The following is a 121,896-nucleotide window of genomic DNA, read 5'->3' as shown; positions in this document are numbered from 1 at the left end:
TCTCCCCCAGTTCCCTCCAGCTCCGCGGGGGGTTCCCCTGGGCGGGGCGTGGCGAGTTCTGGCTGCAGTCTGCCTGGCATCTCTCATCGCCGTGGCCCGGCCTAACGTGCTCGGCACACGGTCGACACGGCTGACGAGGCAGAGCGGCACCTCTCAGTCCGTTCAGACCGGTCTGACAATCTCGCACCTTCCTGTTAAGGCATTGTATTGGCAATGAAAGCTTTTGATTTGTAATGATTAATTTGTCGCGTTTATCCAACGTGACTAGCAATGAGTCTTTACAATTGTCTTTATTTTTTCGTCCCTCTGGGTTTTCTGGAGCAACTTCGGTAAAGTATCTTTTGGGGGTGCAGAGCAGCAGCAGCGTCATTAACCAAGGATAGGGTGTCCTTGATTCTCTGATCCCAACTCCACGCTGCACTATTTAAAACCGTCTTCTCTTCCACATCAACGCTGCCTTTAAAACCACTTTAACAGCTGCTTGTGGCACGCCTATAAGGGATCCGTACAAAAAAAAAATAAAAACAGCTCATCATTTAACTGACGCCGGGGGAAAAAAAAGAAGATGAAAATGAAATCCGGTAGGGAAACGGAAAGATGAATAAACCTCTGGGTGAACAATTCCTGCTTCATGCATTGATGCAGGGGTGGGCCAAGCAGCCTTCTGCTCGTTTATTTGTGAAGCGGCCTCCTGTCGAAGTCAATACCTCACCTGGCACAAACCGCGGCTGCTCTCCTGTCCACGCATGGGCGCAGACGCGTCAGGTGCAAGCGGACAGCTCTCCCTGTCCTGGGCGTGTCCAGGAGAACTCCCGCCCCCCCCGGTCGCTCCGCGTCCTCCCACGTGGGGAGAGGGGAGGCCGGCCGGCCAATGGGGGCGCCGCGCATTGAGCGGGGGGCCAATCGCCGCCCGGAACGTGCCTGGCTCCCCGGGACCCAGTGGCAGGGCGCGATTGGTGGAGCCCCGACCCTGAAAGGCCAATGGGAGCGCGGCACCTCAGTGGATTCCAGGTCCGACGCCCTCAAGTCAAACACTGGGGCTGAGTGCGCGTCTCTCTTATTGCGGGAGGCTGGGGACAGACCCGGGCAGAGTCTGCAAGCGAGAGAGAGACAGGCGGAGGTGGCAGCAGCGTCCAGTGCACTGCGCATTGAATACTGTGCGTTGTGCACTCACTGCAGGTACCAGGCCGGCCGACTGGGCACCCCACTAGTGCTAGCGCGGCTGTGCATCACCCTCCCCAGACAGTGCGGGTCGGAAGAAGGGGACCTCCATTCGAGACGCTGTAAATCACACACTCGCAAAATAAATAAAAAAAACAAAACCTGCCATGAAGGTAAAGAAGGCGTTTTTGCTTCTGGCGTTGCTGGGCTTGGCCCATCTCGCCCTGCTGGCCAGCTGCGAGGAAAGCGGTAAGTTGTACTCGTCTGCCTTTTTATTCCACTCGTTAAACGTGCATTGAATTTCAGATTTCATTTAGTTTTTCCCCCCACCGTTGTTCGTTGCTGTCGTTAGACCCGTCCCGGAATGCCAGTGGATGATTGCGCGCAGGGAATTTTCTCTTGTGACGCCTGAGTCGATTAGAAGCGAAATGACCCAGCGAGCGGTCTCCCATCGGTTATATTTTTCGTCCACAACGCGTGATTTTCTTTGGGTGAGAAAGACCGGGCTTGGTAACAATTCAGTGTGGATGAAAAGGCATGCAGTTCCTACAGGATTTAGAAGTGACGAACCACGTTTGTTTGTTTGTTTGTTTTTTAGTTTAATGTTTACACGACGCGTATCTTTGAAACCCTGTTTTCTATCTTCCGGACCATTAATGATTGGTTATCAATTAAAACGTGAGCTGGCCGGCGGTGCTCACGTCTAGCCCTACCTGCAGTACCGTAGTGGCGAGGAGAGGACCGCATAAAAATACGACACCGGGGCTTCTGGTGCCGAGGGCTGTGTTGAACTTGGGTTTTAATGACTTCTGTACAGTTAGTTACAGCAGCAACGATGTCGATGATGATATTGTTTCTTGAGTGTTTGTATTTCCGGCAGCTGGTATACAGTCGGTACGCCGTGTTGATTCTGTTTGTCTTGAGAGCTGTTGTCCCCTGGATGAAACAGTCTTCAGGTCCTGTGTGAGAAGGATACGCGACCTTTTTCTTAACAGTGGTTTGTAGCAGACCGTCGAGAAGATAAGACTTGGCTACAGGTGTCGCTTAGTGGTACCGCCCCCCCCCCAGCAAGGTCTCTCTGTCCTCGGCTCTCTGTTGACTTTTGATCTTGCAGGTAAACGCGGAAAAGGAAAACGTGTGTTGCCCTCGTCGGCGTTAGAATTGATTACGCGTTCTTTAAATATTCCGCCTATAGAAATTAAAAATGTTTTGTTGGTGTTTTTTCCGTTGGTGTGTGTAATGTCACACAAATGGGGATGCGATTTGTAAAAAAATAAACGCAAGATAGCGGTACCCGTGCGATGCAAAACGCGGGGTTAAATAGCTTCCCTGTGTGGACTGTGGGTCTAGAGTCTGCTTGTCCTGTGAACGGATGGAAGATATTTTTCGGTACTCTTGCTTTTTGCCACTTAAGTCATACAGCACTGTTTCACAGATGATGCTGGAGACGTGAGTGAGGATGATGGCGAGGATGATGATGATGACGACGACGACGATGATGATGATGGCACCGAGGTCAAAGAAGAAAACGGCGTACTGATTCTGAAAGACTCCAATTTCGACTCCTTTATCGCGGACAAGGACACGGTGCTGGTGGAGTTCTATGCTCCCTGGTGAGTTCCCAGCTCCCTGTTATCCGTGGGCAGAGCTCGGTCGGGAAAGGGCGTCTGAAGTCCAGTCCCGGGAAAGACCACCGGAGGGTGGTCCGAGTGGCCACTTGAGTGAATTGATTGAACCAACTTCGTAAGAGACATGAAACCTGGAAGCGGATGGGGCTTGGCTTTGAGCACCCCTGATGTTGACGGCCTCCGCGCTAGAACATTATTTTGTACTTTCAGATTGAAGGAAGCTGTGACTTGTTTTTCTCCTTCCTACTTTTCCCTTCCCGGATACTGCCGGCTTGTCCCTCTAATCTTTGCGTGCCGGTCGTTTTTCCCGTGACGCGCCTGCGTTGCCCAGCCTGTTCGGGAGTGTCCCGGTCAGCTCCTGGCCCCGGCCTGCCCAGACGCGCCGCTGCAGGCGGGTGTCGAACGCTGAAACCGGCCGGTCGCGGGTCTCGTTTCTGTGTCGTGGCTGAAAGCGGAAGTAGATCAGCTGCGCTCCTCGGGTTTCCTGTAGCACCCAGAGGTTGACTCTCCTGTGACTCCACCTCGCCGCTCTCCAGGTGCGGGCACTGCAAGCAGTTCGCTCCCGAGTACGAGAAGATCGCGGAGACTCTGAAGGAGCACGACCCCCCGATCCCAGTGGCCAAGGTGGACGCTACGGCCGAGAGTGGCCTGGGCTCCAGGTTCGAGGTCAGTGGATACCCCACCATCAAAATCCTGAAGAGGGGCCAGCCGGTGGACTATGACGGGGAGCGAACGGAGCAAGGTTAGTGCCCGAGGGAGGTGTGCTGTCTCTGCCCTGAGCTTTGGATGGGTTAGTGGGGGTGCTTTCAGACGGTGAGGTTGTAATTGGGCGTTCCACTGCTAGGAAAGCGCACGAGGCGAGTTCGAGTTCACGGGGCCATGCTGCGCATCTTTAAATCCCAGAAGTGGTTTTGCAGTCCGTTGTCCAGATTTGCTTCTGGACAGCGAGTTGCCTTTGATTGGCGGTCTTCCCCAAGTGCGGTGACGATCCCCGCCTCTTCCGCGCAGCTATCGTATCCCGAGTGAAGGAAGTGGCCCGGCCGGACTGGACCCCGCCCCCAGAAGCCACGCTAGTCCTGACGAAGGACAACTTTGACAACGTGGTTAACGAAGCCGACATCATTCTGGTGGAGTTCTACGCGCCCTGGTGAGTGCCCTTTATCGCCTGGTGAGGCGGTTGTGACGCCCCAAGTATTGTGCGCGGTGCCGAGAGATTCTCTCGTTATTTCCTTCATCTTAATTCTGTAAACTCATATTTTTTTTTGAAACTCGGCCTCCGGCACTGCCTGTACGCTCACTAACCCCGATTAGAAATCTGCAGGGGGCAGTGGGGGGGGTGGCCTGCGTGCTGGGCTTTGTTTCCTGCCTTCACGGGCGAAGTTGGCGGCGCGCCTCTGTCCGCTTGTCTGTTCCGCTGCGCCGTCGTCCGGCCTCGCTCTCGCCTCGCGGTGAATCGCCCGGCTGCTCTCCCCCTCGCCCAGGTGCGGCCACTGCAAGCGCCTCGCGCCGGAGTACGAGAAGGCGGCCAAGGAGCTGAGCGCGCGGACCCCGCCCGTCCCGCTGGCCAAGGTGGACGCCACGGCGGAGGCCGAGCTGGCGACGAGGTTCGACGTCTCCGGCTACCCGACGCTCAAGATCTTCCGGAAGGGCAAGGCCTTCGAGTACAATGGGCCGCGGGAGAAGTACGGTGAGTCTGGAGCGCTCCTCTCCCGCCGGGATCGAGTACGTCTGGACGCGGCTCTGGTCTCGGGAGTATCTTCTTCAACGCTTCATCTTGAATGAATGGGATTGGCCTCTTTTTATATATATATTTTGTACAGCACTGCCTCCAAATTGCTCGCTGGGCTTTGTCCCGCAACAGGCCATCAGTGAGAGTCTGGGCTTCAACGTGACGCGGACGCGATTCGGAAAGCCTGCGCAGCGGTCTCCGGGCAGCCGGTGGATAATTCCAGCGCGTGTCGTCTGCTCTCTACCCAGGCATCGTCGATTATATGATCGAGCAGGCGGGGCCTCCCTCAAAGCAGGTCCAGGCGCTCAAGCAGGTCCAGGAATCCGTCAAAGACGGAGACGACGTCTTCATCATCGGAGTCTTCGCTAGCGATGAGGATGCTGCGTACGAGATTTATCAAGAAGCATGTAAGTGTAGCACTTAGACCGATGTGTAGTGTCCTCCAGTAAATCCTGTCCATCTTTTATATATGGAACAATCCTGTTGCATTTTATAAGTCGATTTAGCCTTAAGTGGTGGTGGTGGGGTCTACAAGTTTCAACATACGGCTGCTGATAGTGGAGTAACTTCAGCTTTTGAGCTGTTTTGAGGGGTGTATTTCAGTGTTGCACTGTTTAAAAGAGGTTTTATGCTCCCAGACCTGATCGCATCTTGCAGACCATCGGTGGCGCTGGATAAAGCTCTCCTGGCATGGCTATGCTCCACAAGGGCAATTATTCACACAGGCTAATGCTCCTCATGCATTGTGCATAAAGAAGAAAGGAAAAACATTCAGCCCATTTTGGCTCAGTAGCTAACTGATCCTGGGATCCCCTCAAGCCATTTCGTGAAGGCAGTTGAGGTCCTGGCTTTGAGAAGTCTGGGTAGTTTGTTTTCCCACAAACCTCTTTATTTTTCCTGTTTTTTTCATGCTTGTCATTGGGGATCTAAGCTCTCTTGTATCAGTACCTTAATCTCTAGCAGCAGTTTTTTTTTCTACTGCCGAGCAGAATTGAATGGTTTTGTTGATGAGGATTTACTCTGTTCTTGCAAGTTGAACTCGAATGAAGGTTGAAACTTCCAAGATGACTCGGGGGAATTAAGAGTTCTTGCGATCCGCACAGCAGCATGTGCAACAGCTGTTTCTCCTTGTGCCCTGTAGGCAACAACTTGAGAGACGACTACAAATTCCACCACACGTTCAGCGATGAAATCGCCAAGTTTCTCAAAGCTTCTCCTGGACAAGTGATCATGATGCAACCCGAAAAGTTCCAGTCTAAATATGAACCAAAATCCAGTACATTCCAAATCAAAGTAAGTGGCAACGTTTGACCAAGACCTGGTCATGCTTAAACTCCTGGTAATATCGCCTCCTCTTTGCGTGCTTTCTCCCCCAGCTCAGGCTTTGGTTCGAGGTCTGAAGTCTTTGTTCCCTGTGCTCTAGGATTCTACTACAGCCTCCGAGGTGAAGGACTTCTTTACCCAGCATGCCCTTCCGTTGGTTGGCCACCGGAAACAAAGCAACGACGCAAAGCGCTATACGAAACGGCCCCTGGTTGTGGTCTACTACGGCGTTGACTTCAGCTTCGACTACAGAGTCGGTGGGTTTGGTTTTCTTTAATGGGTCACGCCGGAGTGTCGGTGTGATGAGCTCACGCACGGCGGGTGTTGTTAGTTTTCCGGATTGGGCATTCGGACTTCTTCTTCTTTTTACCCATCTCCGCCTCCCGCTCGCGGTCTGGGATATGAACCCTTCCTTCCTTCCTTCCAGCCACCCAGTTCTGGAGGAGCAAGGTGCTGGAGGTGGCGCAGGACTTCCCCGAGTACACGTTCGCCATCGCCGACGAGGAGGACTACGCCGAGGAGCTGAAGGCGCTGGGCCTGGCCGAGAGCGGCGAGGAGGTGAACGCCGGGATCCTGGGGGAGGGAGGCAAGAAGTACGCCATGGAGCCCGAGGAGTTCGACTCGGACGCACTGAGGGAGTTCGTCACGGCCTTCAAGAAAGGTGAGGCCTTCAGCCTCGTGCCTGTAGGCATGTGGCGGCCTAGGGGTTGTCGAAATGCACTGGGCTCGGTCCGGCCGCCAGCTCGGGCGGCGGTTCTGTGGTCGTGTGTTCGTGTCCCGCTCTCCGGCTCGGAGCTGGGGCAGGCTGAGACTCTGCACCCCGTGGTGTGTGTGTGTGGGGGGGTTAAGTACTAGACGCTGGTGCCGGCGCAGTATTTTTTGAGGCATGGACTCGGTTTCTGTGTGATGTAATGGCACAGAGCTGTAGCGTCTAGAACTTGTTTTCTGAGGCGAGTTAGGTGGCCTTTCCTGTCAGTGGGATACACGCTGCTGGAGAGCAGGAACATTTACGTAGAGCTCTAACGTACCGAACTGAGGGAGCGCGAGTTGTTTCAGGGCGTACGTTGGGCACATGTAAGCCCGGCGTCTGGCATACCGCAGGAAGCAAATGCACAAACCCTGCTTGCAGCTGTTCCTTTCGGAGGCGTGGTGCTGCCACAGCAGGTCTGAGCCACCTGGACACAGACGGTGCACGTGGCACTTCGGGTCTCGGAGACTCTAGTCAAACAATGTGCAGAGAGGCTGGTTTTCCTGTCAACGGCACTGCAGCTGTGCAGGGGTTTCATTAGAGGTCTTGGTTTCCTGCAGTCCTGGTCTCCTTTGATGACAGGCATCCGACCGTAAGGAATCGGTCAGTGTGCTTAGTGTTGAAAAATGTTTTAAATGACTGAACATCCAACGTTCTTTGCAAACAAGACGCCTATTAGATTTTTTCTGTTCAGTAAAGGATTTGCATTGATTATCTGTATAAATCCGCTGTGAAGACTGGGGATACAAATGCGTATGTAACTTTCATGCGCAGATGAAGTAAAAGCTGATCATATCGGTTCCACCTGGAGTAACTATACAAGTTATTGCCGTTGAACAAATCGGAAGGAACCTCTGTGCCTAAAAAGGTTAAATTGATTGCAAAGGCATTTAAATAGTTTTTTTTTGAGAACCAAGAGATGGAGGTGTTTCCAGTGTTAGTGGGCAGTCGATGATAATACAGAATTGTTTAGTTTTCCTCCCTCCTGCTCTCAAACAATAAAGCTCAGGTTACCCTTGTCTGGAGCTCCAGATGTTGGTACTGGGTCCATGTTGTTGGCCTTCCCGAATCCCGGTCCTGAAGTGACCGGCGTGTCCGCTGACCTCATTCCAGCTGTGCTCTCGGGTACTTCGCCGGTCGGCCGCCTGTTCTAGAGCAGGAGCTGCACGGCGCGGAAGGGAAGAGTGGCTCCGTTTTGCTCTCTGGTGTTTGTGACCTCTTGACCCCTAAGGTAGCTTCGGTAAAAGACCGGGCATAAACGGTGTCTCGGGCCGTTTCTTTCGGGGACAAGCTTTTGGAGGAAGACCGAGACCTGAACGTTTTTCCCCTTCTCCCGCAGGCAAACTGAAGCCGATCATCAAGTCCCAGCCCGTGCCGAAGAACAACAAGGGGCCGGTGAAGACGGTGGTCGGCAAGACCTTCGAGGAGATCGTCCTGGACCCCAAGAAGGACGTCCTCATCGAGTTCTACGCCCCCTGGTGCGGCCACTGCAAGAAGCTGGAGCCCGAGTACCTGGAGCTGGGCAAGAAGTACAAGAACGAGAAGGGCCTGGTCATCGCCAAGATGGACGCCACGGCCAACGACGTGCTGCACGAGAGCTACAAAGCCGAGGGGTTCCCCACGATCTATTTCGCTCCCAGCGGCGACAAGCAGCACCCCATAAAGTTTGAGGACGGAAAGAGAGACTTGGAAGGCCTCAGCAAGTTCCTGGAGCAGCATGCCACGAAATTATCACAGAAGAGGGATGAGCTTTAATGCCTTTGAAAGCCACGGGACTTGCGAGGAGATCCAAGTATTAATGCAGTAGAAGGAGCAGCTTGGTGGGTTGAAGACTGTAAACTCTTTCCAGTGCGTGTTCATGTTTAAGAGCCGGATGTCTGTAACGGCGGTAATTAGTGTCTTCGTCAAGAGATTTCACTTTTCCAAAGTTTGCACTGTTTACCAGCTGAGTTTATTTTGTTACAAAAATCTTTTTAAATAAAAGATTGTAAAAACTGAGTTTTTTTTTTGGGGGGTTTGGCCTGGGGTGGGAGTGGTGTAGATCTCCAGAAAGGAAACTGATGCTTTTGACAGGTGGAGGAGAAAGTGGAGTTTCTGGATCCAGCATTGCTTTGAATAAAACTTCAGCTTGCCAGAAGAAATCCAGCTGCATCTTGTTGACCAACAAGGTGTTTATTACTTCTTGGAGGGTGCACAAAAGCTAAATTTTATTAGGATTGACAATAAGTGAATATATTGCCATATATAGTACTCATAATGTCAAACTTCCAAATGCAGTAGCAGATCCTTAATGAAATGGAAGGTAGTTGCTCACTAAGGAGATGCAGGGATTTTTCCTTAGTGTATCTGGAATGGGCTTAAAGCCACATTTGTAAACCTGCGTTAGCAATAAATGATCTGTGCTTCTTAAAACGCAGGGTAATCTCATTCAAATACTTGTGTAAAAGGTCTGAATGACATATGGGGAAAAAGTTACTGTACATTGTATTTCTCTTAAACTACATCTGCTAGATGTAGTTCAGGTGGGTAGCTGCGTCAGCATGCGTAGGCTGCAAAGGAACAAGTAATAGGTTTATTCCATGCTGAAAAAAAACAAGAAAGAGAACACAACGTTTCGGCCGTGGAGCCTTCTTCAGGTTGACACACCTGACACACCTGAAGAAGGCTCCACGGCCGAAACGTTGTGTTCTCTTTCTTGTTTTTTTTCAGCATGGAATAAACCTGTTACTTGTTCATCTGCTAGATGTTATCAGCTAATTACAGATGGTGTGGGTATCAAACTTTTTTAGATGTCATTAACGTATGGATCCATAAATTAGTGTGCAGTAGGGAGTCAGGCATTAACCTGACTGTGGGCATTAAAGATCCCAGGGCATGTTTAAAAGAAAAAAAAGTCCTGGCTGAATTCCACGGTGGGCAGACAGCATCTCCTGCAATTCACTCTGAATTCAAATGGTGACGTTTCTCGTTTCTTCACCATTTCACTGCTGGAGCGGGAAAGGCTTTCGTGTTCCGCCTTGACGCCGAACAACTCGCACATCGGAGCATGTGGAGGTACGGAACGGCAACGGTTAAAAAAAAAAAACTGATACGGAGTTCAAAAGGCCAGTCGAGAGCAGCAGTGGGAGTTGGAGGGAGAAAGAGCAGGGATTTCTGTAACTGACTGAAACAATCAATTGTGAATTCCCTCTGCCTTCGGACCGACCGTGGGTTAACTGGGGCACCCTTTAATATATACCTCTTATATGTAAAGCTCTCCAGGGATATGGGAGGGAAAAAAAAGCAAGTCTAAAAACACAAAATCACAAAACATAAAACTGCTTACATTATTGACTTGTATAGCTGAGCTGCTAAACTCTCAAAGTCTAAGATCGTGAAAGCTGTGAGCCGAGCTCTTTCACTTTGCTCATGCCGGGAAGTGCACGCCGGGAACGGGGTATATTAACAAGCCGGAAATGAGGTGTCCAGCCGGGGCTGAGTTTTAGGAGTGCGGTGAGGACCATGTGTCCGTTTTTAGTTTTCTTTAAAAAAAAAAGTGGTCAAAACCGACTCCGATGTAGCCGGAGAGATACGTGTAGCTGATTGTAAATGCCTCTAAGAGTAAACTTTTTTCCCCTTTACCATGACTAATGTTTGTATAGCTTTGTTGCAGCAAAGTAGGTCGACTGAGAACCCCTTTTGTTTTTTTTTAAATAAGTTTTTATTTAAACACCAGAAACACAAAAAAAGGAGACAGGAAATAGACACTTCACAGCCAGAGGATTTCACAGTTGTAAAACCCAAAAATTATTCAATTTCCATTGTATGTCTTGCCTTTTGATTCTTTAAATTTCTAAAGGAATTCAACTCTAACAGCATGGATAGAGGGAGCAGTATTAGACCATTTACATTTATGGATAAAATATTTAGCCAAAATAATTAACAGATTAACAATAAACACATTCTTTATCCAAATCAGATCCAACAAAATATTAAATAATATCAAAATCTTTCAATTTAACATTTACCTTAAAATCTTGAACAATAACATTTTGCAGATCTACCCAAAACAGTTCTGTTTATATGCAGTAAACAAATGTAGTAACAAAGAATCCGTCTCATTACTACAAAGTACACATAAGTCATCTTGTTCATGTTTAATTCTAGGAAGTACAACTTTTGTTTGGCGTTTACTGGGACCGTACTTGTGAAGGATATCACGGTACCATCCTCAGAGAGACTGGATCGAGAAATGCAGTTTAAAACGAACGGGTGCGATTGTGAAATGACACGGGGGATTCTACTTTAAAACGACTGCCCAGAAAAGCATGGTATTGTCATTTGTTGACAGGAGGAGGCGGGTGGGGAAGCACTTTTTTTTTACAAAAAATTAGCAAAAGACCAGTCAAATTGCGTAGTGGGCGGGAAAGGGAAACAAACGAGGAGTTAAGTTAACTGACTGTGAGAAATATCAATTGCGATAACCCACTACAATCGGACCAGTCAACTACACCATCCGCTTGTATTCCTAAATAAACCCCAAATGCTAAGTATTCGTTCGATCTAGGGCTATACTTCAGACTGTATTAAAAACATCATGGCACTAAGAATCACTTAATTTATCCTACAGATAGATGTAGTGCTCAGTGCAAGCGAAGATAAAAATGATAGCGCTACACACCGAAGACAAAGCTCGTTTTTGTCCCCCCATCCGTAAGCCTCGTACTGAAGCATCACGGGATATGCAAATCGTACGCAACTGTATTACAGGCACACGCGGCCGCGCAACTAGACAACTCGAGACCAGCAGAAGAGAAGACGGACGATTATTGGGGGGAAGTCAATGACAAATTAGCCCGTCCAAATCGCATTGTGCACAGATGACCTCCCTCCTCCAGCATTTGTGCATAAAACCATTGCACTCGATAATGAACCAATCCATCAACCGGCTGCATTTTTCCAAAATGAGACAATTTATTGTGAAAATAAAAAGTAACAAATCATAATAAATAATGAAGATGTTATTAACGTTATTACTTTTGCTTTGATCTCCACACCTTTCAGTCCTACTTTTTCTGTACATATAATCGCAAAGCGAGCTGCCAGTTTTACAGCTGCAATACCGAGACCTGACCGCTGGGGGGAGAGAACGGTTTGAAAAAAAATAATTTCAGCGCCGATGAGGACAAAATACTGTTAAAAATGAAATTAGTTTATTTTTTTCCGTGCTACTGCGTGATTTACCCCGCAACTGAAAAATCCATGCAAAACAAGGAAATACTTTTCATACTCGTTCCAGCATTTTTTTTTATATTACGCTCAATGCACACGTGTTAGCCATTCAGAAATGAATGCAATATTATACAGAAAGTCACGCTTTAAACGATAGCAACATGTGCTGTAAATAACGGATCACGCCAATTACATTTCTGAACATTCCTTGAAAATGGAAGACATTTTAATGAAAAGTTAAATTCGGTACCCAAAGTGAGAGAGTATGTGAACGTACCATCTTTTTATTTTGTGAACGCAATCGTTTCAGCACAGCATTGCAGCCCGAGCTGCCTTTGATCAAGTAAGTGCAAGACACCAATTAGCTTAAAAGCACGTGTTCTGCACAGACCTTTGCAATCGACGTAACAATTGTAATTTTTTTTCCATGTATAAAGAATTTACAAATACAAGTACAACTCAAGGAGCAATTGTAATTGACCAATCAGGAGCGCGGAGAGTGACCAAGGGCAGCAGCAGGTACCTGAACTGTCGTGATCACGGTATCGTTATCCTGTAACACATCTCAGGCAATTAATCGTCTTTACTGGGAGGTTATCTGTTCTGCATTAAACAAAAAAAAAACACGATTAAACGCAACACGAGCTAAGACATCTCCACGACCGCCGCCTTCCACGCGGAGAGACTTCAAAGCGGCTCGGCGGGCGGCCCACGCGTGGCGTGGCGTGGAAAAAATTCACATGTGACGCACTGCGAGGCGTTCCGGGTTCTAGCAGCGGTGAAACACGAGGAGAGAGCAGGACGCGCACACCCCGTCAATGAGGAATGAAATGCTAAGGGTCATTAATAACCCTTTTCCCTCCCTCTCCTGTACTCCCTAGGCGGTGCTCCGCAGCGTGGGTGTCTTACGACACGTAAGAGACAGAATATCAAAATAGATACAGCAAATAGGCACTTCACAGCAAGAGGAATTCACGACGCTAAGGGCTGAAGCAGTTGCAAAGTCTGGGAGCAGGTCCTGAAGATGATGAGGAAGACTACAGCTCGTCCGTCTGGGAGAAGAGGCCCGTGCGGGAGAGCTTCGTGAAGTGGGAAAGCTGTCGCGCCGGGACAGTCCCACTCCCTCGCCCTGTGGCGGTACGAGTAGTCGGTGGCGGTGGATGGCCACGACGCCTCTCTGTGCCTTGTCTTGCCCTTCGCTGTCCACAGAGCATTGCAGCAGTATAGTGTCCCATCACACTGTACTGGGGCATCAGGACCCACGCAAACCGCAGGGTGAGAGCGCCCCCCGCTGGCCCCACTCACACCTCTTCCAGCAGCAGCTGGGGGTCTCCCGTCCGGGTACCGGCCAGGCTCACACCTGCTGGGCTCCAGGGGCCTGCCAGCAGGGAGCTGTAGTAAGATAGCAGCAGAAAATTAGCGATTTCATTGTGGATGATAATTAGACTTTACTCGGTATTTGTTCCGGTGGCATATTTCAAATAGATTCAAATCTAAAAATATCTTTGCACAGTTTTGATCACGGGTAGATATTTATTTCGACTCTAGAGTAGTTTTGGGAGGGTGGGGGGGATCTATCAGCTGTTCATTTCCATTAAATTTGAAGATTTTCTCTGGTTTCGAGAGGAAACCCAGTCCACCCCGAAGGGAGTTAGCGAGCTGTTCCCTCGTGCTTTTTTTTTTTTTTCCTCCGTGGGTCTCCATGGGCAGACATTCCCTCTGCTGTCTCCTTCCTTGTATCTCATACGCGCACGGCTCCGCCGACCCGGCAAGTCCGGTCTGGCCGGTGTCCCCCGTCCGGCCCGCCAAGCCCCATTCAAAGGAGAAGGCGGGGGAGGGCCGACCGCCAGCCGGCCAATCACGGCGCGAGTGGCCCGCGGCCGGAGACCAATGCCAGGAGAGGGAGGGATCCGGTGAGACCCTGTCAGCCAATCGGAGAGCAGCTGAGCTCGATTTCAGGCAGGCGTGGGAGAGGGCGACTTTGTAGCGTGTTGTCAGACAGCTCCGGCAAATCACAGGGCGCGGAGTCTTGGCGAGACTGTAGAAACAACTACCCCTTTCTCACATAGAGTAATATAACCCCTACCCTTCAATATGGCAAAAGATAATAACTGTTGTGAGCCCGGACTTGCCTTGAGAGGCACTCCATCCAAACATCGACACTTGTCGTTTTCCGATGGCATGACAATGACATGTTTGAACCTACCATCTCTCTGTGCGCCGGTATGGATCTTAAAGTACCCTAAAATTAACTCATTAAATTAAATTAATTTAAAAAATGAAAGAAGAACACGCGATTCACAGAACGTCTCTGCCCCTGCTCTGTAAAGTCACTCAGGCGGGGCTTGAAGTCTCGTACTTGTTCAGTCGAAATACCTCAGGTCCCTCGGCGATGAAGAGCTCTTTCTGCACATGGCGGTGTCTAACGATGGTTAAAGAACGTGACTTCGAGGAGTTCAAATCTGAAATCCGGGAATGGGAGTCAAAAATGATGAAAACAGACCTCGGTAACGTCGTGACGTAGCGAGGCAGCCTGTCGGCACAGGACAAAAAGAAGAAAATATTTGCTTTGTTTTCACTTTTAAAAAAAAGTCAAATTTAGAGGTCAAGAGCTCAGTATTGGTAGGAAAGTGGTAATTTGTTCGGATACAAACGCCTCCCACTAAGGTAGAAAAATGATTATGTGAGAACAAACCTTTAGACCACTCCAATTGAGACAGTTGCAGGACATCCACCGCTATGTGTATTTGTGCAAGCTGACTGAATATTTATTTCCAAACTTATGTCGTATATCTACTTCATTTAATGTATTTTTGAGATAGAGTAGTGTTGATGACAACTGAGCTGTTTGATCTACTATTTCAAATCGTCTCTAATTCACGGGTAAAAGTCCAGAAGAGGTGTGAGTTGTCTCTACATGCTGTGTACAGGAAGGGCAGAAAGCAGTTTCTCATAATTATTGAGCCCGATCAGTTTGGATATTTAAATTATATTTAGGCTAATATTCATTAGAGCCTACTGGATGGGGTGATCCTCAGACCGTGAAAAGTGCGTTCAACTGTTTTTCACGAGTTTCCTTTGATTAAACTAGTGTCTTCAAGAGGGATTTTACAGCAGGTAAGATACTAATTAAAGCGAGAAAATAATGCGCCGGGGACAGAATATAAACAAAGACCTTTCATTTTGTGAAGTATAATTCCATTCTTTTTTCCCCTCAACCTGCTTTAAAGTAGTCCTTTGGATATTGATTCCAGTGACAAAGGTTAATGCACAACAATCATTAGAAAACGACTATCTTCTGTCAAAACACTCTACTATTCCGGTACTATAACTGAAGGACATTTAAAAAAAAAAAAGGTCCGTGCTTTCCAGTGAATAAAATAAAGCGACACGTATCTATGTAAGTGACATTATAAGTTATTTCGTCAACAGGCGTCAGCTCTGCATAACTACAGGGCTGAGGCGGATATAGTTATAGCTCCACATCTCAAGAGGTGTAGTCACACAACTTTTTATTAGGAACAAGTAATAGGTTTATTCCATGCTGAAAAAAAGAAGAAAGAGAACACAACGTTTCGGCCGTGGAGCTTTCTTCAGGTTTTTTTTTTTTTTAGTGGTTGGGGTGAAATGAGCTGTACATGAGGTAGCTGTGTGAATCCGTGGGTTTGTATTAAACTGAAGTGGACAGTCGGGGATAGTCGATGGAGAAGTTGATGTCTAGAAACGGAAGAGCAGTGGAAGATATGTTAACCGTATATTTGAGGGACGGGTGGAAGTTGGTGAAACTTTTTATTAGCTGTGAAAGTGACTGAACTAGGAAAGAGCGAAAGAGACAAAAGCGTTTTTATATCCACCCCCATTCCTTGACACGGCTCTTCCACATCCTGGGAGACGTATATAATACGCTTAGACGTTTCCGATTTAATAGTAAAAAATATTTTAATCTGCTCAGAGCAGAACAGCCCCCCCCAATTGGCCATTTCTCTGCAATCCAAAGATGCACCACAAATAAACCAGCTGGAACGCGTCGCTTTGCGTATGCCACGGCGTAGAACACGAAGAGGCTGTCGATTACATTAGCATGACTGTTCGTTTTTGTTTTTTGAGTGAAAACAAAAAATTAAGCATCGCAACCGCCGACCTCAACAGCACTCCACCGAACAAGCCCAGGAACAAAGGCAACTTCTCCACATGTCCCCGCAGGCGGGGCCCCCTGCCGCACAGCCGCCGCTGATTGGCCAGCTCCCCGGCGGCAGCGGGCCATTCGGATGCCCCGATACTGGGGGGGCTGAGTGTCCTCCTCGCTGATTGGCGGCCGCGTTTGGCGCTCGCCGAGGCCCCGGTCTGGCGGAGCGAGGGGCGGACAGCGAGCGAGCAGAGGCGACGGGCGGTGAGCGGAGAGCTGCCGGAGCGGAAATCGCCGTGCGACGAGGGGACTCCGTGCCGAGGCGAAGGCGACCGAGTGCCGGCCGCAGCGGAGCGGCCCTGCCGAGCCAGGGAGGGGGGGGGCGCCCAGCGAGCGGGAAAGGAGGAAGGAGCCGCCGGGCCCCGGCAGCGCCTCTTTGTGTGAGCCGTTTACCCGGCGCCCCTCGGTCGGTCCCGGAGCCACGGGAGGGTCGTCGCCTCGGTACCCCGGTGGCTGTGGACCAGGAGTCGAGTCGGCTCTTCGACAGGTGAGAGGGGTTTTTTTATGTGTGTGTGTGGGGGGGGGGTTTGTTTCCATTTTGTCGTTTTTCCATTCACACGACTAACCCCCCCGCTCTCTCTCTCTCTCTCCCCCCTCCTCCTCCTCCTCCTCCTCTCTCTCTCTTTCTCCCGGCTCGGCTGGCTGGCGGAAAAGGGAGAAGAAGAAACGGCTTTCTTTTTGTTTCGGGCGGGCTGGAGTGCAGACCTGTGTGTGTGGGGGGGTCGGAGCGGTGAAGACTTTTTTGTTGTTGTTTTGTTGTTGTCGTCGAGAGAGTCCGCACGGCCGCTGTCCGGGTGAGCTTGAGCCGGCGGTACCGGGGCGGAAGTTTTGCGCCGTGCGGTTCCCTCCACCGCGCAGTGTGGGATCCGGGTGGGAGAGTCGTGCGTGGCTCCTTCGCCCGGTGTTGTCTCCCACGGGGTGTGTGTGTGTGTCTGCCCCCTCTCCGGCGCCGGCGGTGTCGCCTCGGGTCCTCTCTGAGCGCCGTGCCGTGTCGGTGAAGTCCGCTGTCCCGGTATTGACCTCGGCGAGGCGGCGCGTCGTGAGAGCCCGTTGTCTCTACCTGTGTGTGGTGTCCCGGGCTGGCGAGGGCTCCGCGACAGCACGTCAGTGCACACGGGTTTTTTTTATTATTATTATTTTAATCTGATCCCCTGCTTTGTGTTGCTGTTAGATTTTGTTTTGTTTTCTTTTTTAAAGAATTGGTCCGCCGGGGGTTTTAGGAATAGGTGAGTGGAGGTAGGGTTTGCACTGGACCACTTTTGCTTTGCTTTTCGATGTCCTGGGGGGCGCTGAGCGTCCCGGCGAGTTGGTTTTCGATGGCTGGCAGCGAGCAGCCCCATGTGTGCGGAGCAGCCCCATGTGGGGAAGCGTGCGGAGCTGTTCCCATGTTCCTCCATCAGAAGGAACTGGTCGTGACCTCGGGTCATCGGGGCGAATGTGGAAGGCTTGGCTTGAGACTACCAGGTGCTCTTTTTTTCACTCTTTCATCCTCTTCAGTTTTTTTTTTAAGGAGAATGGTCGTCTGATAGTCTGCCTGCAGTGTAAATCTGATGTGGTGTCATTTAGGTTGTGGTGGCCTGGGTTTAAGTGTAAAAAAAAATGTGAACTGTTTTTTTAAGTTGTGAATAGATATGTTTTTAAGAATGTATCTGTGAATTCATAAACGTACCTCAGTTCAGAAATTATTCGAAGGTAAGGTACTGTCTCATTGTTTCCACACGCCAGCAGTACTGGATGAATTTGTACACAGAAGGTGAGCACTACGAGTGAGCGGCCAGCGTGGCTGTCTTGGTGTCAGGGGTGTCCTGGTCCTGGAGGCGTGTGCTGTCATTCAGACCTCAATTACCACCTGATTGGCCCAACATCCCCGCCACTCCCAGCTCTGCAGAGACCTGGAGAGTGAGACAGCGGCCCTGCCGGACCAGGAACTCATGCTCTTGTCGCCTCAGGAGGGCGAGGGGTCGCGCGGTTCAGAGCTCTGAGGCTCTGCGCGGCGCTGAAGACTGACACCTCCTTACGTGTCTTTCTTGAGCCCCGAATGGTTACCATTTGATGGGTCCCTGACTGAAATCGGCCGCACAGCCGTGCGGGACGGTCCTGGCTGTTCCCCTGGGCTTGACGGGCTCCGGGACCGCGCTGCCCGCCTCTCTGAAGGGTTCTGGTCCTGGTTCTGGTCCCGCAGCGGTGATGTGGTGCGCAGGCCTGCTGTCCCGGCTGCTTGTTGTAGGTGGGTGGGGAGGAGTCGGGGCTGGCGGGGCCTTTCTTGTTTTCTGGTCAGGTTCCAGCCAGCCACCCGTCGGGCTTGCAGCAGCGTCCCCCCTGGGGACAGGGGTCTCCCCTCCCTCTTTCTGAGAAGGAAGCGGTGCAGCCGGAGTGAGCCGAGAAGGGGAATTATGTTTGTGATCAGTCGCACCCCAGCTGTGTTCTCGGGTATGGCTCATGTTTAATGTGAAAGTGCGGTGCCTTAGAAGCCGACGATAAGGACATGTAGAAGAAATGGGGGTCGATGGAAATTGCTCGTCTTTGCACCGCATGTAGTAATTGAAATGCTTTGTCCTTAAGAATGTAAGGAGGTAATAGTACATACAGGCTGTAGCAGCAAGCAAGGTAGCTTTTTACTTGATCAGTATGACCCTGGAAAGGCACAGACTGTTCAGTTACCTGAGGCAGTAAAAGCCTGAAATGAATTTTGACAGTAAGCAGTCTTTTTTTCCCCAGCATAACAGAACATTTAGTCTCAGTGAAACGAGGTAAAAATGTGATGACTAATACCCAATGTTCCAAGAAATAGTAATTGTTTACTTTGAATTTGATTTTGTTTAAAAAAAGTTCAGTTTTTCCCCATGAGACGTTCTAATGGATTTGTGAATGCCACATTCTGTTTCCTTGGATCGCGTGTAAGGTAATGGGGTTTTCATATAAACTAGCTGAAAGTGGATGCTAGTGTGGTTTCCTTCAGAAATTTGTGCCTTACTTGAATGTCAAGATGTGCGTTTTAAAAGTCCCAGTTGCTAGTTTGATTAGCCTCAAATATTTGGAGTGATTTATTTTCAAAGCGAATGAAGTCCCCACTGTTTCTCATAAGCTGCCTTGTATGTTTAATTGGGGTTGTGACTCAAACCATCTTAAATATTGTATAATTTGAGTTTCTCGGATAGGATAAATTGCCCTCGATTATTGCTGCCATTGTGTTATTTCTCCTGTGGAGGTCTGTAAAAAAGGATCAGGTCCTTCAATGGCATGCGAAGTCTGCATTTTCATAGGAAAATTTAACTTTCATTCAATGGAATGGCGTTTCATGTACCTTCCTAAATTGATTGGTTTAAAGTTATAGTCTGGTGTCAATATGCATAAATGATCAAGATCTCGTAGTATAGCTGTAGTATAGCTGTTTTTATGATCATGCCTTAAAAATATTAATACTGTAACACTGAACTTGGCACAATACGATGACTTTGGAAATCAAACTGAAAATAAGTTAAAATAGCTGAATGCCAAAAATTCATAAATGTAAATGACGTAAATGTTATTGCCAGAAATATGCATTGAAACAATTTTAAATGTTAGATTGTTTTAAATGGTAGATCGAGAAGATTCTTATTTGTAAAGGACTTTGAATGGCACTGTGATGTTCTGTACCTTCTGTGAACTGCAGAAACTGGTCATTACATGATTTGGTCGTGCGTTTCTAGTTGAATCAAATCCTTTAACTTGAAGTATCTTGTCTTTTGTTGGGTGAGAATTTGTTTTCCCACTTTTTGGAAGAACAACATTTGTTTCACTCTTAAGTGAGGTCTTGATTTTTAGTATGCAGAGAATGGCACTTCTAGTTTTGAGGGCTGTATGGCCTGGTGTCGGCAGTTCTGCCTTTTGAAAACGTTTTTATTGAACGTTTTTGCCAGCAGATGTTTAATTGTGGGCCGTGGGGAGTCCAGCTGAGCAGAGACGCCCGGTTGTTGTAAAGCACCACGTGCTCAGTGTGACACGTGAGGGAACAGAAACTCAGCTGGTCTGCAGTGAAAGCAGCGATTTATCTGCTTCAACGCTTTTATGTGGGTGGGGGTCAGAACTCGCGGGGTCTTCGCCAGCCTGATCGCGGACTGGGCCGAACCCGAGCTGGGTCAGCTGGAGCAGTGTGGCCGGGCCCTGGGCTTCACCCCTCTCCTCGTGGCCTCCGGGAGCTCCCCTGGGTTCTCAGACTCCTGCGCCTCATCTGTCGGTGTGAGCGCGGGTGCTTCACCCTGCACGGCAACGAACCTGACGGGTGTGGGTGGCAGGCGAACGCGCGAGACTTGCTGTGGGCGCTGTGAATGTGCCAGAAGAACAGCTCCGAGGCTCAGCACGCACCTCGGCTGTAAACCGCCAGTGTTTTATAAGGCAGAAGGACCCTGTTGGAAGTTCCCAGGACTTTCTGATTTCTCGTTCTGGTTGTCCAAATACATTTAAGGATGGTTTTTTCTTTATGTGGTTCTGTTACCACTTCAAACGCACAAGGCCAAGGCTGTCTGAATGATAGCAGACCTCTCAGACAGCAGTCTTATCTCCTCCAAGCCAGCGGTGGAGGTTTTTGTTACTGCTCCCGGTGTCTGCAGTAGCGTTTTCCCAGACTCCCGGTATCCCGATGAGCAGGGCCACTGCTCTGGTGGTCTCGCAGACACGGGGGTGAGGAGGACCGCAGGACAGCGGGGCTCCTGCAGGCTGAGTGACCTGGGCACCAGTGCCTGTCCTCTCTGCAATAGACATGGTCCTGTTTCAGAAGATATTAGCAGGGCATCTCCGTTTTTGCTGTGAGCAGCTGCTGTTGTGCTTCTCAGCAGATCAAAGAAACTTTGTTGTTCTGCGCCTTCCTCGCGCCTCTGTGCCTGTGCTCTGGGTACAAAGCAAATCGCTTAGATTGTGTGCCGTTTGTACTCTTCCATCATCCTGTGAGCGAGTAAAGAACCTTCAGTCACCTCTGTGTTAGAGCAGCCCCCTCAAACAGACTGTCCTTTTCCTCCCACGCCTTTTTCGTAAGGCGGGCTGATTGGAGGTTAGGTATAAAGGTGTTTGGAGTCATCGGACTTGGAACTGGTCACGTGGAATACAAGGAGAGATGCTGTGAGGTAAGGGGAGTTCTTGGAGCAGGGCGGGCGCGTGCAGCCTGGGAAGGGATCGCTGGCAGCTGGTGTCGTTATTTCTTCCAGGATGGCTGTGCAGCTAGGGAGGGGGTGTGTTCCAGACGGGCGTGCTGGCAAGCTCTTGTAGCTGTGACATGACTGTTCTGTTGGGTTCCTTAGCATGTGTACCAAGCAGATAAGTCTTTTCAGGAATGCCGTATATAAGCAAACCAGTGCAGAGTGCAGCAGAGGAAGAGGGGTCAGTACCCTTTTCTCTCCCAGCCTTCAGAAACTTCATCTCAAAACACTTGACTTTCATCACCTGCAATAGTTGCATTCAGTTAAATTTCGGGCGAGTGGGTGACAAAGGATTGAATTGAATTGACGCCAACGGTTCCAGAATTAACTTTCGACTTAAAAGGTGAAGTCTACATTGTTCTGTGTAACCATAGTCATACTATCATGATAGAAGCAAGACCGCAATCTTCAGCTCTGTGTAAGGCAGAAGATGACGAAGCTGACAGCGGATTTGATCAGTTCTTTTTTGAAGTTTTAGTTTCTAGGATTTTACTTTCTGATTTATATGTGCGATCTTTGGGCCAAGTATAGTGCTTGAAGCTTTTAATAAACTAGATAAAGCAGTCACACACCTGTGTAAACCTCAGGGGGTGTTTGGGAAATTGCTGATCACTTCAGGCTTGGGGTGGCAGGTCCTCTGTAACTATTCGCGTTACTGAAATGTCAGTATCATTACTTTCAGCACTATTGTGAGGAAATGCCTGAACTGTCAGTTGAAATGGGAAGAAAATGAATATTCATCCTTCCTGTTAAACAATCCATACATTTTTGATAAGCTTTGGGAACTTGTTGTTTTTGGCGTCCCGTTATTTCCCCACATGTTGTTTGACTGCTTTTTTCCACCCCAAGTTGTTGGTTGGTTTGTTTCATGAGACCTTCCCTGGAACAGCCATCTTAAAACACAAAAGATCTGCCTTGGTGTAGTGACAGGATTCTGATTTTCTTGTTTTACTTCATTTAGTATTTAGCTCTACTGACACTCTTCTCCAGGGTGACTTACATCTGCATCCATTCCTACAGCTGAGCATTGCACAGGAGACGTCCGAGGACAGGCCTGTGTTAAGGGTCCCCCTGCGGTGCCCTGACTGGGATTTTAACCCACAGTCTTCCAGAGCCTCAACCACCCCTCCTCCCCGCTGCTTTTAATAACACAGTCTTTATCAGCTGCCTATGTATGTGTTCAGCAGAAAGTCACACGTTTTTCTGCTCCAGTTCACTACATAGTTTAAGTATAACCCCCTCCCCCCCAAAAAAAAAATAAATAGCTGGAACTAGGTGTTTTGGACTGAAAGTTCCTGGTGAAGAAACAGCAAAGGCTGGGTGCTGAGTCTTGTTCTGTGGTTAACGGCTGTCAGGCTGAATAGAAATCTGATTTCCTGTTACTGCTCTTATTCCTGTGAGCCTAGGTGGTGCCATACGTAACATGTTCTCAGAACGCCGGGACCAGAGCTATTGAGTGACCTTCATATGCTAGAGCTTTGACTAGAGATTAAACCGCAGGGTATCCTTTAATGTATCGACTGAGAGCTTAGTTTTCTACTCCCCGAGATGAGATCTGCATCTCCATTTTTTTGTTGAAAGTATCTTATTACAGTGTAATGGCAGGTGTATTACAGCTTAAGGGGGAGGGTGATTAAGAAGTCAATATACTGATCGTTTTATCTTTGCATTGGGGTTTTTTTTTATGTGACAGTAAATGCTAATGGAGCCCTGTTTTCTGTGCACAGCTGCACGTGGGGAAAGAGTGGTTTTCCAAAGCCCAGTTGTACTTGCGAGCAATGATTCAGAAAGCCACAGGAGCTGCTGTGTCTGTCGCTCCTTCGCAGTCTGACAGCACGATCTGCCTGCCTGAAACCTCGTGCTCAACCCAGTACTCCGGCCTGTCTGAAGTTTGCGGCACCCATCCGCAAGAAGCCCAAGAACAGATTTTGAAGCTTTTTAAAAGTCTAGGCTTTGCAAAGAAACGGTCTGCCTCAGGTCTGCTTTTCATTTTACATTTGACCTTGACATTTTAGAAACGCTCTTTTGTGTCAGCAGTTCCTCTTCACTATGTTAAGTTTAGAAAGCAGAGACAAAACCGTATTTTGCTGCCAACCTTGGATTTCGTTATACTTGAAAAAATCTGATTAATTCTGGCTTTGACAGCTGAGTGGGTTTTGCATATTTTTCATTGGATTTTTTTTCTCGGTTTGTACCCGTTTGTATAAGTCTGGTGGGGGGGGAATTACTTTCCTAAAGTTCTCTTTGGTCCGTGTCACGTAGTTTAAGCACATCAGACGAGAAGTGAGCACAGTGTTCACAACATTCAGGCGCCGAAAGGAGGGAAGGGGGATCTGGAACCTGTGATCATACCAAGGTCTGTGAGGCACGCTGGGTGATAGAACAGCTCACTGTTGAAGACCCATTGCCCTGTGGTCAGAGGCGTGTTCAAGCGAGACGTGCGTCTGCTAGATCAGGAGGGTTTAGTGTAGAGCAGGTGCCGGATCACGTTTCAGGCTGGAAGCGGGGTCGCCGCCCTTCCGCGGGATTACTTTGTTTTTCTTCTGGATCTCGGGCGGATCTGGCCTGCGGTGGCCCCCGCCGGGGGAGGGGGGGGCGCTCTTCTCCGTGAGAGGTGCGCCGTGGCGGGTCTGCGAGACCCCCCTCAGCTCCGGCAGCAGCGCTGGGGGCTCTCGCCGGCGCCAAGCTTCCGGGGGTCCGCCCTCCCGAGACGCTGCAGCCCGAAGTGCGCCCCCTACTGGGGGGAACCTCGGCCGAGGCCAGGGAGTCGCACAACCCAGCCCTGCAGTAGGAAGCGAGCCTCTGTCCGCGTGTTTGTTGTGCGATGCAGGTTGCTGGTTTGGCCTGTAGGAGAAAAGACCGTGTGAGGTGAAAAGCTTTGGAGCAACCGGGGGGAAAAAAACAATGACTATTTGTAAAAGTTTTCTGTTGCTGTTAGGTTCCTTGCTTGTGGATTTTATAGAAAGTTCTGATGCTTGTGCACTTTTCGCTCCCTGTTACAAATTATAGTTTTTTTCCTAAGACGGCAGAAGCTCTGGGGTTGTGTGTTTTCTTTCTTGCTGTTTGTTGCTCTTCTCAGCTGATGACTTCTCTTTTGTGCCAACAGAAATATCTTTGCATTTCAAAACTGCTGCTGGCTGAAGCTGATATTTGTTTTGCTTCTGAGACTGGTGCTGGTGAGCAGTGAAATAACTGTTAAAAGATATTGCTCTGAGAGAGACCAGATACAGTTACCATAATTTTCTAAAAGTTTTAATTTTGCCGCATTTTTGTGTCAGCTGGATTTGGTCGTCTTTTTTTGGTAAAGCAGATTTTTTTTAAAAAACAACAAAATCCATATATATATGTTACTTGTACGTCCGCTTCCTTGAGAGAATTTAGAGAAATTAATGACTTGTAAAGTTAATCTTTCCTAGAAAAAATGTAACCTGAATCTCCAGGTGTAGATCTATGTATTTTATTAGTCAAGGAGTTGTTGATTTTGAATGTTCCCTGTAACGGAAAACCATGTTTAAAGACGTGATGTCATCTGAAGCCGAGTAGGACTCACCGTGGGTTACGGAGACCAGTACAGAAACTTGAATGATGATGATTCAGTGTAGGAGAACTATGAGCTGTTGTAGTTCACAAAGAGCGGAGCAGGATCTGCAGAACATGACTCACGGTGAAATGTAGGAGTTGTGAGCCTGTTTCTAAAGGTGGTGTGAGTGTGTGGTCATACTGGTTTCAGTTCAGCCCACAGTGCCTCCCGGGAGATTAGTTTGCCGTGGCTGCGCAGGTGCCAGAGTGGGCACAGCTCGCTGTCAGGCTTCCCTCCTCGGCCTGGGGGCGGAACGGCGCCTTCTGATCTGACTTCTCGGTGGCTGTGAGTGTCCCACACCTGTCCTCTTCGGGGACTGGCGAGATCTTGAGCCAGACCCGGAAGTGTTTGGAGTGGGCTAGTTAAAAGTTAAAAAAGTGGAGGTATTGTGGAGTTGAACACAAAGGAGATCGTGGCAGCGATTGCCACGGATAGACAATGTGCAAGTGCCCTGCAAAGGTATTCAAACTGTTGACGATTTTGCGGTGTTGCTTTAAAGCGTGCAGTCATGACACTTTGATGTGATAATAGATGTAGTTAGTAAATACACGTATACCCACAGCCTGTTCCATGTTTACAAAAGACAAAAAGGGAAATGGATTTAGTATGTTTCCACCAAATACTAATATTACAAATTTTGTAATGTCACAAAATGGGTCTTAATACACTTGAGATTCACCACATTCAGTGGTGATGAAATGTTTTAAATTCCAAACCTTTGTTTTCCGTCCTTGGGTGTGCGAGATCTTCGGTGTGTGGTCTTGTTAATGTGTGAAATGCCGTGTTCGGCGTCTTGGCGTCTTATTTTCTGTCCTCGTGAGCAAGGAAAGCTGTTTGCCTGTGCTTGCTTGCTTTCCCCGGGCTGGTTCATTTTCTCTTTCGAGCGTTTTTATTTTCTTGCTGATGCTAAAGGCAGGGGTGTCCGGCGAGCCATCATACCTAGGACATGTACAACCTGGGACCCCTTTATTTCTATTTGCGTGCGGCTTCTTGGCTCGTTAACAAGTGGCTGCAGCGGGTGGTGGGCTGTGCCTTGCTCCCGCGCTCCTGGGGCCGCTGGGCTGCAGCCTGACCCCCGGCTCCTGCTCTGTGCCTCGGCTGCAGGGTAACCATGGGCTTTCCGGGAAGGAAGTCGGAGAAGGGGCCCGTGTGCTGGAGGAGGAGGGTGAAATCCGAGTACATGCGGCTCAGGCAGCTGAAGAGGTTCAGGAGAGCCGACGAGGTCAAGGTAAGGGTCTTTATTCCTGCAGCTCTTCAACGGTTTAGCCACTAGCCTGTCTCAAGGGTCACGGCGCATGCATGTTCCATAGTGCATCCACATATAGCGACGCTGCATGAGAAGAAGAGGAAATAATGTTCTCTGCACAGATTTCCCCATCACAGGTCACTTTGATAACTGTAATACAGTAAAGCCCTCAGAAATGTATTTCTTTGTATTGTGTGCGCATCATGAACTGCGGTGGGTTTTAAACGGTCCTTGCCTGCCCCGTGAGTGTTCCAAGTGTCGACTGTTGGTGGCATATCCAAGGTGTATTTAAAAAAACACAGCAGATGTGTTCACTTCTAGCCTTGCTTAAGACGTTTTGTCAGTGCTGCAAATACAAAAAAAAAAGACCCTAATGTTCTTAGAGCTTGAATTAAAACCGTTGCATAACATTTTGGAATATCTGAATCTTTTTTTTCTTCTTTTTAATCCTTTTTCGAAGGGTTGCTACACGAACCTGACTTGGCAGACACCATGGTGTATTAATGCAGTACAACAAAGGGTTGTCCATTTTCTCTACTAAATTCATTTTACGTTTGGGTAAACCAGCAAATGTGTCCTTTTGTGTACTGGTCCAAGTGAAGGGTATAAAAACTTCCCGTAAAATTAAAAGACAAGCAAAGTATAGGTTAGTTTTTTAAAATGGTTGAGCTTTATATAGCTACAAGTACCAAGCAGCTCAGCACTGTGTGCACTTAGTGGTGCTGAAGATCTTTTTCCAGGTGTGTGATAAAAATATGCCCAGTGCTTTATAGAAGTTGGCAATTTACTTTACTTGCCCTAGACAAACCCAGGAAGCTTCCTTTTAGTATACTCTGAACACTTTTTTTTGTCAGTTACCTCACTTCATTATCTGCAGTGTGACTAGAAATACATCAAGAAAGTATTGGAATTAATTTAGATACCAAATATTGAGACCTTGCAACAGTTAATGTAATTTCTTTCTGTTGTTTTAAACAATGCAAATCACAACTTCAATATTCTAAAGCTTGCATTTGAAAGATGTTCTTTTTGATGATAGCAGCTTTGTGTTGCATAATTGACATTGAAGATATCTAACTTTTCAAAGTGGTGCCACCTATTTACTCCTGAGATTAAATGTGCCATTACTGCACTAAACTGTAAGATATGCATTTGCAAGAAAACTCTTCCTATGACGTTTACACATATGTAAAATAAATGGTGTAACTGAGCAGTTCCTGTCCAAAGAAAACACCTCTCTGGCTTCCAGGTCAGCAGTTGTCTGTCACTAGTGCAGATTGAGAATAAAACTCAAACTCCTCTGTATCAGTATCGTTGCTACTTACAGGTGGTTTCCTTGTGTTTAGTGTTTGAAGCCCATGAGGTTCAGGGTCAATGCTGTAGTTTTTCAGAAGGTCATACCTGCTGCGGTATGATGTATGCCCTCCCTAATCAATGGCCTGGTGGTTGCTGTGAGCATCATTCATAAACTTATTCTTAATCATTTTTCAGCAGAGAACTCCAGAGCCCGGGGTGTATCCAGTTCTCTGCTAATTTTCTCTATATTCCAAAATAGTGTTTGATCTTTTACTGTGCGGGCAGAAACAGACACTGTGCGTTTTCTTCCACATCAGTCTCATTCCCTTTTTTTGTTATAACCTGTCTGCTCCTCCTGTTTTGGAAGGTGGCTGAAGAATTTCTTGGCTTCCCTATCTGTCGTTCATAACGTGCCTGCGGTGCTAGTCCTTTTCATTTATTTTTTTTCCCCATCGAGACCAAACGGCTGAACACGTTTTCCTCCGGGAGTCGCAGTGCTGGTTGAATGGTGTGTGAATACACCTCTCTTCCCCCCTCTCTCCAGAGTATGTTTAACTCCAATCGGCAGAAGATCCTGGAGCGGACCGATATCCTGAACCAGGAGTGGAAACTGCGCCGGATACAGCCCGTGCACATCATGACATCTGTAAGCTCCTTACGTGGGACCAGAGAGGTCAGCACTCAATAGTTTACAATCTTGGTTCTGCAGTTGAAAAGCACCACAGACTGCAACGGCTGCAAATGGCATCCACTTCTTTTCTTGAAAAGAAGAGTGCCTCTCATAACCTAAGAGCACGCCATAGGTCAGATGCGGCCACACCGCAAAACACTGGTGTTATTCAAGGCTTGCTTCTGAAGGTACTCCTAAAGGCAGTTAAATCAAGGCTTAACTTTTTGCGTATTATTTCAGAGTGTGGAGTGTTTTTTCAAGTATCCCGTGTTTTTCAAAACCCGGAAGCGACGGATTAAGAGTCAAGTTTGGAAAATCTAGTTCCAATCTGTCATCAACATTGCATTGTTTTTTTTTCACTTAGCAAAAATTGCATAAATCACATCAAGGAAAAAAATGTTCCCTGTACAAAAGTATGAGTATGATACAGTGATGACAGAGGCGTGGATGTGGCGTGCTCCTCGACCTGGGCTAATTGTGCATCTCTGTGAGCCCACTCCTTGCTGGTTCATGCACTGCAATGCCTTAGTCATAGTGCAGCTGGCATGACACAGCAAAGAGAGGCTCTCTCTAAGGTGCATCATTCAGTAAACAATGTAGTCTGAGACGGCATGTACTGCAAATGTTCCACAAAAACATTTTTACTGAATCATACAGCAGAATTTGGGAGAAAGCAGGTTTCGGTTGGCCTCATGCTGGGGATGTGAATCACAGAATTACACAGCATTCTATATTTGTAGTAGCAAAGGTGGTTGAGGCGCCTGATCATGATGTTAGATAATTACATGCTTAGTTATAAAATCTAGTATCCAGTTTCATCTGTGCCATCACATCTGATGGTTTCGCAGCACAGTACTATTTGGTAATTATGGTGTAATGCAAAATCTGCATACAGGTTATAAGGACTTCGTTTTTCAATACTTTTTATACTTGTTTTCAAATCCGATTATTCTGTATTTACTCTGATTTTACCTAGATTTTTGACTCGGCAACCTTTCAAGAACAGTTTTAGATGCTGCAAGGGGCATATAAACCTTGTCAGTTATGGAAATTAAAATCAGTGCCTCAATTTATTTCCAGAAAGCTGGTTTTTACATTGAAACTACTGCAGCATTGGTGCCTCAGTCTTTCAGGTAGACAGTGTACATAGGGTGACAGGGTCATAGGGTCTTACTTCCACTTTCTGCATGAAAGCTGGGGTTTATGAACAAGGTGCACACAAGAAGATCATGATGCTGTCTCAGAATAACTTGGAATGCAGTGTCACCTAGTAATTGCTAAAAAGTTGCAGTTTTTAGTGATTTGAGACTTATTAAATGACATAAAATAGTTGCAATATTCAATGCACAGAAGGATGGTGAAGCTAGTCATAGTTTTCCCCCTTCAGTGTTACCCAGTGTTGAGTCTCTCCTGGCTTTTTGAGCAGGTATTGCACCACCCACTCAATCCGGAAAAAAACGTAAAATCCTCAGTTTTCGAAAAAGCATAAAGGTCGGCTGTAGTACTGACCTGTAACTCAGACTTCACTAACCATTAAATCTTGGGGGGAAGAAAAATCTGAGAAACAGAAGAATTTGACCGTCGTACCCTCCTTTTTTGGACTGATGCAAACAATTATTTGACATTAAACAAATTGGCATTCCTGCTATAAACTGACCCTTTTCCTAGCCTGCTCGGGTCACTGGGTCACTCTCCGAGCAGAAACGATGGCTTCTGTGAAGACTGCTCCTGTCGTGCTGCGAACCTCATTGCTGCACTAGTGCTTGCAGGCCTGTTTGCAGCTGCAGTCAGAGATTCCTTTGATGTCCTCGGCTGTGCAGTGTCCTGCAGCTGCCGTGAAACAGTGTGCTCTGAAAGCACGGAGAGCGGCGTTCGGGTTAATTCACGGCGTATCTTTCCAGCTGCCGGCTGGCACGAGTGCTTCGTGCTCGTTAAGCCTTGAAAAGAACCTTGAAGATGGGTGACAAATAGCCACAAAGTCACAGACAAAATGGAACACTAAGGGAGTCATTACATTTGTCTGTGACTGTCTGTGGAATCAAAAAGCTAAATAAACTGTACATCTGCATCTCTGTGAGGCAGCTGGGTTCAGAACTTGAAGTTCTGGCTTTTCCCTCTTCTATCTCATGGGAACTTGTCGTCTGTGAGCTGCAAACACTTTCAGCTTGGTACTACCCACTGCGCTAAAAGGGGAAGAATTTGGCCACAGAGCCTTTACCGCGTGTGTGCCCTTGAATCTTTCACTGGGCTCAGATTTGTGTGAAACTACTGTTTGCTTGGCTTTGTTGATGCTTGTGTGCTGTGATGGGAAATCCGAATGTTCATCCCATTGGTGTTCATCATGAACAAAGTATCAATTCCAGTTGCTTTTTCAACTTTCTTTTAACTTTCCAGGCCAAGTCGCCACAGTAGCGGTGATTGTAGCCCACCAGGCAAGATAATGGCTTGCAATAATTGTGATATTTTCCCTGCAGTGCACCGTGGACAGTGGATTCTCCGAGTTCCCCAAGCAAGTCATTCCCTTGAAGACACTAAACGCAGTTGCCTCTGTGCCTGTGATGTACTCATGGTCTCCTCTTCAACAAAATTTCATGGTAAAGTAGTGACTTTTGTTTTGGCCTGTCAATAGGGTACTAAGACTTTTATGGGGTTTGGGATTAATGTTAAGAAGTGCACGGAAATGAGATGGCTTGCGGAGCGGAGCATGTCAAAATGGTGACGTGTTTAAAAGATCACGTCTTCATAAAGGCTAGTTACAACTTGTAATATCTTATTGCTAAAATGCTCTTCTGACTTAAAGGCCACGCAGCACGTTGTATAATCGGCAGGGAAACAGATGCCTTGTGAGAATGATTTTGTTTCGTATAGTTAAGAAAAGAATGGGGTCAGAGCACAGTTTTTTGGGGGAAAGGGTGTGAATTTCTCCACTCTTTCAGCCTTTGCAGTTTTCTTTTTTTGGCAGGGCAGAGAGAGGTGAAGATAGAGTAGTGGTACAGACATGAGTACTTCTCACTACTGCGGCTTTGAGAAATTGCTTTGTTTCGGCTGTAGGTGGAGGATGAGACTGTTTTGCACAATATCCCGTACATGGGTGATGAAATTCTGGATCAGGACGGCACCTTCATCGAGGAGCTCATTAAAAACTACGATGGCAAAGTGCATGGAGATCGAGGTGAGGGTGACCGAGAGGCGCTTGGGAGGTCTCGGCGTGCGCAGAGCCCCGTCCGATCGCGCTGAAGGTTGAGATGAAAGCTCGAAGTCTTTTTAAATCTGTCGTGAAGAATCGCGTTTCCTTTTTTTTTTTGTTTGTAACTCAGTTTTTGAATATGTTTTTGAATACCATGAAGAATGTGGCTTCATCAATGATGAGATCTTTGTGGAGCTTGTGAACGCTCTCAATCAGTACAGCGACAATGACGAGGAAGAGGAGGAGGAGGAGGAGGAGGATGAGGAGCAGCTGGAGAAAGTGGATCTGTGTGATGGGAACGACCCCAGAAAGGAGCAGGCTCTGAGCACCGAAGGTAGAGCATGACTCTTACTGTCAGTCGTACAGGAGTCCGGATGACGTGCGCTTAATTACCACAGTCAGCTGAACCTGAACTCTTACAGTTTGACTTAACCGGCTGAACGCATCCCTGCAGAGATCTTCTAAATAAAGAGCTCAAATCTTTGAAACGTCTGAACTAAAACCCTGTTTTGAAGTGAACGTCGTCCCAATTTTTTGAATGTCTAAATTTGAATGTTGGGGTTTTGAGTTGGATTATAATGCTCAAGCGGGTCTCTGACGTCTTTTCACCACCGGGTTGCCATTTTTATTTTCAGGCAAAGAGCGGGACTTTTCTAAAAGGTTTCCCTCTGACAAGATATTCGAAGCCATTTCGTCCATGTTCCCAGACAAAGGCTCCCCGGAGGAGCTGAAAGAAAAGTAAGTCTTTCTGCCGACTTCCTGTCCGTGACTGGTGCTTGCACACTGCTCGTATTTCATTTTATCACCGTTTGCTGTCGCACTTTGTGGTTATGCCAGTTCATCGCGGACAGTGCGCGGCTGATCGTCTGTGATGTGCTGTTGCTGATGCACATGACAATCCAGAACCCCGCGCGGTGTGTGGGGCTGTGCTCTCACATGTCAGCGTAGTCTGTATGGTGGTTCATTTTTGAGTCTCTGCAGTCTGGGCAGCATCCCTTCCTCCCCCACCACCACCACCACCACCTTCCCTCACACCCACTGTGAGCTTTGTGCTTCACATAAGAGAAAAGGTCAGGAGGGATTTTGTGTGCCATGCAGAAAGGGTAGAGCGACGTTCCTGCGCGATCTCACTCAGCCCGCGCGTGCCCGCCTGTGTCTCTCAGGTACAAGGAGCTGACGGAGCAGCAGCTCCCCGGCGCCCTCCCCCCAGAGTGCACTCCCAACATCGACGGGCCGAACGCCAAGTCCGTCCAGCGGGAGCAGAGCCTGCACTCCTTCCACACGCTCTTCTGCAGGCGCTGCTTCAAGTACGACTGCTTCCTCCACCGTGAGTATCCCCGCGGCCTGTCCCCGGGGGGGGGGGTGCTCATCCCGCCCCAGGAGGACGGGAGCCCCGGGGGACTATCGGGGAAAATAATTGCAGGCTCTCCGAGAGGCTGGCGGGAGGCCTCTGCAGAACGTTAACGTCCGAATTGAAAAGGGCAACTATGATTGCTTCCTTGCATGGCTATTCGAGTTTGCTTCGTTTTTGGTTTTAAAGATCCAAACTCTGAACCTTAGAACTGCTAGGAGTACGAGCTGAAGACGCAAAGCCGGCTGACGCCAGTATTTTGTCTTGCCCTTTCTTTCCAGCTTTCCACGCAACTCCAAACACGTACAAACGCAAGAACATGGAGAACCTGGTTGACAGCAAACCCTGTGGCCCGGACTGCTATATGTATTTGGTGCAGGCAAGTTGTTTTCAAAATCCCTCTCTGCACACAGTTGGCACGCCATGAAAGTGAGTCATTGCCCAGTGTACAGTCCAGCCCCAGCTCCCAGAGGTTTGTCTTATATCTGAATAATGATGATAATTCATATTATGTGTTATAAAATGAACCCTTGGTTTGCTTTGAGTTCCACGTTTTGCAATAAGATAGCAAGGCGTACATTAAAAGCAGCATGTTGTGCACAAAGTTAAATTTCCACTGGGAAGCAAAACCTTCATTCTGAATTAGCCCTGGAACTTGGCAAGGGAATTTTCCTTAAAGAACGAGACAACATGAGATAGGACCTAGCACAACTATTTAATCACAGTCCTCTACACCCTTTTATTTTCGGCCACAGAGCCTCAGTTAAAACGAGCAGTCGACTGCAGAGCGAGTCAGGGTCCCAGTCATCAATGACCGCAGAAGTTGCTTGAAAGTGTCCGATGAGCTTGAAGGGCAGGTGTGGCAGAGGGGAAGGAGAGTTTGAATTTGGATGAGCTCCAGACTCGGTCTGCACGCCCGCTTTACTTCCTCACGAGACTCTGTGTGCTGTGAAGGAGCTGCTGCTTCTGGCAAATGGGGGGGTCATAAAGTGGGAGGTGTGTGGTTAGGGAGTGGTGACTGTCCTGTCCCTGAGCAGTTCTCGTGTGTCTGGAGCTGGTGGGGTCAGGGTTAGGCATTGCGAACTGCGAGGTGCGTGATTAGGGAACAGTGACTGTCCTGTCCCTGAGCAGTTCTCGTGTGTCTGGAGCTGGTGGGGTCAGGGTTAGGCATTGCGAACTGCGAGGTGTGTGGTTAGGGAACAGTGACTGTCCTGTCCCTGACGGTTCTCGTGTGTCTGGTGCAGGACGGTATGCTGAGGGAGTACCCAGCTGGCCTGGCTGGGGAGAGGGCCAAGACCCCTTCGAAGCGCAGCACGGGCCGCCGCCGGGGCAGGCTCCCGAACAGCAACAGCCGGCCCAGCACCCCCACCGTCAACATGTCGGAAACCAAGGACACGGACAGCGACCGGGAGGCCAGCGGCGACCCCGGGGGCGACGCCAACGACAAGGACGACGACGACAAGAAGGAGGAGACCACCAGCTCCTCAGGTGCTGCGTCTTCGCCGCCGTCAGCTGGGGCACCTGCTGGAACTGCCTGTTTATTATTCCATTTCTCTCCCGGGACGCTAAGTGGGCGTATATAAAAAAAAAGATTAAAGCAAACCAAAGTCACCTTTCATCAACACTCTTTGATCAGATTGACTTCTCTTCAGAAGCGCTGGGGAGATTAACTTGCCTGTTTGAAACAAGGAGAATATGTAGGCTAATTGGTGCATACCTCCATAAATCGGTTTAGCCATCTATACACCTCTATTTGATTCTTTTTTTATTTCACAGTCGACTCAGTCTAAGAGAAGCATGGCTTTTAGTAATTAAGCCTTTTTGGGGGCGGAGTTATTCACCTCTTTGTGTCACTGGGCAGAAGGGCCTTGTACCACTGCTAACATCAGGCGTCTTTGCTTGTTTCTCTGGACAGAAGCCAACTCTCGCTGCCAGACCCCGGTGAAGCTAAAGCTGAGTTCTGAGCCCCCCGAGAATGTGGACTGGAGTGGCGCTGAGGCCTCCCTGTTCCGAGTGCTCATCGGCACCTACTACGACAACTTCTGTGCAATAGCCAGGCTGATTGGCACAAAGACCTGCAGACAGGTGAGACTCTCTCTCTCTGCCCTCGGGGAGGACGTCAGGGCCACCGAGATCACGTACATTTCCGAAGGCTGAAGCCACATTCGGTTCATTTTAAGTACAACTCGTTAGAAATTTCTCACCAGGCTGTTTGACATAAACCAGTTTCGGAATAAATTGGTCACAACACCTCGCCTCACTTGTTTGAGATGTGTTTTAGTACGCATAAAATTCTTTGTGGCCTCACATCCGTTGACCTTGGTTTTCTTGTTTGCTTAGGTTTATGAGTTTAGGGTAAAAGAATCCAGTATTATTGCACGCGCTCCTGCAGAAGATGTAGATACTCCCCCAAGAAAGAAGAAGAGGAAGCACCGGTAGGATGCTCTTGTATTTTTGAGAGTTGCAATGTATAAAAGTCTCTACAGGTTTGCCCTGTAGCCTTGTGACACACACTTGGCTAACACTCGTCTTCTGTAACATGATCAAAATGTAACGTCTAGTGTCGTGTAAAATAGCATGCATCAGGTACCTAATTTTGTTTCTTTTGGTTATTGTTTTAGGTTGTGGGCTACGCATTGTAGAAAAATACAACTGAAAAAAGGTTTGTGGGTTTTATTAGAGAATCCAGCTGTATAATATGGATAAGTTCCCTTAGCCTTTCCTAAAGCAGAATTTCCTAAATTTTTATCAAGTTCTGATCATGCTCTTGACATAAAAAAACGCTGAACCTTGCTTTACATTTTTACTTATAAAAAGATAACGGTCTGTGTGTTGTATAGAATTTCTTCAGATTCTCCAATCTGTGAACTCTTGAATGTTGAATGCTTCCAGATGGCTCCTCGAACCACGTGTATAACTACCAGCCCTGCGATCACCCCCGCCAGCCCTGCGACAGCTCCTGTCCTTGTGTCATTGCTCAAAACTTCTGCGAGAAGTTCTGCCAGTGCAGCTCCGAATGTGAGTGCAGCCAAGAGTGTCGGATTCGCTTCACACCCGCGTCCCATGCCTGCGTCCGGCTGCCCTCGGACACGGCTGGTCTCTGTAAAAGCGCGTGCCCTTCTCTGTGTTCGCCATGCGGTACGAGATCTCCCGTGTGTCGCGTCGGCCGTGAGAGAAGGGCTGCGCACAGACGCGATGTATGTGCGGGAGGAAAAGACCCTCCCGGGCGTTACACTGTTGTGTTTTACACACGGTGTGCGCAGCATGCGGACGGGCCAGATGGCCTTGGCGCTTGGTGGTGCGAGGTGCTGACCTTATGTATGGGTGTCCAGTCCTTCCCTCCGGCGCCCCCGTTGTGTAGGCTCCGGCACCGAGGGTGCGAGACCTGGGTGTCCCGGCACGGCTTGATGCCGCTGCCCCTCTGCTGAGCGGAGCCCGGCCGACCGCTCCGCTGTGGGTCTGAGACCGCCCTGCTCTCCCCGCAGGCCAGAACCGCTTCCCCGGCTGCCGCTGCAAAGCCCAGTGCAACACCAAGCAGTGCCCCTGCTACCTGGCGGTGCGCGAGTGCGACCCCGACCTGTGCCTCACCTGCGGGGCGGCCGAGCACTGGGACAGCAAGAACGTCTCCTGCAAGAACTGCAGCATCCAGAGGGGCGCCAAGAAGGTGGGTGTGGTCGGCGGGGGTCTCCTCCGGGCGTGCGCTCCCGGGGGCTAGCGGCCCTGAGGCCCCGTTGTCTGTCCTGCGTGCCTCTTGGTGGTCAGGAGTGTCCCGGGACGTGTCCCGTCCCGCCGTGTCGGGAAGGATCCTCCAGCGCCCGCCGTGCAGCGGCCCGCCTCGTGAATGTCCTGGGGGGGCAGGAGTGTAGCAGATGGTATTGACTTACAACGCCATCTGGCCCAATTGTTATGCTTTGGTCCCCTTTTCAAAATTGTCGTTCCGTTTTCCAAGGTTAAAACGGCGTGAACAGATATTTTCCGGCAGAAAGGGGGAGGAAAAGGTTGCCACACCCGAAGAAGGCCCACAGCCGAGACATTGTCTCTTTTCTCTCCCTTTCCGTGTGGAGTGAATCTTGACCTGTTCCTTTGCAGCCTATGCTAGCTCCAACTCAAACTTTATAAACAGATAGATTTGATTTAGTCATTTAAGGGGTCTGTCAGAGGTTTTTGTTGTAGAAGCTCCCCAGTTATTTCTGGAGCACATTCCAAAGATAGCAGGGAGCTTACAGCTTCTCAAGTTCTGGGGAAACGAAAGCCTTGAAGAATGGGGGTACTTGTCATGTATATGAACAGAGATTTAGTGAATCTACAATTTTTTTCAGGGTTTTAAGAATAAGTTTGCGTCTTCTCAGTTTCCCTTAAGAGGCTTTGCCTGACTATTCCATGTTCAATGAAGTAGGGACTCTTAAGTGTAGTGCTTTGTTGTGCAGGAACATATTCTTTAGGTTCTGTGGTACCTGCTGTATTGTAAATGCAACTTGCAGAGGAAGTATCTGCGTCCTGTCTTGGTGGGGGAAGAGTCACGCTGGTCTCATCTCTCTCGCTTCAGCACTTGCTGCTGGCTCCCTCTGACGTGGCCGGGTGGGGCATTTTCATCAAGGAGCCGGTGCAGAAGAATGAGTTCATCTCCGAGTACTGCGGAGAGGTCAGTGTCATCTCCAGCGGCTGGTTCTCTTGCTGTGTTTTGTGCACACTGACATGTGGTCCTGATTTTGCAGACTCAATATCTGCCTAAAAGATACGGACACATTTCAGTAAATGCACCGTTGTTTGTACTCAAACCTTTTCTTAATGTTATACAGAACTTTTGCACCATGAAGTTAACCTATGAATAAAAAGACACTAATTATTCAACATAGACGGGAACACCTTCCAGCGTTCTGCAATGATCACACTTTCCACTGGGAGAATGTCTCTGTATTTAACTTACCAGTGTGTGTTATCAGTTTAATTACTTTAGAAATAGTTCACTTCATTGGGAAAAAGAAAACATGTTTTATGTTAAAGATGTAGGATTAAAAAAAATCAGATTACTGGTGACAATATATGACATAGTAGAGTATATTCTTGCTATAGGAGCTGTATAAAGATTTCCCACTGTGCCTGTTGAACCTAAAACCCCAAAAGGGACTGAACAAAACCCTTTAGCCATACTGGTATTTCACATTTTGCGCAAGCACATTGGTGTTGTGTTCTGCCAGCGATAGTGTATTTGTAGGTGAATATTTTACAGGTGCTCTTTTTTAACTTTTGAATTGCAGATCATTTCCCAGGATGAAGCGGACCGTCGCGGGAAGGTGTACGATAAGTACATGTGCAGCTTCTTATTCAACTTGAACAACGGTAGGTGGTCGTCCCACCAGATGATTGTCTTCTTCCAACGGGTTTGTCTCTCCTCACGAGCGTCAGCTGAGCCTCCTTTTTTCCCCCAGACTTTGTTGTGGATGCGACGCGCAAGGGCAACAAGATTAGATTCGCCAACCACTCTGTTAACCCAAACTGCTATGCAAAAGGTAAAAGGTGTTTTTTTTTCCTTTGTACTGTGGAATAAATAAGAACGTACCTGCTTTGAGGTGATGAGAGGGCGGTAGACTAGTGACAAAGTGTGGTGACTTCAGATTTCTCTCTCTGATGCAGTAATGATGGTGAATGGAGATCACAGAATAGGTATATTCGCAAAGAGAGCCATACAGACGGGTGAAGAACTTTTCTTTGACTACAGGTAAGGCACGATCTGCAAGTGCTAATTCATTTGTGGGGCTAAACGTCCTTTCTTATGCGATCACTAGCCACTGGAACTACAGAAGGTGTTTAAATGTACTCATACATCATTGTAATTTTGAAAGAGGAGTAAAATATTTCCTCGTGTTTGCTGCCCTGAGTACACAGTCTAATAAGAGGTGGGAAGCTGTGTCAGCATGCGTAGGCTGCAAAGGAACAAGTAAAGGTTTATTTCATGCTGAAAAGAGAAGAAAAGCACTATAACGACAACATCTGTAAAGGATGTGCTCACACCCAACGAAGGCTCCACAGATGAAACGTTTTCATTTCTTCTCTCTTCAGCACGGAATAAACCTCTACTTGTTCCTAATAAAATACAGCAATATATTATTACCTGTTACGCTTTGGACAGTGTTACTCTAGTATAATTTTAATATTTAAAAATATATTGGCCAAAGCTGCAGCATAACAGTATTTTGGGGTTGGAGTACTGCTCACAGTGTTCAGTTCATCAAAACCCAGCATTTTATGTTGCAATAAAACTGTAGGGCCTCTGTACGCCTCTGAAGAACTACTTCTGCAGTGTCAGACACCGTGGTTTCTCAAAGCGACGCATCTAGGCTTCAACTCTTGAATCCATTTCCAAACCTGGATACTAGCAAAATCCTGCTTTTATACAACACCCTTTTCCTTACGTTGGCTTTTTTTCCCCCCTGTTTTCAGGTACAGCCAAGCAGACGCTCTCAAGTATGTGGGTATTGAAAGAGAAATGGAGATTCCATGAACCCATCTACCTCCTCCTCAGCCAATGCCTTACCTTTTTCAGGAATTTTTAGTACACAGTACATTTTAAAGGATGTTTGATACACACGGAGCTTGTAGGGTTATATGAATACTGGTTCTGATAGTAATTTATAAATTTTCAGAATTATTTTTTTTAGGACCTCCCCTCCTTAAACAACTGCAAGTTTTTTCTTCTTCTTCGTCAAAGGGTCTTTTTTTGGGGGGGGGTTGTCGCATCAGTCTAGAAATGTGGCACCATTTTTAACAAAAAAATACTTGAACCTTCATTCCAGTGTTTACAGCCATCTGCAGGAACACACTGCAAGTCAGACCCTGGTCTGCGTCAGGCCAGTAATGCTACTTTGTGCGAGTTTCTTTTTTTTTGTCTTGGCTCTCAAATGTTGATCCTGCCATTTCCTGCACCAATAAAGGAGGAGAAAGGCACTTTTGTGGCGGTTCGAGTAAGTACCCTGTTTACACTGACCCCGTGGTTAGGTCGGCTCTCGGCGGGCTCGTGACCGCGCGGGTCCGGCTCTGATCCGCCCTGCAGCCTCGCGCGGGCCCTGCCCAGTGCGCCGCCCGTCTCGGCGAGGCCGCAGGGCACCGCCGGCGGTCACATGGCCCTCCGCCAGAAAGATCTGTCTGTCGCGGTCCTTACAGTGGCATTGTGTGCCTTTCCTTTCAAGCTGTGTGGTTTACTTTTGAACTACAAGGCAAAATTTTAAACAGATGGGTCACTCCAGTGCCAGAGGACCTAGTAATGACTTAATTGGACTAATAGTTTAGTAATATAATTGGTCTGCTTGTTTGGTATTTACTTAATTGGATTACTTATGTGGATACGAAGTCGAATCTCCTGTGCTTTTTAGTCATAATCCATAATTGGGAAAAATTGCTGCAAGGCCTCCATCCTTGAATATTGGAGTTGTCCCTGGTTTAAACTCTTATTTAACTTAAATTGCCACATAGCCTGCAGAACTCGTGCTAGTCTGTGGTCGACAATGGAATTTACTATACAAAAAAATGAGCCAAGCATGGAGGTCCTTTAATAATAAGTCTCCAAAACAGTCACGAGAGGAGTTTTGTATGCCGTTGAGAAAAACGTTTAGTATGGATTTTTTTTTAAGTGGGATCCTGCTTGTTAATTCCAGTTTTGCTTTTTAATGACTTACCTTTTCTAATATTTAGAACTAAGTGTTTGACTCCTCTGTTTCCAGAAATTTAAGATGAGTAATAATCAATGCAGCTGTTTAGCCGCTCCATCTCCTTTGCAGTAACAAGCCCCCAGCAGAAAACGTTCTTTCTGTGGAAAAAATGTGGATCGACTAAAACCGCAACAGTCCAATCGAGCTGCCGTTTATACAAGACAGAGAGCAGGGATAGTAAACTTTGACAGCTCTTATCCGTGTTTTCTTCTGGAGGCACGCCATGTGACCCGATGACTAAGCACGTCGGTGGAAATAGAAACTTGTAAATCATGTTCTTGTGCGTTTGCGAGGGTGTAATGGGAGGGGGTGGTGCAATGGAACTGGGAGTTTTTTGTTTTCCCCCATAACCATTGAAAAGCGGAAATGAGGGGTGTCCAGTTGCCGAAGGTACCGCGCGAGGGACAAACGGAAGTAGGTTGTGCTGGGACAAGCTATGTAATGATTTCTTAAGAATGATAAGATGCAGAGCAAGAGGGCAAGGTTTTGGCTCGCGAACCGTTCCCTTTTGCCAAGCTAAAAGATCCTAAATCATAACAGCGACAAATGATAATTACTTTGCATAAGCTTTAGGTCATTAAAGAGGGGTTAAGCCCTACTGTAGAACAGACAAGTAGCTAAAAGATAGCTAGAGGCAATATGCAGACCACACTATTTAAAAAGAACTGATGACTCAAAGGAGTTTGAGAACTGTATATAAATAGTTATGCTCTAAATTAAGACTTGCGACTGGACTTGTCCAGCATTAAAAATAAACAGTGGGAGGAAAAAAGCCCACCTTTTCGGTTGTAGTTATTTTTTCCATACGAGTTCTTCACATGAGCTGGGACCATGTGTGCGATGTTTTTGCTCAATAAAAAGTAAATGGATATTTCTAGTTAGTGCTTGTTTGCTTTTTAAGGGATTTACAACTCCTAGCTTTTTAATAGTTGAGGTGAATCCCATGGTCAGACTTTCAGACATGTTTTTACTGGGTTCATGCATGAGGGTCCTCAGTAGAAACAGGACATAAGTATGAGTTTTTTTCACCTAACAATGGTCAGGCGCAGCTCGTCAGTGTAAATGGGGTACTAGACTGATGAAATTGAAAAGATGTGAAAAGGACAGCTGGTACTGGAGCTGCAGGGTTCTGTTTTCAAAGGAGAAAACGACATGCATTTGAAAACCATCGCAGACCAGCCATTTGAATGCACAGGGGTTTGTCAGTGAGGAGAGTTCATGGCGGCGATGAAGAATGCCACTGAAAAGACTATGAATGAATCTCTGAAGTGCTGCTCATGTTCCACTGTCACTCTGCACAGGACTTTGTTGAGAAGAATAAGTTTGAGCAGAAGTAATTTTCATGAATGAACTGTGTACAATTGGACCGTTTTGCGTCAGTCATGGTGAACAACTCCCATTGGGCCTGGCTCTCTGCATTTTTTCATTACAGCTCCACCCCTTGGGGTGTGGCCCGGATGAATTAATGGGCTTAATTGGAGCCCTTTGGGTGTTGCTGGCTTAAAGAAACCCCGAGACATGTTGAATGGCCCAGTGGCTTTTCCTAAGAGCAGGTCTCCTGGGATTCAGACTCCTTTGCCCAAGGTCAGTTCTCCCTCCTTCCCCTGCTCTGCTGCGTGTGGGGGCTGCAGGGTCGAGGTGGGGGAAGGACATGCCATCCTGTCTGAAGCTCTGGGTGCCTTCAGGATGGGCGCAGGTCGTTGTCGGAAAGCCACGTGGGTCTGTCCAAGCAGAGCAGCTGTGAATGCGTGCCCAGCCATGGTCTGTGGGCTCAATACCACGCTTTCTGGAGCAGACGTGGTGTGTGAAGTCGCCCCCAAAGCAGGGCTGAAACTGATCACGGGCTGTAGCAAGTAGGGTTCCGGCAGGGATAAGATGAGATCCGAATTTCCGAAGTTTACAGCCGAGAGGAGGCCATTAGGCCTATCAAGCTCATTTGGGAGTTTATAGCTCATTGATCTAAGTATCTGTCTCTGGTTTCGTTCATGAAACAGCTGGATATTGGCTTCAACGACATGGCTGGGTAGCCTGCTCTAGAATCTCGTAACCCACAAAGTAGTCTGACTTTGTTTTAAATCTGAACTTTGCGGTCTTTGAGAATAAGCCTGCTTGCTCTGTGGAGTAGGAGTCCCCATTCCTGGTTCCAGACAGCCTGGAGTCGCTGGGGGGTTTCTAGGTCCTGCTGAAGCTGCAGCCCCTGAGAAGCTGGGACGTGCTGCATTGATCTCATTAAGCCAGTAATGAACTGAGCTGGAACAGAAATGCGTGGAGGACCTGGACTGAACATCTGTCCAACGTCGGAGAAGGAGGAAGATCACCGCGCCAAGAGGGTTATCAGGGCACTGTCGGGAATGTCAGCGTATTGCGGCGGGTTTTGAAGTGGCGTTGGCTTTCTCTGCCGTTTGAACGGTATGGGAGTCCAGCTACAGCTTCTCCAGCTCAAAATAAGTCTTGGGGAGGAGTGGAGAAGAGCTGAGCGGACTGCTAAGAACAGTGTGGCTTCAGCAGTGATGTGCAGACTCTGTTATCTGGAAAAATATTGAGGTTTGTACCTCTTGTCTATATTGGAGATGTGCTGCCCAGGCAAGGCCACAACGAACCGGACAGAGGCACTTCTCTATTTGTTAACGAACATGAGAAACCTGTGTCATGGGGGGGCTTGTAATGTCTGGGTTACGTGCAAATGTCTTGAAGGTTTTCAATCTGTTTGCATTTCAAGTTCTGAGCCTGAAGTTATTTTATTTAAATGCCTTTGATTTTCCTGTGAGAGTCTAACTCGAGTTAGTCTTGATATTAGAGAATTTTCCTATATTCACATATTCCTGTGAAGATCCCCGATTCCCTCCGCCCCCGGAAATATAACATTTCTAACTTATTCCTGTTTCAATGCAAGATAGTCAGTCTCCCTTTATTTCCGCCAATGTCGTGTCATTTTAAATCTAAGCAGTTTGTTCTCCTCAGGATTTTCATTAAAGATTCCTTTGTAACCATTCCACCACTGATACTGGTGATGCCTCTAAATACAAGGTGCTGGATTTTCAGTGTTTACAGGTGTAGTGTTGCTTAAATAAATTGAATTTTGACAAACATCTAAAAAACGTTCAGTCTACATTTCATGCGGTTTGGGGTGGGCTTTTTGTGTTCAGTGTGCTGCAGGATGTCATAGAAAGGCATCTCTCTCAGCCAGAGGTCTTGCCATTCATTCACACGAATTGGGCAATAATTGGTTCAATTAATATAACTCAAGTGGACCTGGAACCAAGACCTTGTAATTCTTGTTCAGACCACCTCTTGGTCCGATAACCACTGCAGTAGGTATCGATGCACTACAGCCGGCTTGTTAAGCTATTCAGTTCAGAGTCCTTGCAGATTCTTCTGCAGCCCAAAGAAGATGGGTACTGAGCTAAAGGTCATGTTTATGGAATGCAATTCCTGATTTCTGGTGAGTAATTCCCGTTTGTGTTTGCGTTCGAGTCAACATCTCGGTGTGCTTCTGGATCTGTACCGCTGTGACAGCTTGAAAGTGAAGTGAAAGCTGAAATAGCTCTTAGTTGGCATGAAAGCTGCAGAAGTATCCCAGCTTTGAAAGTTATGCCCATGGGGTTTCTTTCCGAGAAAGGTCATGGAGTGGGCTTTTTACTTTGGTGCTGGGAGATACCAGGGAGGATCCATGAGCTGCTGTGAGACTGCAACAGCTCCGACCCCAACAGAACGCCAGGAAGTAGTGCTGCTGGTTGAGTTGGGCTACGCGATGAGCCGTAGGCGGTATCGGTGAGGCGGGTTAAAGGAAAAGCCAGAGTCGTACCTTTGCCCCTGCAGTTCACCGGTACAAGAGTGCAAACCCAGCTCAGTCAGAATGGCAACGACCCGCTTGCTGGCACAGGTGACTTCAGTGAGCCACGGTGGAAAGGGAAACGCCATATATAAAAGGAACAGAGCAGGGAAGAGGCGAGTTAGTGAAGAAGCGTTGAATAAGGCCGGTCTTAAAGTTCACGATTGGTGAACCACAGTAATTAGTGGCACCAAAGTCTCATTTAAGAGTAATTTTTCAGTGCTGACTGCAGTCCTTCAGTTCATTCAGAGACCTTCCCTCAGCAGCAGTTGAAGGGATTACTGTGAAGTTGCACAGTGGGGTGAGGATATGGTGAACTGACCTTAGTCAGCACTTCGCACATTCAGTTTGCCATAATCAGTCGCTTTTTCATCATAAACTTCGCAGGCTGTTCTGCTTCACTGAGCTCATCTGCTAAACCGGACAGTGTGCTGTGATTGTTTCAGCCTCAAGGATAGGCATGACCTGTTCCAACAGCAGAAAGACTTCTTGAAATATATTTTTTTAAAAAAACTCCTGCAAGGACATGGAAATGGATTTGTACAGAAATTCTGAACATTTCAATTTCATTTAAAACAAAAATATTTTTTGTTAACATCAAGAACCTTCCAGATTCAATTGTATGATAAATGTTAAAAAAATACATTTTAGTAAGTGGTGACTCATAAATGCATAACACATTTAAAATAGTGAGTCTAGGACGTACTTTGGAGACCTACTCTTTTCCTCTTGCACGGGAGTCGTGTTGAATGGCTCAGTCGTGGCTCGGCGGGGACTGCTGTTGCCTTGTTCCGTCGGCAGGGGGCACCCGCCTTCCGCGGTCACTCGCCAGCGATGCGATTCTTGCTCCTGCGCCGAAAACGCGCTTCTCGGCGGCTCCAGCTCAAGGCAAGAGTTCAGTAACCTGCTGCAGGGCGGTTTGGATGCGGCTGAAGCGCACAGCTTTCCTGGGGACCCTGCTGCTGGGGTGTCACCGCTGGGTGGCTGAACGCAGCAGGGGTCCGACAGGAAGATGGAGGGAGGGGACAGGTAAAACCCGCGCCTGCTCTTCGGTCCACAGTAACGGGGGGTGGGCTGTTCACAAGTGGGCAGAGCAGGATTGCAGTGATATGGCTGCTGGCTAAAAAAGCAGTTCCCTCCTTTTCGTTTGAAGTCAGCTGAAAGGGGGTCTCGCCAGAAGCACCTGGCAGCAGTGGGATTCGAACCCACGAAGAGACTGGAGCCTTAATCCAGCGCCTAAGACCGCTCGGCCACACTACCTGCTCTGCCCATTAAGCTTAAGCTAATATACTACACAGCAGGGTCAAATTAGCCACATTCACGTTTCATCAAGTCCACCCCTGTACCGTCTTGCCCTCTACTACAGCTTGTATCCTCTACGGTTGAAGGTTCTCCTCTCCTTTGCATGATAACGTACTTGTGCACGAGCTCGACGTTAATTAAAATAATAACATGGAGCAACTAAAACAAAGTCATCTTACAAACTTGAAGCAACCAGCTGACCGGCGCTCCCACCCGAGCCCGTGTAACCGGGCGGAACAGCCCGTGCGGGTCAGCGGGCACTCGGGCAGGCGGCAGGGAAGCGATCCGCCTCACGACCCCGCTCCGCTGTGCACCTACTGCGAGGACAGGCTCTCGACCAACCTCGGCTGTTTCCTCCCTTCCGCTCCTCCACCTGAAGCCCTCGTCCTCCAGACACGGCTGAGAGCAAGCGAAGGGCAGAGCCGTCAAGGACGAGACTCCACGTGATATTATTTCTACTACAATAATGCGAAACGAGGCTTATACTTTTAAGTGCTTTTGCACTTGCATACAGAATTAAATAAGAAGTTATGCTGTTTAAATAGTTACATTACCGATACATGTTAATACAGTATACTGAGCATTTAAGGAAAAAGTCACATTCACTAAATAGGCACAAATACTTTACTAATTAGGTGTCATTTTGTTTTTCATGACTGACCCTATATTCTAGCGATTTTGAATGCTGCTTGAGAACTAGATTTCCTCATGAAGAAGTTGTGCTGTGATTGAACCTGCTGAACAGCCTGTTGCAAATCAATGGACAAAAAACCCAGAGAGGCCGCCCTGCTGATCAAGGGAACGCCCTCTGGCCGCTGGGAACAGTCACCTCACCGCCAGGCTGCTCTCAGTCAGTTTCTCCATCTGGGAAGAGGTCCCAGCTCCACAGCTCGTCTCTGGAAAGACCCAGGCCAAGACCCTCCCGGGGTACCTCTGACAATTACTGCTCCCTTACGGTGTTCAATGACCGATTCCCATCCCCTTTAAAGAACAGCCCACCAGCCATTCACAAGAATGGAGATGAAAACAACCTTACAGAAACTTTTAATTTTTATTTTTCACACAATTAAAAAATGAACGCCACTATACAAATGGTTTTCTTGTAGCAGGTAACAATGCAGATCACACAGGTCTAAGGGCCCATTCCCACACTCTAGTATGCTCTCTGAAAGTGCTGCCAAAATTGCATTCATAAATTACTTTTATTTTTAAATGTATTTAACTTAAATTGCAACCGCCACTAAAAGCAGCAGTCATTTTTTCTTTTTCATAGCGGTTTAATTTCATGTTTTAGTTTTTGCTTATATGCAGATAGGCAGTAGCATGCAACCCCTGACGCAGGTGGTTTTTGGATCCGGTCTGTAATGTCGAGTTTGCTAGGTAAGAGTAGAGGTCTGTGTCCATATTTACACATTAAAATGCAGAGATCGATCCTGAGCAGTTCGGGTGTGAATTTCGGACACTGGCTGGCAGCTTTCCCCAGTCTCGGAGTTTAAAGGGAGATCCGGCTCGGTGGCCCCAGCGAGCTGCAAACGGAGATTCAGACTGCGTTCTCTTCCGTTCTTTCCCGCTCTGTGCTCACATTCCTAAACGCTGGCCGAATGTCAAAAGGAATGAAGTTTATTACTCAGACACTTCGAAAAAAAAAAAAGAAAAAATTAAAACAGGGAGAAAAAAAAAACATTTAAGCCAAGTAGCTGTAGGTATCCTTTTCTCCATCGACGCGTTCTAAATATTCCTTTTCTATCAGTATGTCGATGCATTTCTGGGGGCGAAAAAAAAACAGAAAAGTGGAAATGAGCAAAAAAAATAAAGGCAGGAGAGAGCAACAGTTTAAAGACACGCACCCTGCTCACTCCACAAGGACGTTAATAATAGATAACGCCACAACTCTAACCTGCCCTCCTACCCAGCCTGCCCATGTTCATTCTCAGCACGGACTGCAACAGCAAGCACTGAAGCAGCCCCAATCAAAATCATATTCTACTGCAGATCTAATCATGTCTAAATACGGAATATCTGCTACACAGAATCAAAAATGTGTTGCACATTTCACACCTTGGGGAGGAAAAAAAAAGTCAAACCAATGCACGGTTCAGTCTGAAAAAAAACAAGCTATTACAACCTTCTATAAAGTAACAAGTAATAGGTTTATACCATGCTGAAAAGAGAAGGAAGGAAACAAAGTTTCGGCCGTGTAGCCATTTCCAGGTGAAAGTGCAGCCTACACATGCTGACGCAGCTACCCACCTGAATTTCTATAAAGTACATTTTTACATCAGCTCAGGTGTCTGCTGTACTCTGCTGCATCCGAAACGAAATGAAGGCAAACCCTTTGTAAACGTCACTGACCGATCGCTCACTCACCTTGATTACGGGCACCCGGGGTTTAAACCTAGAGGACAGCTGGTTTAGTACCTCTGCAAGCAGCTGCTGGTGTTTTAAAACTTTCCTCATCTTCATGATTCTTACGATGGCAGCCTGCAGACGGAAAAGCTCATCGTTAAGCGTTCGGTCCAAGTGGCATCGCCCCTGCACGGCCGGCGGCCGGGGACGCCCACCTGGATCAGCAGCTTCCTGTCCTCCTCGATGTTTTTGTGAGTGGTCTCCTGCTCCTGCTTCTGCTCCGTCTTCATTGGCACATTGATGTTGACTCGCAACTTCTTACTGCAGAGATCACACAGCGCCCATCAACACCGCGCCCTCTGGCTCTCAGCAGGGACACACAGGCACCAAGCAAGTCCCCCAACCCCATGTTTCAGCAGCGATGTGCTTTCCAGTGTCACACAAAGGTCACATTTTATTCTCCACTCCTTTTCACTTTTTTTTCCATTAATAAACATTCATCTTTGATCATTCTCAATTAAGTCTTTGTTGCCACTGATGTATTGTGCACCATCGGTATAAACAGTACTGTCAAAAGTAAACCAGCAAAACGTTTATTCGCTATGCATCCACTAGATTCACGTATTCCTAATGACTTCAGAACCTCCACTGCTCCGTCTTTAATTTTTCACTATGTACCTTAACACCACTAGTTACTTACTTTTTGTATCCGAGAAAAAGTTTTATTAAAGTATCAGGCTTGAACTCAACTTCGTCAACATTTGCGTTTTCGTCTTCCAAGACCTACAAAACAAGAATCCAGCATCTTGGGATCAGGGGGGTCAAGAGAACAAGTACTCCTACACCACTTCTCAAAGCGAGGCCACATTCTGAACCGCAGGTGGTCACGAATTCACACGACTTGCACATACAATAGAACAAGGATATATATTGTTCCGGATGATTTTGTAGCAGGTTTACTGAAACAGAAACTACAGGAATTCATTATGCTTGCTGACCAAGTCAACATTCAAAATTCTATTTCTTTATTTTTTGAAAAACATACGGATTAACAGTGTTAAGCTTGGTTTGATGCTCTGGATCTGACTTGGAATTGGTTAGTACAGAAATCGGCAAATTTGAGTGTTACCCAAGTCAGCAGGTTGTTGTGATGATTGAACTAGTCCTTGAGAAGATGAAATTTAATGTATGTTAATGTACAAAACTGCACCTAATTCTGAAAACACATGAACCAAACTCTTAATTAAAACACCAAGAAGGCACGTAGTGGACACAGTTAAGAACTGTCCAAGTTATTTATACTTCGGTAGAAACCTTTTTAATGGCTTCTAGTACTGGTCAAAAAAGCAGTCCTTAAAAAAACAAACAAAAATAAAATAACTTACCAGTAATTTGGATTTTAATAGGATCTGTAATACCTGCACCAAAACATCCTGGAATAAAAATGAAAAATCTTTTAAAAAGTGACATTCACAGTCATCTGCATTAGTCCCTGTTGTACAAATTGTGGCAAACTATTATGTCCCTTTCAGAGATCCTGTTTCTCAAAACAGCTCAAGCCGAAGTGCAGTATGTTCCCTGTGCCCATGCTATTAAAAGCCCATACTGGTCAACATGGATTAACATGAACACCGGATAATCAAGTAACTTACATGTAGACGATTACCACAGCATATCCAACCTTGATTAGAGTGTGCAGAAGTTATGTCAGATTTCGAAATGTTTACTCACTTAATATTACACATTCAATTTTTATTTTTACATATTACCTTTAGTACACTTCTGGGAAGAGAAACTAAACAAAAACTCAAAAGAAGGAATATTGTGAATCATGAAGCAAATACAAGTTATAGTCAGCTGGACCTTGTATTGACATGGACAAAGAGGGCTTGAAAAATCCAAGAATTTCCAATATCGCGTTGCAAACCGCATGTTAACTTAGCAAAACCTCCATAAAAAACACAACTGAAGAGCTCCCTCCAGCATCCGCGACCAGGACCTGCGGGCACCTACTGTCTTAATCTGCGTGCTGTCCGTCAGCTGCTGCACGGTGTAGATGTCTTCCGTGTTGTACTGCAGGAGGATCGCCATCTGGAACGTGGACGCCTGCAGCGGGCGGGAGGGAGATCAGCATCACCCGCTGTCCAGCGCCTGGGCAGGAGCCGGCGCTGGAGCCCCCTTGGGGCAAAACGAAACCAAGGCGCCAAACATCTCTGTGCTCATCGCGGCATCACGAAGCAACGCGTGGCGCGGCTTTGCACACTGCGGAGCTCTCCGGGGCTGAAAGTCCCGAGCGTTCACAGAGGGCTGGGACCGCGGAATTATTTTTTGTACCACCCCGGAGGTAGCGAACAATTAAGTGTTACCCCTCATTTGTCTTCAGCTGCGCAGCTTTGTGAGCTCTTTCTAGGACAAACACAACCCAACAACTTCTAAACCCAGAGTGCACACTGAGTGCTCTTCTCTCAACAGAAATCCTACTCTTGCTGAACACAGACACGAAAAATCAAAACGTTTTTATACACACAGTGGCTCCTTTCATACAGACGCTCAACATAAACACGCAGATCAACATGCTCAAGGAGACTGGTCTATGGTCTTCAGCACCAGTTGGAATGAATCCACGGCAGGTGATCCGCACAGCTCAGTGGATGTGAAGCTGTCTGGAACACCTGTTTCCCACTGCTGCTGCCTGCCGATCGCTTTTCCCAGCCAAACTGGAAACCACCTGCCACTACGTTAAGCAGCATTTGTAACTGCACGCTAGAAACAATGCTTCATTTAATAAAATGACTTGCAGTGAACCTAAGTCATCTAGAACAGATATTGCTATCTGCACAGTCAGATATCCACGTCTTCACCACAGGATAACTCTTCTAAACTGAAGCAGGCATTGCAGTATCACCCTGCTGACAAAAATATATATATTCTGAACAAAATCTGGACATCAGAATTCTTCCATACTATTGCTGATCCTGGCGATGGAGAGCCCCAAATCCAGCAGATCTTTCAGTTAACCCTAAGTGCCTTTCTACTGAACACTGGGAACTGATTTAGGATTTTGTAAATATCTGTAGGTCAGATTTTCTGACATGTGTTTTATGTATTTGCAGAAATTAAAAAATGATTGTAAAAACAGTCATCTTCTTTTGGTATAGACAAGGGAAGGGGAGTCGTTAAACAGGATTAGTCACTGATGAATACAAAAACAACAGTGCCCAGGGCAGACACTGCCGACGGGCTCAAGAACAAGAAGCAGGAGAGGAGTCCAGGCAGAGCTGTGACAGAGAGCCCAGAGGAAACTCACCTGCAGGGTGTACCTGTTCTTAAAGCAGTTGGTGACCAGCTCTCCTTTCGATAACTGGTAGAGCCAGGTCAGCTTGCGCCCACTGTGTCTGCTGGCATAAAAGGCTGTGAATCTTTGGTAACTCCTTTCCAGCTGTGAAGAGGGACAATACAGGCAGGTTTAGAGAGGGAGAGAGAAAATGGAAACATCTGGCACATTAGTTCCTTTTTATCCCAGTAAACATTAGAATAACGTGCATGATGCATGCCTGTGTGGCATCTTCCATTCTTTGCCATTTGCTGTGGTTCTCCATAAAAGAACTGCGTACACAGTCTCAGGCCACCGATGTCAGCCTTGCCTAGCGAATATAACCCCTGTTCCACCCCAGTGCTGCTGTGTGTTCCCAGTGACTTCACAAGTCTTCATGAAAGACCAGGGCCTCCAACCTCACAGTGGCCAGGGCGGAGAACCAACCAAGGCAGACAGGGATGGGCGGACGAGGAGGAGCTGGGAAGAGTGTGTATCGGGACAGATTACCTCAGACGGCAAAGCAAACGTGCAGGACTGCTGGAATGGCCAGGAGCCCGAGCTGAGAACCTGTATGCTGAAATCCACTGGAAGACAGAGAGACAGAAAAGCCCAAGTTAAATGAGAGCAACACTAGAGCAGAGCCACTGTACCTCAGGAGGGAGCGGGCCCACTGTACCCCAGGAGTGCAGTGCAGGCGACAAAGGGCAGGAAAACACCAGCTTTCAGGTTCTCTCTCAGAGCTACAGTATCGTAAACAAGACTCATTTGACACTTTAATATAGTACTTACTTACTAGCTCATACATGCGTAACCTACCGTTTCTTTAAATAAAGTAGCCTGATGGAATTGTTTAAAATGAGTAAGGACATTGTTTCCAAAATTATTATGTCATTCATTCGGTAAGGAAACTGATACTTTCAGTCATGTAAAGAGTTTTGTATGTTTGTGGATTGCCAAGAGACATGTTTCTGTTTATCTGTAACATAGGAAAGCAATGATCCACTTAGTAATTGTACTAAATAATTAATTGTTTAAATAATCACACACCCTGATTTTTAGTTTGTTGAAAATTCCTAAAATGGTGACAATGTTTAATGAGAGTACTTTGAGAATATCAGAGCTTTTAGTTTTTGGATAACAGTAAGATTAATATCTCAAATATAATAAAATCTAAATACTCTGCTTTTAGATGTTCCCATTACAACATCTAGAGCATATAATGTTTTTTTAGTCACTGTCAAAGCTTATCCAGTCTCTGCACTGCTACTGTCAAATAAAACTGCTCTTACACTATTTCTAGAAGCCAGCTAAATGAGCAAAAGCTAACGGCAACCATAGAGCTGCAATCCAAATTATTTCAAAAATAACCACATCAGTATTGCTGCAATGTTGCCGAAGTGTATTATCTCTGCAATGTGGTGCAAAAGAAGAGAAACTGGAACTGAAGTTCTTCTGTATCTGTGACTGATATCACACCCTTAATGTAACCCTCCCTGGTGTTTTTCTTTCAGGGTGTCAGGAAGGGCAATACAGTGCCATCAGAGCTGCTTAGCTTTGTCTTTCAGCGAGACACTCACAGTCCAGGGGCTCAGAGTTGGACAGGTGCTTTTTAAACTGCTCGTTCAAGTCTTTGCTGACGCCGATGTCCTGGAACATGCGCTGCAGTTTGGAGGTGTACTCGAAGCCACATGCTTGCTGAAAGGAGAAGAGCACACTGTCCACGTCAGGGCCTCACCAACACTGCTGGCAGGGCAGCAGCAGCACCAACACAAAATACACCCCATGGGCTCTCAGGATCAATATGGATTTAGTGCTTGGAAATAGCAGCCAAACAAAAACACCACTGCAATGGGCCCTTGAAGGAGCTGAAACAAGTTTAAAAGATATCATTGGAACTCGTTCATACAAACTTCATTTGTAAGATAAAACTTTTTGTCCCATTTCTACTATTTCCTTTCCCCTGCTGAACCCCCAAAATCACATAAGAACCTACTAACAACAAAGATTAAGACATCATAATGTGACACTGCAAGCCTTCGGTGTCGTTAATAGAAAAGAAGCCCATAATTATTAAAATAAGATCCAAGCATAATCAATGACTTCCACTTATATCTACAAAGTGGATTCTGATTCCAAATACTTCAGGGATGTTTTTTATAGTCAAACATCTCCAAAAATACTGCCCAGCATTCAAGGTGCAGTATATTTAAAAAGTTGAATAACCCAAGAACCTAACACTTATTACTAACATGTTTGGTACAATGTTTTAATTAAAACTGGCAAACAGCATTTTTTGCTGAGCATAGTCAAACAAGAATGAACTGCAAGCTATCACAAGGGACAGTCTTGACAATCATTCTTTACCCACGGGTCTATAAACCAGGTGGCAATTGTCAGAAAGTCAGAAAGCATAAGATGTTCACCAATAAGGCATCTGCTGTGTGCTTGTATTCTAATAAAAAAAAAAAACAATCATCTGAGACAGCCAAGTCTGAACAGCTCAAAAACATTAAACCGGTGCAGACAACGCGTTAACTCGGTCAAACCTTTAGCTTGGAGATCATGCTGGCCTCTGCATCATCACTGGCACTGTTCTGATGCACCAATCTCTTTGCTAGCATTTTGGCATAAAATTTTTGAAACACATCTTTGTCTTCAATGTATTTAAAGACCACCATCTGCAAAAGGGAGGAAGGAAGACAAGGAAGAAGTTCAGAGCCACAGAAAGCGCAATATAATAACAGGTTTGCAGGACTCTGGAAGTAAATTTAAGTGTGGCTATCTTTAAGAAACTTCAAATGTTTAAATGTCACTCTGGAAAATACTCTAACCCTACAGCAACGTAAATCATACACCATTTCTTAATGTCAGGATTTGTGGGGAATGGTCAGATTTCTTATTCATGTCCGCAACAACAAAAACATGCAAAATCAGGAAGCAGCCGTGAAGATTTCACAAAACCTACCACTTGGTTTAAGGTGTCCTCCAACTCTGCCTCTTCAGGGTTTTTAGAGCTAAAAGAAAAACACTCAAATTACAAACGAGTTCGAGTCGAGCAGAAGACCTCTCCGAGTCACGTTTCGATGTTTCTGCCGATGCGTAGGAGAGCTATGAGGGGGTCTTGCTCATTTAGAGCCGACGCACCCACCCAATCCTGAAGCACACCACGCCTTGTGCACCGCGCACTCGTGTGCTTTGGAAAGGCAAGCGCACAAAAAAACCTCACAAAGACTTAAAATGCTACCAGCTACACTGCTTTGAAAACTTCCTTTGAAGAGGAGTCAATCTACACATGAAACCCCTTCAGGGAATGAGCCTACAGCGCAGGTAGGCAGTGCTGCTTACAGTCTGAGCGTGTTGTAAACAATCAGGAAAGGAAACAGTCTGACCACTGGTGATAACAAGGGTTGGGGGGAAACTCGAAAATGAATACAAAATTGAGGCTTTTCGGTATTCTTTTTTTGTTTTTATAACACACCCGTATAACACCTGTTAGCCCAGGTGTTCCTAACAACAAGGAATGATCAGACTCGCGCTGCAGCACGGCTCTCAAAATCAATCTCCCCGCTGTCCAATCGTTCCGCTCTCTCTTCCTGGTTTGGGTCACAACTTTTGCCTCTCGTTTTAAATCGGAACGAGTCGACTCGTGTTTCTGCACACGTTTCCGGCCGACCCGTCTTCTTCGGCGAATGGAACGCGCCGCAATCTTACGTCCAGCAAACATCGGCGGCGGTTTGGGAACTGGCTGTGCCGCCTGCGGGAGCTACAGAGACACAGGGCACAGCCGGGACAGAGGGGCGCACCTTTTCTTCAGCAGGGAGTCACAGTACCGCGCCAGCAGCTCTGGAGACTTGCTCGAAGACTGGGCCATCTTGGTCACGGCATTGTTATTAATAAACCGACCGCAGGCCTGCAGGGGGAGACGGAAAGGTCCATTATGGGGAAAAACAAAACAGCGCATACAAGATCTGGAAAGAGCCTGAGTCTTAGAGGAAAACGCAGTAACATGAGGCATTTAGTAACATACCTTGTCTAATGCAGCCACAAAGCCGGCATCATTGTTGAACGCTGACATTACTAGTGCATTGTACTTCTTGTGAACGTCCAAAATAGTCTGTACATACATCTTGGGATCCTGCAGGTATTGAAAATGCACACGATGGTTATTCCCAGTCAGCTCAATAACACACCTGTACAGGATGGCCACCACAGACAGTGAGCTAACCGTTAACAACACATAATAACGGTTACCTTTCCGGAATTACAAACTTTGTTAATGAACCAACACTGCAGGAATCATCACACCCATCTGAACAGTGTCCAGTGCCCAAGTGCTGGAAGTCTTAGTTAGGGGGGTGAAACCACCACTGACCTCCGAGTGGCTCACAATGTTAAACTCCACCCCACTGGAGTGAACTCTAAAGAGCACACACCGAGAAACGTCTGCACAATGAAGTGAGTGACGCACAGATCCAAAAGTTTAAAAGCGCAAATCAATGCGATTCTCCAAAAACAATGGAAGACGACAATTCGGAAAGTTCAGGGCTATTTGCCGGATTCATGTCCGGTAAAAAACACAAGGAGTGACAGTCCAAAGGCACTTTCACAGGGTGATGAAGAAAACAGTCATGCCTTTAACAGGGGTCAATCAACAGAGTGCAGTTTAACACAGGACAGGGATAGATAAGTAAGGAATGGACAGTGTGGAGACAGGCTGTGTGGGTTATGCTATGTAAAACAAGCAGGACATTTTATAAACGTCCTGGTCAGTTATGCAAAATGTCTTTGAGGATTTATAAGCATGCTTTCCTAGCACATTAGGAACAGCACTCCGGCATTTTTAAATCAAGTTGTATGCTAAAGAGTACTTCTTTTTAAACAGAAAGTGAAAGGATATTTGGCACCTATTTCTGCAACAGATCAGCAGGAATCCCTCACATGTACTCTATGATGTATCTTTTGCAGTACAACCACACTTGTGCTCTCTCTTGGTCCAAGATGTATTTGAGGAACAAAATCCCATTTCAAATGCACTCCCTAAACCTGAAATTTCCAACAATGGAGAAATATGTACTATACTGGCTCCATCATGAATTTTAAAAATAACACAAAACACGAATAACTGTTAAGTTACTTAGGTCTAACATTAATAAACAAAAATAACATTGCTACATTTTGCATTGGACAGAAGAAAAGAAACGACCAATATCTCTGAAGCTCTGGATAAGTGACAATTAATGAAACAAACTTGACTAAAGCTTTGTTTCAGAGGAATCGTGTTGCTGGGCAACAATCCTGGATACTGGTAGCAAATTCTTCTACTGTAATCATGTCAGAATTCAAGCAGTCCAGGTGGGGCAGAACTCAAGCAGTGCCAGAGGCCAGGCGGGGCAGAATTCAAGCAGTGGCAGGGGCCAGGTTTGACAGCCAAAGCAGACTCGGAGGGCCCCCAGCATCTTCTAAGACCCTGAAACACAACTGCCCTGTCTTGTCTCCTTACTGAACGCAATGGGTGAGCAATGTCCCATCTGTCTTAGCCCTATGCAAACTACAACAGAAGGCCGAGGTCACCTGTACCAAGAGGCGCCAACCTGTTGCCAACCAGACTCCAGAGTTGAATCCACCACACAACGGCCTCACAAAAACCACAAGGAAAAACACCCACATGGCAACAAAATCTCCCGGAACCCGCCCACCCATCAACACCTCCAGCCTTCCACTCCTCTCCCCGGAAACGAGCAGGTCCTGCAGAAAAGCCAGCTCCCTCCCCGGACCGCTACTCTGACTGCAGTACTTACATTGAGGGCGGCTTCTCCACACTTCTCAATGGCAGCGAGTCCCTGGTTGTGTATGTGCGTCTCCAGCAGCTTCTTTAACTCCCCCAGACCGTCCAGGATTCTGGAGACCAGATTGTACATCCGGCCCAAATCTGAGGAGCGAGCAAGCAGCAACACTGAGACTGCTGCTCCGGATATTCACGGATTTCCTGATTAATTTAACCAGAGCAAACTCCCCTGTAACTGAAGGCACTTGTGTTTTATCAATTCAATGAGTATTAAATAAAAATAAAAACAATAACAATAAAAAAAGTAACATTAACATGGCAATAAGCCATCTGTTAATATGAGATAGAAGATAAAAAAGTAGAAAAAAGGTGCATAACAAAATACTGAGGTTACTGTTACTAATTAGCCTGGGATGAAGAATTACATTTCCAGCTGTTTTACACAGCAAGACCTTTTACCAAATCAATCCGATTAAAGTTGCAATGCTGCACCTAAAACGTTAAGTCAATGACACTGTTACGTTAACTGTTGCGTCTTAGTTCATTGCTGCTTTTTGTCTACTGTCTCTGTGTGCTGAGAAAAAAAGAAAAAATTAAAAGTATAACCAAATCCAACTTCTTGAGGAGATGGACACTGACAGTTACTACCATTTCAAATGACATAAACCCCCTCAGTCAGTGCTGCATCATCACCAATAGGGCTACACTGGTTTTCATTGCGGTCATCTGAGATTTATGAACTCCGCTACACCAGCGTGTGAGTAACAAAACCACAAAGAACCTCTTTTTTAGCCAAACCACAGGTTTAAGGGCTTATGTGTGATGCTAGGTCAATCATCCTCAGCTAAGATGGATTATAGATCAAAGCAGATATCTGTCGAGTCATACAGGCAACTTTTTGACCTTGATATTCAGCGCCACACTGCATTCAGTAAACCCGGCCTCTTACATATGCATCTTCCCTAAATATGTTCCTCTTCAGAAGATGGAATGACAAAGCGCTGATTTCCATGGCCAGGCGTAGAAGGCCTGAACAACCTGACCCCCCCCTCGCCCCCAAACGAGCCATTAAGGTCGGAGGGAGAAGAGAGAGACGGGGGCCAGGGCCGTGCAATGGGGGTGAAGAGTCTGTCTCCAGCTCACCTTCGTTCTTGTCGGCGTCCAGCAGGTTCTGGAACTCGGTGTGGAAGATCTCCAGGTGCTTCTCGATGAGGACCTGCTCACACTTGCGCGCCAGCTCGTCCTGCGTGCTCTCGTGCAGGTAGACCTGCACTCGCCTCTGCTCCTCCAGCAAGCGGGCCTCGGCCTGCGGGGGGACAAGCGCAGAGGACACTCGGGGGGCTCCAGCAGGGTCACGGACGACAGGAGGCCAGCCCGCCCGTCCGCCGCGCTCGCAGCTAGTAGCCGTTTCTTGAAAGAAACCGGGCTATCGGCTTTAACCCCCATGGCTCGTTCCGTATCCCCGCGAGCCCCGCAGACGCGGCGTGCTTTCCTCCGCAGGCAAATGTGTGGGGAGACAGCTCCACAGAAAGGGGCTGAACGCCAACAGCTCAAGCTGCCTTTATCCCTAAAATCCGAGTCTCGCCAACAGACAACTGAGCTTGCAAATGGAGTGGGGGGCAACATCTGCTCTTAAATTATACTTGCTTCACTTATTTTCCCCGCGATGTGGGGAGAAACTTGCCATTCCATACATTTACAGAGCTAAAGATATGAAAGGTGCTTTTACTAGCATCAGGAGTGCAGAAAAGGAGATAAGGAAAAGCCTTAAACATTCATTTCTTACAAATATTTTTATACAGAAGGAGTGACTGGTAATTTCAGAATTGGTTTTATTCTTATGCTGATGTGCCTGTTCAGAGAAGAGCAGCCTTGTTCCCAGTCACGTGTCCACACATTCTGATTCAAGGGCTCACCTTTTTCATGTACTCCGTAACAGGATTTTGTTGCAAGAACTCTGTGCTTTCCCTGGTATAAAACCGCTCGGTATCTGCTAGGAACTGAGTCTCAAAGTATTCTTTGTACACAGATAATGTAGGTCCCTTTGCAAAGGCATCATCTTCATTCAACCCAAGTTCAACTGTAAGGGAAGACAAAAACATCAGCAGGACTTTGGAAAAGCCAGATACCAGCATCGCTTATGCAAAATAAAATTCAAAAAATAAAAGCCTGGCTCAATCAGCGCTCAGCTCATAAAGCTTTGATGGAAGGTATTGTGATGCACCTGTATCAGACTTTCTCAATATTTGCTGCTAGATAAATGTTGGCAATGAGGGTGAGGAACTATCTCCAAGGCAGCTGGGATTTTGTCCGCATCAAACGCAATGAACGCAGTCTCCGGAAATAAAGGAGCAGAGTGATCTTAGTTTCTTGCCTTTCCAGACTCGAACATCATACAAAAAACAAAAACAAAATGCACTAGAACATTTACCATAGGACTGGACTACTCCACTGATCAGCCTTGTGTTGATGGTCTCCCCATTCCTTTCCTTTTCAATCAGCTTCAATACTGCATTCGTCACCTGCAGAAGAAAACAGGTTGGGCAGCACGTGCATGAGTCATCTCAAGGAGCAGACCTCAACACGCTGTGCATGCAGCACATTGCGTTTGTCAGAATTTCAATGCATAATTGTACAATAAGTAGATACACCTAATGAAAGAATTTAAAAAGAGCTTCAAAATTAAATATAATGGGAAAGCACTACAATGAATATGAAGTGATTTGCCTGTGCAAATGTGATTAAAATCGGTATTTTTCCAATATTACAACAACAATCAGCCTCCATGGGCCCAAACATCAGCTGCTCAGTTTATAACAAGATACCCCACTGTACCTCAACTGTTCAATTTCGCCCATTTCAAAAACCGGAATTCCCAAGAGGATTCAGCTTCCTAATTTTATTTTTCCAAGACACGACTGCATCAAAAACCAAATGTTTATGATCTTCATGCATGGCGCTTGAAGCATGTAGAGGCACAACAGATCATGCCTTTGTCCAGCAGAAGCTGAAAGACGTCATGGACTGATTCATTCTTTAATAAAACTTTACTCACTTGGTCTGCTGCATCTAGTCAGTGTTACACCAAAAGCTTTACCACTGTTTAAGACAAAGGTGAGGAAAATCCTCAAAACAAGCGGACTTACTTGTTTATTTAAAGGTCTAAATAAGCATTCTCTCCATGTCACCAAGGCGAGCTGGAAAAGAAAAACAGCTTATTCTGCTTCTGTGCAAGTGTGGCTTGGATACAGGAAAAGAACTGTGGAAGCAAACCGACTGTGCAATTCAACTACCCACCCCTTTCAGACAGTTTAACAATAATCTTCCACAGCCCTTTCCTAGTCCAAGTCATTTCATTTTCACTTACAATAAAAAAGCCATTTTTTGCTACTTGAGGAATTAAAAAAAAAACAGGACTAGATTGTAATTAAATGTATTTCACAATAAAACTCTTGTTGCACATCCATTAAGAAGGAGCATGCAGAAGTCAGGGTTCTCTGATGCCCCCATGCATAAGGAAAAATAAGAAGCCTAATCTCTCATTTTTCAAGATCACCGATTTATACAGGATAGGCCAAAAGTCTAGCAGGTGCCTTCTTTTTATTCCCTCACCGGGATTCCCTAAACGCTGTCTTTTTACCTGACCTGGAGACCTCACTAAGGTATGTGGGCACAAATCGTTTACCACTACAGTTCCCTACCCATCTATCCCAGCAGCGAAGCCTGGAGTGTGGAAGGAGATAAAACAGGTTTGACAGCGCAAAAGAGTTCGAACGATTATTGTTCTTTCCTATTGGAGATGAAAACGTACACGACCTCAAGACCAGTGCGTGAAATTCAGTAGCAGGTTATGTTGCAACAACAACAACATCCCCCTGATAACAGGGCGGCCCCACTGACGGCCTCCGAGCAGCGGCGGGAGCCGGACCCCCGGGGCCGCGTGGGGGAAATGAGCAGATTCTCACCGAGTAGATTTCGTAGATTCCCTTGCGTCCCTCGTCACATTCGCGGCGGACCCAGTGTCGGTTGAGGTAGGCGCAGATACCGTTCAATACTTTGCTGGAGAACCTGTAGTCCTCCCACTGCTGCGTGTAGAACTTGAGAACGCTCTCGTCCATCAGGTCTTCCCCGTCCTGGGGCAGGGAGACAAGGCACGGCAAGTTCAGAGTCAGGAGCGGCCTGCAACAGGCTCGCCTGTGCCAGCGCTGCACTGCAGAAAGCCAAGGAGGAACAGGAACGAAGCGCAGCGCCATCGCTGCGTACCTGCTCTCACCACTCAAGCTCTCCTGCACACAGCTGAAGACGTTTCACTCATCCCCCATCTCTTCCTGGGGCTAGAAACAAATACTGCACTTAGCTGGAATAGAAAATCTTTACGAACAAAAAAAAAAACAGAAGAAAATGACAGTTTGACAGTGAGAGCACCATTACTGGGAGGCCACAGCAGTGACTCAGACCTCGGAAAACCAAAGATGACTTCTACCAGAACGCACCAGAATGAAAGGAAAGAGCCAAGGTGATTACAGCTTCAGCTCTCCTTCTAGCCCCAGTTTCATTTTATTCCGTTTCCACCTTCAAATGTTCTCTTCCCACGGCAGATAAACACACCCGGAGGAACAGGTCAGCTCGCTGCGCTGGAGAGGTAAGACAGACGGGCAGCGAGGTGGACCTGGAGCAGATACCTTGAGCAGGTTTGTCAGGTAGTTCTTCAGGAATTCCTTCAGTCTCTTGTAGAGCTCCAGTCCCACAAACTGAGCCCCTCCGGGGGTCTGTGCCTTCTTGGAAGGCCGGGAAGGGGGAACCCCAGCACCTCTGGCCTGGTTTGACTGATGCACACTGGTACAGTAGTTGTAGACATGTCTGAAGGGCACGTTAAGGCATGAACATGTGCTCACGATGCAGCGCTATATGTAACACACACAAGGACCTGGACGTCAAAGCACACTGTGCAATGACATTCGGTCAATAGAAGGACATTGTCTTAAAGGGGAACTGCAACCTTTTTAATATTTCCAAAGCCTTTCTTCTCTTTTCATCAGGGAATAAACCCTTACTTGTTCCTTTGCAGCCTACGCATGCTGACGCAGCTCCCTACTTGAACAAAGTTATTACAAAACAACTATGGCTGCACTACAGGTGTGTGCCTGCTGTCACTCTGTGACTGTGTTCAGCCAACACAATGATCCACGCCTGAAACTCCACAGCAACGCTGCGAGCAGCCGATCCGGTCTCTGACACGCGACACTGCGGTTCCTCATTCCTTCAGCACCCGTTTCACACTGCAGAAGGTCTCCCACCTTTCAGCTCAGCGAAGGTTAAGATGAGACAAAAGCAGACACACAGGAATGCTGCGATTTGACATGGACATGATTTTGTGCTACATTTTTACTTCCGTGCTGATAAGGAGTTTTGCGCTGTAGACTATAGCCCTTAAAAAAAGATCTCTTGTCCAGTCAATAAAAAAAACAACATTCGATTTTTCTTACATTAACAAGAAGATAAAAGTGAGCCAGTAACTGCCTGCTTCTAAATGTTAATTTTAGTAACCTTTTAAGCACTTCCCTTGCTGAGAAATTACAAAAGCAGTACACCTACACTTATTTAAAAAAAAACGATTTCAGACTTGAACAAAATAAGGGAATCCCCAACACACAAGCTGAAAAGAAGAAAGCCATGTTACAAAAACAGGATGGACGGCTCAAATAAAACAACCTGTGAAGTAATTCCTATGAATTTTATACGGGTTAACTTTCACCTCAGGCTGAGCAGAATTCTACTCATAACGCAGGCTCCTGGTGGCAACACTTAAAAACAGCTGGACAGTGGCTCTTTCAGAGGCACGCACAAGCACTCAAGCTTCCTTTTAACAAGGAAACATTTTCTGTCGTCGTGCTGCTAGATGCAGCCGGTCTGACACCTGACACCCGAGTCGCTCTGAAGGTGTGTGTGTGTGTCTTTGCTTTTATTCAGAACAACCATTTCCCACAAAGCTAAGAAAACAGGAGAAAGCAGAAAATTTGGGAACGTCAAGCATTTTTTAAAAGGCAAAACCTGTCCTGATCAGCTCTGTAACTTTGAAAGTTTCAAGCTTGCCTGTATTGTCAGTCTGCCTTTCCCATCCTTAAAAAAAAAAGTGTCAGTGATACATCGTCAAAGAAGTGTGAACTGAAACGGCGCGTTTGCATTCGAGGGAGAGCAAGATCGCAAGAGCTCGGCACGAGATGCGCGAGCAGGCACGCAGACCCCCCAGCTCCTGCCGGGAACGCCAAGCGAGGACCAGAGCCGTAGGCAGCGCTGACGAGAGCCAGCAGAGAGCGGACACGAACGGACGAAGGCCTGAGTCGTGAAGTCGTGAAGAAAGGTGCCGTTCTCAAAGGAGAGAGGGAGAAGAAAACGTCCACAGGGACCGAAGCCCCGAGTCACTGAGGGCAGGGGGAGAGGCAAGCCCTTTTAGGGTTCTGGAAGAGAAGAAAATCCAGACTCGAGGCAGACTTCTCAACCGCTTCCCTGCCTGCTGTGAGCCTGGGGACAACATTTCCGACAACAGCAACCGAAGGCCAAAGCTGGCCTTCAAGGCAAAATGTCTGCTGCATTCAAGTTTGTGCTTTCCTTTTTAATGTACGTCATTACACACATACACCGTATGTTCAGGACACACGATCTTCAACGGCATATTCATTTTGTAGATTTCTAATTAACTCAATTAGCAAAACTCTTATGCTTATTGAGACTATTTTATTATATATATATATCTTTCAAAAGAAAACAAACTGCCTCCAAATGCTGACTCTCCTACACATCCCCACACTACAGATCTCACTTCTGCTTAGTCTGGGGACCAAGTGTAGAACCTGCAGCCCAAAACAACCCCTGGCGTTGAGGACCTTGACATGAGAGCTATGCTACTTCTTACACAGCCTTTAGATAAGGTTTACACCACCTTGTGATGCCGGTAGTTAAGCTAAATAACCATTTTATTATGTCTGCATAACCATTTGTGCTTTCACAAAGGCGAATGTCCTTTTTTAACACTTAGAAATCCACACTAAAGGCAGAGCACACAGCACTTCAGCTCACACTGCCGAAACGTTGTGCTTTCTTTCTTCTCTTTTCAGCATGGAATAAACCTATTACTTGTTCCTTTGGAGAACACATTCTAAGTCTGGTCTTAGCTTTTTTTATTGAACTACTGTCTAGATGCTTCAACTTTACCTGTAATAAACACCTTTCTGATGACAGATCAATTTGGAAGAGATAAACTTACTTTTCAATGGGGCAACACATTGGTATAATTTAGAATGCAATATCAAATTATGTTAAAGCAACAAATCACCACAAAATCAGAAGCAAATGAATGTTTTTTCCCCCACTGTTGTATTTGACAGGGATAATCTTAGTATTGTATAAGTTCAGACATTACCGTTTTACTACTCAAGACCCCAGTCCATGACGGGAACAGTTGCAAATACGACCCAATCATGTTCAGCATTTCCTGCAGACAATAATAGGGGCTCTGATTTAAAAATACATGCACGATTACTAGCCAGCGCCAAGTCACTGACATCCACCTGCTACCCCCCCAGACACAACTGTTCTCTGCCCTGCTACCCCCACAGACACCACACAGCTGTTCTCTGCCCCAGGTGATTCACCTGGCACCCAGACCGTTTGGTAGTGAAGCAGGAACACAGCAATGGGCCTACTCAGGAACAGTTAGCAAGCACATGAGCGTATGACACATTGGCCAGGGGCGACTGCGACATGAAGAACAGAGATGAACAGCGAGCAGGGCAGAGTCTATGATCCAGGCACTGAGCAGTGAAAGCTGCTGACTGAATGCCTCACTGGGGACAGCAGACTGATTCCCGGGAGCAGATTTGCAAGACAAAGTGCTGTTCAGGTTCCTGTGTCCTTCATGGATCCCCGTTCATCGGTGAAAAGATTATTTGCGTTGATTGCACATTGTATTTATAGTTCCAAAGCACGTGTGCTTTGTCATTGTGCAAAATGCAGATGTTAGTCTCTTTCAATCTGCACCGTCCTTGATGTACCAAATTCCGTCCAAATTCTGAGTGCATAGGAAATGTGTACAGGTGAGTGTTTCAATTTAACTCTCTGAATCCCCAATATAGTTCTGGGAATCACAATTTCTTGCTATGGTACCACTGATGAATATAAACAGTACCATTAAAAAGTTTTGTATATTTACCAGTTCAACATTTTTTTAGATGCAATAGGTGTATGAAGTAGAACAAAATGTACGTGGAACAAGCAAACCCCTAGTTTACTTAGCAAAATTAAGGGGTAATTAGAATAAGGCAATTAATCAATCAGGTAAAAGGACTCAGTTTGGGCAGCAAAGTTCTAATAGTCAGAAACATTGTGAGTTAGGCCTTCAGCACACAGGTAAACGGATATCTCTTGATGATTTCAGAGCACCTCAGAATGTGGTTAATGCTCAACAGTATGAAGAGGATTACAACACCATTTCTGAAAATGTGGGGCTCCATCCAGCCACTGTCTTGACAGTCTAAAAACTTCAGCGTCTGTACTCCAGACGGATCGTCCTGCTAAGATCTCCACAAGAGCAAAGTGAAAAATCATTCTGGAAAACCACAGAGTAACATCTAAGGATTAGGACCTGATGGGTCTCACTGCAGCTAATGTCTGGCCTGTGTTCATGCCTCAATCATGAGGAAAAGACAGAATACGAATGATCTTCACTCAAGAATAGACACTACTCTCTAAAAAGAACACTGCCACATGTCTCGGGTTCACCAAAGAGCTTCTGGACGATCCACAAGACTACTGGAAGAACACTCTCTAGATTGATGATTTGCCACCAGTTACTGAACACAAGCACTCACATGCCTTTTCATTGGAGGAAATTTACTGTTGGATCATTCTATTAATTAAAATGATCTAGATATATCTTATGTTTGTATTATATGTTTAATCAGAATACTGTCATCTTCTAATAAAACTCTTCTGAAGATTAAGTTTTGGATCCACTTAGGAGAACAGACATTTTTCTCAGCAGTGTGCATGGTATCACAAATAGCTCTGAAGGCAGCCAGACTCCACCTGCTTGTTGTTTTCATCCTGCTGAGCCTGTAACAGCCCTGCACTACTAGGAAAGCTCTAACGATCCTGAACCGTTTTTTGCAGAAGGTTCAACACCAAAACGAGATGCACCCCGCGCGCAAACAAGACTTTGCCCACCACCGTCATCGGCCTACCACGACCAGAACTTTCCAGGGGTGTCCTCCCTCACACACTCCTGCAGCAATTCAGAGAACAACCTGGCAGCTGACCGTGTCTAGTGCACTGCACCATGCGTAGCTCATGGCTTTAGTACAGCAGGCAGGGTGATTTCATTTATTTCCAGGTCTCGGGCTGGGAAGCAGAACAGTGCAGCTTTTTCTTGGGAGCTGCAGGTATCCCAGTGCTCACCACCTGCAGGGGGACCTACTGTCCTGCACATCACCAGTGGCCACGATCCTATGTGTAAAGTTAATCAGTCCGGTCGGGACTTTCTTCCTCTCGATTCTTTGCCGATATTCAGAGAGGGGATGGCGATTCCTGATCGGGTGCGATTTCGTTTCCCCACTGTTTTACTCGGCACATTATTTGGTACGTCGTGGATATGCGCTCGCCCGCCATTAAACCGGACTTCTAAATCCCATTGTTATGCAATCCTCACACAGAGCCAATCTCCCCTATCACAACTCTTGCAATTTGTGTTTTTGCAAAGTCACTCCCACAGACGAAGGACTCTGCCCGAATAGCACAGTACAACGGCTTAACACCGAAAATTCAATAAGTCAACTAGATGCAAAGGCAGATGAGGTTTCTAAACGGTAAGTTAGAAACTTCTCGTACCTAAAAGTATGCTGCAGAGCTTGGCCATGAGCCCTTTTTGTTCAGGTCAGTAAGATGAGCAGCAGTACAGACCCAGAAAGCTGACCGCGAGACTGTTGCACGCCTCATATACAAGTCTATGTAGCGCCTAACAAAATTCAGGCATCTAAAAATCCATGTGCTTACTTCACCCCTAACATCTGTCTGCCAGTCTCATGCTCATGGCAAATCCATAAAGCAACAGACCGGGAACAGAAAGCAGGACGACAGCGAAGCTCTCTCTCGCTCAGCAGGTTCTTCCAATCCTCCCAGCACGGGCAGCAAGGAATTTCACTTTCCCGTATAGCCACTGGAAAGGGAAACCCTGCGGCGTGCTGCTGCTCCGGTCGTGAACTCACCATCCCGACCTCGACACACTGCGGAAGCAGGTGCAGCACAACAGCGTTGTGAACTGCAAGTTACGACATACGGTAGTGATCACGAAGAGGCACAAAAAACCTACAAAATTCACTCAATGAGGAAGCTGAGATTTGCAAAAATACAGCACCAACAGCACAGGCTCACTCTGTTAAGAGAGAATGACTTTCGGGTATTCAGTATCAGATGTGGCGGCGAGATGTGCTGACATCAGCAGCAGTCATGCTTCATTTTGCACTATATTGCATGATTCTCAGGTCCGTTTTTCACCTCATCTGCTGTGCAGAGAGGCTGCTGGTGCTGAATACCTGTCACTTGTCACCCAGGTGAGTACCATACTTCAGTCCTGAATGAAGTAGGTCCCCTCCTAGAAATTGCATTACATACATGCAATTCAATTTATCCAAAAATACCTTGTATCCAAAACGGACCCAGCATCTTTAAGAATTTCTAAACTGACACTCAGCATCTTTGCTTCTTTTAACCCAGACAAACAGCTTAATGCTTAAAGCTTTTACAAAACGTTTAAGCTTTTATGATGATAGATTTTGTTTGGAGGGTTGCACTGCAAGTTTGTGTCCGTGGTTAACGCTATAATTTGCTTGACAGTTCAAAAACACAGTGTGAAAAATTCTGAGAAGTCACAAGGAAAAAGTATAATATACTTAATTATACCACCTTACTAAGAAGTCAGTTTAAAGACCAATGACTTTTACAGCCTGGCAGTGCAAATTTACTTTCTTAAAATCAAAGATTCACCACGTGAAGTTCACAAAACTAGATAATCATCACAAACACCCCAAACACACAATTAGCTACTGTATATATTCCAAACACAATGAATACTTCTTATATGCCTTCCCAGTATATTATGTGATCTTTGCTTATGCTACAAAGAAACATCTTGTGTGGCTGTGGCTTGTTTCCCAACATCTCCCAGTTGTATGACAACACTTTCCTAAAGCAGACATAACGGAGAGAAAAAGAACTGAAACATGATCATCTTAACCAGTTTGCAGAAGAGGGTGGAAAAAAAAATCTCAGAGCAGTTCCTTTACCTGAACTCAGTGGGACATGGGTGGGTTTGGACAACTCTCTGCACATCACACACCTCATCACCTAACACCTGACCAAGGTATATCCGCCTCTGCACCCAGCAGATACACTCGAAAAGGGAGAGAGGCGTCCTGGCCTCTGTACTCTCCCCCATCACCGGTCGCGGACGGGCTATTTTTTAATGAATCTTACTTGAGTAGTCCAAAATCGATCTCATCGGCGGGGGGGAAAAAAATACGTAAGAAAGCTTAAAGAACTTAATTTCTCCACTCCTAGAAAAAGGAAGCCGGGACCTCAAGAGAGTGATCCGTATCCAATCTGCAGATCCAATTCTAACCCAACTCCAGTGACCCACAGCTCTTCCTCCAGACTCCCCTGCTGTGCAGTGATCCTCATAGCCAGGGCTCTGCACAGCCCCCCAGCACAGGGTAGGATACGTGTAGAGTTCCATGTATCGAGACTTGGCCATGCTCTGTCTGGTATAGACCTGCTGTATTCCCGCGCGAAGATCATCCCAGATCTGGTCCAGCCCAATCTGTTTCAGCCCATGCGGGTTCTGACTTCTGTTCGACGACATCGTCTGTCCCTTCCCGTCGTTTTTTTCCTTTCTTTGCGACCGGTTTTAAATATTCCTTCCTTTTAAACGAGACAATTAAAAGCTACTCCCCCATGAGGCGCAGCGCTGAAGAAACAACCACGTCAACCCCCCCCCCAAAAAAAAAGTATTTAAAAAAATCCCGTCCTTTTCCTCCAGAACACGTGTGGCGGCTCCAGCAGTTGCCCCGCGAAACAAGTGTTAAGAGCCCACGTCACCAGAGGACCTGCAAGAAACAAGAGGAAAACAAAAACACAAATTATACTTCGGACTCTGCAAGCTTTCCGTGCTGTTCTGCTCCTTGATGATGTGCTAAAATAGGTTTATTCCATGCTGAAAAAAAGAAGAAAGAGAACACAATGTTTCGGCCGTGGAGCCCTCTTCAGGTGTGAGGGTGTGTGCTCACACCTGAAGAAGGCTCCACGGCCGAAACGTTGTGTTCTCTTTCTTCTTTTTTTCAGCATGGAATAAACCTATTACTTGTTCCTTTGCAGCCTACGCATGCTGACGCAGCTACCCACCTGATGTGCTAAAATGCTTAGTGTCCTTAAGTTAAAGCACTGCTGTCAGTAAAGCACTTCTCCACTTCTTTACAGCACTAAATATAAATCAAGGGACATTGCGTTAAAACTGTACTGTACACTGGTAAGGCCTCATGTAGCATACTGTGGACAACTGTGGCCACCATGTTAGGGGAAAAAATGCCTCTGCTCTGGAATCAGTCCAGGAGAAGAGTTCCAGGGTTTAAGGTGTAGGTACGACCTTGTAGGTGGAAGGAACGGAACCTTTTATTCTTCAAGACTAGACTGGAAGAAGAGTATGTGGGGACCCGATACGGGAAATTCAAAACTCAAAACCTCAAAGTTCAATTAACTGTGAACATTTAAAACTGTGATCAGGAGGCGCTTCTTGACACAAGTGGTTGTGGGGACAGGGAAACGATCCTAACTACCCAACAGGCGAGAGGGGCCCGATGGCCTCGTGTGCGTCTATTCCATTCCTATGGTGTGTGAAAACAGCAATGAGACAGAAGTCGATGCTCCTTAAACAACTTTGCCACGCAGTAAAGGCAGAAGGCTGCCAACATCACCAAGCAGTGTCTAAAACACTTCACATGGCAGTTGCATTACAAAAACGCTCAAACTACTTAATATTTGTGTCATTTAGCTGAAACCCTAAGAACCTTCGGCAGAAGTGTCTGTCTGTGAATCCTTACAGAAAATATTTCAACAAAACCACAGTGGATTTTACATAGTTCTTGAATGGTCACTCACTGATAATTTTTTGTTTTATCTTAAGTTGTCAATGATAAAAAAGTTAACTGTTTTTCATCAACTGCTTGGCGATTTTTACTTTACAGTTCAATGCAGTAAGACAGTGACAACAACATCGACATTTTAAACAAGAAAAATAAACGTAGGTGGACACACTGGCGAAAATTAACATTGTGATGTTAAGAAAAAAAGATGCAGAGAAACAGGGACTTAGATGTGACAAAATGACAGGAGTTCAGATCAAGGAAAATGCTCAAATTGAAACAGCTCATTTTCAACACTAAGCACTGGTTAAAAAACGTGAAACAGGGTGTTAAATTCAGGATTTTCACAACACAAACAGGTAAAACTAAATTCTACCTGTTTGGTTATACAAATACGACACACCTGTTCCCACTGAACTTGATTAAGATAAAAGAAACAATTCTGTTTAACAGCTTTAATTTTAAAATGTAATAAAATGAAAATTGCGGCATAAAACATTTTTGTGTTTTTAATTTTAACAGTATTCCACAAGATATGGCTTTTAATTTTTTGTAGAAGATGAAAACACTTCGAACCCAATGTCTTGTCTTAAACTACACTGTCGTCTGTCTATTTAAATTACAAGGACTCTTATTTTAAGAATCAAAGGTAAATAAAGATCTTGGGAATGCAAGATGTCATTTCCCATTCTCACAAGAAGATTTTATCATGATCTAATGTATCTTACTGACAGAGCCTGTCTGTGCTCTTCTGTATCAGACAAAAGTAATCTATTTTCTCATGATCAAAACTACTGAGAGGCTCTGTCGACAACATGTATCAGCAGTGACTTTTCTCACCAGGGTCCGTGAGAAGTCTGTGCTTGATTTCCTCCTGCAAACTGAAGAGGAAAATAGGAAATATGTGTGAAATAACAATAATGATTAAAAAACAAAACAGTAGAAACAAACAACCTCAATCCTATGAAGAGTTGGACCTGCCTTTCTCTGCACTTTTTTTTTTAAACGTTAAGGCATTAACACGTGTACTTACATAGATGAAAAGTGTAAGTGATGTGTGTACGAGATCTCTGAATACTACTGAAAAAAAATTTACACAACTGGAAAAACGGCTACAAATGAGAAAATACGATGCCAAAAATTAAGATAACAGTAACATGGATCTTAGACCTACTTGGCAACTTTGCTAACATACAGTACAACTTAAATGGTGAAATTATACCATCGACTAAATAACTTTAAATCCAGCAGCTCAGGCAACAGATCCATTATCAGATACAGAACCACCAAATCACATTTAAGAAACCCTTCAACAGTAACTTAGAGATAAAAAAAATCAATGCACAGATCTGACCACTGAGGGCGATTAAACACAATGTACCGACAGTACTTCAGGTAGCCTCCTGCTGTTTTCCTACACCGAATACCAGAGAACCAGAAATAGTGTGCAGGTGTAACTATAATATTTGATCTGGGGAAATCTGAAACTTGCACATCAAGTGTGATTACAGCTGGAATTTTACTGAAGTATCCAGAAACGATACTTCTCATCTATCAACCAGCCACTAAAAGTCTATTTGCAACAAGTGTGTTTGCAGTTAACATATATCAGGTGTGATGCCTGGCTTGTATACTGCATTCGTGTTGGTGGTGCTATTGCGCACGATGCCCATTCAAACTGGTAAAAAGAAAACCCAGCAAAAGTGCTCGTTTAACTTCAGCTTTTTAAATTCTGTACTGATGGTGCTATTGAATGATTTGCCCGAACAGAACATAGGTTATAAGACTTAAAAGTGAATTGCTAAATTTTCCATCACTAACGTCTGCACTTCAGCTAATGAAAAAGTATATAGTTTCATCTAAGGAGAAAATTAACAAAAAGTACAAAACTACAGGGACGACAGGAATAATTAATGGGCGGCTGAGTCTTTAATGTCTGAGGATCTTTAACATTTAATTCAACATGAATCTGCCCACTCCTGACTTTTAAAAGCTGGAGGAAGCTAATCTCAGACTTTTTAAAATTTAAGCTAGTATGTTTTTTTGCACAGTCATCAAATGATGTCATGCGTGTGGGGCCCATGAAAGAAAATTGACTTGCAAGTGTGCAGAAAGACTTACACTGACCTCTGGAGGGAGACAGGAACGTCCGATGCTGCCGAATTATGCAAGACAATTAATTTAACTATTGATAAGCACCCATTCACCACTCTCCAGAGACACGGGTATCCAAAGTTAGCTCATCACGCTCCTTGAAGCAAACATTGCATGTGGACTAGAACTGATCACCACAGTGCAAAATATTTTGTATTTTCCAGCCTTACAGAGAATATTCAGACCCATTGCAAGTTTCAACTAGAAACAGCACAGCTGCGTACTGGGCTAAATACCACCACTGGGATATTAACCCGGCGTGTGCAAAGATAGATGTGGATCACTTTCCTCATCTGACTGCAGAAAGCTGATATCAAATGAGCAGAAAACAACGATGGGATACTTCCCACTCTGTTGACACTCAAAACTGAGCCGCAGGGCAGTTCTTCGTCCAGTCATGGAATTCTAAACAAAGCCTTCACACAACATCGGAATGACTCGTTCGGCGCGTTCCTGTACAGCGACACTCTGCAACCTCTTCTCCCGTGACTGGAAGACGGGCATATCAAGTTCCTCTCAATCTCAGGGCTGTCAGATTCGCCCCTGCCGGGTGACTAAGCAGTCGGCGGAAGGGAGGACTGATCCTGAATGGTCCCATTGTGACAGGCTGCAGTTCAGCCGCGCTCAGTGCCATGTCTGTGCCGGGGACTGAGGATCTCGCCCAGATCGGCAGGAAGTGGCGCAGACCGGGTTTTCCTCCGACTAAGAACGAGAGCCTGCCTTGCCGCACGCCTCCCATTTTTCCTCACGTGGGCAAAAAAAAAAGTACTTAACAGCGCCTTCGAAAGAGAAACAGTTTGTTACTGTGCAACGGGACCCTGGCAGCGTCAGCAACACTGAAGTCCAGAACGGTGGAGTGCCAGATGAGAATCGCAGCTGGAGGACAGAGCAGCTGGGACAGAAGGCAACAAAGCAACAAACAGCAAAGGGGCTACAGACACTGAAGCACCTGCACTCCTTTAACAAACATTAGGCAATTCCCTTAAACTACAAGATCAGAATAATACAGGTGTTGCAGACATAAAGCAACTCAAGTACCTGGGAGTAATGAAGATTGCTGAAGTGAGATATATGCCTGCAAATTAACTTTGATGAAGAACAAAGTGAATCAAGTCCCACTCACCCTTACTACAAGTGGAAACATGTAACATGTGGGGGATGATTTCCACACACACCAGCCCACATTTATTTTATGGCAACAGCAGAATCACAACACATTCTTCCATTTAGAATTTAAATAAAAACAGGCCTGTTGTTTTCCAAAATGTATAATTATATTCTGCACATGCACTCCGAATACTCTCTGCAGTGGCATTACATCTAAAGCAGCCAAACGCATCTTTAGGCCGCAGTGCACAGAAGCAGTAAGGATCACCCACTATGTGTCGAGCGCAAATTATTCAAGCAAACAATGCACAGTTTCCAATATTTACCATTTCCTGCAGTAAGCACAAATAGAGATTTCCTTCTACGGCCCTAGGACTTGAACAAAGCATAAAAAACCTTGCGGCGCGCAGGTGTACCCTGCAAGGCTTGGCATGCATGGCTTTCAGAAACAAACGCAACACGTGATCAATGACCACACAGTCCCCACGCTGTCGGAATGAGGGTCTGAGCAAGCGCTCGGACCGCCCTGCTCGGCTCCCGGGCAAGAACGGGCTGTGAAGCCGTGTCCTACCGAGTGCCACGGTTAGCTCAACGCGCGCCGTGACCCTGGCCAACAGCTGGAGCCGTCCTCTTGTGAGCCAGCTGGGAGAGGTGGCAGAGCGTCCACCAAGTGAGCTTCTGCACTCACAAACAAAAACCTATGAACAACGTTTCCCTCTCAAGCTGCTCTGGAACTGTTTATTAACCCACATAAAAACCGTTAGAGGCATTAAAAATGCAACAAATGCTATTAGTTCCAATTAGAACTTGACGCGGCTTTAACTGCGATCTCCCGGAGGCAGCCTGAACAAGTTCAGGGTTAGAAAAGACTTTTAGCCATGCTGCCATCAAACTGTATAAAAATGTATAAAAAGCCAACTAGATGGGAGAAATACATGTATATTTTATCAAATTTTCATGTACAAAAGGCAGCTTGGAGAATAGGCTTTTAGGCACAATTCCAGCCTTACCAGATCTTGTGAAAATCTAAGAGGCTGTAGTGAAAGATGGAACCATTTAAACTCGGATTTTAACCAACAATAGCGATGACCAACAACAAATCTTATCAGGGTTGCAATGCAACATTAAATCTTTATGGCATGAGATTTAACAGACTGGATAAAACTGTAAAGTTCTCCTCTAAGCACTGTAGAAAATGCTGGTGCAATCAATACATGGACGACCACTCTGTTGGTGTAAATGTAGTCTTCCCTTGCTGTCTACTCAATCCTGAGTTCTGAGCTTCAGTCTTCAGCAAGGCTTGTTCCTAAAGGAGCAGGTGAGCCACGGGTCAGCAAAATCTTTAATCTCATAAAAAGACTTTTCAGCGGAGACTCCAGCACGCTGGCAGAAGCACTCTTGCCACTGGGTCAGCAATATATACCAAGAGCTGGCTCCAGGCCACGCCGACACAGATCAGAGATCCGTGGAGACTGTCTGCCTGGGAGCTCTGCAATCCTGTGATCTCGAGCTCAGGAAACCGATTTTTAAATCCCTCGCTGCAAGGAAGGAGACAGAACCGTGTCCTTATTCAGGTCAATAGTCCGCCCCCGCCAAGATAATCCCATTCCCTCCAATCCCAGGAAACACTGGCCTGGTATCCCAAACTCCATAATGCAACGTCCAGATACATACAAATGAGAGAAAAAAGTTTAAGACAACAAATCTGTGTACTATAAGTGCAAATCTTTATGAACCCTTTCTGTATTAAGCATTTCCACCTGTTTTGACTAAGCACTATCCAAATCCAATCACACCACCTTGTATGAACAAACTCCCAGCAGGTAAGAAAAAAGGCAAAATGTGAACTAGAACAGTACTGACAAAATAATGAATAGGCTTATTCCATGCTGAAAAGAGAAGAAAGAAAACGACGTTTCGGCTGTGAAGCCTTCTTCAGGTGTAAGCAAGACCTCACACCCGAAGAAGGCTCCACAGCCGAAACGTTGTGTTTTCTCTCTTCTCTTTTCAATTCAGCAGCCCATTTTAAAATGTAGACCGATTCCAAGGCACCTGTTGCCTGGAAATGACATGACTGCTGCTAATTAGGTAACAATAAATAGGCATTGTATTTCCTCCCTGCTATCGCTCACTTCTCTTCTGCTCACCACAACCTGGTGCTATACGAATCTATGCTAATCCTGGATTACCAGACAATTACCCCAGTTAAGACCAAAAACAGGAAACAGTCTCAGGAGTTAAATAATTGGTTAATTTGGCAGACTCTGACAGACACCAGTCCCAGACGTGCTTACCTCAACTAACATTAGCTAAACGCCGGATTAGTGATAACGAGGGTGTGTGAAACCACTGGTACAGCGGGTTAGCGAGCACGCCAAGTGCGTTACAAAACGTGCCGACTCAACACTCAGTGGTGGTCACCTGGGAACCGAAACGCATAGTGACCATACCAGAGCACCCGAAAAACACCGGAAAAGGTTAACTGCTCGTTCACCTCAGGAGCACTCTGGCTTAATCATTAACTTCTTTCGTGCGAACCGATACATTTCATGCTTTCCTGCTTTTTGTTTTCAACCTATTTCAGTATGGCTTGACTGTTCTTTGGAACACAAACTGCTGAATGGCCTTAATCCTCATTAATTTGGAATATTTCAGGCAGACTCCATTATCAAGCACACCGTCATCCGAAAACCAAGAGAAAGGGGCTTTCGCAGCATAGTCACATCGGTGATAGTGGGCACTGCCATGATCAAAAACTTTAGTCAACTATAAAAACACTTTCACTGTAACACTTGAAGACAATTGTTTCTGAAAGAAACTGTATAGATTGTAAAAAAGTTTTTTTCCCCCGTTTAAAAACCAGTTAAACTACTGCCAGTCGGAACCAAGACTACAGGAAAATTTCAGTACAAAAAAAACACTATCCCATGTCATCACAAAACACTGGGTATTAGTGGAAAATGTTTACAGGCTTTGGAATTCTCCCAAAACTATGGAATGTCCACATTTTCCTCCAGCACAAAACTCCCATTTAAGCATGTTCTTGTGAAATAACTTCCTGGGATGGCTTAATATGAGGGAAAATGCATTTCCATCTATGATAAAAGTGAAGGGCCGGGTGTCTTACAAAGTTTGGAAATGCTCCAAGTTAAATCAAAGGTTTAATTGAATTGCAAGGAAACCTTTAAAATGAATAAAACTATTTAATCCTCTTTTTATAGACTAAGCATCTTGTCTTTTCGGTCAGAAAGAAATTTAATTTACCGCTTCAAGAGCCCCCACACACACACTTGGGAGTCTACATCAAATCGCTCGCGTTCCGCAAAAGAGCACAGAAGCAAATGAGAGAAATGGGAAGCAGAAATTCCTCAAACCCTCAGTCCCCTCACACACACTGGTACAGCACTTAAAAGCTTAAAAGGTTTCAGAACCACGGCAGGAAACCAAATCTCACTTAAAATGAGAACTAAAAACTCACAACCAGGCTAACGCAGTCTCTTAAAACAAACAAAGCTGTTTCTTTTGATGGTTATGACATAAAGCGACTGTTTTCCAGCACCTTTTCTGAAGGACAGGATAGTGCTTAGTAAGGACCCACTCCACCCATGAACAGTACAACCACAGCCAACCACACTACGATCTGACTACATGAGGTGCCCACCCACTGTGACTCAAGCTCACGATTCTTACGTTATGTCAGGCAAAAGCAGGAGTTGTAAAAGTGCTGTTCCAGGAAAGCTTCTCCCCCTTAATGGGGAATTAAATTGCCCAAAGTGATGTAAACCAAAGGGTAAAGGCACCCTAGACAAAGAAGCAGTGTGGTTCCCCAGAGGTGAAGAGGCACCGACTGCCTCGCCTGCTCGCTCAGCCAGGTGTGCTGGCTGAGGGCCGAGCGCAACCAGCCCTGGCCTCCCTCAGCCACGCCCCTGCGCGCTCTCTGACAGATGACCGCGCAGCACTGAGCACCTCTCCTCCGCCTGCGCTCGTCTCTGTCGCAGAGCCGGCAGCGCCTCAGGACGCCCACCAGAAACACGAGGAGGCTCGGCCCGGGCTGCCGAGGCAGGTAATTCGCCAGAGAACGCGCGTCAGAGGAAACGGCTTCTAAGAACTTTGCCTGCGGCTCAGCGAGCCAGTTTTTTACAAAAAGAAAACGAGCACATACCTCACCCTCCAAAAGGAATGCTGCCATCCAATTTTCAATCTTCAGAAACAGAAACTTGCTAACAATTTGTCTATAAATCCCTCTGCTGGCAGTGTGTTGCCAATCGGAGCCAGCGTTTCTTCCGCTACGTAAACACAGCTTTGCTGGTACTGGAAACAGACCTCTTGGTAAACAAGCTCCTTTGGACATTTTGATGTCCCAGCCGCTCCTGCGCAGCAGAATGTCTTTCCCAGGCTTGCGACACACGGAGCTCATGTGAGAACGCCAGCGTCCAGGAATAAACCCGCCGGTCCGATCTTGGGGGGCTGTAATTTGATTTCGCCCAGGGATGCGAAACATTTCATCAGGGTCAGCTGCAAGCAGGGCCCGGGGACGAGGGCAGCATCGCCGCTGGCACGGCGACACGCAGGACAGCACGCGCTCAAGAAGATTAAGGACTGGCCTGAACATCAATACACCCCCCCGCGGGCCATTTCAAAGCGTCTCTTCTGGTTTAGTAAAGCTTTGGAAGAGCCTCACGACACAAGGCAGTGAAAGACTGGTCATTCTAACCCGTCCTCAACCAGTAAACCTCCCATAAATGTATTATCCCCATCGCTACACTGTATAACAACAAGAGCAGAGCAGGTCTGTACAGGCCTCGGGAACGGACAGGTCACGTAAACCACTCCTACCCCTTTTCTGTACATAATGGGAATACGCACTCGCTCTTCAAATCGCAAACGGGTCGTGTTCCAGAATACTTTTGGAAGCTTTGACACGCTCCAGAATCCTCTCTCCGATCTTAGTAACCGGCAGACGTTTATGCCCAAGAGCACTGGCAACACCAGGCCGTTTCACCTTCTTCGCGACTCCTTCTGACCTCCACTTTTTACTTCAGAGGTCGCCACCCTTCTCGTCTTGGAACTGACACGTCCCTCAGCTTTCCTTTCCCCAGCCATTCTGAGGGGCCATGAACACACCAAGAGAACCCAACTCGCAGAGCAAAAGTCAGGTGTCGATGCGACCAGTACCGGGCTGCCACCCAGTGACCCCGGGCCAGCAGGGGGCGAGCCTCACCATGCGACTTTCTTCTTTCTTATGGGAACCAGTTGGTTCCTTGATCATTCGTACCTTGAGCACAGACTGCGACAGTTCTTGGTGAAAACCGCTATCGGTTCTCTCGCAGCCCACGCCACAAGCTTTCGCTCCTGAGCTTTGCTTCTCTGCAGATGAAAACGCTCCCGCAAAAGTTTCTCACAGCAGCGAACAAACCTGCGCAGGGGGCACAAGGCGTCAGCGTGAAGACGGGACAAGGCAGAGCTGTCAACCCTACATATACAAATACCGCTTCTTGCTTGATTTGGCAGCTTGTGTTAACATGTCAATTGCATGCAAGTTACTTTCATCCATTTACTTCCGTCCACGAGACAGAATACGTATCAGTCCTCTACACTGCAGCCTCCCGGAGGATCCCGAGTGCATACCGACAGGCAGATTTTTTAAACTGGGCCTTGAAATCCTTTCAGTGCCATACGTGCTTACTTCAAGGCCCTCCAGGGGAATGCAGCTTGATCGCACAAAGGGGAAAAACTGCTGTAAATGACACTGTTTGGTATATGCGGCCTGAAAGGTATGAACCCCTTCTAGGAAGTGGAAAAGGGCAGAATCATTCCATCACATTAAGTAAATTCATCCCACTTCAGAAACCACTAATTACTTTAAAAAACAGGGCAACCTGATGCAATATGCAATTGCTGAAAACAATGTACACTATTGTCAAGATCAACAAACTACAACTAGAATTGAAAAGGAGGAGGAGCTTACAAAATCTGATTAGTCTGGCTCATCAGAAGCTGCTCCCAAACTGGAAAATGACTTGTCACTAACTCACTAACTCCCCCACTCCGGGCCCTGCACCGGGGCGCCCCCCCGCTGCCTCTCACCCCCGGGCCCTGCACCGGGGCACCCCCACGCTCCCTCTAGGGTCCTAAATATTTTGTTTATATCTAAATACCCAGAGCTCTTGCTTGCTTGGATTCTCCCTTTAAGTCAAAGGACCAATACCACCACCAACAACAGGGCAACACACGAGCCTGGAAAGACTCTGAAAAACGTTGATTTAAAATTTGAAATAATTTTCAACCATTTCATTACTTGTCAGAGAGTCTATGATTTATCCTGGTTGCAGTCGTACAGCTGGTGCTCATGACTCAAAGTCTTTACTGCAGCAGAGAAGACAGGAAGGTGACTTGACATTTTCAAGCATATGATTCCTCAGCCTTAATAAGACTTGCCCACTATTACTTGGAGGCAGAAAGACAAAACCAAGTCAGTTGTTTTCACACCCAGTGAACTTGTTTTGAGAGTGCAAAGTGCAGACAAAAGCATAAAACTTAAAGAGGGAAACAAGACGTTTTTATCACCTATGAAGGTTATACAAACCTCAGGCCTGTGGTTCTGAATTAATAATAATGTCTTGTTTAAATGGTGCATTTCACCCCCCATATCTTTGCATGTAGAATGGGACTTCTTTCATCCACCACTGAAGCGCAGCACCTCTGCACTACAACAGGAAGGAATTACTTTTCCAAGAGAACGGTGGAGAACTGTATAGTGCCAGAGTGGAATCCACACAGGACAATGGGATTAAAAACCCTAACGTTTAAGAAAGGTGCCAGGGGGTCTTCAATGTACAAGCCACCAGGATCTCGGTCAAATGTTTCAGCAGAAGGACTGCAGCTCCTGCAGCACTGCTCACCAGCCGGGAGAGGCTGGTCCAGAGGGAAGAGCACCCCCAACTGGTCCACCAGCAGCAGCCTGATCTTCCCGGGAGGTCTCCCGTCCCGAGATCACGGAGGCAGCGATACCGACGTGAGCTTCTCTCCCGCGCTCACAGGGCGACGGGCCATCACCGCAAATGAATGATTTCGATTTTTTTTTAAATCAACACCCCCTTAACGGCATTCAGAGTTTCTCTGGAACGCTTGAAGGATATCTACAACAACAATACATGTTACAAGGTCTGCAGAGCTATAAGCTTAGAAACTTTATATATATATACACGTGCTCTGAAACATGACATTGTAAATTAGCTTTATAGCCTTGCCTATAATCTTTTTAGCTAGCTGACTCTGATAAATACATGGCAGTGTGCGTTTAATGCACTTCTGATCTACTACTTCAGCCTTAAATAGAGAAGTCTCACCTGGGGGAAACTAGTAGGTTTTTCTCCGATTGTTTTCTTCTGCTTTGCACTTATTTGCAGTTAATAGGCAAGACAACAATGTATAATACACAAGCTAGCTCAATCATTGACAAGATAAGAAACAAAGCAGACTACTGGATAAATCAATTAATCAGGATCCCAGAAAATTAAAACCCTCAGCACTTGTGCAAAATGAAATATTTGACATGTTAGTTCTTCAAATAGAGATAATTCGGTCTGTTTTTGGTAAACTAAAACTGGTTTTGAAAAGCAAGTTGAGTATAGACAACAATCATGTGTAGTGCTATTCATAAAGCCAGAGTAAAGACTAGTAAAATCTTCAGACATGCAGTGTCTAAGTGCTTCCTTCAATTATTTAACTACCATAATTTCTCAGTTTTTGACTTTTTCCCCATTTCAAATTTAAAATAAGCTTTTGTATCTCTTTGTATTCTGCGATACTTCTGATGGGACATACTGTATGTCTCTCATGAAGCCAATCTTAAAGTATCCTAATCAAAGTGAAACAACGTTTGAGGATTCTTCCATATGAAACACGAAAGACACATTGCTATTACACTTTTTTTTACACAAACCTTTCATTTCAAAATTCAGCACGGACATACCAGACTTTAATGTTTTGCAAAACCCTTTATCTTTAACCTCAGATTTTATCAGAACATATTGCCTGAAGAAAGCTACATACGCATCACATCATCAAGATCTTAAGGAGCTTCATTAGAAAGCTCAGAATGATCTCAAAGAAGTACAACCACCCTCTGGGTTCACTCTTAACACGATTACACTGTTTGGACAGGAAGACTGGGAAAATCGTTTTTTTCATGCGTTTACTTCACCCTTTTAATGAACGTATGAGAGAGCTAAGACAGGACAAGGCATGCAGCCCTACTCTCACTTTCATGACTCAAGATTAGATGAGACAGAGGAGGTCTCTGCTGTACAGCAATAATAACAAGGTCTCCTCTTCCACAAGGGAGTCTTTCTGGCCGACAAAAGAATCCTCAAGGATGGATGTGCGGTCTTGAGATTTCTCTCTGCGTCAGGGGCTATGGGCATGATGTCTTGCTGAAGGCCTCTAGGACAACACTGCAGGAAAGTTATTAAGTCTCGCCACATGCCTTCACAGTACCACGTTCACATATTCACAACACACACCCACCCGGTAATGTGGATTGACTGATGCACCGGGTTTCCAGAAAAATGGACGTTACACAGAAGACTGTCAGCAAATTTTGGAAAAAAAAACAGCAAAACAAGTGTTGAAACCCTAGTCTACTTTACCTGCTATGCTCAATATATGGGACACATCACTTTCACAGTAAGATGACTTTCAATTATTCCAAGTGGCAAAAGTTACTCCCCCCAAATATATATATATAGGGCACACATATACAGAGCAGAACTCTACATTTTCCTGAAATGCATGCCATTTGCATCAAAACAACAGCTAAACACCGACACAATCTCTGCGAAATTCCTTCGATGCACGCTGACATGTTTTCACAGAGTGATCTGCTGAGCAGAAGAGATGCGCATCCTGCACGACCCCACGGTCTTGGGGAAGACTGGCCACGAAGCACGGGGACAGGACGCCAGCTGGGCGAGCACATGAGCTGTCCTGGCGCGAGGAAGAACGGCAGGCTCGCACCTCGCCTGGCCAAAACACAGAGCAACACAGACGTGACCACTTCCTCCTGGGCTCACCTGCCACCCGCACAAGAAGTGGTTTGCAAACATGGTCATTAAACTGCCTTTAACTCGGATCCTGCACAGAGACATAACGCCATAAATACAGCACGTGGAAGGATGACACGACTGAAAGGTTAAATACTTCGTTTCTTAAAGTACGCTGCAGCCTTCCTCCCAAAAAAACACAAAAATAAAGTCTGCTCATCTCTAAAAGAGTTCTTTATACACGTCCAAGCTAACATAATACATGGATAGAAGACTTAAGGCAAAGTTGCATTACCTGTCTTAACAGTGAAACTAACATCTCTTAAATCCTCCATATTTTTTTAGCTCCTCAGGATAATTACCACCCTCACTTCCCCTCCATCTATTTTTAAGTTCCACATAACCCTCACCTGGATGGGTGCTTTTAAAGCATTTTTAATCATTCAATAGCTCTCAGGGTAAAAATAGGTCACTGCAGGTGTTTGCTGGGCTGTGCACTGCTTTTGTGTTCGCCGTTCGAGAAGCGCTAGGGAGAGGACTCTCACCACGGGGCTGGTAAAGACCAGGTGTGCTCACATGGCTGTCAGGACTAAGGCAACAGCCTCACCATTTGCCCCTCAGCACAAGGCAGTGCTGTTTTAAAAATCAATCTTCTTGAGCTTACAGCGAGGACCCAGACCCCGGCCAGCCCACCGCACGGCGCCTCGGCCCTGCTGACGGGACGAGAGGGGCAGGCTGCCTGCCTTCCTCTCTCCCCGCTTCAAAGCAAGGGTGTGCAGCAGAGAGCCAAGCTGATCAGCAACGGGCCCTTCAAAACTACAATATTTCCGACTCGCATCTGTAAAATCACTCACAGAAACTGGAAACCCAGGATCAGCTGCTTGAGGTAGTATCTGTAATAGAAGAGCTGATAGGTGGCGCAGTGGTTAGCCCTGCTGCCTCACAGAGCTGGGCCCTGGGCTCAGTGCCGAGCCTGTGGTGCTGCCTGTGTGGAGTCTGTATGTTCTCCCTGCGTCGCGAGTGTGTGTGTGTGTGTCCAGATTGTATCCTCCCGCTGCTCGCCGGGATAGGCTCCGGCTCCCCCACAACCCTTACCAGGAGGAAGGGATGAGAAAATGGATGGCTGGATAAAGTGCTTATATTGGGAGGAGTCAGTTCAGTTCGACAAGTTGAGCATGCCACCCCTGGCAGAGAAACACACACCACGCTGGCTTGTGAGGGGTTACAGAACAATACTTTTCACGCAGACAACACTCCTGTGCACCTCAGCACTTTCCACGTTGTCAAGGTCTCTCTATTGTGCCGAAAGCCTCTGTTTAAAGTGGTGTCTATTAACAGACCACAACTAAAAAGTTCCCTTCTTTCCCAAGGATACAGTGTCATGTAATGACAATTACAGGGCTGTTTTGTCTCATACTTACTAGCTAAACAAGCTTGCTAAATCATAACCTTTTGGGAACAGTTCTGGAGTGTTTAATTAGGTAGTCTATTACTTCTTAGTCAGTGTAACATCAGCACTGTGAAATGAATGTCCTGGTTCACCTGTTACTGTTGCAACAGTTTTTGGTAGAACTGAAATCAATATCTAAGCCCACTGCCAAGCTACGTACGAAATCTGTGATCTGCAGAAAAGTTAATATGCTGGAAAGACTGCTTATTTGACACCCAGGTTTTCTAGCAGAATATGTGCTGCAAACTTTTAAACAAAGTTTAAGTGAAATAGCAAAGCTTGAAATGAAATCTGCACTTCTCAATAAACCTTGGGAAGGATTCTTTCATGTCAGCTTCTCACATTAGAGAGTGACAAGTTACTTGCTCCCATGCATTAAAAAAAACTGTGAACAAGAAACACTAGAATATGACAGAGATCAATGGACAAAAATGATTATGAAGCGATGCAGAATATAATCCACAGTGGAAAGGCACCGAACAGCCCAGAAGTGCTGAAACAGTCAAGACCGAATTGCATCACTGGACACAGTTTAAAACTGTCAGAAGTCCTTAAAGAGTTGAAGGATAAAACATTTATAAGGGATGTGGCACAAAGGTTTAGGTGGTGTCAACAGTTTCACTATTTTACCAGGTATACACAGGTAAAATATACAAATGTAGCTACAGATTCAAAAACAAATCGCTGACCACACCTGTGGTTAAGTATTAAAATTAGGCTCACCGCCCAGTCAAATTACTTTTTACCTGAATCAGAATTAAATAAGGTAAGATAAATATAATTTCCGTGAAACTTTCAATTCCATAAGAGACATTACTTTGCAGTCTGGGTTTATCGAAGCAGACTCCTATCCAAGTTTTTTTGTACAAGATATTGTACAAGATACAAGATATTGTATCGACAGTACAAAAACCTTAAAAATGATCGAAACACCAAAGAAATCAAATCTCCAGTACCACAACCATTTCGATTTATGATTTTCCCTACTAACTGATTAAGGACTTGTTGCCAGTCTTTGCCCTGTAGGTGTTTCACTATTGGCTGCATGGTTAGCACTTGCAGACTATAACAGCACAGCAAATCTAAGGCAATGCGATCCAATCAATAGAAAGATCTATGTGAATAAAGTAAGAATGATTAAAATAGGACATAAATATAAAAGGGTCATATTCACTGTCCCATATTATACTTTGGAAATATATTCAACATATAGAAAAGTGACAAACAGACCCATTCACACGAGAAGGAAACACCAGTACAGCACAACTGTCCTCATCACAGAAAAACCCCTCTAGTGAACCTGCACAACGTAGAATCAATAATGTGTATTCCAGCACTCACTGCCACATGACACTACAAGATGCCTAGTTCTGTGATCATAACCTGGCTTTCTGAGATTTGCGACTGGGAGCTTCACAAGCAGCATTAAACAAATACACCCGAATTCCACAGACAATCCTAGTCAGGACAACTGCCACTAGAACTGCTGTCAGCTGGGAAGAAAGGCCACCTGCAGTCTGCAAACTTCATGTCCTTGTGGAAAAACTCCAGCACTATCTTTTGGGTGTCCACAGCTATGGTGAGACAAAATCAGGCAATTATTTTAATCCAAGCACCAACAGACACAAACAACTTACATTAAGTTAAAGAGTGGAATGTGTACTACAGTTCGATAAGTTCTTTCCCTGAAATTCAGTGCAGGAAGTTGCTATTTCTCTGTTAATATCTGGAATTCAAATAAAAAAAAGAGATTGATGCAATGTTCATTTTCTTCACGGGCAGTGAAACACCCCTAGGAGTCAATTAGACAGAATTCCAGTTCTTACAGTGTTGGAAAACGTCATTAAAATTGAGCGCCATAAATTAAAAGCATTATAAACTCCAGGCTCGGTTCACCACAATCTTCTGCATGCCTCGCTTTCTCCTCTTTTGCACTCATGTCAGGCCTGTGTTGAAAACCACTGTCGTCCCACTTCCAAAAGAAACACATGCATTTAAAAACTAGCTGAGCACTGCAGATACACCGTCTCAATGCGGGACCTACATACAATCTACACATCACGACACAAAACCATCACGAGTTCGGGAACAATGGAGGCTCACCACCAACGTAGCTCATTTTCAGACGTAACGAACCTAAAAAGAAAACAGTGTTTCCACGCCATCCGCAAGCCAAGGACGCGTTTGGTCACAGGGAAGAAACCTCCACACACACACACAAAAAAGAAAAACAAAAAAAACCAGCAGCCCGCACTTCAGCGCCGTAACCAAAATAAACCTGCGCCACACTGCTCGCAGGCAGCGGAAGACGAACCGGATCCAAAGTCGCCCTCAGCGGCTGAATTGCACAAAACCAGCATGATCGGACAGGAGACACTCAACGTCGCCTCCAACACTCCCCCCCCATACCTCAAAAATAATACTAATACCGACAATAACACACGGCAGTTGCCAGTCGTTCAGAAGACCCGCCGTCTCGGGGGGGGTAGTAACTCCATGTCTTCAGCCTGTGACCGATCACCGGGGCTGCTGCCGTTTCCGCGGGTCCCGCCGGCTCGTCCCGACTGCGAGCCGGATTCATCTCATGTCCAGCTCATGCTCACGGACGGTGGGGTGGTGGAGGGAGGTTGACTTCCAAAGGCAGCGGCCGGTCTGCCACAAAGCCAGCCTGCGGAGCCAGGAAGCCTCCTCTCTCTCTCTCTCTGCGCGAAACGGGAAGCGTGTTTTCTCGGCGGCAGAGAGGCCTGCCTTGCGCGCTTCGCGTCTCCCGCGGGGGAGAGCGGGCCGAGAGGCGGAATCGCTCGATCACGCAGGGGGCACTTGTGCCGACACGAACCCTCTTCTCTCCTCTTTCTTTTTTTTTTTTTTTGGGGCGAAGCGCCTGCTATTTCAAAAGCAGAGGATCCACTACCGAACGCACAGATCTTTGAACTCTAGTGGCTGATGGGGAGAAAAAAAAAAAGAGAGAGATCTACAGGAATACACGCGTAGCTGAACAAAACGACTAACAGCAGCGTTGGTCGCGCAGACTCTTACCGATGTTGTAATCGAGGCCTGTGAGGTCCCGTTACGAAGGAGCCTGTATACAATTTCTATAGATCCGAACATGGCCTCCTCCTCCTGTACTCAGTGAGTCAGGATTATTCACAAAACATTTCGCACTCGGGAGCAGGGAAAGTGGAAACGGGGTGGTGGAAACCAATCTTACCATCGCCCGACCGCCGCCTGCCCTTCACTCCGAATCATGGAAATGCGCTCCGGACGGGGATCTTTCTCTGTTTTCGCCACTCGATTCTTGACAGGATTGGGATTCCGTTTCCTCCAAAGCTCTCTACCCCCTCCCTCTCTTTCTCTCTCTCTTTCTGTCCCTTAGCTGCGTTGCTCTGAGCGGCGGATCTGATCCGCCGCTTCTGCTGCGGTGGAGGAAAAAAAAAAATAATGACGTCGCCAGGAGGTGTTCGGCGAAACACGTCCCCCGGTGCAACCGCGAACCCCAAGACAGAGAGTTCCGAGTACAGCAGCGCACCCGGGTGTAAGGTTTTCCCTGTGTGCGTCTGTGTCTTTTGTTGTTGGATTTTTATTGGGTTATGATGCAAAAAATCCCCACCACCGCCTATATTTTGCACGGTAACGGGACGGTGTCACGGTGCAACGTTTTTACACCGCGGTTTTGTGACGCAAGTGCAAGCTGATGAATCGTGATCTCCACGGCAGCCCCGAGGAAGCTGCCAAGCCAGCGCCGGCCGCCGCCACAGACGAGAAATGTTCCCAGCTAAACCCCGGAGTCTCATCTGACTGAATCCTTGATGTGGAAAAAGTTGGATTCGTGCCGAATGGCGCTGCATTCGTCTTGCTAGTCTGCATAGCAACACGCTACCCACTCTTCTTGCTCTCAGCTCGCCTGAATACAAAAATAGACCGCGACTCCCAGCACTCAAGTGGCGATATTCTTCATTGTTGTCTTTGCGGAATATGGAAGGAGGAAGGAGGAATGAATAATGCATTCCCTGTGCCATTTCTGCCTTGATGTAACGTGTGAATCACAGAATCTCACGATTCAGATGCAAGGGGCCATTCAAATACCAGATAATAATAATAATACTGTAACGCATACGGCCGACAAGCAGTGTGTGTAAGAGTTTTGGGTGATTGTGCACCGGTTGTAAAATAAACATCATGCAATCCATAGCCTCACAGGTACGTGGGGCCGGTGTATACAGAGAGAACAGACTGAAAACAGCCCCTGTCCTTGAGAAACTCAAACACTTACATCGCCTCTCGATACATCTCCCATTTTCACCCCCAAAATGGGTTTATTCACCTTTAGAAAGGAAAACGATTTAAGTAACGGAGTAGGCACACCCGCGCGTTTTCATCTGCTACTGAAAAGGAGACCAGTTGTCATTTGAAGTCGTACTTTTCCACAGCCACAGTCTGCAGAGCACGTTCAGGAGGTTTTGTATTGAATCTTAGCGTTGTAAGCATCACTAACATTTGAGAAGAATCCCGAACAATAACAATGTATCAGATCTCCTGCATAACCAGAGGTATCGAATGTGTTTTCCCTGCTTCCCTGACTTGCTCAATGTCTTGGCTTCCCCTATCAGTGAGTACTGCTCAGCTGAAGCACAGTCACAGAACTGTATTTAGCAGCGGTCATCAATATTGACTACCCGCCCGTTAAATCAGTTAATTCCCTGAATAAGAACTCATGTTAATGGGAATGTTTGTTGTTGCTCACAGGGATGAACCAGCGTGTGATTGTCTTTGAGAAGATATCATCAATAGTTTCATGACTAGGACGTGATTTACATGATGACGGCCGTTGTTTCAGATTCATTGGCTGTTTACAAAAGAACTTAGTGAAACACACCTTTTCATTGAAGCCAGTATGGCTTCACTTTTCTTAAAGCTCTACAACTGGGCAGGGTACGGAGCTCATATTACAAATCTATCAATGTTATATAAAACACATAGTTTCCATGAAGACTGCACAAATAAAAAAACAAACAGAAAATACCGTTAATATAACATTTACAGTATTTGCTATAATGTAGCTAGATGTTTGTTACATAATTGCAAAAAAAGCAAATATGTGATTAAAATCTGTTTACATTAATTAATGTTCATCTGCTAATGACATCCCCACCCTACATTTTACCATGCTAATGATATTAGATCATTAACAAGATATTCTTTTGGGTCCCTATTGATACCTTTATTGTCAGTGTTACTAAAAAATATAATAAACAGTATTATTGATATCAGTTATTATTGGTATCAAGATCCTGTTACTCACATCTTACGAGTGTGGACGCTGAAAGTGTTTGTGTGAGCTGTTTATGTTTCCTATAATCATTGTACCTAGTGTGGATAGTGGATAGTGTAATTAATAATAAATGTAATAAAAATACCATGTAATAATTTTGCATTACTGCTGTAAATATCTTTATTCATTCAGAATCAACAGAAGACAACAAAACCCACATATCTTCCAAATTAGATCAGCTTAAATGTCTCCATTCATTTTCTATCCAGTTCAGGGTCACAGAGGAGCCAGAGCTCTTTCCAGCAATCAACAGGCACAAGGCAGGGTCCGCCCTGGCTCATCACAGGCAGACACACACACTCACACCAGGACCAGTTTCCCAGAGCCAATTAACCCAACAGCATGTCTTTGGACTGTGGGACATAACCAGAGCACCTGGACGCAACCCTCACGAACACAGGAAGAACTTACAAACTCCACACAGACAGCACCCTGAGTCTGGAGTCAAACCCAGGGCCCCAGCGCTGCATGGCAGCAACGTTGACCACTGGGCCACACTGTATTACAACACATGACAATTAACGGCGGGGCGGCAGCTCTGCGGCCAAGGATCTGCCCCTGTATCTGGAAGGTTGCCAGTTCAAATCCTGTGGCTGGGAGAGGAATCCTCCTCCTTTGGGCCCCTGAGCAAGGCCCTTCACCCCAACTGCTCCAGGGGCGCTGTATAAATGGCTGACCCTGCGCTCTGACCCCCAGCTTCTCTCCCTGTCTGTGTGTCTCATAGAGAGCAAGCTGGGGTCTGTGAAAAGACATATTCCTAATGCAAGAAACTGTATATGGCCAATAAAGTGATCTCTAATTCATACAGAAAAGATGTCAACCAAATGTTTTTAATTAATTACTTAGCAAATACATTACAATGCATAAAATTAATACTGCAACTTACATACAAGGTCAGAATGTCATCCATAAATTCAAAACTTGCAGAATTAATTTTCCAACCATATAGATCAACATGCACTGCCAGTTAACTGCTACATCAACCTGTTTTCACTGATATTTACTGCACATGGAGCTGGTAGACACTAGTGCTACGCTCAACTGTATCGCTCTAAATTCAGTTTAATGTTATAAAGAAGTGAGCCACGATTAGCAGACTTAAATATAAGAGTATTCACAGTTCTATCTTTATTATGTCTGTCTAGTCAGACTTTTCAACTCACCAATAAACTTTCATAACAGGTCTTAGTTAAGATTTGTGAATAGAATTAAAAAAAAAAACATGTGAATACAAATAAAGCAATTAGTAAATGCAATTATAATCCCAGAATGTGATGGCTGATTTCCGTAAGGGAGAGTCTCAGTCTTCCACGCAGAAGAAACCTGCCACCAGGTTCGGCTAGTTTGCAACGTGCAGCTGATGAGTGTGGAAAGGTTTGGCTTTGCTTCCGATCGTCAGGATCTCTCTGCATTTCAGCTGAGTTGATGTGCATTCAGCTGCTGGCAGACAACAAATATACACGGGCTGTTGCTTGAGTGGCACTTCAATTTCCTTGGCTCAGTCGCTATCATCACAAAGTGCTGTTTTCTCCCTTCTGCCTCCTAAAAATGGATGAGAAGAACGATCTATTCGATCCACATTTTGAGTTTAGATCAAATTATGTCTCTGCAAATGTTTGGCCTTCATAATTGCTTCCATTGCTGGACAAATGGTTTTAGGAACTGGATAAAATGTCTTGCTAATGAGCTCAAGCACATGCAAGCAGGAATCAAACGGTTTCAAATTAGTCTGCGCAGGCGCAACATCTTACACCGAATAATACCTGTTCAACATCTAAACACGCTGGAGTGTGTGTGCGGTGTGTGTGTGGAGGGGTTGGATCCTAAGAATAGTGAACGATGAGCGATGAGTCCAGTAGTGATGTGGATTCCAGACTCCCATGACTGGAGCTCTGCCGTGCCGTGTGGTGATCCTGCTGCTGGCCAGCCAGTGTATGTCGGCTAGAACTATTGAATATATAATCGAGGTAGAAAAGAGATGAAATATAATGTTACTTAAAAATAACAGACATCACTCCCTGGAGCTGGGAAATGTTCGCAGTTGTACATGTCCTGTAATGTTTTTTTTTATGGATGAGACGCTATTGGATACTTTTTTTTTTTCTTCAGGATGTCATTTGGGAAACTCCACCAGCACCACTGGTCTGCTGGTCTGGTCCACCAACACTACTCGCAACAGCAACTTGGTTTTCCTTAGTGGTCTCCCGTCCCAGCACTGCCCAAACACACCCTTGTTCAGCTTTCACAATCATACCGGACTGAGTCAGCTTTTTAAAAATCTCTTCTCTACCTTCCACCAGATGTGGAAATTCATTACTCTCTGCTGAAACATCTGGAACCTGGGCTGCATATACAGTAATTAGGACTAACAAGCGCCGTGTTCCTTTCCAAAAATATCCCTGATCTGCAGTGATATAAAAGTCATTCTCACCCAATTAACATGTTCAGTTTGGGCACCACTTTAAGTCTGAGCACAAAGGTCACCTCTAATTATGCTGCATCAGTTATAGCTCTGACGAGGGGGGTTGTAATTTTGAGGGCTCAACATGTCTGTAGATTGTTTGAGCCAAGATTATATCTCTGCATCACACTATAGACCCATTCTCTAGTAGTGCCCACCTTGTGTACTCCTTCGTGCTTCGGTGCTGTTGTACTATAGAGCACATTATTCTTTCAGGCCCTTGTCATCGTGCTAGAAATTTAAGACCGACCTTTTCACTGATACAGTAGCTCCACAAACAAAATCCTTCACAGGATTAGGATCTGGATTTTTTTCCATCACACTACAAGCAACACAGTGCTGACGCTAAAAGGAAGGTCGGTGTTAGTCCTTTTAATTACTTGTATTTCCACACGTTTTTATTAATATTATCAAGCAGCTTAAACTGTATTTTCTGTGTCCACAACACGGCCATAAGCTCATTTTGTAAATCTAGAATGAGCTTTACAGTTTTGACTATTTTTAAAACTGCTTTTTCCGTTTTTATTATCTCCTTAATCAGGCATCTGGACATGAAAATGCAGTATATCAACCTTAATACAAGGTCTTAATACTTACAGACCAGCAATTTATTTGTTTAAACATGAATTTTAATTGCTATATTTTCAGTGGTATCAGGTCATGGTGTAATAAAGTAATTATTTACGAAATCATGCGTCCGTTTAAAAACAAAGAAGGGGAAGGTTTCAGACTGAAGCGTATTGTCTCCACCTGGTGGTCTAAAACGTAATTTACTGTGAAGTTTAATTTATGTTAAAATTAAGTTTTAACTTTGCTTGATCGATCTTGAGATCACAGGAATGTGTTGATTTGTGCACTGATATTTAACAAAAGCCTCAGTTAAATCATCTGTTTTCCACATTCACGATTTTATTTTCAAAACAATGGACAAGATACGCATGCCTCTTGTCTGTGTGCGCACCCCCAAAGAAGGCCATAATCACAGTTAACTGTTTTAAACCCCTGGGCACCGGCCGTCCTCTGGGGTATATCTGAACACCCTGACTCGCACGATCTGGACGCGTGTCACACACTCTACTCCAAAGAGGCTGGCCTCTTCGAGAGCCTCAGGGAATGACGTCACTCGAACACCGCCCTTTTACACCTTGAAGCCCCGTTCGCAAGCAGACAAAAGGCAACAAACAACAAAAACAGACATCACTTCTGAGGAAAAACGGATATATGCCAGAATTCAAGTGCTTCCTCCCGATAAAATAGTGTCAAAAGCATTTATAACCCTAGGGTGAGGTAGTATTAAGAACATGAATTTTAGCACAACGTGTGTTATGGGTGGCATTTCACGCACGCTCGCCGTGGAGTTTGTAATCCTCCCGGTCACACAGATATTCTGAAATATGTCCTTATCCAGAGTTTCCGTTCTATCCTTTTTTATTTTATCCATGCCGACTAGTCTCGGACGACGTAGCTGGCAAGTGGCCACGGTGCGAGGAGTTTGGCAAGCGCAGCGTCGACCACATGATCAAAATAATTGTCAGTAAGTAATATGGCCTTGAGGATCTGTGGTGCCCCAATTGCTCGGTTATGAGATCTCCACGGTCTTGCCCCAACACAGTAAAGGTCACAAGCATTTTACACTGGTGCTAGCCTCTGACCGTGGAGCAGGACGTGCGATTGGCGCCGAACTAATGAACCATGTCAATGCCGATCGCGGATCTGCATTTTTTAACAAGTTATTTTATTATTTTGTGGAGCTGGTTAAAGAAACAACTCCATAATCAAAAGCCATTTATCTTTCCTTAAAATCCTATCACCGGCACGACGGACGAATTATTCTGGAGCCCGGTGGTCGATGACCTCAATTTCTGCGCACAATTCCTCTGGATCTGCATGCTGCGCAAACTTTGCCACAAGGTGGCTTTGCGCGCTAAGTTATGACCGAAGGAATCACTTCAGCGGCTCACCAGCGGTGTCTGCTGTGTTACAACAGCGACCCACCCTCGATGAGAAATGGCAACAACCTTGAATGGCTACTGCAGTTTCCAATTCAGATAAATGTAGTTCTGCACTCCCCCTGGACCCTGTATGTTACACATACCACTGTCATTGGACACCAGATGTAGCTCGGTGTACATTAATGTATTTTGGTTGTGTGTTCTTTTATAAATTAAAATGTTGCAACACACGAAACACAGATGATAAAATTAATGATTGAGGTGGTACGCCTCACTTAGCTCGTTAGCGATTTGTCTTATTGCTCAGTTAACCCTGTTTTTCAAAATTACACAAGCAGACGTCTAATATGAGAAGCATACCCCACGGCAGGTTTTTATATCTACTGTATATAAACATTGGCCACTCTGGATACCCTTTCACAAAGCTATATTACTGAATTTCTTTTAGAATAAAAAGAAAAATGAAGTTTAAAGGTTGCAGCAAAGCCGCATTAAAATACTAAATATTCTTAGTCAAACCAGTAGCATTTCCGAATTTCTAGCGCTCTTTGGCATTTATACCGCGCATTTCCAGATCCTAAATCTACCGTTACAAATTTATGGACCTGTAATAATTTTTTAAAAAAATTTTCCCTTCACATCTCCAATGATGCCTAGCTTATTCCCAGAGGGATTCCTCTAGGCATGAAGGCTATCCTGCATACATTTTCTGCTCGGAAGAGTAAATGTTTCAAAGAATTATTTAAGCACACAAATAAAAATCGTATTGTCAAGACGTTACAGTAATCAGACACATGCCGCTGTATTCTCCACGTTTTAAAGACTCTTGACAACTGCAAGTCTGTTTTGGTAACAGTTTTGCTCAGGGACAAGTTGAATGACACAAGGAGGGAATAAACTGCAAACGTGATTGCAAAGGTCTGTACAAAAATAGATACGATGATGTGACAAGACACGGAACTACAGCCACGACGAAGGGCAAACAAGACAAAATTTAATTCAACAACTTCTTAAGACGTCGACAATCTCCAAACTGGGATGTTTGCCCTGTCCTGCAATGAGGAATCCAGCAAGCACGTTACACGTTTCTTCGACATTTCCAGCCGAGCAGAATAAAGCCAGAGAGCAAATGTCTTCTTCCATCACGCGTGGCCACCGAACACACTAGACTCTAGACTAGGCTGAAGAAATGTGATATCATTATCAATAGAGTAACATCTCTTGTATCAGCACTTTGACATTTTCTTCAAGTCCTGTGTCCTGGGTATTGAACGGTAAGTATCTGAAAAAGCAGACTCAGCCCCTGCTGATAGACCCAGAGGAATTTTATTATGAGATGAGTAGCTGGAGTATTTTGAGGACACGGATGAAACTGCTAATTAAAAAAGTGCTTAACCTGTGTCAGTTTCTTCTTCACGGAGGGGTTTTAAATGCAACATAAGTGTAGAGGAATTTCTCCGACATCTAAGTATTTATGTGATTGTCATAATTAGTTTTTGATAAATTATGAGCAGTGCAAAGATTTAAGTTAACTGTATTAAATAAATGTGTCGCTGTATTATTTCATTAGCCCAATTAGCTATCCGGCAAACAAAAGGACGTTTGTCGTTAGCACACTTACAGCTCCACACACTATGCTTATCACAAATATTAAGTCAAATCATCCAATAATTATGAGTTACAGACTAGGATTTAACCTTTTCATCCAGAGTGGGGTGCAAATAACCGCCTCTGAATGTCATTGGAGCCTTCATCATTCATGAAATGATCTCAGACATTTCGAAATGTGTTTGGTTTCGGCAGCAGATAAGATAAGGTCACTTTATTATCCATATACAATTTCTTGCATTAGGAATTTGTCTTTTCGCAGACTCCTGCTTGCTCTCCGTGAGACACACAGGCAGGGAGAGAAGCTGGGGGTCAGAGCGCAGGGTCAGCCATTTATACAGCGCTCCTGGGTCGCAGCTGGGGAGAAAGTCAATACCTCAACTTCTGCCGATCACCTGTCCACGAGTGTATCAGTGCGGGGCTTTCCTTCCCAGCAGTCCTTGCTGAAGCCTCCCAGCATCCCTTTGGCTCATTTTGTGTCTGTGTGGGGGCTCTGATGTCCTCCTGTCCTGGAGCTGTTTTGGCATCTCCATTTCTCTTGCCTACCGCTGCTAATGTTTTCTGCGCCGACTAACCTGGCCCTGAATTCGGCTGCTGACGCTGCGGTTCTTCGTCTCTCCCAGGGCGGGTGGGCTGCTCTCCAGGGGTGAAGCGCACACACCGGATCAACACCACCAACCCACAACCTCCCCGCCGTGATCAAATAAGCCGTCTCTTTAAAGGTGCCAGAGCGGGACTGCAGGAAGACTACTGACCTGGAGAGACGGGCGCATTCTGATCAATTGGCTTGCGTGGTCCGTAAATATTCACAGCCTCTGTTCTCTCTCCCTCGTCTTTTCTGTGTCCACCTACTCGTTTGCAGGCTGCCTGTCCTGCTGGCTGTTGTGCCCTCCTCCCCCCAATTCTCCGGCTACCGCTCAGCCCCAATTCCCAGAGCAGGGCAGGCACCAGCCAGCCTGCCAGCTAGCGTGCTCAAGATAGGGGGAGGAGGCTGATAATCGACCCTCAAAGGCCCACCTGCACAGCAAGTCAAGAGCACCCCGCTGACACAATCTCATCCGCCCTTCGCACTGCACATCTAGACGCATGTATTCGGATGTTGCATTTTATAAATATATATAGATTAGTGACAGGGGTTATCTTGCATCTCTTTCTAGGTATATACCAAAGAGCGGCACGGGCGCAGTGGATCATGGACATGAATATTAATTAGCCTGTCGTCCAATCACAACGCGACCATTCACTCTCCATTCACTGCTCTTGTTCTATTTGTGCTTGAAGCTCCGTCTCCTGCAGCATTCTGATTGAACGGAGAAGCGATTAATATTCATACCCATGATGCTCTTAACTCCCGCCTTCTTCTTAAATGGTGTTTATTTTATTATAAATACAGTAAGTGCCACATATAAATTTATGCAATAAGAGGGATGTTTTTTAATTTGATTGCAATAAAAGGAATCAACGTCAGCTTTTCTGCCTTTTGGCTAAAACTGAGACTTTATTTTATGCCAATAATTCAGCATTTTCTATGCATGTTATACAAAGTTAATAATAAAAAGCGGTAATATTGTTTAATGCAACAGACAACACAGGTCACAATTAATTTATGGCAAGGCTCTTTTAATGTTGTTACTTTATACCAAACCACATTACATACTCCAAATAAGGCCTGACAGATTATGTAAGCACTTTAAATAAATAAAAATACAAACTCCACTCCTCTCTTAAAGAGACGACAACTCTCTTGGATGGATTTGGGTTTCAACAATAATGATCTTCACTTCTGTCTTCTGACGATTAAAATATTTCTGGCCACTAACAGCAGCTCTGCCCCTTTTTCCCGTAAAATGTATTTCCGTTTTCATCTCTTCTAAATCTTAGGAAGAGTCTCGTTACCCAGATATGTTTTTTTAATAAATATAAATAAACTGCTCGTGATTTGCTTGCAATTGATTTGTCTGTCATCACTGCTTAGAAGTGGAACCATTCAAATATAATAAAATGATTTATTTAGTTTATTCAGTAGCACTTTTTTAAAAAAGGGTTTAATTCTGCCTTGTCTCCATTATTGGAAAGTTAAAAAATATCTCCTACAGAGTATATATGTGACCTTCACTAGAGTCTACAATACAGTATGTACAGAATTCCACATAGTGGTCATGCTGCCATTAAAACTGGATGGAGAGCATGGATACACAAGCAACAAACCACAGTCCTCTTGTCTTAAAATCGTTCAGATAAACCTGTAGTTATGATGATCAGGCTTAGTGATGAACTATCGCCCTGCCCAACAGAAAACATTGTTAACAGACTTTGCTTTGTCTGGCTTAACTGTATTCAAGTAATATAAAGAAAAGGTTTTTAAGGATAAACTATGATGGCTGAAAGTTTTACATACATAATAGTTATACTTTGTGATATATATTTTTTTATTTTTCTGGATAGAACCACTTAAACTTCAGATAGCTTGGGTTTTGTTTTTTAATTTCTGCCCAATGGAGAAATGAGAATTAAAAAACTATGTGGAGAATCATTCCTTCAGATGGATTTTTGAAGAGGGAACAGCATGCCTCTTTGTTCTGCCTAATTCAGCAAGTCCTTATTATCCTAATCAAGACAGTGGCACGCAGTGAAACTTCATTTTTCCAAAGCCAAAACAACACACGCCCTCTTGGCTCCGATAACGTGTTTTGCAAGCCCACAATAGCCAAATGACATTGGCTTAACAAATTAAAAATGATGACCTAAAATACGCAATTTTATATTTTTCTACCCCGGCTGCCAGCGACTTTAAACGTGAGACTGTACAAATCTCGGATTAATCCCACAGGGCAAATTCTTATGCCTTTATACTCGCCCCCTTCCAAAAACAGCTTTAACCCAGGATGCATGATACTCAGATGGGGTTATAATTATTTACAAAATTTCTCTGTAGAAAATATATATACACATTGTGAAATCAAACACAGATTTGTCTTAAATAACCACTGTACAAATCCAGCTGTGCTGTACTGATTGTGTCCTTACAGTATGTGTGATTTTAGATAATTAGGGAAAACAAAACAATGAAAACAATTATCCCAGGTCTGACAGAATTTCAACTAACCTGTGCAATACTCTTCCTACAGTTTTCATATGAAAACTCATTAACTATTGCACACCTGCAGACTTTTGTTCGATTGTAGGCCAGTATGAACAACTAGCTGAATGTATAAAACTGTAAGACTGACTCTCAGGTATATATATTGTAACGCATACGCCCGACAGGCACTGTGTAAGAGCCGGCTCACCAGAGTGGTGACGTCACCGCCCTTCCCTGTGATAGCAGGACCACAGCCACTGGGCTGGGGAGAGATCTCTTTAGCTCACCAGGCTGGGTCCCTGTTGAATGACGCCGGAGGCCTGGGTTCGTGCCCCTGACGGTGCAGGGCCGACCTGTGTAGGCAGCAGGCGAGGGCGCCCACTTGAACCCTGTTGCGTTACAATATTTTCAGATCAACTAATAACACAAGCCCTAATATTAAAAAACAATACTTTGTATTTTGTGAAAAACATAAATAAAGCAGCACATAAAAATATATCAATGCACAACTGTTAGTTCTTTAGTTGCTCTTTTTTGTGGCTTGTTGCTATTTCTGGAGACAAACCCAAGATTGATACTTCCAATAGATCTGTTAAAAACAACAGATCCAAATTAAAATAAGTGGGAAACTATAATGACATCATTCTTATACAGACCTCAAGTGCCCTGGCTGATGGAACATCTGTCTTGGACGTGAAAGACAAGGGATTTAGTTATATGTCTGACTAACAGAATTAAAGAATTTAGGCTTCTTAAGAAATAATTTTGGTATGTGTTAAAATGCATTGTCATATAATTTCCTGCCAGTACTTGTGAAAGGACAAACGTCTTCCCTAGGAATTGGAAGTAAATCTGCATTAAAAAAAAGTAATGGTAATGACGGCACAGATATGAGCTTTAAAATCGATGTTTCAAAATGAAGAGAGAAAATTTGAGATCAAAATAAAAAATTGCATTTTGGGGTCATGCTGCTCCTTTTTTCCACCTCTGTGTAAACTAGCAAGGAAACACTGATACGTTATAATTAGCATGTATTCTGGCAGGGATAAATGTATCAGGAAATTGACACTGTGTGACTAATGCCGTCTGCAGCCCAAGCAGATAATCTGTCTGCTCGGTGCAGGAGTGACGTGTCCAGAGTTTTTAAGTGACCTTGAAATCAGACTTGCTGCTCATCACAGAGGTGTCTAGACCTCTCATTCTTAACTGAGCTAAAGTGTCAAGAACCAGGGCACTTCAGTCCATTATCTGCTCTGTGTGGGTCACTGCTGGAGGTCCAACATTGATCCGGTTGTGTGATGAGTTTGTCACAAATGGACATTAAAAACTCAACCTAGAGTTCCACCAAGCAGAGAAAGCCCCTGTCTTGTTGTAGGCAATCCATTTTCAGGTCTTTCACCTTTCTGTTTCATCCATATTTTTGCTTCACTGGAATTACTTCAGTCAGCAGCAGGTCCAGAACCCCAATATCAATACAAACAATACGAGGAACAACTACAGGAAAGATCTGAAAATTACACAGAGAGCACAGCATTTTCAGTAGCACTCTCAGCAGGACATTAAAAGGAGAACCCAAATGCAGTTACTGTGAATGTGTTTTTTAGCATATAACAGAAACATATTACGGAAGAAAAAGCCTTTTAAAAATTCCAACACCACTTATAGTTATCAATAACAGGTACTGTATGAATTCGCAGGGTGGGCAGATGAGAAAAAAATATTTTCCTCTTAAAATAAATGAACTCTGGGTTTTCCTGTTAGAGCCTACAGGCTGCTGTGAAGGGGCTACAGTCCCTTTCTTTCTCCAACAAGATGAATAATCTTGTTTCCACAATACACTCATCTTTTGTGCACAAACACTCCGCCTTGTTGTGGAATCATTGCTTCCCTGTTGATTCCTACTGTGGGCTTGGCTGAAAGAGGGCTTCAGCTACAGTAGGCGCCAGTGCTGTCTGTAGTTACGTTCTTGGTCTGAATTTTGCCATGGAGACACGTATGGCCTGCTCACAGGACGGAAACAGAAATTGTTCTGGTGAAGCACAAGCTAGGAGATTGTTGCACTCCTGGTGGTCAGCTGGTATATCCAAGATCCACCTGATGTAGGATTACAAACAAAAAACAATCTGTTGTCGTTATACTACAGGCATCAGAGGGAAACTGACCCTGACGCAAACCAGGAGTTTGTTGTCACTGGTAATGCCAGCAGTTCAGAACCCACAGTGTTTCCTTATTCCCCTCTACTCTCCACCTGCAGTTTCCCTTGGGTGGAAAGCTAGGATCGTGATCATACACACAAGCACAGTCTGCAGCACGGATGGGCGAGCTATTGGAAACTGGGGGAAAATAGAGGCATATGCATTTGAGAGCATGGAGAACAAGTGTTTTATTTTTTACAATGTCAAATTTAAAACGGAAGCTAAGAGTTACATGTAACTCGGCATTTAATCGACCAGACACGTGCGGAGTGCCTGTTTGCACTGAAAGCCAAGCTGTCGCAGTCGGGATTCAGTGCAGGTGATTATCAGACTAAAAAAAACATCAAAATGTTCTTATCAACCTATCAAGAAAGAGCCACCCCTGAATAAAACTTCAAATAAAGCCAAGGAAGCCGGTAACTTGACAGCAGACCGCAATTGAAGCAGTACGGGTCGAAAGGAATATTTTTTTTAGAATCAAATAAGATTGTTAAAAAAAGATAAAAGGTTCAACATTGAATTTCTTTCACTAAGTGGTTATTATAATTAGGCAAGGATAGAAGAGTAATGGACTGTAGTGGCTTGTGAGCACTAGTAGATCTTCATATTGCATTTGTTTGCATGCAATTTGTAAAATAAAAGTACACGTATTTCTTGATTCCAAGGTGTCCTTCTAACGGAATTATTCTGAGGTCTTCTTAGACCCTCATATCTGTACAGTGAGAAGTCACACAAAATGAAAGGCTGGGAGGCCCCTTGGAATGAGCCAAGTTCTCGCAACAAAACTTCCTCTGTAGACGTGTACGGTGCAGGACAACGTTTCATGGAGAATTCACTCTGCGGTTTGCAGACTCCCCCCCTCTGCCCAGATTCTCATGTGGAAGAATAACCGGCCGTAAAATTCTTCGAATTGCGCCGAGATAGAGAGCGAGAGAAAACAAACACCAAAAGCTGCGCTTACTGCTCTTCTGCGCCTTTCAGAGCCCAACAGTAATGATTCCACAAGAGAGGGTAACAAAAAAATTGGAGTTTTTGGCCGCTGAAAATACAGAATCGTATGGAGTCCAAAAGAAAGAAACGGTGCATTGAACGCTTTCAAATTTCTGTAGCATGCCAGTGACCTTCTCTCAGTCATGACTGCAACACCCTATAAAATACAATCTAAATGTCATTTTTTGTAAAGTAAATCTCTATTTTATACATGTATTATGTTTTAAATAAAAATATTTACACTGGGCATTTGGCATACATTGTTTTTTTAAACACTTTTCTCTTGAATGTACGGAATACTAAGTTTGGAAGCTTAAGGACGAAATTTGCTTAAGTGCTGGCAGTCCATAAAGATGCAAAAATCGGTTTGTCTTTCCCTTTAGAAAAAGGTGACCAATTGAGGAATTGGCTGACGACTCTGTTTCACTGTTGGTTCAATTCCTTTCTCAGCTTGAAAAAAAAAAAAAAAAAACACGTCCAGAATGGTAAGCCTCCAGATTTTCAGTGCTTAAATATTCAAAGGACTCCTCAAACTCCCAAACACAACGTAAATACGGTTAGAGACAAGCCAGTCACAATGCGCAGTTCGTCTTCAGTCGCCTCCGGTTGCTCTTTCTCCTTCCCGATCTTCCCCAACTGGCCCTGGCAGCGCTGTGATAGACCCTGCCACCCCACCCACCCCTCCCACCCACACCTCCCTGCCGCTGTCCCGCTAGATGAACCACTCTTTCTTGCTCTCGTCGATGGTCTCGGTGAAGTTGGGGTCGTGGCCGATGATGGCAGCGTCGGCGTTGTCAGCGGACTCGGCGCCCTTGGCCTCGTTGGTGTGGTAGGTGCCCTTGTGGCGGAACATGTAGCGGATCAGGAACACCAGCGTGCACAGGATGGTGAAGATGACCACCGCGATGACCCCTGCGGGGGACAGCAAGACTGGCTTTGAGGAACGGCGGCGCCCCCGCGCCCCGCCCGCGGCGCTCACCGCCCCAGCCGCGAGGAAGGAACCGCGCTCTCAGCCGGCCGCCGTGGCGACTGCAGCGTCTGTGTACGCGGAGCCGCGGCCTTCCCCCAGTGCACTCTGGGATCGAGGCAGCTGGGCAACCTCTGCGAGAGCAAACCGTGGGCGAGCTTCTGGTGCTTTCGATTTCACTGCAGTTATATTCTCCATCATCAGTATCACGTCAGCTGACGTTTAATGATAACATCTAGTATATAATGCTGCTATAATGTCAAATCACATTCACTTTGGGGGTAGATTAAGCTAGAGTAGTATCCGTTTTCGTTAGGACGCAAATTGTGTGTCTGTTTGGCGTGTTTAAGGCGTTTCAAATGTGTTTTGGGATTATCTGAGCAGAATTAAGAATTCTGTTTTCTGTTTTTTAGGCCTATATGAAATAAGACTCTGGAACACACTGTTTGTAAACAGCGGACTTTAGCGTAACCTTTGTGAAACAGTTATATAGAGTTGCAATTATTATTAATGGATATCTGTTTGTCCTGTCTGTTAAGGTTGAGCCTGGTTTATTACTCTCTCACCAGAGCTTATCCACAGAATAAAAAGTACTCACGTGCCTCACATTTTACCTAACACCCAGGTTACTGCTAGTTTGTAACAATATGATATGTAATATTAAAACATACAATAGATACTCTAGAAATGTAACTTATTTTTGTCACAAGCCTGTGACAGACTGACTCTATACATTTTTTTGAGCTGCAGGTACAAATACAGTAGCAGAGCTATGTAACTATTCCTCTCCAACGCTTTGTCCAGATTGCTAGACAACATACCTCCAATGATGGCAGAGTTTCTGTTGACTCCATCTGGTATCACCCTTTCTTCATTAAAAGGAAAATCGGCGCTGGCTGCAAGATTAAAAGAATGTTATGGCTGAGTCTGCAGAGGGAAGAGAGCACAGGCTATGAACAAGAAGAAGTGTAACTAACTCGATTGACCACAGTTGTAGTTTTTCTCAATGGATTTGTGTTGTTACCAGGTTTCCAAGCCGACATCACTGATGATGCTTCTTAATCAGAGCTCCAGGAGAACTAGATGGGGCGGCTTGAACCCCGATGAGAAAGTGCAATACTGAAAGACAGAGTCTGGGCTGAAGGAGGTGGACACAGATGCACACGAGCGGCAGGAACAGGGAGTCACGGCGCCCAGGAAGAAACCCAAAACAGCCCTCCCTTGGCAATAGACCCGTCTCAGACAGAAAAACAAAGTGAACGGCGAAGTAGAGGAGGGGGAAATGAGCAGCACGAGCTGACAGCACGGCTTCCGAGCGCCTGGCAGATGTCTGGAGTGGGAGTGGAAGAAGTGACCTGGGTAAGAGTAATTCTCTGGGCGACTGGCACGGCCCTGCCGACACGCTCTTCCTCGAAGGCAAGTCGTGCGTTTTCTCTACAGCACCTTCATTGACTTTTTTTTTAAAAAAAGAAAGCTTAGATTTCAGCATGCTAGCTCCCCCTACTTAATTTGAAATCGGACACTTACGGTCTGTCTATTGCAGCTTTAATCAATACTGTACGTTTACACATGGGGTGACGTCTGCGCTCTTTCATCTCGCTGGTGTCTGGTGTTCATAGGAGTGTGAGAGGCTGGACACAGACTAAACTTATCCAGTTTCCAAGATGCCATCAGTCAAGTCATGGGCTGATGTTCAGTGACTCTACAGTCCACTGTTTCAGGGCGACTGTGGTTCATGTTTGGAATTCTGTTCCTCGCAGGGTGTGTCAATATGTTAAACCACCTTGATTTTAAAAAAGTGCCACTTTAGAGGCTTGATGAAGCTTTTTCTGTAAGAACTGAAAGTCTCTCTGGCATTGAAATCAATCTGCAGCCGCAGTGTCAGTCTTTCCGCAGACTGACAAGACACCTCCTGGCTAAGCCCTCAGTGCACAATCGATACCTTGAAGTGCACGCTGTCAGAGAAATACTCAAGATGATCAATCATCTCCTTCACCTGAGCTTTAATAGCTATCACCCCCTGGGAACAACACTAATCAATTTTCACGTTTACTGGAGTCTCTGTTCTCTCAGAGCAGTCGTGTTTTTACTATGTAACATGCCCATTAAAAATGAAGAGGACATATTTCTTTATTGCATTTGCTCGGAAAACTAGTGAACGAAAAAAAAAACCTGGCCTGGATCAGACCATTAGCAAATAAAGTTTTCCATGACTGCTTTATGGGACACTCCTGCAATGACCTCTTCAGGACCGCTTCAGCCAGGTCTTTATTTCATGGAAGTGCTGGGGCAAGACAGGTGTTGAAGAAAATACCGCAACATGTGTGTTTGAACTACTGGAGTCGTATAGAATCATGTGCAGGCAGCTAGATATTCATGTACTGGAGTCACAGACCAGTATCCCCCTTTGCTTTCTCATAACCACTTCTGTTCCGTTACCAAACACACGCAGTGGACCTTATGACAGCACATAATGCTAATACTAATACTAATACTAATACTAATACTAATACTAATACTAATTTGTCTTCTTATAGAGGGGAAAAGAACTCTCAGCTCTCAGGACACAGGAAAAGGGAAAACTGCCATTTAATTTACACCCAGCCGCTAAGCCTCACTTAGAGTGATTACTGCCCAGGGACACTGCCTCCAAACCTGAAAGTTTTACAAGAAGCAGTGTTTCACACTGGAAAAGTGTTGGAAAATTTCAATTTTCTCAAGTTCCTGGCTGGTATTTTATGCTGCTTGGATCCAAGGGGTCCCTCGCAACCGCTTGGCAGTGTGTCTCCTTCGGGTGAGAGTACTGGAACTGGCTTTTCCTGCGCAGTTTATGTAAAATGCCCTGAGAGTGCTGTGTTTTGAAAAGTGTTCAGAAAGAATAAAGCTGACTGATTGATCGGTTGATTGGTGGATTGATTGATTGTTGATCGACTGACTGACTGGAGCAGCGAGAGCGATGAGGCCATGTGGGAGCCCCCGTCAGGGAGAGCGACCGCGGCGTCTTACCCGAGTCCAGGTGCCAGGGGTCGGTGGCGGCAGACATTGGAGGGATGGTGAGAGGGGAGGCCCCACAGTTGGACTCCACCAGCTTTCCTTGAACCGACACCGGCAGGCTGCCGCGGGACCTCAGCGCAGCTTTGAGGGGAGCGACGCGGTTGAACTGCACCCGGGACAGGCAGCCCACAAACCCCGGAGTGTTGTACTTCTCAATCAGGACCGGGTCGATCTGGCCCGTCTCTGAAAGCCCAAAGCAAAGGTGGGTAGAATCAGTACACTGGTCTCCCACTGTGAATACCGAATCAGTACCAGTAATACTGGTCTCCCGCTGTGAATACAGAATCAGTACTGGTGACACTGGTCTCCCGCTGGGAATACAGAATCAGTACTGGTAATACTGGTCTCCCCCTGTGAATACAGAATTAGTACTGGTGACACTGGTCTCCCACTGTGAATACAGAATCAGTACTGGTGACACTGGTCTCCTGCTGCGAATACAGAATCAGTACTGGTAATACTGGTCTCCCCCTGTGAATACAGAATTAGTACTGGTGACACTGGTCTCCCACTGTGAATACAGAATCAGTACTGGTGACACTGGTCTCCCGCTGTGAATACAGAATCAGTACTGGTAATACTGGTCTCCCGCTGTGAATACAGAATCAGTACTGGTGACACTGGTCTCCTGCTGTGAATACAGAATCAGTACTGGTAATACTGGTCTCCCGCTGTGAATACAGAATCAGTACTGGTGACACTGGTCTCCCGCTGTGAATACAGAATCAGTACTGGTGACACTGGTCTCCCGCTGTGAATACAGGACCAGTACTGGTCCCACCTGGGTGACACACTACTGCTTCACTGCACCAGTTTAATTAGGAGAAAACGTTGGGGATGCCAGACTGAGCAAGCCAGGGTTAACACCACTTCCTACAAACAGCAGTCGGGATCTTGCTTCAGTGTTTCTGAAGAAGCTTGCCTCCTAGACAGCATCCTGGGGGACCTGTCTGAAGCTTCTAGTCTATAAGGAAGATCGCCCCCTACAGGTCCACTGACTGCACTGATAGCAGCCACCTGTTATGCCTTGGCTATCTCGCATCCCAGTGCTGAGCTGACTCAGCCTTGCTTAGCTTCTGAGATCTGACCACCTCAGGCCACAAGGTGGCAGCTAAGTGAAAGAAGTAGGGAGTAATTCAGGTGTGAGGAAGGCTCTGCTGCCGAAATGTTTTCTACCTGCTTCCTTCCCACCTGGAATTATCCACTACCTATTCTTTTGCAGCCTGTGGGTTGTCAAAGCTCCATGCCCCAGTGTAAATACAATATGAAATATGCCATAGATATTCATAGAGCATATAATGTATAATTCGTTTAAATAAAGGGGTATGAAGGGAAAGTGATATTGGCACCTGCACACAGTGTGGAACATCAAATTTGCATGGAAGGTTTATTCTGCATTTTCCAGCACTCAGCAATTAGAGATTATTACCATGGACCTAATTTTATTAGTGCTTTTCAATGCACCTTCACGCTGCAGTTGTATAAGCAGACTCCCTACATGAAAATATCGGAAGTATTTATTCTACTGACAAGCAGAGAATTGGGGTGGAGTTGTAATGCGTTTCCCAAGGGCTTTGTGTTTCATGCACAGAACAGCCTGTTCATAGGCTTCGGACACATGGAAGCTTTGGTTTTTAATCTGGCCCTTCCTTCATGTCTGGCAAAGGCACTTTACAGTTTACACTTCACTTTTAAGTCCACACTCTGTGGAGCAAAACCCCAAAACGTGCAGCTGTCACAGACCAAACACACTAAATCCTGGAGGGGCCTGATGTCTCCTAGATTCTGTTCCACTCACAACCTCACTTACATAGTTGGTCTAATTAGTTAATTAGCTGAATAACTGAATAATTGTAACACTTCTGGCCAGGCTCCACGGCAATTGATGACACTCAAGGCTTCATACTGTAAGTGTGCTTCCTGTGCTACTGCTGCAGGCTACAATCAATCACTTCAGAAGGAAGGTAAGGGGTTATTTCGGCAAGAAAACATGCTGTTAAATATTGATCATATTATATTATGATCAATATGCAGTAATAATGACTGAGTGCCTCACGGGACAGCAAATACCAGTGCAGACTAGGATGGGTTTTTCTGTTTTCTTTTTTTCTTTCTGTTTTAGTGAGTAATGGGTCCAAAAGGAATTGAAGTACGAACCCTCACTGGTGTCTCTTTGTATTCCTTATTCTAGGAGATAAGAGGGGTGTCCTGAGAATATAGACGAAACAGAAGAGATAAGAAATGTGTTCAGGACGCATCTCATATTAACCATGTACAAAATTCAGTGGAGGACTCTGAATGAGGTGTCGTAGATTATAACTTGAGTGTCGTCCCTAAAAGGCACAACTGAAAAATGCAAAGATAATGCAAGCCAGCAGTTTCAGATGGATCTGCAGCTCCCAGTTAAAAATTATCCCCTCACTTCTTCCACGACGTGCAATGAAATAATCAGTTTTTCTCTGCCAAAAACCCACAAGCCCAACACAATCAAATTCCTCCTTAGTCAGCTTTGGGCACCTGGAAGTGATGGAATACACACAGCAGCAGCTTTTTAAAAAATAATCACATCTGACATGTAGCAGCAGAGGAAGCTGAGACTGGGCTTCAAATTAAAATCCATCTGAAACCCTAGGAAACGTCTGTTCAAGCCAGGAGCAATCTCTGTCCTTGGTCTTGGCATCGATAGCTGTTTTTGTTTCAGCCGCCAGATTTTAAGCCTTTTATATCTTTTCAGTGTCAAAGAGCTAAGCCATTACTGTCCCCTGAAGTCACACTGAGATGCGCATCTGAGCCTCCTGTTACTGCTGGATCCGATCAAATTCATCCGAAAGATAGTGGCTTCTAATTGTAAGCACGAAAACACCAAATAAAATGTAAGAATGCAAGGATCAAGGTGACTCTGGTATCATTCAAACAAAGAGGCTGGAAGGTGAAAAATGGAAAAAACTCACCACACAAGACATCATACGCCTTTCATATCCTCACACAGGCTGCTTTCTGAGAGATCAGTGACGTATTATCGTCTTCATCTTAAGCAGCCAAGCATGCAACATCTTAAGCCCTCATCTGAAGCCAGCGCCTTTGATCTGATGGAAAGGTTACTCCAGGAGGAATCTGATCTTCCAGCATGTTTGGTTGTTTCAGCAGAATGCTACCAGCTTTGCAGAGACAATGTCTGACTAGTGCTCAGATTTCTAAGTTGCGATCCATAAACTGGAGAATATTGCTCAAAACTAATAAACCAGACTAACAAGGGGTGTAACAATTACAGAACACAACACAGGCAACAACCTAAATTTAAGCAGCTTTTTTTACGTCTTGTTTTTTCCCATGGGAACATGTTGCAGAAAGACTTCTAAAACCTCCTCTGATAGCAGCTTTTGCAGAGCTATTCATCAGAAGATAAGTCTCACTGTTTCTTCCGTAAATGATTAAATTGAGTTTTTTTCACCCTAGGCAGTTATACAGTAGCTATTTCAGCTGTGGCTCAAGACAAAGCGCACCTAGGAAGGTGATTTATTTCTTCTTCTTCAGCAGGTACAGAATGATGACCTCACTGGGTCTGCGTCCTATCTCACTCCGGTCTGAGCAACAGCAGGAATACAACCCTCATCTGCAGTTTTTAACAACGGAAACTGTTGTCATATCGACCGATATGAGAGGGTTTATTAACCATTACAGTCAGCTTAAAATTAAAAAGAGCCCTTGATAATGTTTTGAGTCATATTATAACCCGAAAGTAATTTATACGTGAGAAGAGTTTCTGTGTTGGATCTTTGTGCCTGACATACTGTGCTGTTGGATGTGAAGTCTTTCAGAAGAGATATTAAAACCAAGACTGTGACTACTTGGTCATTAAAGAACACATGGCACTGTCCATAAGACTGGGGGTGTTGACCCCAATGTCCTGACTAAATTCCACTCTGAGCCTCCACAATCCGGCCTACCTAAAGTTCCCCTTTTAATTCTATTGCTGACCTGGTTACCTGTCCACCTGTTCTGCTGTGAAGAATGGCTGCCCCATATACCCCAGCGGGATAAAATGGGACTACTTCTAAAAGTAAATCACTTTTTAAAAGCAAAGAACTAAAGAGCAAAGAATTGTTACCTAAAATCCTATTTAAATCATCCTGGTAATGCTCTGAATTGTTAAAAATAAGGTTTCTGCTTGGCATGGGAGGGATAAAAAATATTTAAAAAAATTGTATCCCACAACTAAACACATTATTAAATTCTTCTTTCGATGTTTGAGAACTGATAGCCCAATGGCGGATTTTACAAAGCCATTTAGCATAATGTATGTTGTCAGTTTTGCATGAAGGTACACTGATACAGTAAACTATAAACTATACAGTTCGCAATACCGTTGGTAAACCAGTTGGAAGATGCTGAACATTCATTCATTCAGGTTTATTGCACCCGTGGAATAAATCGCTACCTTGTTTCTCAATTAAAATTGAAACTGCTAGAGGATATGTCATCTGCATAAGAATGCAGGTCCAAAATTTTGAAATACATTCTGAAATAGGATTTTAATTTTTAAGACTAAATCCAAAGTTCATATGAAATGACATGTTCATTACTGGTTTGTACTTCAGGATCTTCAGGATGGGACTGACTGAAACCCAGAAAACTGTGTTTCAAGGATGGGATGGAGAAAGGGTGCTGTTTTGCCTCCGGTCAGTGCAGTAAGGAATATAAATTGCTTCAGGACGTCCTAAATGCTAAAATATCCCCTTAGAAACTGAAGTCAGCTGCCGCAGAGTCACACACATTTCTACTCAGCAAGATTTTTGCACACAGAATAAGGTTAAGGCATTACTTCATACTCATACTATTAAACCTCAAAGCAAAACAATCACTTGAAGACAAAGATGAGTTCTGAAGGTCTAACCTGCTGCAAGCACATTGGTCACCATCATGAAACCGGATTGCTTGTGTTTCGGGGGGGAGGGGGGGTTCCTAACCCCCACGGACACAAGGGGCAAATCTCCTACAACACGGAAGTCCGGAATCTCAATAACGCAGAGACGACGGCCTTATAGAAAGCTGCTCTTTCCCCTCCGCCGGGCTGGATGGGAATATTGGACAGCATTCCCGTAGGTTTCGGGGGCTGCTGCCACAAGAAGGATGGCGAACAAAAGATATTTCATCCCAGCAATTCCCAAGACGGCGTCTTTCTTCTCAAGTTGAAACGGCGGCTCGTGGAATGCAGTCGCCGTCCCCTCACCTCTCCCCTTCCTCCGTGCTGTCTGTTATCCACAGGTTCCACATTATTTCTCCTGAATAACTGACCACCTCTATGGTAAGCAATGGCCCCCCAGTCAAACAGATCACTGGAGATGACATGGAGGTGAGGGGTGGTGTGTGTGTGTGTGTGTGCGTGGAGGGCGGCCAAAAGGAAGCAAAATGAGAGATCAAAGGTGTTCCCATGGAAACTAATAGGAGCTTGTTGTGGATGGCAACAAAACCCTAACAGTCCCTTCTGAAGCAATTTAATACCAATAACAAGAACCGGCACACTTGTGAGTTGCAGCTTCACAAGCCCACATACCGACCACAACCACTGTATTTAATTTCCCCTGCCGGCTGTTTTCATAATTACGGGAATGTTGCCTTTTCTCTCCCCGATTTTGCTGTATTTCTCCACAGTGTGGAGAGGGTGGGGGGGGAGGGGAAGGGGCTGATCTTTTGATATCACAGCGCGATGCTCCGAAATGTTAATGAATCTCTCCACAGGATAATGAAGAACAGGCAACGTGCTGCGACAAAAGGCGATCAAGAAATCCCCACTGAAATTCACACACACAGCCTTCCCCTGCACATCCAAAACCTCCGCAGTCCTTTTCATCCGCAGGCTCACTGCACCTCACAATTAGTTCTGTCGGAGAGGCAGCGCTTTTCTCCACAAGAAACCCAGGCTACCTGTCCTTGTGGTGCCCTCTCACTGCAGTCCTGCCACTTTCAAGAGATCAAAGCAACACAGAGCAACCTGGGCAGGATTCAGGGGGGGGGAGATACATAAAGCTTTCCAACAGAAAAACTAGACAATATAAAGACAGCTCCTCAGCCTACAAAAACCTAACCTACAACAGCACTCACAATGAAACGGTGGACAGCAAAGATGCACTTGGCTGCTTAAAAAGCCCTGCATTGTGTACTGTAGCTGCTAACCAGCATTTTCATCTGCACAGCGGATTCCAAAGAAAGGCAAAACACCTCACGCAAAACATACAAAAAAATAAATGCAACAGCCTCTGACCCCCTGCATCCCCACATCTGCAGCAGCCACACTGTCACATCCTGGTGTCCATACGGGCTAACGGCCAAGCAGAGGGAGCGTTACCTGTCTGTGCTGTGCAGGGCAGGAGGCAGGGATAGGGCTTCCCCCCACAGAACACCTGCTGTCGTCCCCCTTCACTCCAGCGCACTGCTGCCTGTTGTATATCTTCCTTTGCAGGAGCCCCCTCTGCTGAGCAGCACACAGATCCCAGACTCCTCCTGCAGCGTCTGCCTGCACACTCAGAATGCTGCTCGTGTGCTCCAGCCTGATTAACAGGAATCCAGAGGAAATCCTGGAGCCAGGATACGGATTAGGAGTCTCAGTGACTTCATCCTATAGAGTTGATGATCCCGGGGATCAGGGCTGTAATTCCCGTGTGGAGAGCCAGGCTTAAGAGCGTTACAGGGACGGGAGGAAAATACGTTTTAATCCCTGCGTGGCGAGACAAGGAGAGCATGCAGTGATGGCTTGTGTTGCAAACCAGGAGAAGGTAATTACACAGATGCTAAATGAACGGCATGAGCGTGTGATTGGAAGAGCCTGAATATACGCTAAATCTAATCAGCTAAAAAAATAATAAAATTTGAGATTGCTGTCACTGAGGTTCTGTCATCTAGTGACAGCATTATGAAAAGTCTAGCACAAGTTGTGCACCAGAATTTCAGGTTAAAACAATTCTTTTTCATTTCACAATGTACCATTTAAAGGCCCGGAAACCTTTCGAACTAGTACAGTATATTCAAAAAAATAAATAGACGCATTATTATAATGATTATTAACAATAGTCATTCTCATTTTTGTCAAATTGTTTGAACAATGGTATAAAGATATTCATAAAGCATAAAGCAGAATGAGTTTTTTACCAAACACTTCATTATGTCCTTATCCAAAAAGAAATCAAAAAGCAAAAGTACTTTTGCTCCTGTGACCTCTGACACATCGACTGCTCTGACAAGTGCAGACAGTTTGGTGAAGCGATGTCACCAGAATGTCTTGAATTTAAATTGTCTTTGGGCTTAAACATGATGAATACCCCCATTATGAATTTCCCCTGACATCATTCATAATGAGTCCATTAACAAGTTAAATTCTACACAAATCTGGGAATATACATATCTGACTTGGAACAATCTGAGAGGCTGGGAAGCAGAGAGCTGGGCTGCAAACGCTTTGACGGACCCCTGGGCCATACTGCTCCTCAAGGGACTAGCTTCTGCGCTCTCTCAGCTCCCCCCGAGCCAGCAGGGGCAGGGCAGCACTGACGTGGTCTGAGCCGGCACCCCCCGGGCAAGCACAGCCCACGTTTTCAGGGATCGAGACCGGGACCACAGCCAATATCCAGAGGGCAGAAAAAGACGAGCGTGTGGGTGTTAGCACCGCTGAGAACAGCGGCTACCATCGGCAAAGCGGAACTGAGAGAGAGAGCCTGGCAGCGTCCTCTTCGAGCAGGAACCAGGGAAGAGCGGCGCAGCCGTATGTTTCTGTCAAGGCCTCCACAGAACAATGCCCTTTTGCTTTCTCTTTGGACACATTTTTCCAAGCAGCTCCTGAGAAACGCAGGTATGCGGACATTCTGCCGGAGGACAGTTAAAACGGCCGAAGCTCCAGCGCTTGTCAGCCTCCCGGAAGAGTCCCGCATCCTGAGGAGTCTGTCCCGAGAGCCAGGGGGATGGGCACGCCGGCTAAAACGCAGCCAGCTCAGGGGGAAAACGCTTTTACTGTTTTGACCACTAACGCATTCTGTCCTCCAATATATCTTGAATTGTGTCTAGTAATTTCACCTGCTTCCCACATTAAAAAAAAATCTCATCACAAATACCGCCAAGCACAAACTATGACCTGCGTGATGCCTTGTTAACATCCAAAAATAACTGTTACAAAGGACCGGCATGTTTTTCATGCTGATCCAGCCCTTAATGAGCAAACTGGACCAGTTTAAACAGCTTCTCCCAGCTCTTCAGGTGCTGCTGCTGGTGCTTTAAAGAGCACCTGAAAGCCTGCAGATGCACACTGAGCCTCCAGGACCAGGACCGGACACCCCTGCTCTCGAAAAGCAGACACTGGCCCTTTCTGCTTCTGTTTATCAGCAGCAGCAGCAGCACAGCACACCTCTGGGAAAGAGGACCAGCTCCAGGCCCACTGATCCAGCCCTGGTTTTCTCCCCAGCCCCCTCCAGTAGCAGCTGCACGCGGAGAGAGTACTGATGAATGGGACAGCACTTCAGGTGCAAGTTTGAGAGGAAAACGGGGCCCTGATATTCATGAAACCGGGCAGGCGATAAACACAGCATTCGCTTCCTTTCTCCAAGTATCCAGGTACAGTGAGAGAGCGTGTAGAAACATTCTCAGCCTTTCGGCAGACACTATTACGAGTTCATGCAAAATGTGACATTATAAACATGATTTTTTAATCCAATTTAAGTCACATACTTTCACATACATAATGCAGACCTGTGCAGCTAGTATAAGTGAAAAGGTCTTTATATACAATTAATAGTTACAATAAGTATGTTAATGAGCATCAACAGATTACTCAGAGCTTCCACTAGTGTTTTCTACTATTATAACAACTTGGCTATTCTTACTATTATTTTATACAATTTAACCTTGATGAGGAGAAACAAGTCTTGTCATTTAGCATTCTTCCATTCACATTGCCCAGACGTCACATCTACCTCACGATAAACTACACACGATGAGCCAAAATGAAGTGTTGTAGTTCAACGCATTCCTCAGTCAAATCTTATTTTGACGCGTTGTGAAGTGTTCCTTGTCATCAGCCTCATCTGCTCCTCCCTAAACATCTTTAATCCTTAAAGCCTCCTTTACACACTACAAAATGCAGGTCAGGATTATCTGCTGTTCTAAAACACAATAGAACTAAAGGTTCAGTGGAAGATCACTATGAGATTGTTTTCCTGCACAAAACAGGAAACACTGAGTGAAAAGAGTAATGATATCTAAAACGTTTGCAAAGTGATGTACATGTGCCAATGTTTGGCTTCAGAAGGAATGCCAAAATTCTCATATGGATTGCGTGTTGCTTTTGGAATTGAGTACATGATCAGGTCCACATCTTTGCATCTACTGAGGTCAAGTCTTCCACAGTCCTAATTGACTTAAAGCACAGGAGCTTGTCCCAGTTTCAGGAGTGGTAAGTGGACTGAGCACAGAACTACAATACCTTTGTGAAGCTGACACAGGTTAAGTCAATATATAGATGACAGCAGCCATTTAGACAGTACCTGGATTGATCAGAGAAATCAGGGTAGACTTTTTGCTTGTTCACTAACATCAGCAGTGTTGCCTGAATCTTCAACCTTGTTGTGATCTAACCACAACCACTCTGTTCCATGTGCCTTCACTGTTACAAAGCCCTGGGTCCAGAGTTCAGGCTTTCCCTTTAAGTCCTTACGTTTACTGACCTTTATTTAACTTGATTATAATTTGCAATGAGCATCTGATTTTGCATTTTGTGCGTTGCTCCTGTTCCTCTGGAGTTTGTCTGGGTGTTCCAGTTTCCTCCGGGAGACAGGCTGGCTGATTTCATTGGCTGAGTCTCTAAATGATGTTAGTGTGTGCCCTGTGGTAGACAGGGTGTGATCTGGCCTTGCACCCCAGACGGCACACACAGGCTTTTTGGGCTCTGTCCCTTCTCAGGAGTAAACTAGCTAACTGATTACGGGTGGATGGCCAACTGCGAATGCCTTGATAAATCCTTTTTCATCTAAAACATAAAAATCATTACTGTCTTCTGCGGCAGTCAGAATATTTATTGGGCACTAAAGGCTCTGCAGTCTGGGATGATTGCATTGCAGATGATGGTTCTACCGTGAAGGTGAAAGGGCACATAATGAATCAAGCACAACTGCTACTTAACAAACAGGCAGCAAAATGGGATTTGCATTACACCAACTCCATTAGCACAGCAATTACTTGACACGTCCCGTTTCATGAGACGAATGCAGAAGGAAGGCGCGATATGAGCAAGTGACCGGGATAGGAGTGTTTTAGCCACCTGTAGCTCTGTGATGCAGTGACAGCCTTCCAGACTGGCCAGCAGACACAGGAGGAGGGAAGTCTTTCACCAGAGCAATTACTGAAGTTGCTCAACACCCCTAACCAAGGAAGTGGTGAAGGAGGGTGAGACTTGGGTCAAGGTGTTTTGCAAAGTATTCTAGGATTCTGAGCCTATTAAGACACGAAAGGCTCTGTCTGTCTGTAGGTCTGAGTGACTGCCAACTAAGGATTAGATCTAGTTCTAGTGACCAGATAAAACAACTGATCACATCTACAGACCGTCGCGGTTCCGCGCGGGCTCCTGCCCTCCGCCGCTCCACCCCGCCCGTTTCATCCCGCAACACCTGGGGCGCGAACCGGGGTCTCCGGCGTAACGCAACAGCAGGGAGACCTCCCTCAGCCCAGGCAGCTGAGGTCCCTGCTAGGCGCAGGGAGGGCACCGTGTCCGAACTAGCTCCGCCACACAAAGCATTGTGCAGGCGCCATGAAAGTGCTTAGAAATGATAACTAGTGCTCTGTTCTGGAATGTAAAAAGAAACACAGAAACTAATTAAGGAGAAAATCGCAACCTCTGGAAATATAAACGTTGATCCCACATGAGATGAGCTTAACTAAAGTAAAAATAGCATCGAATGATTCTTAGCAGCAAGCTGCATACAGTATAAGGTTTTGGTTCTTCTCTGAAAATAAATAGGTTGCTATTTTAATCTTAAATCATTGAACAACATGCACTGACTGCAGAGTCTTTTAAAGACTAAAATGCTCTGAAGTGTGACGAACCATCATCTGAAATCCCAAACAAGTCGTATTATTAATAAGGAATAAACAAAAAGATCAATGTGTCTAAATATAGAACTTGGTACATAAAGTTAATCTTGTCATTCATCAATCTCTTCTTCGAGGTGGATTTTTCTGGGTTTGTCAGGTCAACATGTATCACGCTCAGTAAGAAACTGCAATTTCCCTCATGGGATCAATAAAGTATCTATCTATCTAATGATATAATTGGATAAGGCACTTCTTATTGCACAAGAAACTTTCTGTGAATGAGGCCCCATAGCTTTTACTATAAATGGCAGGTTGGTTCATATTGTGATGGGAGAGGGCAAGGGGACAGGCAGTTGTGTCTGAACCAGACCCTGATGCTCGTAGGAGCTGCTGCTGCTTCTCTCTTCAGGAAAAGCCCCTGTCAGACATCAGAGACCGGGGGTATAAATGGAGAGCACACTACCCTGGATGGGGGCTCTGATTCTTGAAGGCGTACTAGGTTGGTGTTTGTATTGTTGGTGCCCTTTATTTCAGTAAAATAAAAGCTGCACAGATAATAATAATGCTTGCACTCATACAGAGCTTTTCTGGACAGGACACTCTGCTTAAAGTGCTACACAGGTAATGGGGATCCTCTCCACCAGCACCTGTGTGCAGCCCCACCTGGATGATGCGCCAGTAGGGGCAGAATTTGGCCAGGACTCTGTGCAGCAGGCAGGTAAAAGGCAATCACTGGATATGAAAACATCGGTCTGAATTGACACAGCAGTTTTACCTGCATCTTGTAGGCCCTCATAAAATCTCCAAAGGGAATCGGCATTATAGAAGTGCCCAGTCATACTCCTGTGCCTCGACAGTGAGCGAATATACTGTATACTCATTTGCAGCTTTTGACATACCTATCCAATTTCCCACTGCAGATCCAGGCTTAACCAGGTCTGGAAGTGATAGATAACCACAGACCTGCGATACTGCATTTTACAACACGCACTGAGGTGGAAGCCCAATGTGAACTGGCAAGAATGAAAACATACAGTAACCAGTTACGATGTGTCACAAATATAAAACATTTAAAGCAATGCATTACTAAAAACATCCTGTCAAACGTCTGTAGATGTAAGAAACAAAAGCGCCAACCATTCCCTACTGTTTGCTTGTATTGGGGAGCGCCTGGGGATTAAAGATTGATTTAATCTGTGATGCTGTTTTATGATTACAGGCTTTAACACGGTGGATGCAATTCGTCACAGCAGTCCCAGATCCCCCTGCAAATTTTCAGTGCTGCTGTTCGTATCTTTATTTTCCTGTCTGCGCCAGTAACAGCTCCAAAAATCACATAAAGGGCGTCCTATATACACTGTAGTGCAGAGAAGGAAAGAAACTCCCCAGTTTGCTTGATGAGCTCTCCTCAGCTGCAGCCTTGAAGCACCTCTCTTCCTGATGTGCACCAGGAGGAGGGTGTAATCACATCACCTTTTCACACAATATCGCCTTTTCTTTCCGTTCTCCTCAGCTGACAACAGTTTCAGTGTTTTTTTTTGGTGTGCTATATATATAATTGCAATCACGATGGAGGTCTGTGCCCGGCTGGGCTTCAAGGTCTGAAAGCCAGGAATCCATCCCCTACAGACTTGTAGTTTTAGAGGTGCCCCTTCCTGAATGTCACTTTGCGAAATCAGATGAATCCTGTACACAAACACATGGGGTCACTACATGGGGCTGCGGACCTGCTGGGAAGCGAGAGCCCGAGCTGAAGTTATACGCTCAGCAGACACTGAGAGAAACGTTGCTGCTTAACTAGGTGGTACCTCAGCCGTGCGGAGCTGTGGAACACATTTCCACAGTTCTGTAGAGAACATATTTCTTTTGACATATTTCTCCTGTGCTAAAAAAACCCACTGGCTACCAGGGCCTAACAGGACAGACTTTAAAATTCTCTTGCTGACCTACAAGGAGTTGAATGGTCTGTCTCCTGCGTAGCTTCAAGGGTTACAATCCCCACACGTCCCAGTTCACTCACTTCACTCGGCTAGCTCGAGGCTCCTCAACATTCCCGTTCCAAGGACATCAGGGGACGGATCCTGTCCTGCGGTAGTCCCCCCCTTTCTGTGAAATGCACTTCCTGGTTATATGAAGCATGCGACTACTGTTGATGTTTTTAAATCTCACCTGAAAACTCAACACATTTTTAATAGCCTTTAATTCTTAAGCTATTTCTTTGAATTTGCATCTGGGTTTATTGTATATTCTGTGTTCTGTTCTATTCTGTTTTTTGCCGTACAGTTTATGTAAAGTGCCTTTATAAGGCTCTGTATTGAAGAGAACGACCGTATATACTGTAAGAATAAAAATCGGACTGATTGAAGTGCTTGGCAGTGGCCCGGCTGTACAGTGACGAGCCTAGCTGAGTGAAATGGTGGCCTAATCTGGTGACTGTTGCTTCAGGCCAGAGAGCGCTGTTGTCAGGGCATTGAATCTGATCGCCTCGAGAGAGTCCACACCCTACCCTGCTTGGTTCCGTCTCTGGGGCCTCACTGTGGCCCAATCCAGTCTTTCAGCCATTCCCACTGAAATCCCACCACGGTTATAGGCTATAACCTCGGTGTGATTGATGTTATAACCACGTCACCCATGATGAAAGGTGTGCCAGGGATGCGTGGTGGAATCAATTGAACTGATTAGACATACTACTTCAGCAAAGCTCAGTGGAGACTGTATTACTTTTCTGAGAACTGAGAAAATCTCTCTTTCCAGAGCAGTTATGACTGACAGAACAGGTATCCCCGCCCCTTATGTGCTGTTACATCCTGATTGGCTGCAGTGTGCCAGTGGGTGGGGAAACAAAACCACTACAGAGCATGGTGGGATAGACTGCCTTGCTCCACTCTGGTCACTGTGAACAGGCAAACTGAAATACTCTTGGAGAGACTTTCTTTTTTTTTCATTTTCCCCTTCGCCTACAACATGCCATGATTGTGTAATTCTACTTAATGCCAAATTCTAAATTGCACAAATTCTAAAACACAAAAATGCCATATTCTATCTTCTCTGCATCAAATCCTTTCCTTACGTTAACAAAAAGAAAAAAAATTTAGGGCTCTTCTAAAACTCTTTTTTGTGTGTCTTGAATAATGCCAGCAGTGAAATTTATATGTTTATACGTTTACACTTTGTTCTGTATAAATGAAATATACAGTATACAGCACAAACACAGTACCTTCAGAGGGAAATTTAACAGAAGGCTTTTAATCAACCTAAATTGTTCAAATCAAAGACAACACATTAAATGTTCATTTGTCAAACTAGTGTGGTACGGTTTTACGATATTCCGGATTTCAGTCCCAAAATGCATTGCGGTGTGCGTGCTTTCTCCATGCCTTTCTGAAGGCGGGGCATCAGGTAGGCTGATTCTGACGTTATTCTCTGTTCAACCTTCACCCGAAAGCGAGAGAGGGTTAGCTCTCCCAAAGACAGCACCTGACACCCGGCTCAGAAAAAAGAAAGAGACACCATGAAGCAGAGGACCTCTGGACAGGCTGCCGGTCAGAATAAGGGGGCGAAACAGCAGCCGACTGAAAATAAATCTCACTGAGGAGGTGTTAGAATTCCTTATAAACCTCAAAAACATGCTGAACAGCGCTCAGAGGATTATTAGAGTGGAGCTGCACCTAATAATGACTGGCTCAGGACCACAGAGCTTCCAGCAGGGAAACAGAACAGCAGCCTTGGGACTCAGAACTGCAGCTCTATTTAATCACCAGGCAACACTGTTTCTCTAGTACCACAACTCACACAGGCTAACCAACGGCAGGTGGGATGGACTCTATGACACCGGCAATGGTATCGGTTCTTATTTTGACTGCGTCTCGTCTTCTGCAGCACCAGTCCGACTCAGCAAAGACTTAGCCTACCCTGCGAACACTTCTTCAAGCTCTTTCGCAGAGCGAGTGAAAGGAGGACTGCAAAGCCTCCAGCAGTAGCTAACAGAGAAACAAAATACACAGAAACAGAGCAGGGAAAAATAAAGCCAACTTTGGAAGTTAACAGTAATAATCAGCCATACCAGCCTTCTGAATGGAGTGATAGAATAAATGTTAAGATGTGCTACTGTACTTTTTCATCCAGGAGCTAATCTGGCTTTTTTTCCCTGGTGAAATGTTAATAAGGCCTGTTCAGATGGAGCTGAGGTTAGGTCACTGGCCTCAGAACTGGAGGGTTTGAGTGGCTCTGTAATAATATTACAGAGAGTCTTCCTTTTTGTACTGCCTGTTCTGTCTGTTGTTTGTAACACAGTATTCAATATCTTACTACAGGCACAATAACCTGAGGGACTGAACCTCACTTATGCACAGGGCCCACAGCAATGAAGCACACACTGTACGGTTTGAGATTATATTCATATTAAAGTAGATCTATTCCGTGCTCAAAATAAGAAGCCATAATGTTCTCGAAACTCTCCTTTTCACTTGGCAGGATGGAATTAACCTCTGCTCGTTCCTGTGCAGCTCCCTGGTCTGAGCTAAGCAGGTGATGGCTACTTATGTGGCTCTGTAAGTGTGCACTGTATCTGCACTGCTGCCCTGTGTTGCCAGACTGCAGACGGAGCCCCTGTGTCCTGTCAAACGAGTACATTAACATTCAGGACTGTCTAGGAGCAAAGTAAGGATGAGAAAAAAAAAACAGTAATGGCTGTAAAAATGTCATCCAAGTTCAATCGACATGGGAGTCGTCTGTTGGTTTACTCTGTTCATACATGTAAATCACCTGCAGCCACAGGCTTTGAACACCAGCATTACAGACCAAGACCTTAAAAGTCTTCCCTGCATAGAATCTAATTAATGCAGCTTCAGCGCTGCTTAAAGTATCACTTCATTAGCAAGCCCAGCCTGGTGCGGGTGTGCGTTTCATCGACCCCTCTTCTGTGAGCAGCTCTGTCTGCTGCATGATATCTGCTGAGACAAGGAATTACAGAGTTCAGGATGGACGTTAGTAATACAATACCACACTAATCCTTTTAATGAGCCTCAAGTGATTAGGCCTGAACTGGGATATCAGGGCTTAGGGGCGTCGCAGTAAGCAGAATGAATTAACCCTCAAACCCTGTGTTTCAGTCTGAGCGGTCCAGTCCTCATCAGGGGGCCAAGAAGAACTCAAGAAGAACTGGCTCTTGGGACTCCTGCCATTAACACCCCAGGCTACCTGCTTTTAAAATCCGACATAAAAAGTAAAGTCTCCGAATTTGTGTAGAGGCGGAGAGCACACAGTTAGAAACAAGAAGATACCATTTGGGCCATCTGACAAGTTTGGAAGTTGCTTATTGATCGAAGGATTATCCTGCCATTTCTTGAATGAAGCCAACATATTGACTGCCACCACATGGCTGGGCAGCTTGTTCCAGACTCCCACAGCCTAGAGAGGAGTAGGCTGAAGTATGTAAGAAGAAGGCAAAGAAGCAGGTGAAGAACCTTA

General features: G+C 45.6%; 4 protein-coding genes and 1 non-coding gene across 13 annotated transcripts in view; 2 read left to right on the top strand and 3 right to left on the bottom strand.

Annotated features, from left to right (window-relative positions):
* Positions 1-1,036: 1,036 nt before the first annotated feature.
* pdia4 (protein disulfide isomerase family A, member 4) lies at positions 1,037-8,587 on the top strand. Its single transcript, XM_006634477.3, has 10 exons — positions 1,037-1,410; positions 2,597-2,774; positions 3,326-3,531; positions 3,798-3,936; positions 4,271-4,476; positions 4,767-4,925; positions 5,660-5,811; positions 5,942-6,098; positions 6,269-6,502; positions 7,929-8,587. Exons 1-10 carry the CDS (start codon positions 1,329-1,331, stop codon positions 8,342-8,344), a joined length of 1,929 nt encoding a protein of 642 aa, XP_006634540.2. The 5' UTR covers positions 1,037-1,328; the 3' UTR covers positions 8,345-8,587.
* A 6,817-nt stretch (positions 8,588-15,404) lies between these two features.
* Positions 15,405-43,294, top strand: ezh2 (enhancer of zeste 2 polycomb repressive complex 2 subunit). Of its 6 annotated transcripts, none has more exons than XM_015354737.2 (20): positions 15,405-16,473; positions 25,845-25,968; positions 27,827-27,928; positions 30,427-30,546; positions 31,004-31,124; positions 31,270-31,473; positions 31,775-31,877; positions 32,303-32,466; positions 32,772-32,869; positions 33,735-33,978; positions 34,406-34,575; positions 34,831-34,925; positions 35,112-35,152; positions 35,383-35,508; positions 35,976-36,154; positions 37,037-37,132; positions 37,749-37,830; positions 37,920-38,000; positions 38,125-38,209; positions 38,932-43,294. In XM_015354737.2, exons 2-20 carry the CDS (start codon positions 25,852-25,854, stop codon positions 38,990-38,992), a joined length of 2,289 nt encoding a protein of 762 aa, XP_015210223.1. In that variant the 5' UTR covers positions 15,405-16,473; positions 25,845-25,851; the 3' UTR covers positions 38,993-43,294. The 6 variants fall into 6 exon arrangements, with proteins under 6 accessions (XP_015210223.1, XP_015210221.1, XP_015210227.1 ...); XM_015354735.2 differs by having other exon boundaries at positions 15,409-16,473; positions 27,827-27,955; XM_015354740.2 differs by having other exon boundaries at positions 15,413-16,473; positions 31,300-31,473.
* Positions 43,295-45,212: 1,918 nt separating this feature from the next.
* Positions 45,213-45,288, bottom strand: trnal-aag (transfer RNA leucine (anticodon AAG)). Its single transcript has one exon. It is a non-coding gene; the product is annotated as a tRNA-Leu (tRNA).
* A 1,074-nt stretch (positions 45,289-46,362) lies between these two features.
* cul1b (cullin 1b) lies at positions 46,363-87,314 on the bottom strand. 3 transcript variants are annotated; one of them, XM_006634484.3, is made up of 22 exons: positions 86,928-87,314; positions 68,549-68,932; positions 61,460-61,637; positions 60,743-60,910; positions 59,924-59,974; positions 59,209-59,299; positions 58,694-58,857; positions 57,921-58,083; positions 56,791-56,921; positions 55,020-55,127; positions 54,796-54,902; positions 53,958-54,006; positions 53,539-53,670; positions 52,570-52,687; positions 51,500-51,576; positions 50,984-51,115; positions 49,690-49,782; positions 49,062-49,109; positions 48,377-48,459; positions 47,892-47,997; positions 47,698-47,811; positions 46,363-47,095 (listed from the first exon to the last, which is right to left on the bottom strand). In XM_006634484.3, exons 2-22 carry the CDS (start codon positions 68,686-68,688, stop codon positions 47,015-47,017), a joined length of 2,334 nt encoding a protein of 777 aa, XP_006634547.1. In that variant the 5' UTR covers positions 68,689-68,932; positions 86,928-87,314; the 3' UTR covers positions 46,363-47,014. The 3 variants fall into 3 exon arrangements, with proteins under 3 accessions (XP_006634547.1, XP_015210217.1, XP_015210220.1); XM_015354731.2 differs by lacking the exon at positions 86,928-87,314 and adding an exon at positions 77,388-77,585; XM_015354734.2 differs by lacking the exons at positions 61,460-61,637; positions 68,549-68,932.
* Positions 87,315-96,674: 9,360 nt separating this feature from the next.
* The window catches only part of cntnap2a (contactin associated protein 2a), a 460,034-nt gene continuing 434,812 nt past the window's right edge, over positions 96,675-121,896 (bottom strand). For both annotated transcript variants that reach the window (XM_015354892.2, XM_015354893.2), the window contains exons 23-25: positions 105,310-105,540; positions 103,125-103,199; positions 96,675-102,248 (exon numbers count right to left, since the gene is read on the bottom strand). In XM_015354892.2, coding sequence (XP_015210378.1) covers positions 102,049-102,248; positions 103,125-103,199; positions 105,310-105,540 — 506 coding nt within the window. In that variant the 3' untranslated portion in view covers positions 96,675-102,048. The remainder of the gene's footprint in view (positions 102,249-103,124; positions 103,200-105,309; positions 105,541-121,896) is intronic.

Source organism: Lepisosteus oculatus, chromosome 6 (assembly GCF_040954835.1).
Source record: "Lepisosteus oculatus isolate fLepOcu1 chromosome 6, fLepOcu1.hap2, whole genome shotgun sequence".
NCBI classification, from domain to species: domain Eukaryota; kingdom Metazoa; phylum Chordata; class Actinopteri; order Semionotiformes; family Lepisosteidae; genus Lepisosteus; species Lepisosteus oculatus.
Note: the sequence above shows the minus strand (reverse complement) of the source record. Positions and strands in the feature narration are given on the sequence as shown.

Excerpts from the sequence above, each read along its gene's own strand:
- cul1b (XM_006634484.3), bottom strand. The coding sequence starts at position 68,688 with ATGTCGTCGAACAGAAGTCAGAACCCGCATGGGCTGAAACAGATTGGG. Across the intron at positions 61,638-68,548 it reads CGATACATGGAACTCTACAC|ACATGTCTACAACTACTGTA; the intron begins GTATCCTACCCT and ends CGTGCCCTTCAG. Across the intron at positions 59,300-59,923 it reads TTAGACCTTTAAATAAACAA|GTGACGAATGCAGTATTGAA; the intron begins GTAAGTCCGCTT and ends TTTCTTCTGCAG.
- pdia4 (XM_006634477.3), top strand. The coding sequence starts at position 1,329 with ATGAAGGTAAAGAAGGCGTTTTTGCTTCTGGCGTTGCTGGGCTTGGCC. Across the intron at positions 3,937-4,270 it reads GTGGAGTTCTACGCGCCCTG|GTGCGGCCACTGCAAGCGCC; the intron begins GTGAGTGCCCTT and ends CCCCTCGCCCAG. Across the intron at positions 6,099-6,268 it reads CAGCTTCGACTACAGAGTCG|CCACCCAGTTCTGGAGGAGC; the intron begins GTGGGTTTGGTT and ends CCTTCCTTCCAG.
- ezh2 (XM_015354735.2), top strand. The coding sequence starts at position 25,852 with ATGGGCTTTCCGGGAAGGAAGTCGGAGAAGGGGCCCGTGTGCTGGAGG. Across the intron at positions 35,509-35,975 it reads CTGCCAGTGCAGCTCCGAAT|GCCAGAACCGCTTCCCCGGC; the intron begins GTGAGTGCAGCC and ends CTCTCCCCGCAG. Across the intron at positions 38,210-38,931 it reads GAACTTTTCTTTGACTACAG|GTACAGCCAAGCAGACGCTC; the intron begins GTAAGGCACGAT and ends CCCTGTTTTCAG.